Raw genomic sequence first — 141,290 nt, 5'->3', positions numbered from 1 at the left:
ACTTGAGTTGCAAGTAGAAGAACTGTTCTTTGTGAAAGGATGCTGCTGAGCCTGATGGGTGGTTAATGTGCCTGCAATTAAGGATGCTGAAAAGTTGATATCAGTTGTAGTAGCTTGTTAGCTAGCAGGATGTGAGGATTTCCTGTTTGTTCAGCTAAGTGACATCAAATCTATGGGGACCAGTGGGGTGTTATGGAGGGGTGGATCCACATTATGGGAAGAGAATCATTTGCGTTGGAGAAGGCCATTAAGATAATCCAGTCCAACCATCAATCCATCCCCACCATGCCCACTAATCCACATTCTGAAGTGTGAAGCTAAATTCTCTCTGGCAAGGAAGATCTTCTTTTGTCTTCTCCCACTACAGCTGTACTCATTGGAGAGCAAATACTCCCTTTTGTTCATCCCTTCTGAGCATCACCTTCCACAGCTTCTTTCTTTGTTCCCACAGACCTAAAAACGGTGGGAAATACTGTGTGGGACGTCGAATGAAATTTAAATCCTGCAACACTGAACCGTGCTCAAAGCTGAAGAAGGATTTCCGGGATGAGCAGTGTGCCGACTTCGATGGGAAGCACTTCAACATCAATGGGCTGCCCACAAACGTGCGCTGGGTGCCCAAGTACAGTGGAAGTAAGTGCCGGGGGCACAGTGCCTTCTTCTGGGCGCCTGCTGGGCGGTGGCATTTAGGTAACGTGCTCCTGATCTTTCTCCCTCCCCAGTCCTGATGAAGGATCGCTGCAAGCTGTTCTGCCGCGTGGCGGGGAACACCGCTTACTACCAGCTGCGGGACCGTGTCATTGATGGGACTCCCTGTGGCCCTGATACCAATGACATCTGCGTGCAGGGCCTGTGCAGGGTAATGATTTTCCCTTCTCTTTTACAAGAATGGTTTCCATTTTGTGTGTTTCTCCATGGAACAACCAACTCAAGAAGTCTGCTTCAGCTCAAGCACTGCCTGGTGAAGGTAGCGGTCATAGAGTGGAGAAGACCACTAAGATCATCCGGTCCAACCATCGGCCCATCCCCACCATGCCCACTGACCATGTCTTTCAGTGCTACATCTACCCTTTTCTTGAAAACCTCCAGGGACAGTGGCGTTCCCGAATCTTGCTTTTTGTTTGCAACTGGTGTGGGATGGCCATCCTGCAAGTCAGCACAAAAATGTGGGGAAGGGAAGTGATTTGTCTCACGGCAGCCTCTTCCACACAAAGCTTTTGTGGGGCTTAATTTGGAGATTTGTAAGTGCTGTTCTAGTCTGCATTTGCTCCATCTTGTTTTTCAATTTTTCTCTTAAAGCAAGCTGGATGCGATCATGTGCTGAATTCAAAAGCAAGAAGAGATAAATGTGGTGTTTGTGGTGGGGATAATTCTTCGTGCAAAACTGTTGCGGGCACATTTAACACGGTGCATTATGGTAAGAGTCCGTTGCTAAAAACTTTATTGTGAAAAATGCAGGTCTATAAAGGATCTATAAAAGCCTTTACCACACTTAATCTACAAAAACACTGATATAAAATGTGAAATCCTTCTAGCTATAGCATATATCAGGTTATAACTATTTATGCTATCCCTAAATGAAGAGTATTGGATTGTGTAATGTGAGGTAATTTTGCTCATCTCCGTTCCCCCCATAAAAAGCAAATGAAATATCTGTGTAATAGCCTTGACTTTGCATTAAATCTGTTCCAGGCTATAACGTTGTGGTCCGCATTCCAGCTGGTGCAACAAATATTGATGTGCGTCAGCACAGTTACTCAGGGAAACCAGAGGATGACAACTACCTGGGTGAGTTGCGGTGTATGTTTCAGTCCTAGATGCTGTTTTCTTGTTGTGTGAATAAGTCTGGTTGCCTGCTGTTAAGGGAGGTGAAAATTACACCAAAGGGGAGGTGTTTTCTTATTGAGAATATATCCTGTATATCTGCCAAGCGTGGTCACCTTTGTTTTGCTCCTTCTCTTTGTTCGTGCCATCCTTGAAGCAGAGTTTGGGAGGTTCACATGATGGGAAGCGTGCCCTCACAGGGTCATGTCTGGGTATTATTTCAATGTGAGACCATACTGAGGTCTGCACTCAGTGTAAATGCATGCGTTAGGAAGGAGCTGGGCTTGGAGGTTCATAGCCCAGTGGGAGGTGAGGGAACTTGCTTCTTTGTGTCACTTGGGATACAAATAAGAGGAGACCACCAAAGGGAAGTGATGCTGGTAGTTTTGGTTGTCACTTTGAAAAGCTGAAAGTCCACGTTTCCAGACCCTTCATGGAGGCAAAAACCCAAGCGGGTCCTCCTGGCCCTGCACAGCCCTTGTTTTCACAGCAGGGAAGTGAAGTGGTGCAGCGTGGATGCACATCACTACCAACAGAATCCTGCAGAGATGTGATATCTTTTGTCCTGGGAGAAAGAGAGAGGGTTCCTTATTTCTCTTTTGTAGAAAAACAGTCATAGAATCATTGAAAAGTTTGGGTTGGAAGGGACCTTTAAGATCACCCAGTTCCAGCCTGGCCTCGCATGCTCCCCATGTGCTGCCTATTCAAAGTGGTTCAGTCCAGAATGAGCCCTAAAGAACTTCTCAACTCTTCTTGGAGGGCTCTTTAATCTTCTTGGGAAGCAATGAAGTCAGGTCTTCTTTAATGTTGCTTTAATATTGCTGGGAAAGCATCTCTTCACATTAGGCCTGAAGAGAAGCAAATGAGAAGTGTGCGTTTGTCCACTTATTTTGCAGCTCACTGAGTATGAAATCTTGGGCCCTCAGTACCGTGAACCTTACAGTTCCTTAACAATTTAGGAGGAATTTAATGTTGTCATCAAGTCCAAGGCACGCACCTACTGTTGTAGGAAGACACACTAAACAGGGAGGAATCCTTTAATAAGTTTTACTACTGCAAAATGATATTAAAGCCCCCACAGTATGGAATTTGGTTGAGCACAGAGTCTGCTTTTTGAGCTTTTGCCCATCTATAACTGTCTGCCCGTGTTTTGCTTCTTTCTCTCTCCTCGTTTGGTGTAAAAACCTTCCCTTTGGTGCTTTGGTGTTAAGTTTGGATTTTTTCCGTGCAGAGGCTTTGTAGTAATGTAGCTGTGATGGGTGAAATGGTGGGGAAACTAACTTAGGAAATTAGCTACATAATCGCATTAGTGTGAAGTTGTGCAGCAGACTGCTGTTTTCAGGAAACTGTTCCTTTTATAAAGCATTTAGGCTTTAAGCCTTGAATGCTTTCACATACCTTAAAATTTGGAATAATAAAAAAGTAAATGGGGAGGAAGGTGAAGGAGGTGCTGACCAAACTCCCTGCAATTATCCACCAAAAAACAAAGTTTGGGCAATCAGGGCAGAGAAATTTATCTTAAGAACACACCTGGAAACAACGTGCAAGTCATCCTATCTGCACAGCTAACACAAATACCTGGGCAGAATGGCTTTGTATCACACTGCCTGCAGCAGCCTGCCCTTAGGTTATGGGGAAGCTGTTTAGGAACAACTTCAGGCATTCAGCCTTCACTTTAATGAGGTCTGTAAAATCTCTGCTGCTTTCTTTCCACCCTTTCTGCCTGAGAGTGCCAGTGGACTTTTCCTCCCAACCTAGTGAAGGGGAGAACTGAGAGCGCATGACCCACGTAATTATGTACACCTGAGTTAATTCTGCGTCTTTAGTTCTTGTTTTTTGCACCTATGCAGCCTTATCTAACAGTCAAGGAGACTTTATATTAAATGGAGACTTTGTCGTCAGTATGTTTAAAAGGGAAATCAAAGTTGGGAATGCTGTGATCGAATACAGCGGATCGGATAATACTATTGAAAGGATTAATTCTACAGATCGGATTGAGCAAGAAATAACACTTCAGGTGAAGTATATGTTGTGTGTGTGTAAAAGCCTGCCAAGCGTTACTGGGCTGAAAACAACCAGCAGTAAAGTCTGTTAGTTTACTCTGCTTTATCATTCTTTTCTCCCAGGTTTTATCAGTGGGCAATTTGTACAATCCTGACGTTCGTTACACTTTTAATATCCCCATTGAAGACAAACCTCAGCAGTTTTATTGGAATGCCTATGGCCCCTGGCAGCCCTGCAGTAAGCTCTGCCAAGGTAGGTGCTCAGGAAACCATTACAGGGTTCACCTGGGATCTCAGCAATGTTTGCAAATCCTTTTCCATGTGCTTTCTTGGAGACTTTCACATTATGAGCTCGTTTCCCTGCCTGCAGCAGTAGATAGATAACCTGTGATGCCCTGCTTTTAAGGAGTAGCACTGCAGTGGTGCTTTTCAGCTGCAAAGCAGGGAACCTTTGTAGCTCATCTTTTAAATACTACTACTAAGGGAAGAGGAGAAACAACAAATTTGATGGCTGTCCTGTACGTCTCAAACTCTGTCTTTTTACTTGCTGTGTAGGAGAACGAAAAAGGAAGCCTGTGTGTACAAGGGAGTCAGACCAACTCACAGTGTCAGACCAAAGGTGTGATCGGATTCCCCAGCCCGACCCAGTAACAGAGCCTTGTGGCACAGAGTGTGAGCTAAGGTGCGCTCTGATCACTCGTGTATCTACGTAGCATTTATTGTTTACTCCTCTTTCACCCCTGGCCCTCATCCTTTTCTCAGCAGCCTGTATTAGGTTTTAAAAGAAAACAAAACAAACAAAAAGAAGGATTAACCGTTGTCTGTCTGTCACCCAAGAGTTGTTGATGTCAACCAGCTGTGTTTTGGGAGGCAAATTTCTGCTTTTGCAGGTTTGCTATGTTGGATTCAATTAGTGCTAACTATAACAACAAGTGCTTGACATTTCAATCTGCCTGGATAGAAATGTGGGCTGTTTGTAGGGTAGTGTTGAGCAAAGAGGGGAAAAAAAACGTGCTCAAAACAAAGAGTCACTAAGGCTTGGATTTATCATTTGCTTAAAGTGAGGAATGGACTGAAGTGTAGAGTGAGTTTGGGGCTGTCCCCAGACTACTACTGGAGAGCTGGAATTGATGGAGCGTGCCCTAAGTGATCGCAACCCATTTTCCTTTAAGCAGCAATCTGTTGTTATTTCAGGAGCTTAAAATATGGTGGCAGTAATCAGCTGCTGGCGAAGCAGTTTGGATTGCTGGGTTTTTGGAAGGGTTTCTCTTGGTTTGTTAAATCTGGGGTGTAAACAGCCACTGCAGGGCTGCTGTGGGACGGGTTGTCGAGGTAACAGCTGTTGCCATTGCGACAAGTTAGAAACCTGAGAAGGGGAAATGCCCAAGTTTTGAAAAGCAGTCAGGGACACAGGGGCTTCTGTAATTCAGGAACTATTGACTCCAAATCCCCTTAATCTTATTCTTCTCCTAGCCTTGCTGCAGTTTGCTCTCTGAGCGTAGGAGCGGTGCTGTGTGCTTGCTGCTCAGGTGGCTCTCCTGCACTGGACCATGGGGCAGAAAGCCCCCAAAGCTCCACTCTGTGCTTGGCTGTGCAGACTGAGCAGTCCCCTAGGGCGACATCACCTTTCCTTCCCATCAGGAGAAGCTGGAGGCTGCTCCTTTCTTCCCAAAAGCAAAGGCAGAGCTGACTACCCAGTACTTACAAATTGCTTGGAAACCATCGGGAAGGATCAAAACTTCCCATTCAAGGTTAAAATTCCCATTTTAATGTCAGACACCCCCAAGCACGTTATCCACCATGTTCCAGAGCTCTGCAGCTCCTCTGACGTTCTCATTGGTTGTATCACCAACGTTTGCTCTCAGATGGCACGTGGCAAGGAGGAGCGAGTGCACAGCCCAGTGCGGGCTGGGATACCGCATGCTGGAGATCTACTGCTCCAAGTACAACAGGTTGGAGGGAAAGACAGAGAAGGTCGATGACCGCTTCTGCAGCAGCCAAGCCAAGCCGAGCACAAGGGAAAAGTGCACGGGAGACTGTAACGTGGGAGGCTGGAGGTACTCTGCCTGGACAGAGGTGAGGGGTGCTGCTGTCGTGTCCTCTCTGTGGGCTCTTTGGTTTGCAAACAGCTTGTGAAAGTTAAATGCAGCAACTCAGTTTTCCCTGCTCTTTCTGGAGGACACCGCGATGCGAATGAGCCCAGTCCTTCCTATTTTCCACTGTGGTGAATTTATGTTTTGAAGCATCCTGATGTCTGTCTGTTGTGGTCGGCACTGCAGGCTGTCCACTCCCATCAAAGCCAACGTGCTGCTGGGAGGCGAGAGGACACGGTGCCATCAGTGGAGGACTTCTGGAGTTTGTTTCCTTTATGCTTTTCAGCAGATTGGCCAAGAATATCCCTGGGTGCAGATGTGGCACAGAATGATGAGCCTAGGGCTTTCCGGGGAGGGCACAGCAGGAGGGTGGGCTGCTTGGGGGGATTAATCTCTTATAAAATGATAACAAGCGTCAGCCATTTGGGGGGACTGAAAGGCAACAGTTGTAAAAGTAATAATGGGGTTATAACCTGAGAGGGAATTGTGAAACCCATTGCTGCGAGATTTTTATTAAGGTTAGCGAGATTGGATTTTTAAAGGAATATATAAAGTAATAGCCTGTTACTTAGAGTACAAATTGTTCTGCTGGAGGTTTCCTGCAGTCTCTTCACCTGTAAGGAGGAAGGAGATATATGGGCTCACAGAACACGCGTGCTTAGTGTCTGCTCTTTGCAGTGCTCCAAGAGCTGCGGTGGGGGCACGCGGCGAAGGCGGGCCATGTGTGTGAGCACCTATAATGACGTGCTGGATGACAGCAAGTGCAGCCAGCAGGAGAAGCTGACAGTGCAGCGCTGCAGTGAGTTCCTGTGCCCCCAGTGGAAAACTGGAGACTGGTCTGAGGTAAGGGCTGGCAGGGATATCCCCTCTCCTGCTGCTGTTGCTATTGCGCTGTGTTCTTTCTGATCCCCCCTGTCAGTTCTCCCCGGTTTTTTCCATGCTCAGCCCTCACCTTGTTGTTTATTACCATTACCTCTTCCACTCAAACTGGTGCCCTTCTTAATGCAACAGAACCTCATCTTAGCAGGCTGATCCCAACGGCAACTGGGATGGAGGAAATAGTCTCCAAAATCTGCTTGTCACTTTTGTGTCCAAACAGCTTGTTTTTGTGAATCACATTGTTTTAGAAAATAATGGAAGAAAATAAATGGAAACAAGGGCTGTTAACTGACCGTTGTTCTCTGCAGAATGTGTCTGCCATCCATGGCAGCAGATAGGATGCTGGATGGGGTGATTGCAGCCCTTTATCATGTGTGCTTGGAGTGCGAGCCTCTGGCACCTCAGTGCATTCTCCCAGAGAGCAGTGCTGCAGTTTACCCTGCATCTCACAGCTGTCAGGGGCTGCTGGAAGATACAGCCTATTCTAGAACCAGGCCATATCTGCCTTGGGATGGTAGTAAGCTTGGCTCTGCCTTTTCTCTTTCTGGCCATGCTGCTTGGCACTCATGTTTGCTGCACTTTTCCCTATGGCTGTTGGCATACTGGAAGAACTATTGTTTGGAATAATAATAATAATAATAATAATAATAATAATAATAATGAAAATAGCCACGAGGCCACATTATACCAGGTGTGTTGGCCTAGTTGCCTCACTAGCAGCATTTAAGCCAAGATCTTGGGTCTGTTATCAAGATCTGGGGCAGGAGCTGCAAAGAGCTTGTGCTTTGCTCAGAGAGGTGTTGGAAGCCCCATCCCTGGATACATTCTAGGTTAGGCTGGACCAGGTGTGCTGATCAACCTGATCAGACTGTAGCTATCCTGGTTCATTGCAGCAGAGTTGAACTAGATAACCTTTAAGGATCCCTTCCAACTCAGTGATTCTGTGCTTTCCCCCTGGCAGTGCCTGGTCACCTGTGGGAAGGGGCACAAGCATCGCCAGACCTGGTGCCAATTTGGGGAAGATCGGCTGAACGACAGGTTTTGTGACCCTGAAACGAAGCCGGAGTCGGTGCAGACGTGCCAGCAGCAGGAGTGTGCAGCGTGGCAAGTGGGGCCCTGGGGCCAGGTATGGAAGCCAGTTTCATCCCAGCAATGTGTTTGTGAATTGGTTGGCTTGGGTGCAGCCTATGGGCAGCAGGAACAGCACCTGCCCTTTGTGCTAAATTTAATGTGGCATACTAAATCGGCTGTGATTGTCAAAAAACGATTGCCAAGGTTATGTTCCTAAATCCATATTTAGGCACACAAATATGTGGCCTAATTTTCACTGAGGAAAAAAAAAAAAAGCTGCTGCCACTCAGTAGCAATTGTTGCTTTCAATGTTTTCCATCTCAGGGTGGGAGGGGGGATGGTGGTGGTGTTTTTCACTGTTAAAATGAGAGTTGCTCATTTCTCCCGCAGAGTTCTGGCATCTTATTTTCCACAAAGCTGTTAGTTCTTAAAAATAAAAATCAGCAGTAGGGCCAGGCGAGTCGTCCTAGCCAGAGTAATTGCCCATGGGCAAAAAATATCCCTTAGTGCTTCTGCTACTGCAGTGCTGAGCAACTGGTTTTAAAGGAGAATGTGGTGTATCTTCTCCCAGGCTGTGATTTACTGTGTGTAAATCATTGAAATGCTCACACCTTCATTCCTGAGGACAGTAAGTGAAGCGTGCAAGGCTCTGATGGGCTCAGTGAATTAAAACTTTGACCTAATTTAAAGCTGGAAATGTGTGAAGTGGAGAGAAAGCAGAAGGGAAGCTGGGTTTTATAATGTTGCTCGTGCTTCGTGCCTGGACGTAGGCTGGGCTGATTAATTCTCTCTAACTGAAGCGAACACTCAGACCCAGCACTTCTTTCTTCCATCTGCCCTCTCTCAGTGCACGGTGACCTGTGGCCAAGGCTACCAGATGAGAGCAGTGAAGTGTGTCGTGGGCACCTACATGTCAGTGGTGGACGATAATGAATGCAATGCCGCAACCAAGCCAACAGACACCCAGGTGAATCCTGCTGTTCCCCTCTCCACCTTAGGTTCTCATTCTCCCCTGTCACCGGTAACAGTGTGGGACCTTTCCTCTTAGCTTACTGTCCTTGCTGCTAAGGGATCAATGCTTTCCTCAGCTCTTTTGGGGACCAACAGTCCAGGTACTCACTCAGGGGTGTAAATCATTGCCCTGTCCTAGCCTGAAAGAATGACAGTGGTTGACCCTGTGTCTAGTATTGCTGAGTTGTAGCTTAGCTGCTCAGTGGCCCATATGGGACATCACTCTCTGGTAATGAGGGAAGGGTGTGGGTGAGTATCCCTGCTGGGCTGGGGCAGCTCTTGTTGTATGGCTGTTATTTCTGTCACACTCTGTTTCAGTGCAGAAACATTGGCTATGAGAACCCCAGTTTTAATGTTCCCAATAAGTCTAAGTCCATTGGAGTTCTGCCCATAGGAGGGAACTGATACCAAATCTTGCTGATGCAGCAAGAGCATGCAAGAAGAAAGCCTGCCAGCACACAAGCATGCAGGTCACATTCTTGAGAGATTGCGTACTGTTAATGTTTGCATTGGAGAGGGGGTGGTTTAATTGAAACATCTGCAAATCTTTCATCACTTGCTTTATTTCCCTCTTTTCCCTCATGGATCTCACATGCAGGACTGCGAAATTGCAGCATGTCCTCCCCATCCAAATAGTCCTGAAGCCAAGAGATCTGTATCAGGCGTTCACAGGACGCAGTGGAGATTTGGATCCTGGACACCGGTAAGCACATGTCGTAATGCTTTCAGGATTGTTTTACAGTAGACAGTGTGATGTTTACAAGTGCATTTGCTCAGCTTTTTGTTCTAGTATATAATAGGAAAGTTTTCTAGCTCAGTGCTTGTTGCTCTTCCCTAGTGCTCTGCGACATGTGGGAAGGGGACACGGATGCGATACGTCAGCTGTCGGGATGAGCAGGGCTCAGTGGCCGATGAGTCTGCTTGTTTCCACCTTCCAAAGCCCTCGGCCACAGAAGTGTGCACCGTGACACCCTGCGGGCAGTGGAAGGCCTTGGAGTGGAGCTCTGTAAGCATCACAGTGCATGTTGCAGGAAAGCCTTGTAGGCGTCGCTGCTGGAGACTTATTGCATTAATCTGGTGCCTTTATAAGTGGGAAGACGATGGTTTTGAGCAGTGTTTTATTAGCAGTAGTTGTTGGTCTGGTGAATGAAGCTGGAAATGTGACCGTGTCTCCTTTTCCCACTGTAACGCAGTGCTCGGTGACTTGTGGTCAAGGTAAGGCAACGCGACAAGTGATCTGCATCGATTACAGTGACCAGCTGGTGGACAGGAGCGAGTGCGACCCAGATGACCTCCCTGCCACCGAGCAGGACTGCTCCATGTCTCCTTGTCATCCAAACAGCCACGATTATGGCAGGCCCATCCACCCCTTCCTCTATCCGGACCATCGCCTCAAGCTGCACCCTGGAGGCAGCCCCAACCGAAACCGTGCACATATACCAGGAGGCAATCAGTGGAGAATTGGTCCCTGGGGTGCTGTGAGTGCACTGATTTTTCTTATTTCTGTTTGGTTTTTCCTAGGTTAATTCAAACTTTTTTCTTTTTTAAATATTGCTACGCAGGAAAGAGAGAGACCCTTGCTCCTGCTTTCTGCTCCCTCCTCACTTCCCCAGGTGCTGTGGGCATTGCCTCTCATCCCTTTGCACCATGCATCTGCCTGCAGATAGCACTGTTTTCCACATGCCAAAGGCCAGCCTCTGCATCTTGGCTGCCTCCTGGGGCATTTACAGCTTTGCAGAACTGCTGCCAGAGCAGAACTTTGATGCCAGCTCCTCACCCCCCCAGCCGTTTTGAAACACTTTATCGTGCAAGTCCCTAAAGGGAATTAAGCACAAATGTGGTGTTAAACACTGTGCTAAAGGTAGCAGGGATTACTCACCTGCTCAAAACTAGACTCATGTTTATTTTCTTTGCCTAGTCAGCACCTAAGTCATTGCACTGCTATTAGCAAGAGCAGAGGTTTGAAGTTAATAAAGCCTGTTAGCTGTATTAAATTTCTCACCGTGCATTCCCACGGTGCAGCACTCTGGGAAAGAGCTGGGAATGCACAATTACTCCTAGGCTCAAAGAGGCTGTGGGCAATTGTGTCTTGCAGTGCTCCAGCACGTGTGCAGGGGGGTTCCAGCGACGCGTCGTGGTATGCCAGGATGAAAATGGATACACTGCAAATAACTGCGATGAGAAGAGCAAACCTATGGAGCAGAGATCATGCGAGTCCGGCCCCTGTCCTCAGTGGGCTTATGGCAACTGGGGAGAGGTGAGCACACCATCTGTCTGTTCCATCAGAATGGTTCTGAAGGATGTTTCTCAATGCGGTGATAGGTTCTTTATACATAAAATTGTAAGTATAAGGGGGGAAGGTTGGTGTTAGTGGGTGGCTGAAAAATGGGAGAAGAGGGGGGAAGTAACGGTTAGAAATGAGAAATATCAGTGTGTGAATGGCAGCCTCTGATAAATGGGCGAACCCCAGCAACTGCTTGGCGTTGTTTTTGATTCCATTTGTTGATTTGTTTCCAGACAAAAGCAAAATCTAAAGAAATAGAGGTTTCTTTTTTTTTTTTTTTTTTAAAGATAAGTCTAGTTTAACTGAAAGCTTTCTTTGTAATTAAACCACTACTGACTCCCTTCTGCTAATTCATCCGAGAGAAGCAATAAGCAATTAGAGACGTAACCTCTGGCACCCCACTGGGCCCGGCAGTGTCATCACAGAGCAGCACAAATGGCTTTGGGAGAGAGAAGCATCATCATACATCACTGCAGGGATGTGATGAGAGGGAGGGGTGGGAGCAGGAGCAGCCTCAGAGTTGGAGTGCTGTAGGAGCCTGGTGCTGATTCCTGTCCCCTGTGCTGACTTGCAGTGCACGAAGCCATGTGGGGCCGGGACAAGAACGCGGCTTGTGGTGTGCCAGCGTCCCAATGGAGAAAGGTTCACGGATCTGAGCTGTGAAATCCTCGATAAGCCACCGGACAGGGAGCAGTGCAATGTGCAGGACTGTCCTAGAGATGCTGCCTGGAGCGCTGGTCCCTGGAGCTCGGTACGGCCGTAAGCTTTCTCTTTGTGAACCGTTGCGTGGATGTCCCGTAACAACAGATTTAATGTGCTTCAAACCAAGGTGCTAATGCTCCGTGTCTTAAAACTGCACTTAAGAGGATTATTGATGATATATTTGGAAAAACACCGATTTGGTAAGGGCTTGCATTAGAGGAACTCGAGTCCTTCAATTGAAAGGCACTTTCTGCTCAGTAGCCAACTTTGTCCGTTCTGTTACACCATGCGAGTGTCATGCATTACAAGTCTTGGTTCTCACTGAGTTCTTTGCACGTGGATTTGAACCGGGCCTTTAAGCAGTACCTTTGCATTGAAGTTAAATTGGACTGATGTTTAATGGTAACACTGCACTGTGCACCTACTGGTTTACAAGTCGCATGTTCTGTGCCAAAAAGAAACTGATGGGGAAATCTGTACTAAATTTCATCAAATTCCAAGCTCAGCAAGTGTGTGTGGGTGCGTGTGCCACCCCGTGCACTTTGATATAGAAATCTGTGTGTGTTCACACCCATGCTGCAGCTCTACGCCCATACAAAACACGAGTGTGACGTGCTGTGCAAAGGCAGCTGTAAGCTGTCTGCGTGCATCTCTTTGCTTCTGGAGTTGGCCAGGATCTGCTACAGAGATGCTTTTGCAGTGGCTTGTGAGGGCTGAGTGCCCAGAGCTGGGAGCTGGGATGTGTTCAGAGTGTTCTTTGCTCTTCTCTGCCCCTGTGCCGGTCAGGGTGCTTCTGGCACACTGGAAACCATGGACCTGCCCATTTTTGGAGTGGCCTTCAAAGAGATGTTGACCTTTAGTGTTGTTGTAACAGCTTTTCAAGATTTTCTTTTTTTTTTAAAAAAAAAAAAAAAAGGAAAAGAAAAAAAAAAAAGGAAAAGAGAATTTGACTCAAAAGCACTTTATAAGGAAAAAAAGAGGCCTGTTTGTGATGTATTGGACTTCCTTAATTGTCATGGTTTGGAAAGCTGTCTTGCTAGCACGTAACCTTGCTAGTTTCTGTGGATGCTCTTAGTAACACAGATGCCTTCAGTAACATTTCTCAATATTTGTATCATACCTCAGTGCATTATGCAATAGCCATAAAACTGCTGGACTAGTGTTTCTACGGTGCTTCACCAGTACAAGGGACAGTGACATGACACGTCCCATTCGAGGTGCTAATGTATCCCTCGTACCCTGATAGCTGGTGCTACGATGAGGGCGGTGAGCTGAGCAGAACTAGCAGCCGTGCAGCAGCTTTCCTGCAGCACTCCCAGCTGAGGACTGCTGTTAGCCTTTATCTCAATCACCTGTGCTGGGACATTGGCGAGATCCACAGGTGTGGACAGAGTTGTGTTGTGTTTGGTGCCACTCAGCATTCAGCCTTTTCGCTGTTTGGCAGCAGTCTGGAGGGCTGCATCTGCTCGTTGGTGTTGAAAATGCAGAGTGCAGTTCTTTATGTTCCTTTTTTTTTTTTTTTTTTTTTTTTTTTAGTTTTGGTGTTGTTGGGTTTCTTACCCAGAAAGAAATTCCTTTAACTCTACTAATAGTTATCTCGTGCCTGCATGGGTCTTGAATGCCTCCATTCAAGGCCCTTGGCAGGCTGTTTAAAAGACTGCGCTGTCTCTATCTATGGGGTCAACAGGACGCCGTGTCCCTCCTGCAGAATGCTCCACATGTGTGTCTACCTCGTGCTACTACTGTAGGTAGTAACGTCCAAATCTTTTTGGTTAGCGTGGGATCACCCAATTTGCCTTAGCTCTGTCATCGGTTGCAAGCATCATTCTGTAGCTGTAATACTTCATCTCTTTGGATGGAGTGTCACTACCATATTTTTTTGGTCACTTTTGAAACAAGAGTATAGTATTAGCTGAAACTTTTCAGCAGTATGGATTTATGTATTTATGTAAAAGTGTATTTATTTTTCCAATATTGTTATTTAATTTTATATAAATATTGCATACATTTACAATGTTTAATGTTAATGTTGAACAGTGAAAATTAAAGACAAGTAGAATGTAATCATAAATGAATTTGTATAATGATTTCTTGAGTCTTTTGCTAAATTAAGATCGTATTACTTAGTTTTGGTAACCTTTACTAATTTTTCTGAAATGGTTTACTTGCTTGTTCTCCAACAGAAATTGTCATTCTTAATAATTAAACAAACACAGTTAAAAGTGTACGAACTGTGAAGTTTGGTTAAACTAATTTCTCGCAAGCATCTGATTGGCTGGGCTTCACACAGGTTGGAATGGAATTAGCACGGTTAAAGACATGCAAATTGAAGTCAGTTGAGTTTGAAGGGTCCAACCCTTGGTCCTTAAGGCAATATTCCGCTGCAATCTTATGCAGAAAAGAAGTGATTTTTATCTGGCTAGTTAAATCCAGGTTTTACAGAGATAGTTAAATGAACAAACAGGTTCTGTATGGAAATGATAATCTTAAAAGAGGAGACTGGTGAGATGCCGTGTCGTTCTAATGTATGTTCAAAGAGGGCTGAGAGGAGGTGATGCTTCTATTTCCTTGCTGGTTTAAGAACATGTACTCAAACACTGCAGAACTGTAAGCCATGTGGTAGACTTGACTTCTTTTTTTTATTAAAATAGTATTTCAGAAAACATGCAGAGACTGTCACCAGGAGAGAGAGTCTTTTTTCTCCTCTGAATGCCTTGTGAACACAGATGTCTGTCCATGCACTCAAATAACGAGAAGAAATCTTGCCATGTTCTCCAGAATGAGGGCGATGCTCATGATGTGTTATCCATCACTTCAGACCCAAACCTCATCCCACTTCTCTCAGGGCAGATCTGCTCCTTGAAATAGCCGCTGTGAAATGTCAGTGGTGTAGAGTTAACCCTAACATGCACCATGCCCTGTTACCACTTGAGAGTAATGACAGATTCCCTTGTTGTGGCCTTCTCGGTCTTCCCAAGCTAGGAAACAGACACAGATCAGGGAATACAGTTCTATCTGACAGCACCTTGCCCTGGTAGGGGCGGGTGGGTTGTTGGGACACCACTGCAGTGGGATGGTAACACGTGGACGATGGGTAGGTGGCTTTTTTCCTAAAAAGTATTATCATTTCAAATGTAATCTGCTCTGGCAAGTGCTTATCGCTCTTTGGTATCAAGAATTTGAGCTTTTGTGTAGCTCATGGTGCCTAGAAAGCTGTGCTGTGTGCTTCCCAGCTCCTTATCAAACAGGCATAAAAGCCGGTTGGGTTTTTGTATTAATTTGTGTTTTTTTTGAAGGCCTTTTGATCTAACAGTGAAGAATTGGAGTTGGACTCGATGATCTCTAGAGGTCCTTTCCAACTCCTACAATTCTATGATTCTGTAATTGGAAGCTTATCATAAAATAATTAGGATGTTAACTGGATGGCATCCAAACGCCATTGCTGTTGATGTGAATTCTGTTTGGGTTTGCAGCACGGTGCCATTAGCTGAGAGCTGGTGGCACTGGTGGCTCTGTGGCTGTGCATGGAAACATGGGGAGTGGCAGCATCTCTCTGGGACCATAGGAGCCCTGCCAGGAAAGCTGGTACCTAGGAATTTTAATCCTAAAAATGGTTGTTGTTGCAAAGTTCAAGCAGTTTGTTTACAAAATGTCTTCCCCATGAAGCTTGCTGGAAATGGGCTGTTCTGCAGCAGTACTCCCCATGTCATTGTTCTGATAGCATTCTTAGAAGACATTGTGTCAACTCTTGCTAAGGCATAAGTGATAACCAGGGGCAGATTTAGCTGCAAGTGTGTTTAACTCTGCTGTTCTCCTCTTCTCTTCGGCAGAAACTGAATTTGCTGTGACAGCAGCATTACTGAGCTGCCGTATGATTCCTTACACATGTTTTTTCAGTAACAAAGCCATCCTTGAAAATGAAGTGAGAGGCATGTGGACACTCCAGTCACTTAGAGATTCATACTGCTTTTCCTGTCTTTCACTCAGATGATGCTGGTTGAGGCTCTGGGCTGCAGCAGCCAGTCTGTATGTTAGAGGCTGTCAGAAAATAAATAGCAAGTCAGCCTGGGTGGGGGAAGGACCGATGTTGAAGCAGTAGATGAAGGCTGGACATAAGGTCCCAGCACCCATAAGCCAGGCAGAGGGATGCACTGTGTGACTTGCACGTCTTTGGAAAAACATGCAGAAAGAGATGCTTTGATAAAGCTGATACAGACCAAAATGAGAATGTTAGCCTATGGATATCCTCAGCCATCTGTCTGAAGCTGTCTCTGTCTTGGAGCTGTTTACTGTTCACTCAGACTGGCCCACCAAAGCTGCTGTCTCCCTTGGGTTCCTGTTTGTCTCCTCTTTAGGATCAGGCAGACCTACCGACTCCAGGGACTGCCATTCTGGTGTGCTGATAAAAGGCAAAAAGCTGTCTGCTTTGGTTCCCCAGTCAGGAAAAAAAAAAAAAGCCTTTGACAGTGCAGACCTCTTTGCTTTTGTCTTAAAAAAAAGCAAACCAGACCTTCCCCAGCCTTTCTCTGCTGTGTGTCATGCAGCCAGAGCACACCAGTGGTCAGCTTCATCCACCTTAAAACCACTGGGATGGGCAGAGCCTCATCAGCCACCCTGCAGCCCTTGTGCGTGGGTCCCTCTTCTCACCAGTTGTCTTTTTTTTACTGCTCTCCCTAAATAAGGAAAACCCCAAAGATACACTCCTGCTATCTGTTTTGCTGTGCTGATGCAGGAATACAAGCACTAAAGTAAAGCACGGACTTGGCTGGATCAGTTCTTTGCAAGGTTGTTTTCCTGCTGCTTAACTCTGCTGTTGCAGAGTCCATGCTTCTGTCCCTAACCTACTGTCAGACATCTGCTTTTCTCCTCTCTGCCAGTGGCTTCCTTTGGGATGCTCCATGGCAGCCACAAGCACAGGGGCCATGAGACCCCATAGAGGGGAAGGCTGAGTTTTGTGTGCCTCCCTGACGACTCCCTTTAATACTTCCCTTCTAATACATTTTCTCACCAAGAAGGTTATTTTCCAGGCCCCGCACAGCTGGCCTGAGCTTGCACAAAAGCCTGAAGGACTGCTGCTCTAATAGGAGTGGCTTTGATCTGCGTGTCACAGTTGGCCCCAAGTCTGCAGACCGTGCTCACAGACATGGGAGAAATAAGCAGTGCACACAGAAATGAGCTGTGAGGTTCAGCAGGTCCCTGTGCTGTGTCTTGAGGGGTCTGCATGGATTTTTTTCCCGTGTTCCAGGTTCCTGCTGTATAACCCCAAATGCAGTAATTGCTATTGCTGGAATCCATGGGATTGTAGCATCTAGAAACAAGAATGTGAAATGATGAGGGATACGAAGCACAGTGGTGTTTTATGTATGTCTGACTTTCATGGTGTCTCATTAGTACAGTCGTTAAGGAAAAACAGTGTAGTTAATCTTGCTCCAAAAGCTCTTGATGTTCTGTTCATGTTTTAATTTTTCCTAGCTCACAGAGGTGAGCATGCATGAAAGTCTGTCTGATGCCCAGGGACTGTGTGCAGTCTGACACAGTGTTTGATCACTGGTGCATCAAGCAGAGATTTTCCTTCATAAAGCTGGAGAGCAAGAAGCAGCCCCTTGCTCCTGCATGTGCCCAGTGTGAACTCTCTATTTTGTGCTTCCATCCATCCAACATGGAGAAATTCTTTTCTTGAATGAGACTTGTAAGTGACATTATCACACAACTAAAGAACCGAGGTGTCAGCCTCAGCTGCGTGCTGCTTCAATTGCTACCTTCTGAAAAGTGCCACAGCATGGAAAATAGACTCCAATCAGCCTTTTCCACATCCCACTATACCAGCTTCCTTGAGTAACTGGCACATTTCCTCCTCACTTGAGGGGAAAAAACATCCCTCATCGCATCCCTCGTTGGAGGGTCCTGCCATCACTATTTGGTGGTTTTTCATTTGCTGTTCAGGTTATGTAGCTTGGAGCAGGGATGTAGCTTTTCGGGTAGGATCTGTGTGTTCATGGCCCTGCTGATTGCTGCACCTGGTGAAGTCTTTGTAAGGGATGTAACAGCAATGTGGAAGAAGGGATAAGGTGCTGTTTAGGCTTGTTGTGGTGGTATGTGTTCCGGTGCCCTTTGTGCTGAAGGGAATTCAGATGTACAGATGTAGGGCTGCATCAGAGTTTGTGGTGTAAGTTGCAGTATGTGCTGGTGTGCACTAAGGCGATGCTGAAGTGTCCCTGTGGGAGTGCCTATGGGGACTCTCCTGGCAGAGGAAGGTTTGCTGATACCCAGAAGCACAGCTCCTAATGCAAAGGGGATGTGAGTGTGTAGGACTGTTGTAGGACTGTCGTTTTTCTGTTTTATTTCATCCAGCACACGATTCAACTCAGATTGTTTGAAAGGATGAAGGAGGGCTTACTTAGGAGCACTTACTTTCCGTATAATCCTTAACGTGTGGAAATCTAAACCTACAGGGATTGATTTTAATTTCCTCTGAAAAGTTGCTCCTGGCACAATCTGATAAAGACATTTTTAGGTTAATTCTTCCCAGCCCCCTCCGCTGCCCTTCCCAAGCTATCTGAGCATACCAATCTGGGGGAATTCGTTGGGCGATCACCACATCTTGCATTCATTACCTCAAATACCTCCCAAATCGCCGATGCGAGGGAAAGTGGTCTGACAGCATTTTCTGAAACTTCCTCCTTTTTGGTGGAGAACTTACCCAGAATCTTGCCACCAGTTGACTTTTCTGCCCCCTGTTTAGCAGTGCTCAAAGGTAATGAAAGCAGAGCTGCTCCATCATTTTTGGCATTTTGGCAGCTCTGTACTGCTTGTTTCCTTTCACTGATGTTGAGCATCACGTCCTGATCTTTCTAGAATCAGTTGATATGGAAATATTTTTCTTGTTTTCATTTAAAATCTTTTTGTTGCGTTTATTTAAGCTGGATGGTATATTTATTTGGAAAAATCACCAGCATGCCAATCCATGGCTCTTGGCATATTCACAAAACTAATCATGCAATAAACATAATTCCCTTAAATTTCTGTTCAAGCACTTTGATCCTAATGCTGTTAGGAAGGTCCTTTCATTCTGATTTTCTTTGTGAAGCACCAGGTGTGACTGCAGTGGTTTTAGGAGATGATGATGATAACAAGAGGAAGGTTTACAGTGCCTATAGCATAAGGGCTGTGGCTTATCTTTTGAAATATTGCTTCTCTATCAATTTACGTACCACAATATTTCTGGGTTTTTTGGTTGGCTGGTTGGGGTTTTTGTTTGCTGCTGTCTGTTTTAAGAAACAACACCATCTGCTATTTTCCCACCACCAGCATGGCTGGCCAACGCCATGCTGACGATAGTTGCCATGCCTCTGCCACAGGCTGGAAACAGCTTTTCAGCAGTCACGTTTCCAAACACTTTGGCAGGGACAGGTTGATCATGGGCATGCCCAAGTGCACGTGATCTTCAATTCTAGGGAGCTGGTCAGTGGAAAAGGCAATACAGTACCTTGGCTGCACCTTCAGGGCTGCATCCGGAGACAATTCTACCAGTGCAAGTCTTTCTGCTGACTTCAAAGAGCCTGGGATGAAGATGCTAGTTCACAGAGAGACCCCCATCCACCCTCTGGAACTTTGAAGTATTTTTTACTGAGTGGGAGGAAAGGAAAGGAAAGGGAGAAAGGGAGAAAGGAGTGTTTTTTGTCTGTGCTTTTCAAACCTTTAAAGAAAGCAAGGTCAAAGCTTACCTCACTGCGGCATTGTTATTGATGGACGTTGTGAGTGGGTTTCCAGCGATGAAAGAACCCTGCTAATGAAATGCAAAGTTTCTTGGGGTCAGGGCTAAGGGATGCCTGCAGCAAGGAGATGTACCTCTGCCTTCGGTCACGTGGCACTGAGATAAGTGTGCTATTGAGTTGTTCTGTGCATATGGCTCACATATGCTTAAAATCTACGTGCCAAGTAAAAGTTGGAATTACCTGAGAAGAATTAGAAGGCAGTTAAGAAGCAGGCTCTTTGCAAAGGAATTTTCAGTCTCTAATACTTGCTTACATCAGGTTATCCAACCTCTCTTTTCTGTCAGTGCAAATGAGATCATAACTCACATGTGCATGAAACCAAACGCGCAGCTGCCTCACTGTAATATATATTAAAGGCAGACATCAAAATGATTAATTCCAGCATCTCGGTAATTACGTTTCAGTATTAACAAAATTAGTCTAATTATGCCTCCATCTCTAGGTGCGCCAAAAAGTGCATGTAGACCTGCCACATCTTGGCGTGGGATGCCAAGATAAATGTCACAGTCTGGCTCCTTACCAAATTCAAGTGATTTGTAGAAGGGGGATAGCAATTTTGGAAATGGTACCATATTTGCAAGACCTAGTGTCTGTCAACCAGCTTCATGGTAGACATGACAGAAGTTGATTAAGTGGGTTTGGTAGGAGTTGATGTTTCCTTTTGCGCTGCCGATGTTCGCTGCCTGCGGAGAGATGTTGAAAGAATGAAAAAATGAACTTAGGATGAAATTTGAAGGCTTACGGAATTAAGATAACATTAACTCAATCTTTCTTCCCATTGATACTGAAGAGGAAAAAGTGAAGTTTATGAATCTCAGTAACTTGTAGAAGTCTCATTTGGGAACAAGGGACTCCATATCCTCTGTTTTCCAATGTAAGATTGGGTGTTGGTCTTGGCGAAGAGCAGTTCCCAGCTTCCTGCTGTTAGGGGCACGCTGATGTTTGGGGATGCTCCATGAACCTGTTGTTTGTGCAGGTGGAGAGCAGCAATCAGTGTTTCCAGCAGGAAAAGGGACCTCAACAGCTGTCCCCTCACCTTCAAAAGCGGAGCGGCTCTGGGTGTCCCTATGCCATCTATACCAGCACAGTGCACGAGTCAGTGGCCAGATCTGTGTTGACCTCTTGAATGGCCCTGAAATCCCATTGAACTTGAGGGATGTTGGCTACCTTGGCTACCTCTTAGTGGCCTTACAACAGGAAAACAGCCTTTTTCAGAGCATTGCTTATGCAAGCTTTTAAGTAACAGCAGCTGATCTTATGAGTTATACCCCTTTCTTGCCGTGTCTGCCTGAACTTTTTCATTTCAGAGCAGGCTTTCTGCTCTCTTGTTTTTCCATATACCTCTAAACAAAATAGGGGCTGAATGATTTGGAAGCAGTGCTGTAATTTAAAATGATCACAGTTGTCAATGCAAGTGCCAATTTCTGCTCTAATGGATCTTCCAGAACCGCTACACATGTGATCTCTGTAGTGTGTTAAGTTTCAAAAGTATTCATAGGCTGGGAAGAGTTTGGGCTGTAATTTATTTCTTAGCAAATACAGTGATGGAGCAGCTCCAAAAAGAAGGAAGAAAGCTGATCTCTGCATGGTTGCTCCTCTTTGACAAGAAAGCAGAATGTTTTATATTGAAAGATGGTTGGATCCGTGTGTTTGCGCTCAGGCTGCCTGTGATACAGCATGTAATGAGTTGCATAACGTGTAATGAAGAAATTGAAACTGAGTTTCTGGGTGCATCATGCTGAGTAAGAGGCTTGTTCTACAAGAAACTGTCATATTAAATTCTTGTCGTGATTCCAGACCCCTTTGATTCCTAAATCTTTTGGAGGAGACTAATCTGAAATCAAAGTGAAGTTGCTTGGGGTTTGCATGCCAGAAGCGGTCACATTTGAAAAAGTTCAGTGAACCTGCAGAGGGAGGTTGAAATGCGTTGCCTCACTACAAAGCTTGCAGCTAACATACCTGCTGCTTTGCTTTTTGCTTTCATTCCTCCAGCTCTGCCTTCTTCTGGGTTGCTTTCAAAATGCATAAATCTTAAGGATGAGCGTGTCCTGGTTTTCCGCCTTTGTTTTATTAAAAAATAAAAAAAAATCAGCCTATGCTGGTGTAAAGTAAAACAAACAGCAGCTTTACTACTGAGGACATGGAAAAACTGTGTTTTTTGCCCCTCTGCCTGGTCCTCTGTGCAGTTACTTCCCTCTGTCAAGGTGCATATCACACTTTACCCCCTTCATATAGCAATTTTTGACCTCCCATTGTACCAAGGTAAATGGAAACGGTCCCTTTCGCGTTCTTCTTGGTCCAGCTGAAATAAAACATAGCCATGGCCCTTGCTGAACCACATAGGTCGCCCTGCACCAGAGCTGATTTGTTGTTACTTTATATTTACAGTGTTCTGTCTCCTGCGGAAGGGGCCAAAGGCACCGCACTGTGTACTGTTTGACAAAGGAAGGGAGGCATGTAGAAGAAGATTATTGCAAGCACCTTGTTAAGCCCAATGTGCAAAAGAAATGCAGAGGGGGCAGATGTCCGAAGTGGAAATCAGGAGATTGGGGACAGGTGAGACTTGTTGTATACCCTTTTGCACCCTTTGATATTCCTCTTCTATCAAACCGGCTAGAAGCCAACATGGTTTTCCCATCACTTCTGTCCTCTTTGCAAGGGTTAAGGCTTGAGCCAGCTCCTCAGGTGGTGTATAACTATGTTAACTCCGTGGGCAGCAGTGGAGCAGCACTGATTTGTACACAGCAGCTTGCTTTTGGTGTCTCTGAGAGCAAATTCCTTGTATATGTTAAGCTTCTGCTAGGAAAGCTGTTAGTGTGTAATATTATGAAAAAAACATTATTTATTCGTGTTTTTAATGTTGTTGTTATTTAAATTTGCCAGATCACAAGCAAAATCTGCTTTTGTTTTGAGAAATCTGAAATTAATTTTACTATCAGCCTCCTGCGGAAGCCTGATGAAGAATCAGAGCTGCTCATTAAAAATGCTTTTCGCTACCTTCTGTTTCTTAATATCATCATCGTTTCACTTTGCTTCATTGAAATGTCACACACTGGTTAGGTAGAGCAGAGGCTGCTGGTGTGGGAAAGCACATGGAGCTCTTAAGCATCTTGTTTGCTGAGAGCATACCTTGAACCCTTGTTCTCCTGAAAAGAACGTTTTTGTTTTCACCTTGAGTCCAACCGCACGGCATTTTTAGCTCTGAACTTCAGTTCTCTATCTACCTCATTAGTGTGCAGAATTATTGAAAGGCCCCAACTAAATGAACTGTTACCTTGTAAAAGCATCGCGTTCTCTCGCGGTCTGTCTTGCAAAACACCAATTCTCACTGCATGCAAGTTGCCTACCAGATAAACCATTAACACACCTGGGCACACAAGGCAGCGTTAGGATGGAAAATAAAAGGCCATTAAATGCGCTTGTCATTTCCCATTTGCACCTCATTTAAAGTGAGTGCTGCTGAAAGCAGTTCTTCTTACAGCTAATAATTGTAAGCATAATAACGCAATGCTCTGTCGATTGCTTTAAAATGCACTCATAATAATTGATAAAAGTAAGTAAGTGCTCTAAAATTCCAACGGTCCTCCACGTGATTGGAGTTAATTTTATGCAAGGGGAGAAAGTAAGGAGGTGATTTATGGCCTGCAGTATCTCCTGTGGCTGGGCAATTAGGGAACACTGGGATGCCATGAGCAGCAAGCAGCAGCGCTCCGCTCTTCTGGGCGTTCTGCATTCAGAGGCCGGGCAGTTCCTCTCTATGTTACAAATCTGCTGTCCTACAGCAAAGCATTTCTAGTATCTCTAATAACCGGGAAAAAAAAAGAAAAAAAAAAAAAAGGCTTTTTCTCCAAGATCTAAGTGTGTTTGTGTTTGCAGTGAAATGTCAGATGTAATGTGTTTGGATCTTGTAATTGCTATCAATTATGGCCATTTACTTTTCACCAACGTTTCTCCCTCAGTCTGATATTTACACCTTCTAGCTACAGGCTGCAGTCGTATCTTGTGTTTTTACAAGGCACAGCTTCTCCACATCTGAGCTGCTGCTCAGCAGCTTGGTGATAAACCTCAGGAGAAGGAAAGTGTACAGACTGCATAGAAAGGAGGCAGAGGCTGCTGGCAGCCCCTAGGGCATCACACCTCCGTCTCCCCCAGCCTGAATAGCTTCAAGCCACCAGCTCCTAGGGTTGAGCAGCCCACAGCTGTATGTTCCCAGGACAGGCAGAAGCTGCTGACCAGTATTTGGGGTTGAAACTTGTTTAAGATGCTCTCTGGGCAGCAGTTATCCCCCTAGGAAAAGGTGTAAGGAAAAGCTTCACCCTGACTTTTCAATAATGGGCTAAAAACTCGTTTTCTAAGTTCCTAATGGATCAATAAGGATGCACATATTAATTGTTAATTCAGCAAAGAGTAATTTGGTAAAAGCCGTGATTTAAATGAATGCCTTTTGATTTTTAATGCTTTCTTTCAGAAATACACATCCTTTCTCTTCTGTCTATATAATATCCCTTAAGACCTAGCAAGAAAGCATTCAAATCGGGAGGAAATTAAGTACTGCCAAACAGGTTACAGTGTGCAGTCACAACAGTAGGAAATGCTGTCTGAAAGAAAAAACAAGCTGTTAGAAGCATTGTAGTGCAGATAATAACTTGAAGATGTCTGAGAGAGAGAAATTCGGGCTGTTCCTGCTGTGCCTGGAAGCAGGCAGAAATGTGCCCACAGTATAATAGAGATAAGAAAAGCAGTTCGTTTACAAAGATGCTAATTTTCACAGTTCTACAGTGTATCCTGACTTGAGTGATGTGCATGTTGGAATGTGTGCTGGAAGGAATTGCAACTGCATTATAACTTTACATCTAGGTTGCTGTACACCTTCTTCTATATAACAAGTTTGCTTTTTCTTAAAGCCTGCTGCAATGACAATCGTGATGTATTTTGAGCTGTGTATATTGAACTGCTGGAACTACATAATACTTAAGGTCCCTTCCCAGCCAAGCCATTCTCTACAGGAGAAGTAACACACAGAGCCTCGCAGCTCTGGGAAGCCGTCCCATTGAACTGCGCATTCAAGCTCCGAGCATTTCCCCCTGCTCGGGCTTAGATTTGAGAAAACCTGACGCTGCTGAAACCAGCAGCGAGAACTCCTTCTGCCTTCAGCTGAGCCAGAATTCAGCCTGGCTGGAGGCACAGCAAAGCACAGATCCCCGCAGCAACCCGTGCCGCTCACCCACCTCTGTCCCTTCCCGCAGTGCTCGGTGTCCTGCGGTCGCGGTGTCCAGCGGCGCACGGTGCAGTGCCACGGCGGTGCCCCGACGGCAGCGTGCGACCCTGCGAGCCAACCTGCAGCCCAGCGGGACTGCCAGCTCCCCGAGTGCCCCACGCATCGCTGGGCTGCAGGCGAATGGCAAGCGGTAAGCGGGACCCCTCCCGCCGGCCCCCGCTCGGGCTCTTAATGGGGGTGGGGGGGCCTGGGTCTATCTGCGTTGGGGTTTTAGGGGTTGCATGCTGGGCTTGCCAAAAAAGAAAAGAAGGCGGGGGAGATGCTAATGCGTGCTGGCTGTGATTCTTCCCTTGCTGTGCTTAAGGGAGAGCGGAGGAATAGCACGGTGGTGTTAGTTTATTGGTTCGTGCTGCCCTGCGTTTGGCTGGGGCCTATGCAAATATGGAGTGGGTTTGGGGTGCGGTGTGCTTGGGTCTGGTTTGTGAGGTTTGTGGCCCTCTACAAGTAGAGCCAGCCCTGCTGCTGTGGGCACGTAGATCTGGAGGAAGTGGTGAGCATGGTGGTCCTTGCTTCACTGCCCTGTTCCCTCTGACAGTTGCATGGGTGAGCTGCCTGGTGGTGCTGGGGTATGGGGTGATGGTGTTCAGGTGGTCCTCAGAAAGTGGCTGCCTAAAATGCTACAGAGGAGAGGCAGTGAAGGGTCAGAAGTGTTTGGGACAGGAGGACAAAGAGTTGCTGTTCTTGGGCTGTGAAAGGAGCTGCCAGCTTTGGAAATGGGAAAGATGATGAAGCTGAGTCCCATAGAGGGGATGGGATCCCCCATCACGAGCCCTCAGTGGGGGATGCAGGGACAGAGGAGGCAGAAGGCCCCCTGTCAGAAGCAAATGCCTCCCTGCAGAACCACTGCTAGATTCTGCACCCTTAGGACAACGAAGATCCCACTGGTAGTGCAGGTGTGGGATCAGAGCCTGGTCCTCTTCACCTCAGTGCCTGCAGTAGTGATTAGCTCTGGAGAGCAGGATAAACATGAATTATGGTCACTGTTATGAAACAGTTAATGCAAACAAGCTCAGCTTCGTTCCATATGATGTGTTTATAATCCCAAGTAGTGTCTCCATGCATAAGGGTGTGGGTCCTTGAGAGTCCTGCACAGTGCCCTGTTGCTACCTGCCATGAGCTGAAGTGTCCCAACACAGCACAGGCGTCCCAAAGTAGCAGCAGCCTAGAAGGCAGCAGCAAAGCTGTGGCAATGAACTTCTGCTTCAACAGAGCCCCTCAAATGTCCCTAACTAATAGATTTACAGACAGCAAACAGCACGCAGTCACAGTCCTTGTCCAACAGCATCGTTAGCACAGAAATGTTGTTTGTCCTACATCTTCCTTTTGCCTTCTTTCCCTTATTTCTGCACTTCTGAAGCTGGTGGTGATAGCCCCTGCCTCCCACCCTAACCCTAAGGTGGATGCTAATGTGTTCCAAAGTTTCCCAGGGCTCCCCACTGTACCAAGGAAATCTCAAACATTTTTAAGGTGCTTTTTATTCCTGGTGTTTCCTCACCCAGAGCTCATGGTTAATAGGAATGTGCAGGTGTCACCTGCTGTGAGCTCAGCCCTGTAGCTGATTCCAAGCAGTTCAGAGCACTTATTTTGTTCTGAGGTACCCGGTATAAATGTAGCATCTCCTTATCCCCAGCCATAAGTCCTGGCTGTGCTACCTGCAGTGAGGAGGCACAGATTGCATTAGTATTCTCCAAGCAATGAACCCTAATTGACATGAAAGCAGGATGTAAAATAACATCCCTGTGCTGCCCTGTTCTTGATTTCTTATCTTTAAAGGGAATCTGTCAAGAGGGTTTCTTGTTGCCCCATTTTGTTGTTGCTCAGAAAAAGTTTGTTTTGCCAATGAGAAGTAATAGGGAACTTATTGAAAACCATTTACCACTTAGTTGTTGGGTCAGTATTAATTAGCTGTTCTCAATTCCCACAGCAGCAAGGAGAACATCAATAGAAAAGGCCCATCTATGTCAGGGATCACCAAGAGGGGAAAGCAATAGAGAGGGTCTGAGTATGAACCTGTGGGAGGGACAGTGCACAGCTCTGGAAGCTGCAGAATCTTTGACATTTGCTTTTTGGGGGAAATGAAGGCATGCTTGCATGCTTTGGATTGCAGAGCCACCCAAGGGATGTCTGCAGTGCCTCTGGAGTGGGGCTGTTCCTCATCTGCGCTTCACTGTTTGATTTAGCAAAACAAGAAGCACAATGAATGCTTGCACAAAGCAATGCCTTTGGGATTTTTTTTTTAATTATTATTATTCTAGAAGAGTTGCAGAACTGCTTGAAACAGTCCTTAATTTGATCTGTGGGGAAAATAGTTCACAATTTGGGAAAGAGATGATTTTTGTCACATGCCTGGGCTGTTTTTCAGCTCTTGCTATCCATCTCCATTGTCCCCTGGCCTTGCTGTTTTATGTGAGATTTAGATGGGTCATGAGCATGAGATTTCTTACAAAATCTGTCTTCATACCAAAGGAAAAAGCCTTTTCATGCCAGCTGATCTGTCTGTTTCTTGTGTGAATTGTGTCTTATAACCTTGCTGTGGCCAATTGGAATCTCTGCAGTGTTTCTTTGATTTGTTTTATTATTTGTATTATATCTCACTGTCTTTGTGTTGTATTTAATGTCTCAGTGGGATTATTTTAATTGCCAGTTATCCCCAAAATGCCAAAAATCAAACTGCAATTAGCTGATGAGGGCAAGATGCACAGAGCTGGTGCAGCTTTAGTTGGCCGTATGACCATAATTTGCAGAGAAGACCAAAGCAAGGTGATATATAAGGTTGGATGTTAGGAACAATTTCTTCTCAGAAAGAGGGTGATGTAGTGGCACAGGCTGTACAGGGAGTGGTGGAGTCACCATCCCTGGAGGTGTTCAAGAACTGTGGAGATGTGGCACTGAGGGACGTGGTTATGGGCATGGCGGGATGGGTTGATGGTTGGACTGGATGATCTTAGTGGTCTTCCCCAACCTTACTGAACTATAGTTCTGTCTGTCTGAGTGTGTCACTCTCAGCAATCAATGATCTTAATTGAGTATGGGCTTTCAGTGTGGTTATTGCTCATGACCGATGTCGGAATACCCACTGATGGCAGAGACAGTTCATTCATCAAAAACTATCAAATTTAGGCTTAAATATATGTGAGGAAGGGGAAATATGAGAGCAGGGAAACTGAGCATCCTGCTGTGCACCAGCGATGCTGCACTCCGTGCAATAACCCAATTTCCCATTTTCCTTACATAATAGGGAGCTATCAGAGGCAAACACATACAGCATGGTTTCTTTGCTCTCTGGGCAAATCACACTCCGGCAAATTCCTCTAGCCACTTTAGCATGGCTGTGCTTCAACACAGACCTAGGAGCAACTTCCACTGCGAGGACTTAAAGCGAGAGAGTAAATAAGGTTGAAAAGCTCACGAAGCCCTTGGGGTTTCTTGGCAGACTGCGGGTTTTGCAACATTGGCTGTTGCCTAAGAGCTGCTGAGTTATTCCTTCAGAACAAGGCTGCTTTGTAGGGCTGGATCCCCCTCCCATCCTGCATGGTTATTGCCAATTTATGGCAAATATTACACTGCGTATTGATCTCATTTCCCAAAGTTATCAAATATTTTGATTTTGACAGCGTTTGGCAATTAGGGGGACCTGCTAAGATCTGCTAATTGCAGGTGAGCTGGGAGTGCGGGAGCTGCTGTAACGAGATTAAACTGGCACAGTCCTCCGAGCCTGGGAGACTTCAAACAGTGCTTCTGTACCACTGGGGATGGTCTGCTTGAGTGTTTTATCCATTCCTGAGGAAAAAACATCCCCTGCACGTTACATAAAATGATTACCTTCACGCACTTTTTCTCCTTCTTAATCCAGTTAGTTGGAAGTGTTAAGAGCTCATTACAGACAAGGACTGAACAAAAACATGGTTTTGCAGAGATGGTCATTTGTGTGTGCTGATTTATTTTGTTTCATTTGCATTTTTTGGCCATACAGATTGCTCCCAGGAGCATTGCAAGTGCTTTGTGGGCAGCAGGAGCAGTCTCACAGCCAGGGAAAGGATTTGAGCAAAGAATCAAAACCTTGAGGTCTTCATTAGACCTCAGGGAGGGTTTGTGCTCAACCAGCCTGGGTTGGGATCAGGCAAGGCAATGTTTAAAGAAGAACAGAATCAGAAGATGCATGGATGAAACTGGTCACAATGAAGGGAGTGGTGTTGTATTGTGCAAGGGGCAGCTGTCTCTGTTTAGTGGGGGCAAGATGATGGGGTTGGCCAATTTCTTTCTCACTGTTCTGGCATGTCCCTTTGCATCTCCTGGTACCACCACAGCTGGATCCCATCCTGCTGTCTCAGCTCCTCTCCATCCCTGCACTGTGCCTTGGCACCTCCATAGGTTGGGGACAGATGGGCACCTGGGATGCAGGTGTTGGCACTGTTCACAGATATGCCCCCATGAGATGCCCAGTTCACTCAGGCTGCTGGAGGAAGGCTTGCTGGGTGTGGGGATGTGGGTTGATCTATCGAAACCCCCGCTGGGTTGGGTGAGCCGCTGTTTCTTGTGAGCAGTGCATGAAGACGTGTGGGGAGGCGGCTCGGTACCGCAAGGTGTTCTGCGTGGATGAGAGCAAGCAGGTGCAGAGCAGCACCCACTGCGACGCCAGCAAACGGCCCCCAGAGATGGAGAGCTGCGGGCTGCCGCCCTGCGAATACATCTGGATCACCGGGGAGTGGTCAGAGGTGAGTCCTCATCCCTGTCTCCAACCCCAGGCTGGGACCTGGCCACGCTGCCCCGCTCCCTCCTCTTGCTGCCCACCTCACTGGGATATTGCAACAAGGGCAGGGCTGCATGGTTTAAGGAGTAGTTGTTGGTTTGTTTCTGTGTGCAATTTCCCTGCTGGACAGAGAGGAGAAGGGCTGCAGGAGATGGCCAAGGTACTAAAACGAGAACACCAATGTGCTCAAAGTCCTGGCTGCTATCAGGAGGCAGTTTTCTTCCAGAGCACATCACATCCAGCAGGCACTCTCCTCTATTCTGCTCTATTTCTTTTTACTATGCTCTACTCTATTCCTGGGTTCTGTTTTGCTCTGTTCCGTTCTATTCATGGGTTCTGTTCTGTGCTATTCATGAGTTCAGTTCTGTTCTACTCATGGTCTTGGTTCTATTCTATTTCATCCTTGGTTTCTTTTTGTAGCAGGCACTGTATGCAGAGGCATACAGCACCCAGGGTATAATCTCAGCCTGCTTCCCTCTTCAGTGAGCACAGGATTACTTTCCACTTGGAAGGACCGCAGAAGGAAGTGAGGAGACAGCTGCTGACATAGCCCTGATTAAAAAGAAAGAGCCAGGATAAAGAAAAAAAAACAAACATTCTGGGACTGAGGGGAAGGAAGGAAAGGCATGCCATCCAAGAAAGCACAGGAAGGAGAAGGACAGAGAAGGGAAAGTCTTGAGCACTGGTTTTCTTCTAATTACAAGGAAAACCACCTTTCTTCCATCACCTTCATTTCAGCATTTTGACCATTTTCTTTCACTATGGGCAAAAATAAATAAATAAATAAAAATAAAAGGAGAAAACCCAGATAGTAGATATCTCTGTTCCCAGGGGATTACCTGCTCCTTTCTTGACACGTGGAGGATTGTGCCCAGGAGCCATCCAGGCACAGGTCCTGGAGCAGCACTGGTGTCCAAGGCCTTGTAGCTATTCTGCGTACTGATGGGTGTAATAGTTACAGCATTCCTTCACAACAGTTTGCCATTCCTATAAGTGCTGACAGATGCTTCCCCTTGCCCTCAGTGCTCCGTCACCTGCGGCAAGGGCTACAGGCAGCGCCTGGTGTCGTGCAGCGAGATTTACACCGGCAAGGACCACTACGAATATGGCTACCAGAACACGGTCAGCTGCCCCGGCACGCAGCCACCCAACATCCAGCCCTGCTACCTCGGGGAGTGCCCTGTCTCTGCATCCTGGCGCGTCAGCAACTGGGGAAGCGTAAGTTTGGCAAACCAGATTTTTTTTTTTAACCAAAAGAATTTTAACCAACCTGTTTTTCTTTGTTACGTATTCCTAAGGTTCGGTAGGGGAGTGGTGTTGGAGAGTTGCGTGAATGAATGCATTGAGTGCCACTGATGCTGTGTAGGGTCCTCTGCTCTGTGCTGAGCCCTGTCGTATGGGGGGGTCATGACACCCATGAGTGCCACAGTCACCATAAAAATTCAGTTGTCGTCCAGATTTCTGGGCATGTTGAGGGTCTTGCTGATTGCTTAGTCAGAATGTGAGGTACTGCCAGAAAAGGACCCAAAACTACTGTGCTAGAGTAGAGGGAGTGATGGATAGCTGGCAGCTGGGGCAATACTGCTTGTCCATATGTGTGAGCAAGGCTTGGGAAACAGCAACAGGCTGAACTCTGGTAATCTGAGCCTTAAAAGCTCAGAGCCTCTGTCTTTCCCCGCCTTCTTCCCTCTCCTTACAAATGCTGGGACGTGGCAGGGGAAGAAACTTAACCTTTCTGTTAAAGTTATTTGTACTTCAGGCCCCAGAAATGGCTCCACACAAGATCAAATTTTGGTTAAGGTGATAACATTTCACTTCTTTGGGCTTCTAACATTCTTTGAAATGTGGCAGTTCTCCCATAAATTTGATTTATTAACCCAGCTCAGGCATTTGTAGGAATTTGTCAAACCTTTACGAGGCAACGAGGGTCAAGTCAAGCAAGATGTAGTTGTCACAGTAAATGGCAGGGCTGTTTGAAACCCAAGTTCCTCATGCCCCACAGGAAGCCTCAGATCCTCCCTGAGAGTCAGGGCAGAGGGATTGCAGCAAAGAGCTCAGTCTCAGTTTGTTGGTGTTTCCACCCAGAATTTCAGTGCAAAACATTCAGCTTGTTAATGCAGCTCTGTTGAGAAGAGTATCCATTTCAGAGAGCATGTTCTTTGGGCTGCTGAAGGTATCAGAGACTACAAAGTGCCATGACCCTGCTCACCTCTGATTATCAAGGGGTTTACTGTAAATTACCTTTTGCTCTGCTTCATGGTGAAGTGTCATGGATTTGGAACTGATGAAGAACAAATGCCAGGTTGCAAATGGTGTGGTAACCTTCAGCATTTCAGCCTTCATTTGGGCCATCTGAGCACACAATTTATGCAGATTTTGCCATTTTTCTGGGCAGTGAGGGGAAAGGGAGCTTGGAGATGGTACAGTTTGGTTAGAAAACAGCAGATTGTGCCATGCTTGTTCAGAGGCCTCTGCCAATGTCCAAGCAATGCTTCCAGCCACCAGGAGAGGACATCTAGCATTCAGTCCTTCTGGTGAACATTTCTTTTTGTGCAAGCTTCCCACTGCAAAAAAAGAACATTTTTGCTTGAGCACAGTGTTGACCTTAACCAACATAGTCTCATTCACTAAGTAGGTAAGTGCTAAGAGAAGTACCATCTTCTTGAAATTATTAAGGATGACGATATAATGAAGGGATTAATAATCAAAGAGGCTACTTCTGTGATTAAAATTCAATCCTTGCAAAATGGAGACCTTTGCCACTGCCTCTTTATAGAAGGAAATTGGTTCTTATGGTCCAAAGCCCAGAAGCCCTTGAGATAAAACACGACCCTCTGCCTCTGGTCTTGCAGTGCTCTGTGACCTGCGGGGTTGGCATCATGCACCGCTCAGTGCAGTGCCTGACCAACGATGACCAGCTCAGCAACTTGTGCCTTGTGGATCTGAAACCCGAGGAGAGGAGGACGTGCCACAACGTCCACGACTGTGAGTCTGCAGCTTTGCACCTTCCTTTGCTTTTCTTATGCCTTGAGCATCTGTTCCTGTCGAGCTCCTGGAGGTGTGCAGTATTTCCAAGTGTTGGGAGCCATCCAGCAAAGCACTGAGGCGCTCCAGGGATGCCTCTTAGAAATGAACACATTGCCTTGCTGCTTGAGGTGCCTTGCAAAAGAAATGTGCTATACCATCGCTCAGTGATGACATGCAGTTCTGGTTTCTTTCAGGTGAATTACCGAGGAGCTGCAATGATGTTAAAACTCTCAAAGGTGTCACTGAAGATGGTGAATATTTCCTTAAAGTCAAAGGGAAGACGTTAAAGGTGTGTTTCAGCTGCAGACTGATTGTGCATTTTCCCAAGGGGTAGAGGACACTGTGTGTTCTCCTCAATTTCCACTTGCACTTCCTACTTTCAGTTTTCTGGGCATTTCCTTCGCATACCTTGCCTGACAAAATCATGACTTCTCTCCCCCAGGTGTATTGCTCTGGGATGCAGACTGACAGCCCAAAGGAGTACGTGACCCTTGTAAATGGAGATGCAGAGAACTTTTCAGAAGTGTATGGATACAGGTAAGGAATCCCTTTAGTTCTGAGCTTCCCAATGTCTTTGATTGCTGTGGCAATATTTTCCGGTCATGAGTAGAAAGGGTTTTCTTTTGATTCAGATTGCATAACCCGACCGAATGTCCGTATAATGGGAGCAGACGAGAAGACTGCCAGTGTAGGAAAGATTACACAGCAGCTGGGTTTTCCACCTTCAGCAAAGTAAGGCTGGACCTGAACACTATGCAAATAATAAGTGAGTAAATACAGGGCCTTGCCATTAAAAACAAAATCATGTTTATTTTACACAAATGTAGCTGTAATTATAAGCAGGCAGTAGTATCTAGTGAGGCTTATTGCTGAGCTCTCTCTTTGAAAGCTTTTAGACCTGGTCACCTTTGCACTTAGAGGCTGTAAGCCAAGTGCATCAGAGACGCCTACTGGCAGTGCTGGTGTGTGGAGGAGTGGAAGAGACTCTTGGAGGGGTTGAATCTGGGGAGATAACTGGTGGGGAGAGGGGCTGGGGGTTTGCAGGACAGGTGGTGACTGCAGGTGTGCAAAACAAGTGGTATCCTGAGACCAGCACATTGAGGAGCTGGGAGCTTCCCTGCTGCATGGGGACAGTTTCAGTCCTTTTGACTTCAGGGATGCTGTCAGTTTCCAGCAAACGTTTTAGAAACATAATGCATTATTGGGAGCTCATTCAGTAAATAGTGGCGATTGTTAACAAATCAAAATCCTTTCTCCTGAAATGACTCTCTCTGATAGGGTTTTTGTCATTGCTTTATGTCCAAGCCAAAAGACCTTCCAGTCTACTAAACTGTAAAAAGCTGCTATAAGAGCTTCTAGGTTCAGATCCTTAGAAAATTTGATACCAGCTCCCTGATGAATCTCAAAAGATGCTGGGCACCCCTGTCAGGCAGGAGCTGTTATGCATCCCCATCAGAATGGGGCTTCAGATCTAGAGCAACACATCCCATATCCTTTTCAATCCCTGAGCCCTGGGCTGGGGGCGGTCTTTGGACAGTTTTTTGGCTTTGTTCAAAAGGAAGATTTAGAAATTGTCTGATAGAGAGATAAAAGCAGAGTTAGGGCTTCTGGTTTTGTTGTTATTTATATCTGGGCCTTACATCACCAATGTATTTGAACCCATCTGTAAATGTGAGTGTATGGGCATTCTGTGAAACTCAGTGCTGGGAGTCATGTCTGGGATGAATTGGGGATTTAGTATTAAAAGTCTAGAAGGTGAGGTCTTAATTAATGTTCAAAAACAGCTTCAATGAATTTAAACTCTAGCGAAGAGCATGTTTACGTGTGTTTTTTTTTCTCTCCCTGCATCTTCCTTTCTGTGTTATTCACCAACTCCTCTCTGCAGCAACTGACTTACAGTTTGCCCGGACGCATGATGGACGACCAGTTCCTTATGCCACTGCTGGGGACTGCTACAGCGCAGCCAAATGTCCTCAGGTATTTGACAATAGCATTTCAGAATAGGAATTGGTGCCTTTTGTTATGTACAGTTCCCACATCGTGGACTCTCCCGGACTTCATTTGCAAATGGCACTGAACAGTAAGTTGCACTCACAGGCAGCAGAGGGCATCCCTCCATCTCCTTCCCTCTTTGCTTTCAGGGCTGGGACCTTACAGCCGAGCTTTGCAGCTTAAGGATTGGCTTCTCACCTCCGGCAGGCTCCTGGCTGCTTATGTCCATCCACCGACCAGACAGCAGTTATGGGGAGCAAAGCTCACAGCCCTCTGGTGCTGTAGTGGGTTGGGGCTGTGACCAGAAATGGAGTGGGATGGGGTTTGCCAGGGGAAAACTGGGAGATCTGTGTTGGGTGCTGATACAGCCATGAATTTTGCATCCATTTTGTGTATATTGAAATCAGGAGGATAAAGGACAGAACGTATTTAAGAAAAAACGAAAAGAATTTTTATTTTACTGAAGGCTGAAAAAAAAAAAAAAAAAAAAAAAAACCTCAGCTCAGTGGAAAATGTGGAAAATAAGAACAAGTGTGCCCTCTCCAGTTGAGGAAGGGAAAGTGAGAGCAGCTGCCGTGTTCCTGGGCATTTTCTCCATCAGCTGCTGGAGCATTTCAGGTTCCACCATTTGCCATGGGAAAGCCAAGAATGCCCTCAACTGGCAAACCATGAAAAAGCAGCAGAAAACTGAGTGAAAACATTGAAAAACCAAGCAAAGCCCCTCCTTCCCTGCAGCTACAAATGAGAAAGAAATTCCTAACCGGAGACACGCTGCGATTTGTGCAGTGTGTGCAAATCACTGTCAGAGTGATGGAGAAATTGAAAACACCGCAATCAAGATCCCATTATACAGTTGATGCTGTGAGAAGTGTGGCTGTGGCACAGGGCTCTGGGGGTAACCAGGCTTCTCTCCTTGCTTTTTAGGGTCGCTTCAGCATAGACCTGTATGGGACAGGCCTGTCTTTAACGGGAACGGCGAAGTGGCTTTCCCAAGGGAATTATGCAGTGTCAGAAATTCAAAAATCCCCAGTAAGTCATAATGCAGTAAGTCATAATGTTAATTATGGTTCTGCCCGCTCACTGGAAGTTTCTAATTGCCGACATCTCTCAAGGAGACGCTAACAGAAATCTAACATCTGACATGAGAAACGAAGTGTTGCCCGTAATTGTAATGGGGGGACCCTAGTGGGTTTAACTTGATCAGAGTTATTGCAATTAATTAGTGAGCCTGCTTAGTGGTGAAACTGCAGGCCATGCGTGCTGTGGGACAGGGCTACCTGTAATTAGCTGGCTAAGGTGGGCAGCACTGGATTTGATGAGCAGGGATCGACCCCAGGAGGGTCCCAGGATGAAGATTCAGTGGGCATGGTGGGGATGAGTTGATCTTAACAGTCTTTTCCAACCTTTATGATTCTATACATTCTACCTTAAGGAGGTCACCAGAGGCATTTAACAGTAAGCAATTCGTAACATATCCTCTCTTGGGCTGCTTTCAGTTTCCTTTGAGAGAGTTGGCCTTGAGCCTTGTTGGTACTGGAGCTGTTAAAGGAGTCTTTTTGGCAGCTTTGGATGCTGCAGGTCCATGCTCCAGCACAGCAGGTGTAAGGGAAATGGCACAGACCTCACATGTTCACTCTGACCAGTGCTTGGCAATTCTTCTCTCTTCAGAAAGGAAAAGCCCAAGCAGCCCTAGGGGTTGCAGAGAGCTGATGCAATCAGAGTTAAAACAAGGGGCAGGGAGGCTAAGGGACAGCTCTTGCCTCTCTCACCCGGTGGCATCTGTCAAGCAGTGCTCCAGGGGTATAATTGTAGCAGGATCAGAAAGAAAGGCAAGCGAGAAAAGATGACAGCAGCCTGCTGCAATCATGGATCAATTGTGTCAAGGGTGGGATGGAGCTCATTTAAAAATAAATGCTTTGTGCAAGCTTGTCCTGCACTTAAGTCCAATTTTCTGGTAATTGAGGGTTGAATTCCCGCCAAGGACTGTCTGACCATTGAAATGACCAAGAGGAGAGCTCTACAGAGGTGGGACAAAGAAGGCCATGTGTAGGTGTTGCTGATGCTGGCATCAATCCTCTGACTTGAGGCTGGAGCTGCCTGCCCCACTTGCTGCCTCATTTGCTGAGCTCTCCAGCCCAAGGTCAGCATTCTTTTGGGTCTGTGCTGACTTTGGAGATGAAGAGCTGAGGAGGGACAGCACCAGAGCCCTTCTGCATCCAGGCTCTGCCCTCCCAAACAGGTGTTTCTCTACAAATGTCCTCCGTGCCTTTCCCATGCTCACTCACCACCAAAGTGCTGATGCTGCCTAGATGTGTTCTTTTTCCTGCATGATCCAAGATTGGCACTCATTACAGCAGAACAAGGGATTATTCACTGTGGAGCAAGTTGAAGAAAGTAGATGCCCTTGAGATATCCCTTCAAATGGCCTTCTCTTTGGGCATCTTGCAACGTGATAAATCAAAACTGCCCTTTCTTATTTGTGTTCAGCATCTGAGCTGGCAATACTAAAGGGACTTACATTTGCATACATTTAAATATAACTATAATTTTGTAGATTGATTCAGGCATTGTTTGTTTTTCTTCTGAGACATTCCCTATTGAAGCCCTGACTGGAATCATAGAATCGTTTGAGTTGGAAGGGACCTTTAATGGCCATCTGGTTCAGCTCCCCTGCCATCAACAGGGATACCTACAGCTCCATCAGGTGCTCAGAGCCTGGCCCAGCCAAGGCACGTCTCCAAGAACGGGGCACCCGTCACCTCTCTGGGCCTCACCACCTTTATTAAAAACTTCTTATATCCAACCTAAATCTCAGCTCTTTTAGTTTGAAACCAATAGAATAACCCAGAGCTGGCTTTTTCAAAGTGTAGAGTCCTCACGTGAGATGTGATTTCTGCTTTTGCCTGCAGGATGGTACCAAAGTCGTAGGAAGATGTGGTGGTTACTGTGGGAAGTGTACCCCGTCGTCTGGAACAGGCCTCGACGTGCAGGTGTTATAGCAATGGTAAGGCCATGGCCACCGAGCATCTGGCTCCCATTTCCCAAAGCCAACTCATTGCTCAGCCCTGGGCTTTGGGCTCTAGGATTTGGCCTCCAGAAGGCAGAGCCCATGACGTGTGCTCCCCATCTGTGCCTTGCAGGTTCTCTGAGAGCAGCCCGCGGAGATGAGACGGATGAAGGATAGCGATGCAATACCTCTGCCTCCCACTTTTTTAACCTGTTTATGTGTGTATATAGATCGCATATTCTTAATGTACAGTATAATATTTATGTTTGGAATTATTTATTTTGATTTAATATTTTTGTACGTAAAATCATTATATTAAGGCTGCTTTTACTATTTTTATTTTTTATTGTTAAATCCTGCAGTCAAACCACTGCATTTTGCGTACTCTACATTATATGTAGCATTATGACAAGTGATACTTTATTGTCACTGTATTCAGTTGTTTACTTCCAATCAGTAATTTTCCTTCAGTTACGGGCTGCTTTAGCCCTCCACGGTGCTACACAATCTGCATTGGGGTATTTTTGGCATTTCAATCTGTCTTGATGTAAGGAAAATAGACAAGATGTGCTTAAATTTTAATTTAGCAATTAGGCTGACAGCACTCAAGGAAAACATGACAATGAATACAGTGCTCGTTGCATTAGCAATCTTTATCTTTTAGGTATGTTTTGAATTTCACATGACCTCTGTGGCCGGTGCTGAAAGCGCTGGTTTGGTGCTAACATGGTATTTATTAACGCTCAGTAATTTTAGTTAATCCGCTGCCTTTATCAGTGGGAAAAGGAAGAAAGCAGAGAAATTGTCAGGAGATTCAAATAGAATCAATCGTAGAATCCATCATCAGTAGATTCAATCATAGAATATCCCAAGCTGAAAGGGGACCCATAAGGATCATTGAGTCCAACTCTTGTTTCTATGCAATAGATGGAGATCTGCTCCATGTTCAGGAAAATTCCTACAGACACATCTTCAGCAGAGCCCTGTTTTGTGTAGAGCTCCAAAAAACACCCATTTCCCTGCTAATTGCATGTGCCACCGTGCTTCCCTCCTCCATCTGGCAGCAGGGCGATGGGACCGTATGTTCCCTGGGCTGAGGAGCCACAGCTCATTAGGGACACGGTTACAAAATCCTAACGTATGTTGGCTGTGTGGGATCCTGCCACCCGTGGGGCTGGTGGGGACGCAGGGGCAGGGCTGGGTACCACATCCCAGTGATGCTTCCCACGCACTGTGCCCATCTGTGGTGCCGTGCAGCGTCAGCACTGCTGTGTTTCCAGCAGGATCAGCTTGTACTCTCACAGTGCTTCCCCCCACCCCACAAACAGGCTGCTTGACGCCTACTTCTGTACGGCTTCCTATCCTCCTGATAAGGCATCTGTGCTCTTTGCTGTCCGCGATCCAATGTACAACCAGAACTTAAGTGTTTTCTGTAGTGTTTTTGTAATGGAGAAACGCGGCTGTGCAATGCCCTGCCTGTACATAGCCTGCTGCTTGCAGCACTGCGCAGAGCTTCGTAGCACGTTGAACGGGGGTGATGTGACCAGATTATTTTTGTAGTCTATGACTATGTCCCTTAATTCTTTCTCCTTGATTCTACGTAGCAATAGGAAAACGTTGCCCCAGCGCCTTACGTCGGGGCAGCCGGGAGCACGAAGGACGAATTTGCAGCACAGAACTGCCAGCATTTCAGAAGACTCGCCCAGCTAAGTCTTTAAATTTGGGCTGCAGATATTCAGCAAACCCGACCTCAGGATTTTCTGCATAGCTCCCCAAAGCAGAGCTCCCTGCACTTGTAACCCATGCGTTTGGCAGCCCGCAGAGTGAGACTTGTCAGCCTGATGGTTGGATGTTAATTAGTGGGCATCCAATTTGGGAGCAGGGTTGGGTTAAAATGCAGCTAAAGAATTGGTGCTTGGCACTCACCAGTGTGCCCTGTCGCTCTCGTTAATGTACAGGCTTAAAGGGGAGAATGAGAATCGTACTTATAATTAGGGGTGTTTTTTTTTTATTTGTTGTTTAATAGCACGTACAATAAGTGGATGTGATTATATCTTAGGTTGCTATTTCACCTATGTCTTCTGCCTATATGACAATAAGAAATGATACCTCCCTGTGAAGAAAAAAATGCCAAAAATACCATTTCAAAGGTCAAAGAAAGGGGAAAGGGAAAAAGGGAAAGGGAAAAAGGGAATGGGGGAGGGAAAGATGGAGAGAAAAGGGAAAAGTAGCAAAATGGAGTAAGTGATGTTTTTTTTTTGTAATGATAACTGCTCATGTGTAACTTGTGTAGGGTAAAAGGGAAAATTGCACTTTGAACTTCAGAGAGAAACGGTGGTGCTTAGAAAGTACAGGCTTATTATATTTTCTGTAATGAGAGGAATGGCTACTTATAAAAGGAAAAATTATTTTGACCTGTTTGCATTCCTTTCTGCTGTATGGTTTCATAACAGCTATTAGCAGAGCCAGATGAACCTGAAAAGAAGTATCAAACTGTAAGAATTGATAGATCACTGATCTTATGATTCATCACTGGGCTTCGTTAAACAGGATCAGACTTTGAGGAGCAGAGACATGGGACACTCCTAGTTCAGGAAACAACTCCGGGTTTTGTATGTCAATGCCATTATTTTTCTACAAACTGTTGTGGGGTTTACTTTTGTTGGGTTTGGGGGGGATTATATTTTTCTTTTTGCAAGCACTTTCCTGTACAGTTGGTTTTTTTTGTTTTTTTTTTTTTTTTTTTTTTTTCTTTCTGATGATATTCAAAAAGGAAATGGAAAGATCTGTAAGACAAGTCAGTTTGGTCTTTCTGCATTTGCCATCGTATTTTAATGCCTGTATGCTATTGTAGAGGCAAAATACTTTGTACACAAGGGAATAATACAGTGAATGGTAAACATTCCGTTCTGTGCTGGTATTTATTTGCATGCTCTGGGTTCCCTGTTTGCTTGTCTCATGCAAAAGGAGTGTGGGGAGGAGGAGAGCTGCATGCACAGTGCTGTGCCCGTGGTCTGGGAACCTTCAGGGGAACACAGTGCTCTGTGACTGCTCTGGGTGCTCCCTGACTGCTGTCCAGGTGTGGGATGGTGTTCCCAGAGGGGACTGCTATGGGGTGATAGGGGCAACAGGGAGCCCAGCCACTCTGGACAATTGTTCCTGTAGGGTGAGCTGGGGTAACCTGACCTCTTAACAGTGCGATTTAATAAAATCAGCCAAAATAAATCAACTGAGAAAAAGCCACCACAGCCAACTCCAGCAGCATTCCTCAGAGCAGCCCCATGCCTGATTTAAGCACGCTTCTCTTTCAGTTGTACCAACCTTCTCCAAACAGTGAATCCCAAATGGCCTGGAGGTTCCATCCCTGTGAAGATGACAGCCTGGTTTTGCCCTCATTGATAAGCAATAGGGCATCCACGCAGATTCACCAATGGGCTCAAAGGCCAAATTTAGCATATTAGGAAACCAAAGAATTTCTCTGTTCCTGTATGCATTCTGATTTGGAAACTGAGCCATATGCAAGCGTGCATTCCAACTGCATTCTTTTTGCAATTATGTAGCAGTAGAGATATAAATATACTGGCCTATTTCCTGAAGTATGATCTTCTTTATTGTAAACTGGCAAGTACACGTTTTAAAGGAGACTTATTCTTCTTCACAACTTTTCATTAACCATTTCCAGATTTCTTATTTTTAGCAAATTTTGACTGTGTTGCAACTCGCTTTGCTTGGCAATTTCAGGGATGCCAGCAAAGAAACATGGTTACAGATCATTGCAGAAAAGCGCTTCTTTCTGAGCTGAAGATCTGCATTTCTGTGCTGTGGCAGGCAACGTGAGTCCCAATGAGCACTGCTAATTAGTCAACTTTCTATAAACAATTTTATGTCAACACAGCTCGAAATAAACTTCAATGCTTAAAAATGAGACTCAAACGCAGAGATGGATCAGGAATTAGATGACCCCATTAATGGTTTACTGCAAATCTTCACTGATTATCGAGGAAAAAAAGCAGCTTCTAAAATGTTGCTTTGGGGAGAATTGTGAAGTCAGGTTGAGGATCTGTGACCTGATCATGATCAGCTGCAGCATGGAATTGTCACCCCGCCAGCTCCCAGTACCTGGAGGTGGAAGAAGAGCCTTCTCCTGGCTGTTTGGTTTACAGCTGGAATGGCCTCAATGGCCCCTGCTGGCACCATGGCCATTAGCCTGTGACCAAAAGTGTCCTTCTCTACTGTCATTTTTCTTTAATAAATGATTAAAAAGTCTCCGAATGTGGGCTGCTGTGGAGCCACGTCACCATGTGTGGCTCCTGAATAATATTTCACTTTCCAGCCCAATATAATGATGGGGTTATTTTAACACTTTTGACTGTTGGCTCCAGTAATTCTGTGAAAATTACAGTGCACTTCTCCAGCCTTGTTGCATAGCCTACCACTGCTAATTGCTTCAGAGGCACAGTTGATCTCTTCAGCTTTCTCTCCTGGCCTATTAGTGAGCATTTTTTCTTCTCTAGACAAACACAATGCATTTTGTTGAAGGCTGATGGAAATGCCTGTCGCAGGGAGCTTGGCTTAAATTAAGAAGCTCACTAGAAAACAGTCTTCTGCATGGCCACGAAAATTGTATTGAGAAATGGGGAAAGGTGGAAAAGACTGAAGATGGTGAACATTTCCCACTGAGGCACTCACAGACTGGATCTCCTGACTGAGTCCTCTTCCCAACAGCTGACTGAGAACTGGCTTAGGGAAGGCATTAACAGCCCAGCCGAGTCAGAAGTCCTTCCTTGAACTCCTCACACTGAGAGAAACGCCTTTTTGAGAATGACATCTGAGTTCATCCAGAAGTCTCTAAGCTTTGAGCTGCTGCTCATTCACTGGGAGGGGATGGGTGCCTTCCCAGTACAAATTCCTGGCTGCAGCTCTGTAGCTTTGTGCAGGAAGAAGGAGCGGGATGCCCAAAGTGGTGCCTGTCGGTCTCTCAGCATTTTCCAAGTATTTTTGCCTGTCCTGGAGCAATCCACGCAGCAGGGATTGTAGCCTTCCAGAAGCAGATTTAGTTGACAAGTTTCTGACCTCTCTTTGCAATAGTGAGATGAAGAATGCTGGGAAGTTATTTTTGGCTTTCTCAGAAGAGTCTGACTTTCCACTTCAAAGCTGGCTTAATTTTTAAGCTATGTTCTATTACCAAACATGAGGCACCGTTTTTGAAAAATCAGAACGAGAGCAGAGTACTGCTTTAACCTAACCCACATGCTTTTTGTATTTTATTTCCTAGGGGAAGTTTGGTTTGTTTGTTCCAATAAAAGAAAAAAAAAAAAAAAAGCCATCAGAACTGAAATTTCTGTGAAATGATTTCTGCCCCTCTCTGGTTATAAATGGGATTTCTGAAGTGTTTGGAAACACGACCTGTTGGCTGTCAGTACACAGAGACCTGATGCAGGCTCCAGGAGAAGGCAGAAACACGTTTGCCCTTCGTGAAGCTGATTCAGGGGTTGGTTCTTCATGGCATGGGATGATGCATGGCTGTGCCCGTCAACACACTGTCACCAGCAAACACCTCAGCTCTGCTTTGGGGTGAAGCTGTGCTGTGAGCAGTGACATCTGGCTGCGGGGTGTTTGCTGGCACTTGGTATCTCCAGCTTTGAGAGCACGAGAAGAAGAGCCAGGAGTCTAGAGAATCCTCTCCTTTGTATGGGAGGCAGAGGGTGCCAGGGGAGGCAGGGCTTTGCATACATTCTTCCTTTAAATCATTATTTGGCTCCATTCATATGCTTACAATTTCTTCATCCTACTCTAATCTGTGACTACATTTCAAACAAGCAATTAAATTAATCAAGTCTTTGCTGCATTGTCCTTTTCTAATCCATCCTCTCCGGCTTGCTGACCTTTCCCTTTGAAGCTGTTCTCTGCTTGCTGCTGCCTTCCCCCACTCTACGCAGAAAAGAACATTTGGTGTGAAATGATTTAATTGCTCCCGTAGCAGGGAAGGAGGACAGCTTCCTGCAAACAGCCCAGCAAAAGCCAACACGGCCAAGAAAAAGCAAGGGCATGTTTGCTCCCATGCCTCTGGATTTAGAAACGGAATCATAGAATGGGTTGAGTTGGAAGGGACATCAAAGATCATCTAGTTTCAACTCCCAGCTTTGGCCAGCCTTTGGGAGCAGGGCCAAATGGGTGGTGCTGGGAGTGGGCATATCTCTGAATCCTGGCATTCTGGGGGCCAATGCACCCAGGTCTGTGACACGTCTGATCTAAGGGACCCTCAGCCAGTACATTCTATTTTAGAGGTGTTGCTAAATCCTGCTGACTGGATTGCATAAAGTGCCTTGGAGCGTCTTAAAATCCTTCCAATGCTTTTGTCAACATCTACAGCACCATACAGCTCTGTGCATGGCTCACCTGGAACGACCTGGGAGCTGCCTTCGTCAGATGCCTGAGATAATCTGATAATTTCCACCTCTACATCATCTTCACTCTGCGTTATGCAAGTGGTATGTGAAGCTTTCTAGATATGACTCGCATTTGGATTTTTCCTATTTCATCATGCCTGGGCCTTTCAAGAGCCTAAATGCACAGAAATATGTCACCTGGGAGCACTACAAGCTGCAGGCTGCAAGTATCATAGAATCATCACAGAATCATAGAATGGCTTGGGGTGGAATGGGTCTCAAAAATCACCTGGTTCCAACCTTCCTGCCTCACTCAGGGCTGCCAACCACTACACCACTAGCTCTGGCTGCCCAGGGCTGCATCCAACCTGGCCTTGAGCACCTCCAGGGACGGGGCAGCCACAGCTCTGGCCACTGCCTCACTGCCCTCTGAGCGAAATATTTCCCCCCCAACACCTTATCTGAATCTCCCCTTTTAGTTTAAAACCATTTCCCTTGCCATGTGTTACCCCGCGTATGTTTGGTATATTTCTAATTTTCAGGAACGCTCCTGAAATGTTGAAGTAGCCTGGAAAGAGTGCAGCTTTAAGGTGCAAAGCAGATCATCCTGCTGGGTAGCAAGTAAGGTCAAGGGAGTGAGACATAGCAAACAAATTGCTTGTTGCCACAGCATGAGGAGGTTGTGTACCAAGTGGCAGTGCCCCTCTGCATGGCTCTGTGCAGCCTCCAGTTGAGCACAGAGCAGCACAATGTAGCACATCTCCATTCTCAGGAAGAAGCAAGAAGCAGGGCTGATCTAGACAGCAAAGAAACTCGGTTCTGGGGTAAAAAAGATATAAAGCAGCAATTTGAGGGGGTGAGGATGGGCCATGCCCAGAGGATGCACGCAGTGCACACTTCGCCACGCTGGCACCAGAGGGCATTGGAGCCTGAGCTTAGCTCCATCCTGCAGAACTTCCCGATCCCACAGCCTACAGGGGAGAGGTGCGCTGCTTCTTTTTCTCCCCTTTATTCTCTCTTGTTTTATTATTATTTTTTGGGAACGTTGTGTTCCCTCTTGGCTCCGTGCTTCCCAGCAGGTGCTCGCCTCCGCACAGCGGGGCTGGGCTGCAGGTTTTATTGGTGCAGAGCCCAACTCCTCAGTGCTATTTACAGGGAAACTGAAGACTGCCTTCAAAATTAACAATATCTGACTATAAATCTTGCTGCGTTCCCTAGCAACTAACACAATAAAACCCTAAGGTTAAAAGGAGAAGGGTTATTTGGAGATACCTTGGGGAGCGCGTCATGGCCATTTGCATTCCTGGTTGGGAGGACAAAAAAAAAAAAAAAAAAAAAAAAAAGAAAATGATCCATGTGATATTTACAAATTGCTGTATTGATGGAGAAGAAAGGTGGAATTACTCCGTGCGATTTTAATCAAAATACCTCAGAATCAACAAATCCAACAAAAAACTCCCTGCAGTAGTCAAACGGCGGTGATTAAAGAGCGCTCTGTAAACGTGCGGCGATCTGCAGAAATGGTGGAAGGGCTTTGTTGAGTTGCTAAACCCACTTTGTTACTGGTTTTGACATCTCAAGTGTGTGTACCACAGATTAAAAATGTTCCAAGTAAATCTGACCGGAATGAGCCTGATGGAATATGCCCTAGAAAAGCCTACGCAGTGCAAAAAACATTTCAAACTGAAGTAACATAGCATGATTCATCCCAGCCTGGGTTCCTGTTATGCACAGCACACAGATTGAAATCCCATATCCCCACCTCAAACTGAGGTTTATGTGCAATCTTTTCTGCCTGCAGTCATTGCAAATCTCGAAGCTGGAAGGAGAGGAAGTGCTGACTTGTTCCCCTCCTGAAAGACCCTCACAGGGGCACAGTTATCCAAGGAGGAGTTTTGGGAGGAGAAATAAATGCCTGCTCCCTCGCATGCTCATTCAGCAGAGGTGGCATTGAGAGACATTTTTAAGCCCTCCTGTTGCTGTTGGAAGGCTTTAGACTGTAACTGCTCGACAACAGTTGGGCATCTATAATTTTTAGGGCACTAGATGGTGGCAGGATCCATGTTGGGCTGTATATCACAGACTGCTGCCAAGAGGTGCACAAGAAGATGATGGGACCAAACTCACCTGGATGTGGCACTGGGGAGAAATCTGCAGGCAAAATGAGGCTGCTTCAGAAGGGAAAACGGTCCTTCTTGCTGTGTACAAATGGAGAAAGATGGGATTCAGGCTGCCATAGTCACGAGAAGGGCTGTGAGTGTCATCCTGAGGCAGGTTTGGTTGAAACACAAATGGGAGGAGAAGATGATGTATAGAACAATGTAAGTGACAGCAGCAACAATAATTTGTCAGACAAACTGTCTGGCATAGATTATCCATGTGTCTCAGTTTCTGAGTCTATGTGACAGCAGCATCTGACAGCCCCCACCACCAAGCTGAGCCTGTCTTTTCCCAGAAGGAAGATCTACGTGTTTAGAAAAAAAATAAATATATATATATATGAAAAAAAGTAAAAATTTTAGGGTATACTTCATGTGCCAGCACAGGTAGGTCCAGAGCTGTGTGCCTGTCCTCTGCCCTCCCAGCCATGCCAGCATTTGTGCATCATCCCCCTGAATACAGCGAGCACAAGGGTGTGGGAGTGATTTCCTGAGCTGTCTTCACTCGAAGCAGCTTTTCCGGGGGAGTAGAAAGGAGCACTCAGGGCAGTGAGATAATATCTCCCTTCCCTTTCCCAAACACATCCTAGAGATGATGTTCTGGCCTGATTTTCTTCTTATGCAGCATTTGAGCATCCAAAAAATGTGGATTGAATTCTCCTGACAGCCCTGGACCTGAGGAGGACAATGACTCCTCCTTTGTCCTTGATGTCTCAGGTTGGAGAGAACAAGTGCTGGCCTCAGGAGGCAGTGAGATTTCCCAGAAGGACCCGACCCCATGGGGGCTGTGTAACCTTGATGTGCTTATGGCTCTGGGTGCTGAGCACTCCTCTTCCCTATCGACCTGAGGCCGGAGGACACGGGTGTAGGGCGATGGGCAGGTTTGGTGGCCCCATGGACACCTTGGGTTGGAGGACAGGAGACCAGCTTCACTTCAGTGAATTTTCAGACCTGCCTCTTCATCAGCAGACTGTGATTCAGCACAGCCACACCTCCAAGGATTGTACCCTCCAACTTTGACTTACTTTTGCTGTTTTAAACTTAGAGCTGATGTCCTCACCGGCCCTGTTATTGAGGGCACACAGCATCTCTTGCAACAACAAAGCAATTAAAAGGATTTGCAGGTCACCTTTAAAGCATTTCCCACAGCACGTCGAGTCTTGTTATAAGTCCTCTATCCATTAATGCTTTTATTTCAGCAGTTCTAATTGAAGTTTTAAATATTCTGAACCTTATGCAAGACACCCAAAGTGCTGCTGAATTTCAGGTCCTCTTTTGCATGAAGCTCGTTCCCTGAAACCCTATTGACCTTCAGTCGAGATGACAGTCACTCTGTACCATGTCCACCCCACTCTGTTACCATGTCCTGTATGGTATACCATATGGTGGAGTCACCATCCCTGGAGGTGTTCGAGAACCATGCAGATGTGGCACTGAGGGATGTGGTCAGTGGGCATGGTGGGGGTGGGTTGGGCTTGGTGACCCGAGAGCTCTTTCCCGACATGAATGATACGATGATTCTGTACAGGTAGGGAAGCTCCAATGTGACAGAATCCATATGTGTTTGAAGAGTTTGTCACTGAGTTCATAACATATCCTTGCAATACCACAGGAGCAAGAAACAGAGAGTGAAACCAAAAAGGAAAATGATGAGAACATTTGGCAGAAAGGAGCAATGAGAAGAAGTTTGGGGGGGGGGGGGCGGAGTTGGAGGGGCAAAAATAGCAACTGCAGAACAGAATGGGGAAGGAATGTCAGCGTTTTCCCACTGCCATGAAAAAACCCTGTGCAACAGGACTATATTTCAGGATCAATCACCCTCGAACTTTTTGCCCAAGATGTTCAAAAGCCGACCACACCGCTCCCAGCTGGTCACAGCTGTAACCTCAGCCTTTGCCCCTTCGGAGCAGCACGATCCCGTCCCTTCGGGGTCTCCGCTTTTCACCCTCGTGCTGCGAAGCGCTACGGCGGCGCGGCGCGGTGGAGGCTGGCTGTTCACTCTGAAGCGGAGCGACGGCAGCGGGCGGCGCGGGGCGGGGGGCGGCCGGGCCCTCCCGGGGCGGTGCCTGGCGGCCCGGGGGCGGGGAGGAAGGGGCGGGGGCCCGACGGAGGGGCGGGGGCGGCTCGGGGCGGCCGCTGCCGCGCACTCGGGCTCGGACTCGGCTCGGCGGGGCCATGTTCGGCCGTAAGCGGCTCTCGGGCCGCTCGGTGAGTGCTGGGGACGGGGGTGGGTCTGTCTCCCTTCGGCCTTCCCCGGCTCCCACCTGTGGCTCCGTCCCGCTGCACTCTTGTGTCCCCGCCGTCCCCGAATACCTCTTTTCTGGGTGTCCCTCACCTCCCCGTGTCCCTGCGCCCCCTATTTCCCCCCCCACCCCCCTATCCCCAGGTGACCTCCGCTTTTCTTGCAGCTGACAGCTTCGGGGGAGCCGGAGCGGGGCCAGCCCTGCAACACCTGCGGGGACCAATGCCCCGGCTTCGTCCTGCACAAGTGGAGGTAAGGCCCGGCGACACGCGTGTCCCCACCGCTCGGAGGCAGCGCGACCGCGTCCCACGGGTAGGGCTCCCTCCGGCGCTCCCCCCACGTGGAGTTTTGGAGCTCCACAGAGCATCTTCAGGAGTGTAAATGTGTCTTTTAGGGGAGTGTTTGTGTTGGTCTCGATTCCCCTGCTTCAACAGGTGGGTCTCTGTCTCCCGTGAGAGCTTTCTGCCCCCTGGAGCAGCACCCGGCTGCACTGGCACCTGCTGTGGGATGCAGCCCTGGGGAAACTGGTTTGCTCCATATCACACACTACACTCAGGGGCTCCTGCTGCTGCCCCTTGGAGGCAACCCTGGCAGGGAACAGCAACAGTGGGACGGCAAGAGGTCGTTGTGGAGGATCCGTGGTTGGTGCTCCCAGGTGGCTGCTTGGAGCTCCTGCCTGGCCCCGTAGCAGGGTGTTGCCCCCTCGCTGATGCCGAGCAGTGATACAGCTATTGAGATGGATGAGCCCTCTCCTCCGGCTGGGTGGGGATGCGTGTGTGGGAAAGACCAAGTCTCTACTTATTTATTTCTCCTGTGTTTCCATAAAGACAATAATGTGGTGCCTATGGAGCACAGAGAGCCCTGGCTTTGTGCTGGCTCAACTCCATCTTTCCTCCCCACATTGTGAGTTCACAGGTAACTTGGGATTTAGCAATATTAAACCTTCTGGGCTGGGGGCTTCAGAAGCTGATACTGACTTAGAGCCCTCAGTGACCTTTTAGCCTTATTTTATAGGCTATCCCCATTTCCCCAGTATCTGCTATGCTTCTGTCCTGCTTCTCAAAGCTGCATCTCAGCAGATTAAAGCATGGATCCAACTCAAAGAGAGGGACACTGAATTGATTTATTAGTGCTGAGTTGTATGTAAAGCTCCAGCCTTGCAGATGAGCAGTGCAGTGGGGCCCATGGGTTGTGCTCTGCCCTGGGGAGATGGTGCTGGTGCAGCTGCAGGTGGTGGACGAGTGGAGGTGATGGATGAGCCCTGTTCCTCCACCCTACACAGATGCCAATCTGAGTGTCCTGTGCCCCACCTCAGACCTTCAGAAGGTGAAGGTGTCTCCTGGCTGCAGGAGCTGTGCCCTGCTGCTAATTGGGATCTGCCACATGTGTTAGATCTATGAGGTCACCCCTGAGTGTCTTTTTTCCAGGACTTATAAAATGCTTTCAAGAGCTGCCCTAGGTTTTCTCATGGCTGAGGTTTGGGGCAGCAGGTGTTGTCACAGCAGTGCCTTGTGATGCTTTAAAGTGTCACGGAGAACTTTCAAGTGTAAGATAAAAAACAAACGAACAAAAAAAAAGAGGTGGTCAGCAGAGGGATTTTTACTCTGGTCTGAATAAGGTGCTGTTTCGTGTGAGTTATGTTACCCTTAGGTTTGAGAAATGGAGAGGGGAGTTGATACAATCTTACCAAAGGCCACTGAGCTTCTTGGGTGGTGTCAAACGTGTGGCACGGTTGTGATCTCTGCAGCAGCATGCTGCCTGCTGTGCTGCATCCTGCGGAACCCTTGAGCAGCAGGCTTCACCCTGCTGGGAGCACCTACCCACCTGCAGCTGCCCCCTGGGGGTCCCACCGTGGATTTGGGTTGAAATAGATGGATCCTTCTCAGGAAGGAAGGGGTTACCTGCCTGGGACAGCAGTGTATAGGGCTGGGTGTGGATCCTTAGTGCCCCTGGCTCTGCATCCTGCAGTGGGGCAGGTGTGCTCCAGCTGCACGCCTTGCACCAGGGATGGTAAGGCTGAGCCCTCCTGCATATGCATTCACATTTAATTGCCTCGATGTAAGAGTAATTATGCAATTAAAACAGAAAGGCAGCTTGTTTGCCAAAGCACAATAGAGAGGAAGGATGCTCATGTTTTACTAGTGAATGGTTTATTAGTGCACAGGATGTGTAATTGCCATTCTGTCCGTCCCCAGCATGCTCAGGAGCAATGCCCTGCATGCATGGGGCCATGCAGCTCCTGCTGGGGATGTTCACAGGCGCTTTAACTCCCCAAATGGATTTGGAAAATAACAATGGTCTGTAAGGAGATCTGCAGATTAAGGATACAAACCCAGATCAATTAACCACTGGGGATTTGTAAAGCTTTTTAAGATCCTTTAACAGCGGAATTTCACTGATAAATGGGGATTGGGCTTTTTTCTTCAAAGATGGGAATTGGTGATGTGCTCTGGGGAGAAATAAAAGGGTTTATGAGCTTGTAGGCACTGAAACCAGAGCACATCCCTGTTGCTGGTGTGCACGTTGTCCTATATGCGATCGTGCAGGACTGAATTGCCTCGTTACCTGTGATTCTAGGTGTGATCTGTCCATCAGGCAGGCAAATGGCTTTGTCAGGCACCAAAGGTTTCTGTGCCCACATGCTCTCTTAAAAGCCACTTTGCTCAGATGGAGAGGTGGCTTTGAGCGTTGGCTGCATTGATCATTCCTAGGAGCACAGGCATCCTTCTGAGCCAGAGAAACCACTTGAAAATAAATTACATTCTGCAGAACTGCTGTATTTTCAGAATAAAACCAATCTCTGTGATGTGGAGGGGGGGAAAAAAAAAAAAAAAAAAAAAAAAGATGAAAGGGGATTCCCAAGTAATGCAAAACTATCCCTGGACTTAGAGTACATTTCTGAATATCCTTAATCTTGCCCTTAAACTCTGATCTCGTGTTCAGGCTGGTGGATGAATTCCCTTGATAATGTGTTGCAGCAGGGAGCTGCAGATCCTGTACTGTTAGACCAGGACACGCTGCCTGCTTTCACTCGGAGCTCCCAGATCCCATCTCTGGTTGTAAGACACAAATTCCATCCTTAGTGCTAAATCATTTAACCCCAAGGAGGAGAAAGCAAGCCACGTCTGAACAGACTGAAGGTTGCGTTCCATCATCTCTGGGTGTGAAGTCTGCAAGGATGCAGTTATAGGGGTACAGCCAGAATAACCTGCAATTGCTCATGTCCTGAACAGCAGAGCAACTCCTTCCTCTAACCCTGTCACTTTATTTTATGGCAGACTGTCAGTAAGGTATGTAAGGACCTGTGTGGGCCGTGGTCTTGAGAATGGAAATTGGGCACACACAACAAAATCCCCGTTAACGCAGGCTGATACTTGAAAGGTGGCTTTGTGTGTGGGAGAAGTGAAATCAAATTCAATAAAAATCTTCAACTCCTTGGGAGTCCGGTTGCCGTTTTCTAATCAGATCTGCATTACATTAAGCTGTGTGCCATTCAGCTTGTTAACAAGCTTTGGTTTAAATAAAGCTGTCATTGGGGTTGGGTGAAGGGATGGCCATTAGAAGGGTCTTTTGCATAATGTCCCGCAGAGAAGAGCCTGCAGAGAGGTGGGCTGGGAGGCGGAGGGAGGCGGATGGAGCTGCCAGTCGCTGCCTGGTGTAATTAGTGCGGGTGTGCCAACCCTAAAAGTGACAAACAGCTCCAACACCACCCAGATTGCTGAAGGCTGAACGCAGCAGAGCTGTACTGGGAGGTGTGGGGGACACGAGCCACCTGTGCTGCAGAGCTCAGGGACAGCAGAGTGCTGCAGCTCCGGAGAGAAGGCAGTCAGGCGCCGTGGCAGATAATTTTAACGATTGTCTTAGAACACTGGGAGAAGTCTTTGTTGCCATAGTTATTCTTCTTGCTTGCAGAAGTGGTAAATAACAGCAGTAAACATGACATAAGGCTGCCTTGCTGGTTTGCATCTTTTCTTGGCGTCTCTTTTTCTTGTGTGTGTGTAATTGTTGTCTCTTGCTAACACATGGGATGAGGAGATCTGCTCGGCGTGTCCCTGTCACACTGCAATGTGGGCTGACGTGTCCCAGGTCGTGCCTGGCCCTGGGCTGCTGTTTCTGGGCCAACTGACTCAGAACTCAGCAATATTCTGGGTTATTATTCAGGTGTTTCTTTGCTATGGTAACTCATTGCTTCATTGTCATCTACTACAGAAGTCTTGTGACATCTGACCTTGCCAGGTCTGGGAGCAGGAGAACGTTGGGAAAAGAGTAGATGTGGCACTGAGAGCTGTGTATTGGTGGGCACAGTGGGGTTGGGCTGATATTGGACTGGATGATCTTAGTGGTCTCTTCTAACCTTAGTGACTCTGAAGCCTGGGTAATGCTGGCTCAGGGTGCTGAGTGATGGTGCATCACAAAAGCCCGTGGACAAGGAAAGAGGAGATGTGTAATATGGCAAACCCACCAAATAAGTGGTAGACCAGAACTTTGGAGATGTGGTAGGTTGCTGGATGGTGGTGGCTGGGTGGCGTTGCATTGCATGCCTCTGTTTTGTTGACAGTAGCTTGGGAGTTGCTAGTGGCAGTGTTTTTTCTGCTCTTTGCTTGGCATGTTTGTACAGTTCCTGTCCCCAGACATGATCCACCCTTGTGTGAAGGCCAGCAAATACAGCTATGGGGTGGCAGGAGGCTGTGTGCATCTTCCTTCCCACTGGTGACTCGTACCTCATCCAGTGAAGTGATAACATTTGTAATGCAGCACGTGAACGAATAGCACCAAATCCTGAAGCATTTGTTTCTACTTCCAAAAAGAAAAAAAAAAAAGTACAGATTATTGCTTCCATATGTTTTCAGCATTTTTAGTAGGTTATGTATCTCTCACATGCACGCTCCCAGCTTTTCCCTTTCATGAATAACATGCTTTGTGCCTCTTTCTCCTTTAGGATTCAGATATTCTTCACTTCCTTGTATGTTTATTTGAAAGGCTTTGGGGATATGAGAATAGCAATGCCTTATCTTGAACAGGCTTATGCTCTCATTGCTTCCCCAGTGAGCAGTGTTGGGTCCTGTGGTGTTTTGTACAGATTTCCATTTTGCAGCGGGGAGCCTGCAGGAATGGGAAAGCTGTGCCAGCGGGGAGTGCTGCTGGAGAGGTGAGTCCCCATGGGGCTGTGGGTGGCTGTCCCACCAATGTCCCACCCATTGAGGGGTGCAGAGTAATCAGAAGTGGTTTCTGCTGGCTGATTTCCGAGCTCGTTCTTGGGGTTGGTAGAGTGAGCTCGTTGTTGGGGTTTTTTGTTGTAAGCAGTTTGGGCAGGGAGAAGCCGTGCCTTGCCTGGTGACTCATTGCCAAAGCTGCTGTCCTTCAGCTGCTGTTGGGGCAGCTTTTGGGATGGGTGGCTGCCCATCACCTGTTGTACCTCCCTTGGTATAAATGGCTTCAGCTGTCCTACTCACCTGCATCAGTGAGATTAAGCACTTGTGCAAGCATTGTGCAAGCATTTGAAAAATCAAGGCTGAATTTTACTCTGAGAGACCCAGAGCAGAGGCAGAGTTCCCTGAAGATGTTTGAGCCACGTTGAGGTCCCCAAATGCAGGCTAGGACTTTGCCTTGGGTGGGCAGAGGACACATCCTGCCTGTGGTCTCCCTGTCTTTTGTCAAGGGGCAGCATGACATCAGGATATGGCTTTGGGCACATCGGGGAGTAAAGATCCCCATGGGTTTTCCAGCTTCACCCTGGTATAATCCTTCTTTCCACAAATGCCCAAAGAAATTTGGGGGCTCTCAACCAAATTTTTTTGGCTGTCCCTTACACACTGTCATACCCTGCTGCTAACACAGCCCCTAAACCAACAGGCACAGATAAGGTGTCCTGTTTGTATTGGCTGTGAGATCCCATATCCATTTTAACACAGCACCACAACATTACAGGCAGTGTTGTCACTGGCAAAAAGCCTAAAATACATTCTTTATTTTTTTTCTATGTGATGTACAGAGGAGAGGTGAGGTACGTGCCTGTATCTGGGCAAGCCCAGGGAGCCTGTCTGAAGTCCTTTACAAACCATTGGGGATTGGATTGCAGGAGCTCAAAGGAGCTGGGACACTTCTTGATTAAATTTCATCTGAACACAGGAGCCCCAGTCTGCAGCTGGTGTAACTAGAGTTGCTGCAGGCAGAGCTGCCCAGGAAAGCCCTAAAAGCAAAATTTCTCACAGGAAAGAAAATTTCTCTTGTGTGGATATGTTTCCTGCGTGTTTTGAAGCAGCCTCATGTAATTCTAGTTTTAGGAATGGGGTGAAAAAAGGCTAACAGTGTGATGTGGGGTTTAGTCTGGTTTGGAGGGGTCATTCTGTTCTTGTGATTGTAAGTGGACCTGATGAGTGAGGGGGTAGAGCAGAAAAACACTGAACTCCCACTTTAATTGATATTTTGCTCTTAGTCTAAACAATTGTTTTGTAAGTGTGAAGTTTTATTTTGTGGGATTTCTTTGTTGTTGTTGTTTGCTTGCACTATTTTTTTGGAAAAATGCCTACAGCAGCATTTCAGCATGCAACAAGTGGGATGCTCCTGTGCTCCCTGTCTGCTGTGTGAATGTGTGTGTCCTGCCCTCACGATGTCAGCAGGGCAGCAGCCACCCTTTCTCAGTGCCTGGGTCCAACCCTCAGCCGCATCACTGAGCTGATTGTCATCACCAAGCACATCTCCATCCCGGATGAAATCACTCAAGGCAAAGCTTGCAAAGTGCATGACCAGGATAGATGGGCTTGCATGTGGGATTTCCTTCCTGACAGCTGGCAGTGCTGGAGGCTACAGCTACAAATTCGGGTGCCACCTTGCATGTGATTTAGTGGGAAGTGGCTGCACTTGAACAGCTCTCCGCGGCTGGGTGGGCAAGGTGCTGTGCTTGTGCTCCCTGCAGCCCCCAGCCCAAGTAATGGGACGCCTCAAAAACCTGGGAGGAGCTGAGGGATGAATGCTCTGCTGTCAAGAGCTGCTCAGCCCTTTGGAGAGTTTCTCTTGGTTTTTGTTCCCTGTTTGCCTTTAAAAAGTCAATCGGCAGCCCTTTATTCTGTTCAGGCTCCCCGCCCTCCAGCCCCAGTAATCCATCCTTATTACACCACGGAGTCACTCTTCAAATCATCAATTGTGTTTCCATTGTCTGCTTTGTAAGTATATCACCCAGCTTAAGGACTGCAGATAGCATCAACCTGGCTCTTGGGCAGATGGTTTTGCAGTTCATGATGATGCCTGTTTAGATGCTTACTTTTTCTCTGATGAACAAACTCCCAGGAAAGCTGCGCTGGGGATTCTTCCCCATCTTTGTGCTCTGTGGTCGCTATGTAATGTTGGAGGAATTTGTAATGTTAGAAGGATTGTCCAGTGTGAGGGAAGCTGATTATGGGGTGAGCATGGCCAGTGTTGTCATGAGCCTTTATCTCGGGGAAACCCCAGTGGCCAGAGTTGTTCTCAGATTTAACAAAACAGATCCATAAGGAATTCAGGGTGCTCTCTGCCATCGGAGAGGCCATTTCTTCCCCTTTGCGTGGCTCTCTGCAGGGCCCTGATGCTGGAGCTTAGCGCTCCGAGCGCTAAGGACCGCAATTACTGTTCTCACCACCGAGGGAGGCACTTTGTGCTCTGCCGTCGCAGCAAATATTTCATCCCCTATCCATTGCCCTTGTGCGGATGCTGCTGCTGTGGCGATAAAAGACATAATGGCTGCTCTCACTGATAAGGAGAGTATATAAATGTAATTACTGAAATCCTTACGTGGGTGGAGGAGTCCCTGCGAGGGGTTCTCATGCTCATGAGCCCTTGGCTGTTCTAGGGAAGCTGCCTGCAGCTCCTGGCAGCCGGGTTGGAGCTGCTTGGCCGCAGCTGGGAGCAATTAGGAAGCACTGTCTTTTTTCCCTCCCTCCCTCCCGACTTTTTTTCCTCGTCCTCTTGTTGAAACCAACCCATGGGCCCTGGGAACGAGGAAGGAAAGCCCCACAACTGATAGTGCGTGCGGCTCTTCAGTCTGACCCTCACAAGGAGCGCGTTATAGCCAAAGAGAGAGGTATTATTTAGAGCAGGCCAACAAAAAAAACATTTCCATGGCAGCAGTAACCATAGGAAACCTCCCCAGTGTGTGCAGGGTGCGTCCTGTTTCCCTGCCTTCAGCTGTTTGCTTTGCGGTGTGCCCAGTGTGGCTCCAGCAGTGACCATCCACACTACTGTCCCCTGCTGTGGCCATGGGGATGTGTTGCTGAGCCCATGTTCTGCGCTCTGTCTGGCTGCTAAAAAAGTGTTTTCAGAGGGTTCCTCAGATACCAAGAAGTCTCAAAGCCACCTTTCACCTTCTGTCATCTCTCAAATGTGTGTTTGATCCTTAAATACCTAAGGCATGACAGTGAATAGGCTTCCAGGATCCAATTCTTCCTTTTTATAGCGTCTTAGAAAGATGCTTTTATGCTCCCTTTGGCTCAGCCAGTGATGCTTGGCCTACAACCAAGATGGGGAAACTAGGACGAGAATCACTCAGATGAGCAAGCTGAAAAAGTTGTTAAAGATACCAACTTTTTGTTGGGGGAAAATATTGATGGATGGTTTAATTTAAATGAAAAAATGAATATTTTTCATGGAATCACAGAACTGTTTGAGTTGGAAGGGACCTTTAAAGGCCATCTGGTCCAACTCCTCTGCAATGGACAGGAACACCTAGAGCTCGATCAGGTTGCCCTTTTTGATCAGCTTAATCTGAGCTCATATACAAGAAGGCGTAAGAGAAGGACAGTTTTGGGGATGCTGCCACCTCTAGGAAATGTTGGCTGGAAAGTGACTGCCTATGTTGGGAATGGAGTCCTTCCAGCACGAGCATGGGCAAGCAGCTGGGATTTCTGGATGCTGTGCAGCTTTAAGCACTGTTCTTGCAAAGGCCGCAGCCCTGCTGGAAGCAGGTTGTTGCTCAAGGCTGCCCAACTTGTAAGGAACCTGCCGGAAGAGGAGGACAGAGGTGATCAGCTTTCCCTGCTGACGTGCCAAACAAATGGTAACATTCATCACCAAGACCTGTCTGTGCCTTATTAAATCTGTTTTTGGATTTAATAAGGCCATGGGCTGGTAGTTCGGCCCCTTTAAATGTCAGGTTGGAAAGGAGCTGGGAAGTGAGAAGACAATAAAAGTTAATATTCTGAAGTCAAGTATGTGCAGTGTAGCTCAGATTTTTAATATCAAGTGCGTAATTTATTACAGGATGTAGAGGTTTCCAATACATACATTTGAATATGTTTTAATATTATCTTTCCTTCCAGTAGCAGGAACAGTGGTGTTTAACAAAAGAAGAATGATTTCATGTTTCCATTTGATGGTTCCAGTGTGTACCTCTAATAGGTGTGGGATTCACCAAAGCGTGAAGGCTATCTGATAAACGCCTGGATGATAAAGCTGTATTGTTTGCTCTGATTTCCTTCAGCTATTTTCAAACATATAAATAAAACATTTTTGAAGTGTACACCATGCAGTTGAGCACAGGCTATTTACTTTGTGCTGATGTGCCCTACGGGGGACACCATGAGCCCTTCAGTGCCCGAGAACAGCAACTTCATGGCATTAGTTCTGCATGTTGCGCTCGAGGTGGTTGCACATCATTTTAACAGACGTTTTATCCTAAGTGAAGGTACACATATTTGAAATAATAACAATCTCCTCTTTAAATAAAGAAGCATTTGTCGTCTTGTACAGCAGAGGGCACTCGGTGTTGCTGAGCTGGGAGGTTCATGGAGAAAACCACTGGGCTGGCGTTCTGTTTTGCAGAAATTAAATACTGTGTGTGTGTGTTTGGTTATATATGTGTGTGTGCATATAAAAAGATGTAGGGTGGCATGTATATAAAAATAATCCTAGCGTGTAATATAAAACTGAAATGCTTGTGGTGTTGCTGGAGATGGATGCAGTGCATGCTGTGTTGTTCCATGCTCGGTGTGGGAAGGCAAGAAGAAGAGGCCCTGGGCAGCAAAGGGTAGCAAGCTTGCAATCACAGTCTAGAGATTAACTTTTCAGTTTTCAGTTGTTAATTCTTGAGGAATTCAGATGTCCTGCGTCACCCCCAGTGAGCTACTTATCACAGAGTCATTTGAATTGGAAGGGACCCTTAAAGGCCATCTGTTCCAACTCCCATGCAGGGTGCAGGGACATCTACAGCTTGATCAGGTGCTCAGAGCCTGGTATATTTGGGTTGGGTTAATCTGAATCTCTGCCAGCAGTACTTCAAGAGGTGGACATGTTGGTATCTCTGTGTGAAATGCAGGTCAGCAAGCAGTGTGAGAGAGCATGAAGTTGGAAATAATAAATGCCAAGCACACAGCCAGGTGGATTTTGCCATTGGGTGTTGTGGAGTGTGGAGATCAGAGAAATGGGAATGTTGGAGGGGCTTTATTGTAACAGGTACTAATTAAGGTTTGGATGTTAGGGAGTAACCCAAGATTAGTGGTAGGGGTTTTGTAAGCAAGCTCTGTTGATGGAAGGGCAGCAGGCCATGCTGCAAGGCTGTAAGCAGTCTGTATGGGGTTGTCGCAAGCAGCATTCATCCTGTCTGAATGTTTAGTAAGACCTTGGTGCAGCTCAGGCATGACGCACATGAGGGTGCAGCTGCTGGTGTGCTGCAGAGCCCCTTCCCACTTGGGTAAAATTGCAGTTACATTGATGAATACTGATAATAATCCATGGGCAGTGTTCCTGGAGACCTTGCTGGGCTGTGGGATGGGATCAGACTTGTTAGACCAATTCCTGTTCTACACATTTCGGAGCTGTGCAATCAGCCAGGCACCATCTCACCAGACTGATGTCCCTAAGCTAACTGGGAGGCACTGGGATTTAACCCTGCAGCTTCAAGACACGAACAAAGAACAGAAGAACAATATCACAGCATAGCTAGTACCCCACCATGTACCTGTGCTGCTTGGTTTTGTCTATCCTATAGGCTTTGCTGGTCATTATCCTGTTTTGGGCAGGCAGCTGACTGGGAAATAAGGGTTACAACATGTTTTGCAGGAGCTTTGCATCATTAGCACAGATTTGGCAGTGTGCAGTTGGAGAGAGTGTAGAAGCAGTTGTAGGAGCAGCCTTAGAGCTTCACAACTCACCTTAGCCAATGTCAATAAGCTATGAACGAAATGAAATGAAACTACTTAAATACACCGTTAAAATACATTGTTATGTTAGTGTGTGGACCTTCCTGCAAGATTGTTCTTTAACTGTAGCCATTAAAGGACCCCCATGGAAGAGCTATAGAAGGCTGCTAAAAACCATCCCTGGCCTTAACCACTTGCTGGCTACCGAGCGGATTTTGCACCGAGGTGAAAGCGCTGTGGTTTGGAGCATTTGTATCAACTTTGCAGCTTGAGGTGCTTGCAGACAGTAAGAAGAAATGAATTTAGAAGGTGCTGTGTGTTGCTTTCAGGTGTCGAAGCCCAGCTGCCCTGTCTGTTGGCTCTTTCTGTCTTTACGTGTAGTGCCTGAATCCTGGTGGCAGAGATGTGTTTAAGGGGGTCCTGCATGTCGTTTTGCCTTTTGGGCTTTTCCAGATGATGCTGGAACTTGAGTAGTTCATAAAAGGAGCAAGTAGCCAAATGGACCAATAAAGGGAGTTGGTGGAAAGGCCCAATATATTTTATGAAGAAAGAAATGTATCCTCTAACGCGAGAGTTGTGTATTGTAAAATTTTGCAGGGCTGCTAGCGCTGTTAAGTGCTGGCTTTTCCTCCAACCGTTCTCTGAGTGCACGCAGGAACTGTCTAAGCTTTCTTTTTGGCCCGAACTCCTCCAGGTCTGGGTGGGATCTTGACCCTGGGGAAGTTAGTGGGAGACGTGCTTTGAGTTTCTCAGGGACCTGACATGTGGTCTTCAGCACAAGGCAGGTGATGACAGACTTCGAACAAAAAGTATTTGGCCTTTTATAGGCATTTTAGGCTAGGTAAAATACAGCTTTACATCTTCTTAATGCTTTTTGATGGCAAGAAGTGCAGCTAAAGGGCCAAAATCTGTCTCGATGGTGGTTCTCACTGGGAAATACCTTTGTGCAAGCCAGGAAAAGTTAAGCTGTTTTGATTCAAGCAAATGATAGGTTTGCAGCATGGTGACGGTGCACGCTCTCGCTGCATTTCTAACCATGGCAACCCAACAAGTGAAATTTCAGACCGGCCCTGAGGGTGAGCACAAGGCTTATCAATGATTCAAGTCCTCCCAAAGTTGTTGGGGTCTTCAAGCAGGCTGTGATTGCTCAGGGGGAGCTGTCTGCTTGGGTGGATTTCATGCATCACCCAGAGCTGCAGAGATCTTTCTCATTTTGCTGCCCTCAAGCACATAGGGTGGGGAAATTGTGACCTAGGCGCAGCATCGCTAGCCCCTGTGTATCATTTAAGACACACAGATTTGGGGAATAGCAGAACAAATGAGGATCTTGATCCAGATTCAACGCTTTTTTGCTTTTCTACAGAGTTGTCTGCAGCTTCAACCTCGGTGCTGGCTGACCGGTGCGATTTTAACTGAGGCTTTTTAATATTCTCCTTGTGCAGCGTGGATTTGTTCCAATGCGCTGCAGAGATGTGTTGCTGCTCAAGCTAAGCTTGAATTTCTTCACTGATAAAAATTTCATGTCATTCTTCTATCTTGGCCCCAAAGGGCAGGGTTGCTGAGCTCAGCTGATCATATGAGATCCATAGCGTTCTGATCTGACTGTTCCTGTGAGTGCTTTCTTCTCTACCCAGATTTTAAAACAGGGTAAAATCCCAATTTCTGGGAAGCTGCTGTTACAATTTAGCTCAAATCAACCTTCCATCCCCTTTCCTTGCTGGGGCCACTCGCCTCCTGCCTGGTCTCACAGGGAAGTGATGATCATAGAATCACAGAATTGTTTGAGTTGGAGGAGACCTTTAAAAGTCATCTAGACCAACTTCCCTGCAGTGAACAGGGACATTCACAGCTAGATAATGCTCATATGGAGAGTGGGGCTGAGACATAGGACATGGAGCTGCACCAAGTGCTGTGCAGACCACTATGCTCTTCAATCCCCAACCCCTTTCTATGAGCTTCCTCCAAGGTGATGGTGCTTGCTGCTGGGTTTGGCTGCTCTCGCTCTCCCAATGTTCACCTTTTGAAGAGATCCGTGCTTGGCTTTACCAGCAGCTGTCCTAGGATTTTTCTTGCTTGCGAATGTGATCTTAGATGTCTTCAGGTCTGTGTGAGTCCTGGTATTAGAGCTGCTTTGATGTCTTCACCAATACTTCTTAAGGCAGTTCAGAATGATTTTATGCAGTAGCCCCAAGGTGCTTGCACAGAAAAAGGTGCTTTAGAAATACGAATTCTGTTTGAGGACAGATTTTCCTCTCCTGTTCTCTCTCCATTCAGAACAAGGCAGTGAAAATGTAGCATTTAATTAAAGTTAGTAAAGGTTTGGAAGTGAATTGCTATAAACATAAAAGGCATAATCAAATGCCTGCCTAATCCCCACCTTTAGGGCACATTCAATGCAGAAAGAGCATAATGTGCATGAGACTTGGATTGAAAAACGCTGAGGATTTGGGAGCAGATCTTTTATAGCTGGAGCTTCTAAATTCTTTCACTTCAGGCTTAGGGATTTAAATATCTACATATTATAGGACAGCATAAAGCTTGGTTGGTGCAGTCTGACACCATCCCATCAATCACTGTGACTGTACACCTACGTAGGTCCCACAGTGGGCAGTACAGTGTCCTGACCATAGGTGTGATGGTAACTGGCCCCCAGTAAATCACAGCCTCTGTCATGGGCTTCTCCTTCTCTGGAGCTCTTTAGACAAAAGCACCTGAAGTATTTCCCTTATTAGCCTAAAGCAGGATTGGGAAGGGATTGTGTATTTAATGCAGTTTCAACCGGAGGAGCTGGGCTTCTTCAGCTGCCTTCTGCAATCTTGAGCTCCAGTTTAAAATAAATAAATAAAATTGAAACAATCTTTTATCCTGAAAGAGATAGAGGGAAAGAACCAAATGCTGTTATCTCCCCGGGTCTCCAGAGAAATAAAAGCTCGGTGCATCAGAGCTGCCCAGCTCCATTACCATCTCCCTCACCTGCCCACGTGTCCCCCGGAGCCAGGTGTCCTGCAGAGCATTATATCCCCACTGCCAAGCCCTCTCATTTCCCTAAAACAAATTTTCCTTTGAGCACTGTGTTATCAGTGCTCTGGTATGGGGCACAAGGGGATGTGATGGCACACGGTGTATTGCAAACCAGACAAGACAAGAGAAATGAGGAATCCTATATGCAAAAGTTTCTGCCCTATAATATGAGTTGGTGCCCGTGGCTACCACCCATATCTGTGATGTGGTACAGGAGTGCTGGCAGCAGGCTGCTGTTGCTCTGTGCAGGTGGGATGGCAGTGAGTGAGGTGGTGTGTGTAGCTATTGGAGATTTAATGATAAGGATCATCTATACATTGGTTTGAATCAAAAGGACTGCATAGTGGTAGTTTTGGAGACAGGGCTATTGGGAGTGAGGCTGGGGACTGGAAAGAACCATGGTTAAGGCCAGGATTTGTGTTGTGATGGAGCGCTCCATGGTTTTGCTTTGCAATTAAATGGTATTTGGCTTTGTTTAGTTTCGAGTAGGAACCAGGCTTTGTTATGTGGTCTAATTGTGATTTCTTTTGCTGGCTTTAAGGTGTGAAAATCAGGAATATTTCTTTTGGTTGAGAAGGAGCAGTAAGGCTTCATTTAGATCCCAAGCCATCCATGTCTGCGGGAAGTGTTTCCTATACCATAGGGCTGCAGGGAGCAGACTGGCAACCTGGGATTGCCCAGCTGAGACATCAGCAATGGGAGATGTGATCCAAGAGAGGATGAAATGATCCCGTGAATGGTGAGGGGCAGAAGGCAGGGCCCAATGTATCAGGTGGCCAAGATGAGAGGTGCCCAGCTCAGGGTAACATTAGTCCCATGCCTTCTGGTGCGGGGCCCCATGGAAACGGGAAGGGCTTTCTTTTTCTGTTGAACCGGGCGCTAAGCCAGGTGAAAGAAAACATTTTCCCAACACCAAATGGAAAAATGCAAGGCAGACGTCTTAAATGAACTGTTAAAGGAATAGAGCTGTGAAAAGAGTCCGTTTTCTGTGTGCTGGGGTTATGCATTTAGCAGATTTTTGACTATTGGAGACCTCTGCAGTTTGTAGACAGATAAATCTGTTGCAGCAACTCAAGTTGTGGCAAAAACTGAAGACAAGCACTGGGAACTCATCGCTGTTCCAGAGCTCACTCGGACAGTAGGACAGTACCATTCTGTCCTTCCAAAAATCTTGGGGCATTTTTCCTCACCCCTCCAGCCCCCTCCACTCCGTTCCTACAGATGACTGGCAGAACTACTCATGCTTTAAAATAACCCAGGCTAAAAAGTGTGATTTGTGTTTCAGCGATTTTGATTACACCCACATACTATTTTTATTGCCGTTTAAATCGTCTGTGTTAGCTCGAGATGTGTTTCTTTTAAGCAAGTAAAAAAAAAAAGAAGAAAAAAAGACTTGACTGTTGCTAACTGTTGCTAAGGAAAAGAAGATATTTATTCATCAGGGCACTTCTTTCACATTGTGAGGTTGGTAGCTATGGAGGAGGAACATAAGGAAAAGACACGGTTATATATTTCAGCCTTTCTGTTATTGCTGTTGGATTGCAGCCATATCTACTGATGGGCAGCAGATGTCATTCCCCTCCAGGATCGTACATCTCGGTGTGGTGAGAGTTATGGGTGCCTGATGTGAAAACCCAGTGAGCGTCCCTGGGCTCTGCTGGGTCCCAGGCGTATGAGGCTCCGGTGGTCTGTAGACATTTCCCCAGCTCCACAGAGACTCCTTTCTCCTTAGCTTCAGCCTATCCTTTCCAAAAATCCCCATCAAACCAAAGAGCCAAAAATGATGCACATGGCCATGTTCCTTCCCCAAGCTCCTGCTTCTGGGAACGTGCGGCAATACCATTAGCTGCTTGTTGCAGAGTTAAGAGGTTTTCCTTTTAGCTGTCATAGCAACGAGAAAATATTGTTTTGACAGAAATTGAATTAAAAATTAAATTTGTCTTTTTCCTAGTAAGCGAATTGCTCACTTGTGAAAAATATAAATCACTTTGATCGGGATGGATATCGTTGTAAGTACCTCTGCGTGCTTCCAAAGTGAATTTTGCAAATGCCTCGTGCCACATTCTGTCCCTGCTGAGTTTGTTTGGAGCATCCCGTGAATCTGAGCTTTATTTAATGTCAGGCTTGGGCTGAAAAGCTTCCTTGGCAAAACTTCCCTGGTGCTTGCAACCTGCGAGAGCTTCAGGGGAAGAAACAGGTCTGTCGAGTTCCTGGGAGCAAAGGGAATGACTCCTCCAATGTAGCGTTTCTGTTCTTTCTACTGAAGCTCTGGTGTCAAAGCCCAGACAAACAGCAATCCCATGGCTGTGGTTCTTGGAGCACGATGCTGTCTGGGAGCAGGGAGAGGCGGTGAGTCAGGGAGCAGTGCGGTTGGTGAGGAGTGGGGAGCAGTGCTGATGGCTTTGAGTTGCTTTCCCCACCCAGAACATGGGCTGCTCAGGGACTTTCCAAGCCAGGTACGACTCAGAGCAGTTCTTAACCCCAGGTGCTTTTCTGTCCCATGAGCTGCCCATTCTCCTTGAGAATCCACTGTTGCTCACTGTTGGCACTCAGAGCTCCTTTTGGTGTCGCTCCTCATTCTGTTGTTCTTCAGAGCTGGATGGCTTCCTGCAGCAGATCTTGGGGTTGCACGGGGTTGGGGAAACAGAGGAGCAAGGGAAGAGACCTACCCAGCTGGGATACATACAATGCTGCTCCGAAAGTAATGCCTCCTATTTTATTATATTGGCCCACTGCATCAGAGGTGGATGCTGGTGGTATGGCAGCCGAGGTTGAACCTTACTGCCAATGTCCTGGTATACTTTGTTGCCATGCAACAGATGGCTGCAGAGAGGCAGTCTGACTACACTGTGTCTGACATGGAAATGCACTTGAAGAAGCAAAGGTCTGGAACTGAATTCCTCCAGGTGGACAAAAATGGCAGCCACTGACATTCATCAGCACTTGCTGAATGCTATGAAGATCAATCAGAGCATGGTAACACAGTGAAAGTTGGACTGCAAGGGCAGTATTATCCTAGCAACAGCACCATTATAGCAGCTGTGAAACAGTGTATCTGCCTCAGCTGGTGCAGATTTTTATGAGCATGCCATGCAGGCTGTTGTTCATCGCTGGTGAAAGTGCACAGATAATGGTAGAGAAAAGTAGTATGTTGAAAAGTACTGTGTTACAGCTGAGAATTTGCTCTATCAGATAGTGTTATTGTATTATTTGTATTACTTTTAGAGCAACTGATGTGCACGATGTATAGAGGGGACATCCCAATGACCATCTAAGCTGCTATCTGTACAAGCTTCGGTGTGGTGTTTCCAAAAGTAGGAAGAGGGGGAGAAAAACCACCTGGAACATCCCCAGGTCCAGCTTCTCGGAGGTGATCTGTGGGCTTTTGGCCATCTCAGCTGTTCAGGTGCCCAGCTTTTGGTTGAAAGTCAGCTTGCTTGTTTGAAATGTCAGCATTGAACTTATAACAGAAAATTTGCTTTCTCCTGATGGAAATCCACAAACAAAGCCTTTTCCAGCTTTCTTAAGCATTCAGTATTGATCTGTGAAATAAAATCAGGCTCAGTCGGCGGCAGTGTTATCTGCCACATGCTGATGCAGAAAACGATGCTGGCATTGATTCCCCTCTGCACACGAGGGTGTTGAGGCAGGCTGTGTCCGTGATCACCCACTTTTGCTCAAACACTCCTTTTCCCCAAACTGAGCTCTGCAGCGGTGCTTCTCAGCATTTAATGCGGGTTTTATTTTCTTTTACACGTGTTTGTCGTCAGCAATGTGCAGAGCAGTGCAGGCGTGCTGTTGAGAATTATTACATTGCTGCTTTTTTTCTTCGCATGTTTGAAAAAGCAACACAAAATTACACATAAAAACAGCAGCATCTGTGACAGCAGCCTGGCCCAGGCAAATTACTACTTCAGAAAGTCGGCATGGATCTCTTGTGATTCACTTCCCTGCTTGCCAGAGCCACATCGTGCCCAGCGCTTTATTCCAGCCGCGATAGGTGTGTCTTTTTCTTTTCCACCCACATCAAATTCTTAAAATAAGAGTGCTATAAAAGGAAAAAAAATAACTGGAGTTTATTTTCCTCTGGAGCACACTGGGCTCTGGAAGTTGTTATTATAGGTGAAGTCATCACAGAGGAGCTTGTGGAGCCCTTGGGGAAGGGTGGGAGCAATGCTGCTCTTCCAGAAAGAGCAGCACTGGTGATGTCCTTGGGTGAGGGGACGAAGGATGGAGAAATCAACTTCTCACTGTGATTTTGGCCAAAGATTGGGTATTTCAGTGTGCGTCCCCCTTCAGCACAGTGCTGCTGGGAGCAGAGCGGATCCACCCTGCAGTGCTGTCCCTCTGCTGGCTGCACTGCCCAGGCCATGCGGACAGCTGGATTGTAGCTATTCTTTCTTTATTTCACATAAAAAGGAGTAAGATCCTTGTTGCCACGGAAACCAGCAGCCCTAATTATAAGGAGTTTGATTCAGTGGATGTAAAAAGCTACAGTTCTTCCTTTTTTTTTCTTGTTGAAAAAAAAGAAAAAAGAAAAGAAACCAGACATGAGATGATAACCCAATGACTGGTATGAGGCTCATCTCAAGTATTTTCCAGGAATACACAGAATAATACCACTTGACCTCTCTGGCAGCGAGCTGGGCTGGGATCAGCAATCCCATCCTTGGCTGCCCATTACTTGTGCTCAGCCACAGCTGCCTTCAGGCAACCAGCTCAAAACGAATCACAGTCATCATATTCTGCTTGATTTGCTGGGTTTTGCCATTGTCACTTGCAGTCAAAGGGCATAGGTGGAAATAATCTGCCTGGCTTAGGTACTGCTCAGGGATTTGGGAAAGCATCTCAGCACCTCTGGGTGCAAGAAGAGCTGTCTGTGAATAGCCCCATTGAGCAGCTGCTGGGCTTGGAGCTAAGCAGTGTTAAGTGCTTTGCCAGATCTGCAGGAATTTGCTAGTTTTGCAGACAGCAGTGAAGTAGGATTTACATCAAAACAGGATGCGAGCAGAGATGTAAATAATGCATAAAGAATGCAGTGTGTATGTAAAGTGGCCTTTTCAAGTGGCCTCTGAGTTCATCCCCCCATTGGTCTGCCCTTCTCTTCTTCTGAGGAAAATCAGCAGAAAATACAGAATTAGGGAGTGTTTTCTGTCTTGGCTTCCTGGCTTGTTTTCCTTCCAGCAAGCAGTGACAGAGGTGAACGTCCCGCACAGGTCAGAGTTTGGGTTGTATTTGGGTCACGAGGGTTACCGGGGGGGCAGAGATTTGCACATGGATTTCATTATTTTATTCCATTTTTAGAATGTGCTTACTGCAAGTTAAAACTCAAATTCGTCTTGTAACACAGATACTTAAATCCTGGCCTGGAACTTTAGCTGAGAGGGGAGCGTTTAATACTCACTAAATCCCTATTTCAAATAAACATGTGAGAGAGTGGCTTTCCGCTTTATTGGTGAAGAAATAAAGCTGATATTTTAGAATATACCCAATTAAATTCTGCAGAGTGGGCTTTCATGAGGGGATAAAGGACCAAGGCTGAAAAGCGGGGACCGATCAGGGTGTTCTGATGTGTTCTGACCTGAGTGGAGACCCAGGCCGCTTTCCTCTGGGCTGAACAGCCCAAGGGACCTCAGCCTTTCCTCTTTCCCTCTGGACCTTTCCCTGTTTTCACAGCCCTCTTTGGGGCCCTCTGATGGTTTTATGTGAGGCTGGTTCTGCTAATGGCTTCCCATTAGGGGTGTGCTGATACCCATGGTTAAGTGGCACATCCTAAAGTTGCACACGTGGGTGGTTTATCACAGGCAGCAGAGCCTCCTCCTGTGCTTAGTAGTAGGCATGTGGTTTGAATGCCGTGCTGAACCATAGCAAAAGCTCCTCACCCCAAGCAAGACTCGAACTGGGCTTTTTCAGGACTGAAAGAATTTTTCTGGCTTTTAAATGCCCAGGGCTTTTTACAAGACATCCATCTCTGCTTTTAAAACCCCGCCACCGTGGTGTATCAGCACCTGACAGCTGTGACCAGGTAAGAACTATGATGTCTTGAACGGAATTTATGAAACTACAAATTACCTTTTGCCCACTGAAAAATATAACAGTGCTAGTGGTTTGGGGTTAATACAAAGGAACCACAGTGTTTTTTTTCATTTAGCAATCACCATGTGACTGATATAATTTTTTAACGTACCTGCCCTCCCAGAGTTTGGAATGTATAAATATATATAAGGTATTAAAAAAATTACAAAAAACCATTAGGCAGGAATAGCACGTTAAAATGTATTTTACATGTTTTTCTTAGCCCTGGTTAGCCATATGTTAAAATAAACTTCAGCAATGGCAACAATTCTCATTTGAGCTTATGTCTTAATAAAATAGTATGTGGGTGGTAAATACAAGCAAATACATTGCTGCACAGGAATGGGGGTCGAGCTATTTTATATGATATTTATCTAAACCATCTCTTCTGAGCAGCTTCCACCTGCATCCCCTGTGCTGAGGGTTTGGTCCCCTTCCCATTGGAGTTGGTGGGACATCCCAGGAGGCAGTGCTGCTGATCCATTTCTGCCCATTTTAATTGTCTTTTTACTTTCCAAGTCTTCACAGAACTGAAGAGGAAACGATTCTGTCTGTATTTCGTTTTTTTAAGCAGGAGAAAATAGCTGGGGTCAGCTGCAGGTTGGGTTTTAGTGAGGGTTTCTGGAAAGCTCATCAGCTGGAAACGTGAGCATGGTGCTGTGCTGTGAGGAGTCATCTCCCTGCACACAGATGGTCACTCCCTATTTAGGTTTTGAGGGCACCATTTCGTGTTGTATAGCTCTGGTCACTTCTGCTTAGCTGGTGAAGGCCAAGCAGTGTTTCCATGATTGCCTACATGTAGTTGCAGTAGTTTTAAATGGCCATGCGTTGCTGTTTGCTCTGTTCTGAGAGTGGTGAATGGAGAACAGTGTCCAGGTGATGCTCCTTCTGCCCAGAGCATAAGCCTTTCAACTCCTTCTGCCCTTGAACAAACAAGATTTGCATTTTGGTACTGCTTTTCCCCTAGCTCACAGTAAATTGCGTTTCCATGTGACATTCTGCAGCTGTCTGCCTTGACCAATGCCCTGGAACTTGCTACAGCAATAGCACTGAACAACTAAATCTGCATTAAGGGCGAGCAATTTCCTTGTGTGGCTGACACCACTCTAATGGCCAGGACGGCAAATGGCTCAGCCTCACAGTGCTGTGACCTGGATTTCAGTGGCACAGCCAGACCATTACTCCTCACCGCCTTTTCATAGCACCTGATTTTCTCTCCAAGTGATAAAGGCAGCAAAGTGCCATGGAGGCAAATGGGCTGAGCGTGTGGATAGATCAGGGGCTATCTATTAATAGATATCTGGATATCTATTGCCCTCCTGCGTTCTGGGGCTCAGGATAGCTTTAGGTTGCAGGACCCAGGCCTTGCAGGCATGGCAGGTGTGGGGTTTGGGGATGGGTCCCATTCCCCTGCAGTTGTACAGTGTCCCTCTCCCACCCTCGTCGGATGCATTGCTGGCACTTGGGCTTCCCCATCCTATCTATCTCCACTGCTGATCATTTACTTAACTTCACATTTATGTAAGAATTGAACTCCAGCAGGCTGTTTTAATTGGTGGGACTGTGGCAGTGTTGTGCTAAACTGGAGACAGATGGTGCTTACACACGGACCACACATGGAGGTGCTGGGAGGGGGGGGGCAGCTGGACTGGTGCTGGAAGCTCACCTCTGCTGTTTTCCTTCTTGCACAAGCGTGTGCTAGAAAAGCAGCAGTTTGTTGGCTCTGTCTCTTTGTCAGGACACCTAAATAGCTCTTTTTGCTGGGGGCAGATGGATGGAGTAGTCCCTGGTCCCAGCATCATCACAGAGCTTTGGCAGACACTGCCTCACCTTGCAGTCTGCACAGGGTGTGGGGAAGAAGCCAGGCAAAGGCTCTCTAATGAGGCAATATAATGCTTCATTATTAAGCGTTGTGTACAGATATAATTAGCTCAGCACACCAGTTGCCATGGTGTCTGACACATGTTGGCATAAGTGCTGGGTTAACAATGTGTCCAAATGCTCAGCCAGTTCCTTTCATTGCTTGGAGCCAGAAGAAAGGAAAAATCCCCAAACCTGATGTGCAGAAAGGAGGTGCTGGGCAGGCAGGGATCTAGGGCTGGGTGGGCATGGGCTGTCATTATGGCCCCAGGTCAGCGGGGCTCATTGTGATCTTCACGGATCTGTTAGAAAATGCTGTTCCAAGTGAGAGGTGAGCACTCTTGACCCCTTCTGCTTTTTAGGGGTTTGTTGTGCAACCAAGTAGGATAAACCATTTCTCTCATGGAGGGGATTACGAAGTCTTAGGGTAGAGTTATCCCTGTTTGGGTAATGTGTTGGTTTGGTGCCTGGCTTGTCTCCAAGCTCCCTCCCAGTGTAGAGATGCCCTTCCTTCAGCCTCTACACCCCAGCTGGAGATGTAGGGCAGTGCCCCGAAGTGGTGATCAAGCAACCAGAAATGCTGCTTGGTCTCAGACTTTGCCTGGGAGGCTGTGATTCAAAGGTGCCCTCTGAGATGAGATTTGTCCACCTCAGCCATCTTGAAACACTCTGAGGAAGGAAAAAGGAATAAGCCTGTCCTCCTGTGTTGGGTCCTGCAAGTGGGCAGTGTGCCGGTCAGTGGTTTGGGGAGCTGCCAAGGGAGCCAAGAAAATGTGCTGACTGTGTGAAAGTGCAGGCTTGGTGCAAGGGTGTACTTGTCTCCCAAAAGGAAATTGTTTTGTAACTAGGAACAAAGAACCTGGGAATGGTGCTGCAATTAGAAACTCATCTGTCTGACTCTGGTGGGATAAGGCAGCTTCACGCCTTACTCAGAGTAAATGGCAAAGTAACAACTGCTGGGAGCCTGGCAGCTGGATTAAGTTGATTATAACAGACAACTAACATGGCAATAAAATCAGACAGAAATGCTGGGAAACACCGAGAAGCGCAACTGGAGAAGCTCCATTCTGTATGTCTTCCTACCTGACTGTATGCTCCCAAATGTTTGGTCTGGACTTGGTGAATGGCTGGAGAAGTGGGGGCTGGTCTGGGGCTGCAAATCTCTGATACATGTGGTGATGGGAAAGGCTGAGAGCACTGTCTTGGGGTATGATTTGCCCGGGACAGACTGAAACATATTCCCTGGTTGTTTGCTTTGCTGCAGCCAGGATGGTGTTACGTGCATTTTTATGAGGCATTTTATCCAGAAGTGCTTTTTCTCTCGAGGACTCTTTAAGTTGATTTTCCACATCAATTTATTTTTATAATTGCATCATGTTTACTGATTCTGGCTCATGAATTTCTAACATCTGAATGTTGTATCTGCAAGGCAGCCAGCCTTTCTGTGGAGATTGCATTTCATAAATACAGAGCAGAGAAACAGATACAGTCAATTAATTAGCTCACACTTAGCCTCAGTAACAAAGTGAGTCAGAGGGTGTTTCCACTGGGCTGCACCCTCCTCAGGGCTTTGCCACAGGCAGCTCCTTGCTTTATTTCCATCAGCAGCAAGTCTTGGTTGCACAGGGGATGTTCTCTGAAGGTGGGAAGCAGGTGTGACGTTGTTTTAATACACCTCAACATGTGGTGCTGCTTCCTCACACTGCTCCGTGCTGCTCCCCCTTCGCTTGGCATCTTGGCTGCATGAGAGCTTGCTCTGGCTGCAGACAGCTACAGTGATTTCGTTGTGCTAGCAGCAGCCACCAGGTACATTGCTCTTTCAAAAGGCATTGCCTTCCTCTTAATGGGAAGTATAAATAAACACAGGGAAAAAAAAACAACTGTTGAAATGTTTATTAAACAAGCGAGTAGTAACACAGGTGAATGGGGAAAGGTTGGGAGTCATTAGTGATATAAACAAGGATGAGCCAGGATTTGAATTAGTTTCTCTTATGGATTTGTTGCTGGCATCAAACTTGTATCAGCTGCTTTCTCAGCCATTTGGGAGTGCCATTTAACTTAGGAATGCTCATTTCCATCACCAGAGCAGTGATGGGCTGTACAAACTGACATTCCTCAACGGTGTGTCCCAGTACTTCAGCCATCGTCTGACCTGACTCCTGCTAGGCTCCATCTGACTCTGCGATGAAACAGTGCCGCAAAGCAGAAAGCCATCCCAGCTTTGCCATGATCTGTCATTTCTCCTCAGAAATATGTGCCTTTTTTGAACCAGTTGGGACTTCCAGAAAATTGCTTTGTGCCTCTAGAAGACTTGTGATCATTAGATTGCGATGTGCCATGGAGTGTTATGGTGTGTGGTGCGTAGGGGTATCTCCTCAACTTATCCCCCTTGATGGCCTTGCGTTGAGCTTTCCCACATCTCTCAGATTTTCTAGCAAAATATGAGTGCAGAGCTTCCTGGGCCTCAGCTCAGGCACTGCACTCTGTGCCTCCTGCTAATAAATGGTATTTACATAAGTAAGAGGGTGGAATATTGCTCGCAGCCCTTGTTTGGTGTAGAGTAGCTCTCGAGCGATAAACTGTTTATGTCTAAGAGGTAAATGATGTTTAAATGAAAGGGATGAGCACATAGCTGGGGTTGGTGAACAGATGCAAGCAATAGAGCAGAAGTCAAATGTTCAATTTGCAAGGAGTAAAATCATTTTCTGTCCCTGTTCCTTCCCCAGCTCAGCACCCAGTGGGACGTGCGCTAACGTTCACCCCGTGCTGAACATTTCCTTACATTGCTGGCAAGCAGGACGTTTTTCAACAGCTTTGTGAACAATATGTCAATGGCAACTAAACAACTTTTTAATAACGTTTACAGAGGGGTGGAGAACAGCATTTTTCTCCCAATATCAGCTTCTCCGAAACACAAGTGCCGGTTTGTTCTGTGATACTCTGCTAATGTGATTTATTACCAGCCTCATCGTTTTATGGCCTTTGTAAATGATTTTTGATTAATTCCGAGAGTTTGTTTGGTGGCTTTCAAATAGCAAAGGAAAGAGCCAAGCTTGGCAGTTTGATAGTTTGACGTATTTATTGAGATCTGTGTACACTGATTATCACCCTCTCCAGCTCTGAAATGGTTTTGTTTACTCTAAATAGAGGTTTATGCACTGCACATGGAAGTACTATAAAAATTAAAACAACTTACATTTGTTTTCCTTGCTGTCTCAGCTCCAGCCTTGCAATCCGTCCCAGCCGCCCAGCAGGCTGGGAGAAGAATTTAACAGTGCAGAAGCAAGATATGGCCATTGTCGCTTAAAGTAACCTCTTCTGAGGTAAAAAGACCTATTCTTCACCAATAAAATACCCTAAACTCAAGTTTCATGCATGAGATACGCAAAGCAGTGCTGTTACAGAGTTTTCTTGGAAAAATGTGACCACTTTGTATGTGTGGTATATATTCTTTCTATTTTATTTAAAAAGAGCTTTTTGCAATCTCTGCTTATGAGTGGTCCCATCTGGAAACCATTCCATCAGACGTGCATCCTACACAATAGATCAGTATTTTGCTGTTTAATATCAGTCTGGCTCCCCTGAGCATACAGTATATCCAGGCACTGGATGTATTTCTTATCATCTATATTGCTTCATTAATACTGCACATACTGACCTTGTATCTGTGCAGTCGCTTTCGTGTGGTTGCTGTCGTCTCTTGTAGCCAAACAAAAGTAACCGAGGTCACAAATCTGGGCACACAGATGCTTATGGGGCTGTTAACCACCATCGGCCAATTAAACGTGGCCTCCATTCTCTAACCCTTCGACCTGACAGATTGCTGGAGGAGTTTTTTGTTTTTTTTTTTTTTATTTAATGTGTTTGTTTTGTTTTGTTTTTTTAAAATCAGTGTAAGTCTCATGTTGGAATGAGTGAAAAAAAATGTTCTCAGATCGTGTCTCCATGGCTGGAGTTAGCTTTGCCAGTCTGTGCCAACGCTGCACTTTGAAGGCATCTGGATGTGGTCTGTGTGCTTAATCTGATGCTCTTATCTCAGCCAGCAGCTTTTTTGCATCCGTGATGCTGAGCTGATTTAAATGACCCTCAAACAATTCTCCTAAATGTGGCAATGCCTTTTTTTTTTCCCAGTCATAATATAAATTATAATGTGGTCCTCTGCAAGTGGATAGGAGAACATGGGACACTTCCAATATGGATGAATGCATAAGAAAAACCTCCCCCTCCTGCTAAAAGGAGAAGAAAAATTAAAAATGAGGAAAAAAACAAACTAACAATGCAGAAAGGAAGAGAAAAGGAGAATTGCTCAGTCTGATCTGGACCCACCAAGCCCTGCCATGGGTCGTGCACAGGTGAGGAGGATAGCGAGGAAGCCTGACCTTGCTGAAACCCAGCAGGATTTGTTACTTCAGTGAAGAAGCATGCAAGCCTTTCCTTGTGTCTGTCTGGGAAGAGTTATGCACACCCAAGGAACCATAGAAACAACAAGTAATAACGGCGGCACTAAATGGCTTGCTCTAATCAAAAGCAGGCTGTTGTGGTTTGTATTTGAGCACTGTCATTACAAGAAACTCTGTAATGAGAATTATTTTTCTTTTCACATGCATCAAACAGATTCCCTGTATTAACATTAACAGCCTTCCATGGAGCCCAAGGTATTTACAAATTGGACGGTGCTGCTTCCATCTTTCAGGAGGATTTTCAGTTCCTATTTAAATCACCCGAGGCAGTTGTGCTAGGCAGATTGAAAACATGAGCTACGTGGAAAATAATGTGCATAAGCTTTGCTGTCGATGAGTATTTGTAGTTCTGAAGAGACCCAGAGCATTGCCCTGTTTTGACTTACTGAGCTCCATTTATGATGTCGAATGTTTGGAGCATCTGAAAAGATAAAGATGGAGCATCCTTCTGTAGGTGGCAATTGAGGCTGAGTTTTTCTCATTTGGTGGAACCCTCAAGGCCTTATTGTAAGCAACTCTGGATTTTGATATGTGATAACTGGGTTTATGCATAGAGTGGGACTCTTCCTAGTGCAAATGCAAGTTGCCAGAAGTACAGTGGTTAATCTTTCTTTTTTTTTTTTCTTTGGAGAAAATGCATCTCAAAGGCCTATGTTGTTCTGTCTAGCCCAGAATAGGCAAGTCTGCTTTGGGATAAGCTGAAATGCTTCTTCAACCTCATTTTTAAGAAGCACTGGTGAAAACATTGTGCTAATCACTGCTGTGGCATTGATTTAGTTTGCAAACAAAAGGCGTGTTTACAGCAGATAGAGTCTGTCCTTAATTGCTTGACAAGAAAAGCATGGCTGTGAACTTGCAGGGGAGTTGCACGCATTTCTGCCATTACAGGGCTGCCATCACTTGACTGGGTTTTTGCTTCCATCTCCAGTGGTTACTCAGAAGCAAACTGCCTGCCAGTTTCAACCTCACATCTCCTAGACGTGTTAGCAGGGATTGCATGCTTGCATCTGGTTATTCCAACAGGTAGTCACACCTATCTGGTGTGGCACGTGTGTTGGGGAGATGATGCTTAAGGCTGGGGCATGAGGTCAATAGCTAGCAACTCTGGAAAAAGTTACAATTTTATTTCATATCTTTTAAAAAATAAAATTAGTTATGATGGTGTGATATGTTGCGGTGAACAAGCAGTGTAGTGAAAAGAGAGCCCTGTTTGGAGGTGATCACAATGGCTGGAGCTTTGGTGCTGAGGGCTTGGAGGGAGCCTTCAGAAAGGACAGGCAGTGAGGTTTTGGTTGTGCCTGGGGACAGCCAGCCCTGCTAAACACAGCAAGGAATTGGGCTGGGGAAAAGGTAGTGCCCTGGAGAAATGCTTCCTTGTTTCTCGGGACAGGTATAATGGGATAATGCAGATTGATTTGCTGTGGGTTAAAGCACCCGGATTATTTCCTTTGCCAAAGTGCTTAGCATGCAGAGATCATGTGGTGTCCTCCAATAAAACACAACCATGAGTGTTTAAGGGAGCATTACAAGTATTTTAATGATGTTTTCCCCAGGTGTGTTTGTCCATTTCCTCCTTTTGTTGTGTCTGATGGGCTTGTAAAAGCACAGTGAATCAATGAAGCTATACATGAGCAGCGTGAGGCTGTCTAACAGGGAAGTTTCCAGAAATTAAATAGTGAGGCCAATTCGTGGTTCTCTGGTTCCAGTTACAATTTTGCATCCCAGCCAGTTAAGTACTGTGATCATCCTGAGGAGGCAGCAGGGTCCCAGGTTGGGTTAATGAGCACAGGGACTTGATGTGTATCCCTCAGGGTCTCTTTCTCTGGTGAGCATCCCACGTGAGAGAAGGGGAGGCAGAGCTGCAGTGGCATCCTGCATCTCCATAATGTTTTGTTGGTGCATCCAAAGTTTGGGGGCTTTTTTTGCTTTTTGCTATTTCTCAGCTCCCCTTAGCTCAAAGGAATCATTCCACTTCATTGTTTTCCAGAAAACAATCCAGTCAGCTGGGTCATCTCTCATCAGTTCGGTCAACACTCTGGGTGAACACATCTGTAAAATATAGTATGTGTTTAAACTGGAAATGAAAAATTCTCCTTTTCAGGTCTTAATTCAATATTTAGTATTTGAGGGTTCAGAGAGCTTTTGGAAAACACTCCTAGTGGCAGCTTTCATTCTCTTTTGGCACCTCAATGTTAATTAGGGCTGAACCAAGCAGCATTGCTGAGGAGCCCATTGTCCCCGGCCACGAATGCATATGGGGATAAAGGAGTGCTTTGGCTGCAGCAAGCGCACGCTCTCACTGTTTGTGTGAGTTCACATCCGTCTCTTTGAAACTGATGCACAAATCCACGTGTCACCATGCTGCGTTCTCAATGTATTTAGCATGTGTGCCACGGGAGTAGTTGAATCACTGAGTAGTTCAGAGCAGCACAATCCTCATCGTTGTCCTTATAATGTGTGATCTTGATTGGGGACACCAGTCTTGCTGTTGGATACACGATGGCTGTTTTGTTGAGGTTGCTGTTTGCACATTTGTTTGTGGTGCTGCCGTTTTGGGCAATAACAAAAACATTGAATTTCCTTTTTTATAATACTGGTGTTTCTGCTGTGCATGTTTATGGTGTCTTGGAAGTAAAGTGTACTTTTGCACATTATATTTTACATGGTGGAGAAGTGGTCCAAGAATATTTGGTATTACCAAGTTGTTTTTTAATGGGAAACATCTCTGCAGATACAGACTCAAATTTTCATTGCATGCTTAGTAACTACCAGTTGTGTGCTCAGTTAAGCAGATGCATCCACACCCATTTCCTCCAGTTGATGTTCAATAGGATTATTTATTTGTTTGCAAGACCTGTAGGATTTCAGTAAGCCAAATTTGCAATGATAAGCAAGGGAATTACAGTTTTTGCAGAGGTTTCTGTGTGCTGCTGTTGAGGTAGAGGAATTACTGTTTTTTCAGGTGCAACCTGGGCTATTACACACTTGTTCATGACAATGTGGTGTTGCAGCAGAGTTCTTCCACCTCATCCTGTAGCGTGCATAATTGCCTCTGCAGTCAGTGCATCAAACCCTCAGGGCATGGGGCTGGACCAAAGGATCTTGCAAGATCCTTTCATTTTTTTACGAGTAGTTGTTTGAAATGGTGACTTTATATCTTGTGTGCACCTAGTTTTGCAACAGGCTACTAGTTTTATACCAATTCTTGATCTTGAAGAGTTTTGCAAGGTGGTAAGCATTCATCAGAGAATTACTATTCAATTCTGTGGTTGTTCAAAGTTCACAGCAGCTGCTAGTGTTGAATCTCCCTGATAGCTATTGCAGAAACCTTTCTCCACAGCAACCATTATAGCAGGGAATATCTCAGCGGAGACCAGATCCGTCCTGCCTGGTTCTGAAAGACATAGATGAGAGACCCTACTGCATGTGTGGTGGGACTGCCAATGGGTGGCGAGAAGTCAATCTTGCATGGTGTCACTGCTTTTGTGCCCATTCCAGAGCCCTGTGAGCCACTTTGAGCCCAGGTGTGTGCAATCCTTTTGAAATGCGTAGAGCTGCGATACATTAATCATAAGCCATGAAAACCCAGTGTTTTCTTACACTGACCTTATGCACCATAGCCTTTTGTTGAGTATTGAAAGTCAACAGTGTGACTTATAGTTCAGCTGTTGATAAAGATGCCCGGCACTTTCAGCAGAGGCTGTGGTGATTTGTTTTGAATGTCAATCTCACTTTGCGTGGTTTGATAAACATCCTTAGTCTATCATGTCTTTCTCAGTCTTGCTCTCTCTCTCTGTTTCCTGGAGTGGTAATGGATTGTAGAAACCTTAATAAGCAAATTCAGACTGATCCATCAAATAACGGAGCTGAAAGGCGTCGTGTCGTTCTCTTGCTCAGCAAACAGACATGGGATATTAGGACTGTGAGTCGCAGACCTGTGTGAATTTAATGGGCAGGTTCTCGTGATTCCCAGGGCCTTTGCCTAGAGCTGTAAAATAAATTATCCTCCGTAATTTTAATATTTCATGAAATCTTGCAAAGTGATGGCATTCCGGGTAGATTAATACAAAAGCTATAAAATTCACGTGTGCCATATGTTATATGAGCACCAAATGGGATGCCTGGGATTCTTAACATCAGTATCATTTTAACGTTGGCATTAACAGTGATTAATGATGTACTCATCCCTAGTAAGAACCTCAATAACGTGAGTGTTGTTACTTTGCTGTGCATTTGCTTCATGCCAATATACTGATTATTTGGCTAGATTTATGAAGGACAGGGAAAGAAAACACCTGTGCCTTGGAAAGGCTGTTCTGTGCAGCACAGTCCTTCTGGCTGCAGCGGAGTTCAGTCACCCGTGGCAATTAGTCCTATCTGACTTGAAAAGTCCCCTGAAACCTGGCTCCTGAGTGTTTAATAGGATGTGGATGGTGCTGCTTTACCTCCGTAAGTCTGCAGGGACGTACAGTCATGACTGAATGGAGCAGAAAGACAAGAAAGTGAAATGTCAAGGAGGCTCAGGGTTCCTGCAGCAGGAGGAGCAGTTGGCAGTGCTATGATAGTGTGTTAATAAGAAGTGTAACTGTTTGGCTATTCTGCATGTGTGGTGTTTGCTAGCGTGGTCAAGCTGTAGAAGGTCTCCAGGCCACCAGAACCAGGTCAGTGTTGTGCTCCCTGTCTCACCTCCGTGCACTAATGTCTAATTCAATCTGTTAAATAGCTGGGCTCAATTACGCCAGGTTCATGCTTGGTGCAGACGTGAGCTCTTTGACAATGCTCACTTCCACACTAATGAGCCGTCTTGGGTTTCTGCATTAATTCCATCTGTCCTGCTTTCTCTTCTCACACCGGCCTCCCCAGGCGCCTCTCATTTAAGCAGCCCTGTTTAAAAGTAGCAGCTGAAATGTGAGTGCAGTGATCCTCTCTTAGTCTTGTTCAGGTGTGAGTCCTTGCACCCAGCCTGCTCTACCCAGTGCTCTTTGTAAGCCAACAACACTGAAAACAACTTCCCTTTTGATCTTCCTCTAGAATCTGGGAAAACACCTTTAGAAAAGCATTTAAGCCAGTTGATTTGTATCATTTTTATTTTTCCCCACTGGCATCAGTGCTGCACTGTGCCTTAGTGTTTTGCTTATCCTCAGCAGCCGCTATGTCTTTTCCTTCCCTTGGGTCCCTCCTTCATTTCAGCCTATTGCACCCGGACTGCTTTCTCGCTTTCATCCAGGCTGCTTTTTGGGACACGAGGTAACGGGGACGTTTTGATTAGAGTTCACTTCTAACTGGGAAATCGTTCTGCAGCTCACTGGAAGGTTTTAAAAATTCATGTGCTGGGTCTTACTCTGATGACAAAGCACAAAACTGTATTTTTCTTCCTGTGTTTTCCTGGTGTTAACATTCTAGCCGGTGCTCTGTGTAAGGGGTAAACAGAGTTCACTTGTTAAATATTCAGTTCGCAGTGTTTTTAGGCTGCCGCTTTTGCTTCAAAACACAGAACCACAAAGAAATGCAAATGTATGTATTACTCAGAAAAGAGAAGATTAGTTGGCAACCTACTTGTGTTCTTGTAGGAAGAATCACAGAGGACATGAGTCCTTAGCCCCGTGCAAGCATTTGTTCTCTTTGTGCTATTTGTTCAAAACAAAAAACAACTGAAGTGTATGGGAGCTGCTAGCAGCCGTCGTCCTTCCTCAGCACCCTTAGCTCTGGGTCTTCTGCTGGTGTCCTTGGAACGTGCCCATGGCCACCTTGGAGGGCACCCTTGGTTAATTCTGAGCATCCTTTCTCCCTTAGCAGAACGAGCACTAGCAGGGTTTTGTTTCTAATGTCATTTGGCAGTACAGGGAAAGTGATGGCAGAAAAACCATTTCTCAGTGACAGTGTGATTAATTTCTTCTTAAGGGAAAGAAAAGAGTTGGGTATTTTTTTTCCCCAGCACTGCCTAAAGATGGACTGACAGTAAAGAACCTGTGATTAATTGCACCAAAAGACATATAATAGACACCTTTTCTTGGCATGATAAGCGTTTTGTCTGACTTTGCTGTTATCTAGTTGGCTCGATGCAGAAAAATAATCTCTGAGACTGCTGTAAGGAATGTTAACTGCATTTTCCTTATTATAGATTGATCTTTGATATCTGCTTTTCTTTGAGCTATTTTATTCCCACAAGTGATACAAACCCTCTGCCATTTTCCATATATTGTGTTTAAGGAGCTCAATACATTTTGGAGCCTGTATGAGGACATTTAATAAAGACTTGATGATTGCCTTATTCCAAAGGTTATATAATATGAAAAATTATATATTGTTTTAATAACTGAATATATCTATGCTCTCAATTTCAGATAAAACAATATTTTTCTAATAAGACTGAGAAACGATACCTTTTTTTTTTGTTCATTTGTGCCGTCTAGAGTATGAATATTTTTCCATCTGTGGTTTCCAGTAAAATGGATTTTCAGTCTCTCTGAAATTTCTGCCGAAGTCCTGGCAATATTTGCTTAAAAGTAATCAGGAATTACCCAAATCTCTGTTCAAAGCAACAGTGACCTTACCAGTGGTGAGCAATAATTGGATTATTTTCAGAGATGTAGGAAGATTCACTGTAATAACAAAGAAGAAATACGAAGTGATAACACCACTTGTCTGCAGCACTGTAAGCCACAGCACTTTCCATAGGATAGTTTAATAGCTTAGCATATTATGAATACTGAATAAGAAAGGCTTGGGGAATACACTGCCTTGCAGTTGGGGGTGATGCAGTTTCACTGGGCTTGTCGGTAGATTCTTATGATTCAAATGCATTTACTGGGACACCTCCATAGGGGCAGGATGCAGAGCATCCCTGCACCATCAGGGTGAGCAAACACACAGCCTAAAAGCCGTAGCCTGGTGGCATGGTCCTATTCCATGCCCACCTGTCTGGATGGGTGCTACCACCACATCTTTTGCAGCCCACAGGGCAGCCACTTACTACCCTGGGGTGCAGGATGGAGCTGATGGGGTTTCTCCTCAAGAGGCTGAGCTGCTGTGAAGACAAATTGGAAGCCATTTGGAAGAGCAAATCCATAACAGCACGCTGTCGGGTGAGCCTGATTGCCTGGCGCTCTGGTTTTAATTGCAGTGAGTTATGTGGCTCTGCACGACGGGGTGCCAAGCCTCTTGGCTGAATCTTGTGTAATTCACGTGTTTACACAAAAGCCAAGTAAATGTTAAGCTTCCTACAGACTTCAATATACACGAGCTCTAGTTTGTGTTCAGTTTTAGAGACAGGTGGAGGAAAAGCAGAGCGTGTGTCTGCCTATATGTGAGCTGCATGAGTTAAAAGATACAAAAAAAGAAAAGAAAAGCATGACCCCTAGCTTTCCTTTCAGCAGGCTCTGCAGTGACCTGTCAGGTTCCCCTTCCCAAAACAGAATTCTGTGTAATTCAGGTTTATTAAGAGATGCTCGAGGGCTCTTGTGAATTTTTGCTCGTTGACCACTAAAAAGAGGCTTCTGCCATTGAGGGTTCCCAGTGTGCTTTGAAGTTCTCCAATGATGCCTCTAATTACTGCAAGCAAGCTTTCTACAGCACAGCCTGCCATGTCATTTAGCCCATTGCTGCTGTCCAGATGGGACCCTCCCAGCTATGGCCATGGCCACCATGTCAGGCACGTGGATCAGGCTTCGGTCTTGACCCTCAGTAGTGTCAAACTGCTGGGACGTGACCTTGGCTCCAGCATCAGTTCCAACTATGTCACATGCCATCTCTCTTGGCTTCTCATTGACCTGAGAAGAACTGAAATTTGGGACCCTGCCCAGCAGCCGAGCCCTTGTTCTGCATCAGTAGGACACTGGTGGGGCCAGGATGGCTTTGAGATAGCGCAACCAACTGGGCTAGTTGGGAATTTGTGTTCAGATAATTCCCTGGGCATGCTGAAGCCTTGAGAGCTGTGTACCTGAATGTAATTTTATTTTTAGAAAGCACATTAGGGAGCATAAAGGCCTCACTGCAATCTTTTTGTTGGAGAGTCTTTAATTGTATCCATTCTCTATGCAGAGCTACTTGTAGTGGAGGGTTTTAACTGGGAAATGTGAGGAAAAAAGTGTTTGTGTGACTGGAAACCATGTGGACCTTGAAGTAGAAAGCCAAGTGCTTGTTTTGAAGCATCCCTGCAAGATTATCCCATGAAGCATCCAAATATTCAAGTAATTCCCAGTGTTAGGCCTTTCCTTCAAAGAGGAGAACCAGCTCCTCTGGGTGCCTTCAGAAGAGGCAAATTTTTGCTTTTTTTAAGATTATCTCTGGGTAAAAAATAAGTAAACGCATTTAAAAGGCAGCCCCATTTAATCTCCCATTTAGGCAGGTGGATCTGGAAGCAGGGAAATAAGAGAATTGCCCCCAAGAAAAACAGCCAGTGCTTACAGCATGGGGAACACTGACCCAAGGATTTGTGCCTTAGCTACCAGGAAGAAATCTAACCTTCTCATTGCTGCTGTGTCAAAAAGAATGTATAAAAATAAAAGAAGTAGGTAAAAGAGAGAGGAAGGGAGGGGAAAAAGAATTTATGTTTGTCTGGGACTGGTTTTCTAAGAAGCCCTGATTATTCAGCAGCAGTGGAAAAAAAAAAAGCTGCACAAGATGTAAATAATCTTCAGGATTATGCTAAAGCCAAGCTTCAGTCATTTTACTGGAAAAATGCATGAGGCCTGTCCATTTAATAACCATCAACAAGAATTTCTCTAGGGCTTATTGTATTTTCATGAAAAGGATCAGTTGTCTTTAAGAGAAATGGTAATTCTGGTATCTACAAATACCCTTTGGAAAGCGTGTTCCAGGTTGGTACACTTCTTTGATTGGGCTTTTTCTTCTCGTTTTCTTTTTATGATAATATCTTACATTCACATCCACAGTTACACAGTAAAATGATCAAAAGCAAAGGAGTGGTTTATCATGGAAAGGCAAACCCCAGCTGTACTCCATGGCGCGGCTGTATCGAGATAAAAACACGACGTGATTTTTAGCTGTTGCTGTGTTTCTATTTGGTGCCAGAGATTCTCAAGTGATTTTGCAGAGTGTGGATACAGTGCAGTCAGGGTTTCCAAAAAATCTGCAATATCTTGAAATCTATACAGGATCTTATCCTGCTGGGCTTAATTTTAGACTATAGAGTGTATCATTCAAGGAGGAGAAATGGGTTTGCAGTGTGCTGTATTTAATCAAGTGCAGCAAAAATCTGTTGCAGGCATCATTCATCTTCGTGAGCCAATATTTGTTTCCATTTTAGCCATAGAAAAACCCTGCTCCAGCTCAGTGGGCTTCTCCATAGTGCAGATCTGGTGTCACTGGGATTATTGCTCTGGGCAGGTGCAGGCTGGCTGGTGGGGCAGTTTTGTTTTGTTTTGTTTTTAATGGGGTTGCAATACTGAGAACTGTATTCAATTGTTGTGAGAATGGCAAGGGCTCAGGGTTTGGGGATGGGAAAGCACACGCTGTTCTTGTGTTGGCTTCCAAAGGATGAGATGCATCCTGAGACCCTGAGCCATTATGTTTCCAGGAGTGAGAGGGTTTCAGGTGCATGCTTTTCTTGGAGAGCAATGAGAGGTGATGGGAGCTGGGTGAGGTGTTTCCACCCTATATTGTGGTAATGGACCAGGTTGTCCAGCTGTAAGCATCTCTTCTGCGTAGGTCATGCCAAAGCCTAAGCTGTGGGTAGCAGAGTGGTTGCAGCTAGAAAACACTTTATGGTTTAATGAAGATTTCTATAAACTAGTATGATTTCACCAAGCTGGACCTTGTCTAGCAGGGCCCATGGCAATGTGTATGAAGAGCACCAGCCCAGTGCAGCTTCAGCCCCTCCAGTAGCTGCTAGAGCAGCCAGGATCCTTGCTGACAGAAATGTGGGGCTGGCAGGTAGAAAATCCAACCCTCGTGTATGGTGTTAATGAAACACTCAGCTTCATACCCAGAGCCCTTTGTGTGGAGGAGCTGTTTGGATTTATCACTGCACGAGGCTCAGCAACACAGGACTTACGTGGCTTGGGAAAGAATTCTAGTAATGGCCACAAATGGACCTCTCCTGTATCTCGTTTCCAGCAGCCTTTAATTGAAGAAACAGTTTCTGTCACTCTGGGTTCTGCCACAGGCAGAGAAATGGCTGATGGAGAAACAAGCGACGAGCCCTGAGCTGTGGGGAGGGGTGGTTGGATTCTTCTTAATTTGATGCATTAAAAAACATAATCTCCTGATTCTGTTCTGAGCGCCGTCGCTGCCTCATATATCTGCGTGTCCTACAGCAGTGAGTTCTCCAGCTTCGCACGAGCCTGGAGCGATGTCTTGTGAGCCAAAAAAATAAAAAGCAAGGCAAGGAGGGGGCAGGGAGGGATGTGATGCCAAGTGGAACAGCTCTGTCTTACCCACCCCGGAGAGAAATCATTCGGATGCTGAAAGAGACAGGCTCCGTTGCGCAGATTAATGTGCAGTGTTTGGAAGCAGCCAGGAACATTTTATCCGCTCGTGGCGAGGTGGGAAGGAGCTGGGCAGTTCATCTCTGCAGAAGCCATTCCTTTCCCTAAGAGGGCATTTAGAGAAAAAAAAAAGAGTACAGAGGTCTCTGGGAGCGCTCAGGCACTTTAATTGGCTGAATAGAGCACTTTTTGGTTGGGATTAATATGGATATTCCTTAATAACCTGTCACCTTGTCAGGAGTGTCAGGGTCAGGATTGCAAGGCTGCTTGCAGCTGAAGTTCTCGCCTTTCCTTCTGGTTTTTATTATTACAATAGCTCCTGTTATTGCATATTCAGAGGCATAGGAAGATGGCGTTGGTTTCTGCTTTTCTTTCCTTGCAAGTAGTGAGGGAGCCAGAAAGATGCACCAGATCGGTTTTTAGAGAAAGGCTGCTTTGAAAAGATGAATGCTTTGGTTTTCTGGGACTGGGGAGACCCCAGTGCTGCCCGCATCTGGGGCATCCCAGACCAGACCAGCACCTGCTGGTTGGAGCCTCTGGATGCACACAGCATAAACATGGGAGCACAAAGCCAAATCCTAGACAGAACACAAAGAAAACAAGTGATTTAGCAGCACTCAAGATGGCTTCAAAGACCTTGAGCCCATAAGCATCCTCACAAGTATTTTGCCACTGCTCTTGCTGCCTTTCATCTCCCAGTGGCCACCAGGCAGGGATGCCTGCAGGGAGCAGGCCGCTCCTTTGTGCAGCTGTTGGGGGTTAATTTGTTTTTCACCCTTTCCACCCTTTTCTCACCATCCTTCCCCTCCCTGCAGTTTCAGCGCAGCCCCAGCAGCCCACCTCCTCAATCAGTGCACATCATTTCCACAGGCCTTCCTGGGAGCAGTACGGATGCACTCGGAAGGCTTCTCCAGCTTTGCTCTCCTGAAGCAATTACCTCCCCTCTTGTATAACCACCATCTCGCCTGCCCCAGGAGAGCTGTCTGCAGAACCAGGGGAGCTGAAGCCTTCCCTGCTCCCTAACAGCGCAGCTGATAAAGTCTCAGTGAGGAATTTGCTGCTATAATTACTCTCATTTATCCATAGATAATTTTGATAGAGTTGCCCTTGCAGACCCCACTGTCATCAGTGCTCTGCGAGCTGCCCTGTTAATTGTAGTGGGAATTAATGGGAGTTAAAGGTGCTGTGAGCCTGGCTCTGAAGAGAGCAGCACCAAGGGGAATGCAGAACTGGAGCTGTGCTGTGCTGCCCTTCAGGCTGCTGGTAAAGCAGTTCCTGGGTAAAAGTGGGTGTGGAGGAGGTAGGTTTGAGCATAAGCACAAGATTAAGAGCCTAATTGCAGGGAGTGTGAGCGCATGTGCATTTTCATTGCATGCATGCTGTAATTAGCAAAGACTTTCAGATTAACAAGGGGGAACAGGGCCACTACTCACAGCCTTTGTGGTGGCTGTCATCAAAAGTGCTGGGATGAGGCCGTCTCTTGATGGTGCTCCTGTGGTGTAAATTGATTTATCACCCTTGATGGGAAGTGAGTTGGAATCAAAGCATCCCTGCTGCTGCCTGACACCACCTGAGGTCCGGGCTGTCTCCAGGTATTATCAAACAGCCATAGACACAGCACAGAGCACTTCCTCCAAGTTATCTTTGCAGAGAAGTTTACTTAAAGATGCTGTCTAGCCTGCAGAGATGAAAAGAGTAATATGTCTTACCTGTACAGAAGATCCATAAAGTCTTTAAATATGAGAGTCACATAGAGACCATCCTTAGAAGTTCATTAAGGATAATGCAGCACATTGCTTTTAAATGCTCTTTCTTATCTGTGCATTCAAAATGCACACCCAGACTGTGGTTTGGAGCAAAGGGCAGTGATTAGACAGTGCTGTTAATAAAGAGCATGTTCCTGGGAAGGAGAGAAAGATAATGCAGAATGAGGCACTTTTTAAACAATGAATGGAAGATGAACAGCACTTAATCAGTTCCATGTGTGTATGTCAGGGTGTTTTAAAGTCTGTTTGATGGGTTTTGGACTCATCTGGTATGGAGGAGGGGCCGTTTCTCTGCAGTGTTTGCAAGCAAACAGTTTGCGCGTTGGTAAACACAATGAAGTCCTGCTGCTGAGTGCTTTGCAGGCTCTGTTGCTGCCTGAATACAAACCGTACCCCCAGATCACCGATGTGATTGCAAAGCAGGGAGTGAAAGCCTCCCTAAGTGCAGGGAGGATATATGCTTAGGACAAGGGAAACACCTTTCATAAATTGTGAATGCCTTGTTGGGCCCTTTGGTATGGGATTTAAGAACAGGAGAGAGAACATTTGCAATGCTGCTGCCCATGTCTCTGGGTAGGCAGCTCTACCGTGGTTTGTTATGGGGATGCTCCCTGCTGTCTCTCATGGCAAGGTGCTACCGCTCACCTGCCAGAAGCAAAGCAATAAGGAAAGCTCAGACTTGCAGTACAAGGGTGGGGAAAGCCTATTTTGGGTCGGCTGTCAGTCAGCTTGACACTAATTGGTTGCAGTAAGTAATCGTTCTCCGTGTAAATTAGACTCCAATTTCCTCTGTAGTCTGTCTGCTGTGTGGGCTTTGGGCTCTAATGAGGTTCTCACGTGGGGAACCTGGTTTGTAGCTGCTTTTGTTCCTGGAGATCCAGCCCAGCCCTCCCCACTGGGGGTGCTCTTTGGTCCCTCTCCTGGGCGGCATGGCTCGGGGCTCCCTGTGTTGCCCAGTCCAAAATAATAACGTTGGTTTAATGCATGTTTGGATTATTTCTAACTTTAAAACTTGCAAAGGGACTTATTAGACGTACAATGGGAATATCCCTCAGAAATGTTCCCTCTGAATGGCTTGGAGCCCTGTTTGCTTCCCCATGAATGGAGCCCATTCAGCCCTAACCCCTGCCATGGCTGTGGAGCTGCCTGCACCTGGCCCTGCAGCCACACACCTGGAGCACACAACTCTGGACCCCTCTGTTAGACGTAACCACGCACGCATGCAAAGCTCACCCAGATGCTGGTTTGCGTCTTGGAGACACTCCAGCGCTGCGTATCTGTAATGAAGCACAGAAATCTGCATTTACACAAGGGGCTGTTACCCAAGGCCACCCATTGTTTGCAAATGGGCAAATGCCCTGTTCATAGGGCAGTTCTGGGGCTGCTGCTACGAGGGATGGCCAGATCTGTGGTGCTGAGTCCCGACAGTTAACGTCTGCTGGAAAGGAGAACCATATGTGTGTACTAGGCAGGCTGCTCTTTGCCAGGAGTGCTAAGTGATTCAGCAGTTTGCTTTGTGAAATTTGGTGCAACTTCAGGAACAGTGCTCTCACCACTTCTATACTCTCCTTACACACTGCAGTCATGCCCAAAATGTGTCGGTGTATGGTTGGACACTGTGATACGTACTGCTTTTATTGGCCTTAGCAAGGCTACGTGCAGAGAGGGGCTGGTGGTTGGTTTTCTGCAGGAAGATAGAGGTTTCTTAGAACTGTGCAGGGGAGAAAGAGGTGAAGCAAACCGAGCGTGGGTTTTTGATTGCTTCTCTTTCTGTGCTTTGCACACAGACAAGGTAAATGCGCTCAGACCTCTAGTCAAAACTGTGAGGGATGCTGGCTCCACCGAGAGCTAAATTTGGGTAAAGGGACAGGATTGGATTAAGGCTTACAATTTTCACCAATAAGCTAAAAACGGCGGTGGGCGTCACTCTGCGAGCTGGGGAAGCAGCCGCGAGCTCCAACTCCCCAGATGACCTCCGGCAGCCGAAGGCACAGCGGCTGCAGCAGGATGCAGCCCGGCCCTGGCACCAGCCTCAGCGCCGAGCTCAGCCCCAGCCTCTTGCCTACCCCTGCACCATACCTGGGGGGCTTTCGGCATGTGACCTGCGTGCCCGTTTAGCCCAGTAAGTAATCACCCTCCATTTACAGCATATGAAAGTGTAAGCTCTTTTAGTGCTGTACAAATGTTTGCATTGGGAAATGATTTTCTTTCCAGCTCGGGTTTCCACCCGCACTGTGCTACCCGCCGCGTGCAGTGCTCATTGCCCCTGTGCTGTTGGGGCAGCGTGGGGCTGGCGCTTGGACCTATGGGCACCATACAGCTTTTAGGGGCACTGCTGTCCCAGCTTCTGAACCTCTGCTGCTTTCATACTCTGCCTAAAAAATCTGAAGTGAGGAACCCTGCAGGAGCCTGGAGCTTATCTTCAGTGCTCGCTCTCCAGACATGGTGTGTGTCTTCTCAGCTGCTGCAGGGATTTGCGTGGCATGACAGAATGTGAATTCCGAACCTTTGGCAGCTGTGTTTAATAGAGAGGAAAGGGTTATTTTTAACTTTTGGATGTTGCTTTTTTTTTTCTTTTTTTTTTTTTTCCCCTGAGTTATTGTAAATTCCGGAGAAAATGTCCAATTTATTTGAGGCAAAACAAAGGTTTCTTTTAAGTGAAACAAAGGCTTCAAAGTCCTTAATCAAGCTTTCTGGATTCAATTGCTTTCAAATGCTTTTGGAATTAAGCAGAGAGGAAGCTGCATTTTACAACTCGGCCACTCAGTGACAAATTATGTGTTTGGTTGGAAAAAAGGATTCCGACATGAGAGGAGCAGGAATCTGCACTGAGCTGCTTGTTTACCTCTGTTTGTGTTTGTTTAAGCAGTGCAAATGATCTGCGTGCCTCCCTCTGGAAGCAGATGTTTCTATCCATGCATCTGGTGGGGCAACTGGTGAGACAGGCAGGGTGCTGGCGTGCACGCATACAGACCCAACACCCATTGCGTTGGGTGGGAGCCTTAAAATATTCGGATGGCAAAACGTGGGAGTGTGGGGCTGTTGGGGGAAAGGTGCTGAGTGAGCCTGGGTGGTGACAGATGTAGATTTCTGGTTACGTGTGTTGTAGGAGAAAGTAGCTCTCAATGAGAATAAATGTAGAATGGACGAGTGCAGGGAGCTGATGCGTTGCCACATCCCCTGGAGGAGCACAGCACGTCCCATGAACAGCCATAAAGATGCCAAAAGAGAGAAATGCCCGTGGCTCGACCTGTTGGGCTGTATTTCTTTTAGAAGCTGCTTGCCCCTTGTTGGGCAGACACAGGGCTGCATCCCACAGCAGGACTGCGCTTGTTCGTGGGGCAAATTCCTTTGGAAGTGTGAATCATTGAGTTGGGATTTTTGCGGTGGAGGCTGGGAGATGATTAAATGTTCTGTCTGCAGGAAATTACCAGGAGATTTCAGTATTTTCCTGAATCAGCCTCAGATGGTGTGCAGCTTTTGGTTAATACAAGCGAGCAGTGTTACGTGGAAGTCCCTGGGCTCAGCTGCTGGCAGGGCTGGACCCAATGAGTTCCTTACAGCTCTGTTGTGAGAGTGTATTTGTGCTCTGGTACCATTTAAATAATGGCAGCAGCATGCTGATTCCTCTAATGATCTTGATTAAATTATCGGCTATTTCCTTAATTAGTTACTTGATCTACTTGCACCTCAAATTAGTCTGTTCACGTAAAGAAAGAAAGAATGAAAAGAAATCTCCCTCTTTTTCACTTTTTAAGTATTTTCCTTGCCAGCTTTCCTTGCAGCTACTGTCTCATTTGGGTGCTGCTGGCTCAGGGCTGGTTTGCTTGGGCCCCCCAAAAAGCTTCTTATTTTGGGGTCCTTTGATGGCCTTTCCAATAGTGCTAAGACTGGTGACCTGGAAGCCCTCCAACCATCTCAGGCCAATGGTGGACATTGTGCCAGTCTTCTCTGGTGTGTCACTGAGAGATGGGCATCTGTGCTCCCCAGGGGCTTGCTGCTCTGGCAACTGGGAATTTAAAAAGTGATGGTGTGTGTGTCTGTTCCTGTGTTATGCAGATAGAGGGATATGTAGAAGCAGACTTCTTGAATGCGCTGTTTCCATGTATTAACAATGAAAAATATTTGTAACAGTGGAGTTGGCACAGGCTCCTTGCTGCACAGGAGGTTTTGGGTGTGCTCACTGTGCAGCCAGGATGTGCAGTCGTCTTTGGGAAAGCTCACATACTGGGGCACAAAGGAGAGTGTCTTGGGGAGCCCTCCTAGCACCACTTGTTCCCCTCACCTCCGTATGTTAGAATAGAGAGACTCAATGTGTCCATTTTGGGGACTCCTTGTGGTACACATAGAGTGGCTCATAGCTTTTGTACTCTTAATCACTCTTGATGACGTGCACTCTTAATGACATTCCCCTTGTTAGCTTTATCTTCACACCTCCCTGATGCAGAACTTGCTGAAACAAGGATTGCGTAAGGAGCCTGTACACACTGGAGAGACAGAAGTTGGGACTCTCCCAGCTAAAACAGAGCTAAATGCTTGCCCTCCGGTTGAATTTTACTATCGATGCCAAGAAACTATGTATTTGGGATGAATTACCTAAAGCTTAAACATACACAAGTGTTATTCCTTGGAGTCTTCTATATTTTTAGCAGTGCGGCATGAATTTGGGCTGCATTGCTCTGCTAGCAAACCTTCCCATGCCTATGTGATTGCTGGCACCCCGAGCATGGCACCCAGCTGGGACAGCTTTCTGCGTGGATGGGATGTGCAGAACCCCATGCAAAAGTGTGCAGAATGGTTGGTGGGAAGTATTCCAAAATACCAATTGCAGTGGCTTGGAAGGCAGAAAACACCCTAGTAGTTTTACGTCTTGATTCCTGAATGGTTGTCCTGACTCTGGAGGTGGTGAGCTCTCACGGTCCAACGTCCTGAGATGTTGGAGTGTGGCCAAGAGTTGCAATGCCAAAGGGCGATGGTGATGCTTCTGGGAGAGGATGGGGCAATCCCAGCCCTCCCTGTGTCCATCTGGGATTGTTTGCTTAGCCACAGCCGAATAATGGATGTGCTCTCAGGCTTCAGATGTGGGAATAGCAGCCCAGCCCCTGTTTTGTGTGTAGGTGGCAGAGCAGAGCTGGCCATGGCAGTGGTTCCCAGGTGTGGCTGTATCTAGGCAGTATGGGCAGTGTGCCTCATTGGGGCTGGAACCTCCACATGCAATTAAGAAAGCCAAGGGACGGCAATATCAGACAAGTAACTACAGTCAAAAAGAAACTGTGGTGCTGGCTTATTCCTCTGCCTTTATCTATATGTCCTGAGAGGGAGCAGAGATTGAATACTTGCTCCAAAAGGGCTGGATTTTTCTTGATGTTCCCCTGAGGTTTGTGTTTGGGTTCTATCCCTTTTATTGTTGGTTTCTGTGCTGACATTTCCAACTCAGTGCAAAGATAAAAACAAAAGAAAGATGGGCTTTAGTAATGAGGGGTCTGTTTAGCCAGGGGAGGACTCACAAGAAAATGTGCATTGAATATTCATGGAGCTGTATCCATTAACATTTTCACTGTGCTGGCCCTGGGCAGAGCAGGAAAGCTGTCAAGAAGTGGAGCTGCTGTGTTTTGCAGCAAAGGGAAGGTGAGGGCTCTCACCTTATTGCAGGCTCCTTTCCTGGATCTGGACTTGCAGCAGCAACGAGTGAGTATTTCCACAGTTTCACTTAGAGTCCTGAAAATGCTCACGGTAAATATTTCAGGCCTGATTTCTCTGCCTGGCATTAATTCATCTCCACGCCTGTGTGAGTGCGGGTGGCTGACACCGGTCCCCTGATTCACAGGCAGGCAATTAAAGAGATAAGCCGAAGTGACTTCATGTGCCTCCTTTTTAGATTGCACAACTTGGAGTTGCTTTAAAGGGATGGGATTAGCGGAGATTGAGCCCTCAGCTGCTGCCTGGGGCTTGTGTCCAACATCAGCTGTAGGTATCAAGTCAGGGAGTGCATTGTTCGTCATGTGAAATTATGCCAGGAGGATTAGAACCGATGATAAAATGGCATTAACACTTGCTTCATTAATGGGGTAGAAGGCATCAAATTATTCTGGTAGCATAAATCTAAAATATTTCCTGTATTTTGTAAGCTACTTAATTGATTGAGATATATTTGCTCGCTGGCTGTTGCATCCTCGGCTACAAGGATCATGGCAGTAAGTGAAAAGTCTGAAGCCATGGCTGTTTGGTAGATTTAGATGAGGTGGGTTGTTGTTCTAGATAGGTCCTAGGATACCTTTTTCTAGACTGTACTACTTGCCAATGTCTGTCATATTTGGGGGTTGGAGCGGAAGCCTTGTGTGCATGATGCTGGCCATGTCCCTTTCATGCTGGCCGTCTGCTACAAGCTCTCTGCATGGAAGGGAAAAGTGCCTCAGAGCATCATGAGACCAACTTGGTATTCTGTCTGCAAATGTAAAAGTGATATATGCAAATATAAGAGAAATACCTGCTTTACCTTTTGTATAAAATAAATGCTATCTTAACTAATGAGCTAATAGATTCAGTGTGGATGTCTCTGAGGTCCATTTACATCCTTCAGAGGCTCATTAATTTCCACAGGCGTCAGTGTTCCCAGGCCCTTTGCTTTACCAGAAATGAGCTTCCCCACTCCCAGTCACAGTAAAACTAGCACAAATTGTGTGGCTTGTTCCATCACATGGCGCTGAGCATTGCTCACTGCACGCCACTGTTGTGTCACACTTTGTCACTTTGCTTGAGCCAAGGCATTGCTGCGTGCTGCATGCATAGGTTTGATTCATGTAAGCTGGTTGTTAACCTTTGTTAACAGGGAAGGCAGCAGCTCAGAGACGCTCAGGCTCTGGTGAACCCCATCACTTGTGTCACAGCAAAAGGCTCTTTTGCTCTTCTTGTTACCTTGGTGTGATGCTTGTCAGGGGAGTACAGATGTGTTTCTTTGCACTGGTAAATTAAAGCAAGCCTTGTTCTGGCTTCTCATGGCATGGTTTTAACCCTTCAGCATGGTGTTTGTTGACATCCTGGTCCCAGCAGTTCACCGCCTGTTAGCAATTACTGCTGAGCCCTTCAGCCCAGCCTCACCCAGAGCTTATTTCACAGAGGGGTTAAATTTCCTCAGTGGTAAACATTTTCTGCTTTTGGAGCTTGTCATTATTTGTTTTCTCAGTGCTCTTATTTTCTGAAGCACTGTAGAACCTACACTGTGGGAAACAGCCCTTTGCATGATGAGCGTAGAGCTCACGCTTCCAAACATCTTCACATCAGGCATGTTATCAGTGTCTAACAGCCACTAAAAATCAGCAGGAGCTCAGTGCTTAACTCCTGCCAAAATATCCATTAGGGCCCATGCAGCCTACTGTTCCCATTGCCCATCTCTGTAGACAAAAGCCTGGCAGAGGAGGAGAGAGATGGAGCAGTCCTCCCCGAGACTGCATTCACAATGTGCCCAGGGTCTTGGAAGCTGCCTGGGTCTAATCCACAACGTACTTTGTTCATTAGGACCCATGGCTGTCACATAAGCATCCTTGCCACCCGACTGTTTGCTGAATTTGTGATGCAGTAATGCCCTCAAACTGATAAGGGGTTGGGTGGTGGAGCAACATGAGTAAGGTGAATCATTCTCTCCTATCGCAGTGCAGTCCACAAAAGGAGATGAGAAGCAGCAAGTGGTTATTTGGGATATCAGGGCTATGCTGTAGGGCTCAGTCCTCAGCTCTCCAAAACTTGGGAAAGGGTCACTTGAACTCCATATTGTGTGGCATAAGTCTGACGCCAAGCAGAAAGCTCATCCAACACCCGTGGCAAAACCTGTTGGAAATACTTTACTGCTTTTTATGGAATGGTTTCTCTCTGAGGTTCTGTGGGCCTTAGATTTGTCTCAACTGAGAGGTGATGAGGTTTTGTTCTAAGCCTTGTGTGAAATCAGGCAGGAGCAAAGTGGAGTCCCTATTCAGGACCATCGTTTTGTTTGCTCGTGCGAAGGGGCTGCAGAGCAGGGTGGCTGATTTCCCCACATCCTACCTGGAAGGAAAATTTTAATAAAGTCAAAACTTCAAAGCAGAGTTGCTCAAAGCACAGCAAGTGTCAGAATGTTCCTCATCCTCGGGTTTGTGCTACGTGGAGCAGATGCTCGCTGGGGGGAAGGCAGCTGTTGAGCAGTGATTGCTGCTTATTACACTAATTATAACAGTCTCGCCAGTATCGTGAGCTCCCCTTCTCCTTCCCCCATCTGTCTGCTTGGCCATCCATAGCTGCTCATCTTCGAGATAAGGACTGTCTTTCAGGAGGATGCATTTGGATTGCTCGGTGCTGCAGGGAGCCCAGCTGCCCTCCTCTCTGCTTTCCCCTGCTGATACAGGGGGATCATCATGGTTCACACATAGAAGGAATTTGAGGCATTGAGCTGGTTTCTGTAGGCTTATTTCAGAGCCAGGTGAGATGTTGTTTGGGTCACAATGCTCCCCATCTCCTCTGTGCCATGACAGCTTGGGGGAGCAAAGCATTTTGATCCGCACCTTCAGCCTCAAAATTGGCTTCAAAATATCAGCTGTTCTTTTGTTGTAAGGAAGCAATGCAAGTTACATGCTCAACAAAAAGCAATCCCAACTCCTCTGGATTCCCAACCTGGTTTTCATTTTGTGGGGGGGTTATTCACTGTCACCTAGCTCTCACTTTGAAGAGCAGCCCGTTCTGAACCATGGAACAATGAGACTTGCTAAGTCTCTAGCAGCATTAATTGCTTCTAAAAGACTGATGTATTTAGTCTGCTAATGTTTAGCAAATGTTTATTTGTTTTGCACCTTTGAAGATAATGCTTTATGCAGCACAGTTTGGTAAGGGAAAAAAAAAAAAAAGAAAGAATGGCCTGTGGCTTTTAGCCTGTTGAGCAAGTAAGTAGAGGCTGGTAGGAGCAATTGCAGTTGATATTGCTGTTGACCCCCCCCCTTAAAAAGTGACTGGGTGCTCTCAGCCCTCCTGGTGCCTGTTGCAGGCAGGCGGCTCTGATGGGCCAGTGCTGGAAGTGCCATGAGCTGGTGTTGTCACGCTGCTGTGGTGACACTGGTGTCATGCTCATGCTCCTCCATGGGTGGGATGCAACCATGCAATTCCCCAGCTGGGGACAACTGTAAGCTGTGCCTCGTTGTTGTGATGGCATCACCTCCTTGCAAGGTGGTCAACCCAGACCCGATACGGTCTTAATCCTTCCTTTGGAGTCCTGCTCGTTTGGCAGCTGGCTTAGTTGCATTTCCCTGTAGATTGCGATAAGATAAAAGCTGGGCCATGCCTTACAATAAGGGAAACCAGTTTAAGAGATGACAGTTACAGGAGGGAGGGGTTGGGGCTTCTCAACCGCAGCTGCCTTTGATGGGCGCTGTGATTGATTCCGCACCGCGCTGACCTTTTCATGATGGGCTGAGCAGCTCTAATGATCTTGATGGGGCTGGTGATTTGGATATTGTACTTGATGTATAAGGCTTGACATGGCAGTGAGAAATGGGACTGGGAGATGACTGACAGGCCTGTTCTGTTTAGGATGCTGAGGGCACAGGCTGCTTTCCAGTGATTTCTTTCAATGAGAATGTTTTTGCTGGATTATGTTGTAGCAGAGAAGTTTTGCTGTTAAGTATCTGCCTGTATACAGCATCTATGCTGTTAAAAATGATAAGGATGTAGTAAGTTATGATAAGGATGTAGTAACTTGGAGGACAAAAGGCTTACCATTAAAAAAGCTGTTCAAATTATATACTTAAGTTAATGAATGTTTAGTGAATTGACTGTACCCTGATTTTAACGCTTGAGTTCCTCAGGCAAATAAAACAACAGAATAGTTTGCACCCATTGTTTTTTTGGAACTCACAGTATAAAACATCAAATCTTGGAGATCTTGCAGGCAGCATTAAAAACCTTTTAACTTCCATGAGTTGAGCTCTGTATAAATCACACCCTGGCTGTGGCGTATCTCATGGGTGCTTGTGGCAAGAGTAATGAATTTCATGGTTTGTTATGAGCTACTAAAACCAATACAAACACAGAAAACCCATTGTAATCTCAGCATATCATTCAAGGAAGCAATTTCTAAGTATGAACAAATGTCAAGCTATGATAACAAATTGTTGTTCCTAATTAAAAGGAAGAATAGCAAACAACTACTGTCATATGTATCCGATGCCAAGTGGTCTCAGGGACGCGTGGTGTCCAACAAACCTTCATACCAGGACAGTCAGGGTGTAAATCTTGTGATATCCTAAAATGCATTGATCTGATCTGTGCACTCCAGGTCCGTGATCCTGAAGAGTCTGGGTTGATGAAACTAAATTGAACTGCTATTTTGTATAATTTTATTATTTTGAATTTAATCATCGAATCACAGAATCACCAAGGTTGGTGATCTAAGATCACCCAGTCCACCTATGACAATGTCAAGGTTAGATGAAGTGTAGAAGCCTTGTAATGAGCAGAGTTTGGGGTGGGCCAAACCAATGCCCCACAGCCCATCTGCCCTTCCAAGATGATATTGTATCACCCTGGTCTGCTTCACGCTCTTCAGTAGGAAACAAAAACCCATTCTGCTACCTTTCTTCCCTCTGAGTGATCCTCTGTGACCCATCTCCCTGCATTTGGAATGGTGCTTGGAATTGTGCTGCTTTTGCAGGACTCTGGAATGGCTCACATCTGGCCACCGAGCACAGGGACAGCTACACGTGGGAGAAACAGAACGCTGGGGGTTTGCACAGCTTTTGGAGGCAGCAGGTGGAGGCTCCTTGCTGTGCATGGCATAGAGAGAAGCTCTGTGAGCAGACACATTAAACCCTCAGGGCATAAGCAGTGACCTGGAACACCCGATCAGACAGGTTTGAAGCAAAAAAATACAATAAAATTCATGTAAAGTGACAACAACCCTGGCTGCATCAGGTGGCGAGGTGCATGGTGGCACAGGGCTGTCCTGTAAGTGCATCTTCAGCTTGGTGCAAATGGACAATTAATTTGTCTTACTGATCTGAGGTTTAGATCTTTGGAAAATTTACCATGAGATAAGCTGAAGATTTATGGATTTCCTTTGTAGTGTATTTTCACGGAGCACTTTATTGTTCGTGGAAAGGGCCCAAGAAAAATATTTAATTAAAAAATAGTGCTTTGGGTTTGTTTAGCTTAAGTTTTGATACAGAGCTCTAATGAGGCTTTTGTAAACATTATTAAAGGACACTATTAAAAAGCCTTTAGATGAGGATATTGCCAGGCTAGCAAAGGGGGGAAAATAAAGCCTAAGCATGCAGATTGTTGTTCACATTCTGTTACAAATTTGATGGTAACATACAAAAATAAAAAGCATCGTAGCGCAGAGTTAAAGCCGGAGGTTATGAAAAGCCTTATTGTTGGTAAGCTCTGCAAAGCTTCTTGCATTAAGGTGATTTAAAGAAAAAAAGGGGGGCGGAGGGGTGATGTGATGCAATGATGGACTGGAATCCAGTCTGCAGCTCCAGCATTGGGGACAGTCTGCCAGCACCATGTGTCCTGAGCACTGTGCCTTGCTCTGAACGATGCTGCATGCAGCAGTTCTGCTTGCTAGCTGAGTTAGCAGGGAGCACGGATAGCTGTTCTTATGGACCGTGTGTCTGCTGTTGGGCCTACATCCCACAGGCAGCTTTTTGGGACAGCAGATATCCTGAGGCAGCACGTCCATGTCAAGCTGCAGCGGAGGATGTTGGTAAATAATTCAGAAAGGCAACTTGACCCGATACCCATCAGGTTCAGCAACATCTGTGTGGCTGCAGGTGGCCGTGCCCTGTCTCGTGCTGTGACCACAATGTCACGTGGAGCTCAGTGGGTTGTTGGCTGAGCAGTATGCCAAGGGAAGGGAGAAGGCAGCACTTAGGGGGCTCTTGGAGTGATTTGTTAGATTAGCTGCAGGGATGAGCTTGTGCAAATGCAGAAAGTGTGACGTTCAGGTCTTTGCCTTTACAACCAGTAGCAAAGGACAAAAAGATATGGCTAAAATCACAAGAAGAGTTATCCATCACTTGCTTCTGAACCTGAGCATGGGCTCCCTGCTCTTGGTGAAGTTGCTTTTCATTCTTTATTACAGCAGCTGAGGTCTTACCTTGGGTTGTTGGCTTCCCTGCAGACAGCTGTTAGCATCCTGTCTTGTAGAGGTGCAAGTCCTCCGTGTGACCTTCAGAAACGTGCTCCAGTGGCTTAGTCCTTACCATGCTGCTTAATGAAACACCCATTTCACCTGTATCCATCAAGGAATAGTGTGTGTCTTCTGGAGTTATCCCAACACACGGTCTTTTCTCAACTGTTGCATTAGGGAACAGTAATATGTAAAGATTGCCAGCAGTCCAGCAGTGCTCAGAGCAGGAAGGCTGATTTCCATGTGCCTTAGACAGTTACATGTCCAAAAGTGGCATCTTCTAATCTGATTTCTGGTCTCAGAATAGCCTGCTCATTGGATTTTGTGGATGTTCAGGCCTGTGTGTGTCAGAGTAGGAAGAATGCCAGGATCAACAGTAATACTTGCTGTTTGGAGACGCAAAGCTCTCTTGCTTAGAGCTAGCCATGAAGCTGAGAGGCTATAAGCAGTGGTTTTGCTGATCCTTTACATCAGCTCATGATTCTCACCCACATTTTATCTTTGTGCATCAGTCTTGAAATATATTTGCAGTTTCTGGTATGATTCCTTTCTTTGGGATGATCCAGTTGGCCAGGACAGCCAAGCAGAACATACTGCAGAGCCCAACTTTACTGTAGGATGTCCAGCTGGGGGCATGGGACTCACACCTCCATCTGCCCCACACTGGGGTCATTCTGGGAGGTCAGAGCTGCTGCTGACTGCATCATGGGGACAGGCGGTGGGGTTGGGCAATGGTTCTGCTACATGAGGGGCAGTTGGAGTGCTGATAGATGCTCTGTTCCCAAGGCTTTATAGCCAAGGGTCTTTGCTCCTTGGGAGTGAATGCAGATAAAGTCAGGCACTGTATTGGTGTTCAGTGAAAAAAAGCACCTACAGGATCTGTCACACGGCATGGTACATGTTCTTGTGCCAGCCGCAGCCCCTCCTTACTCTGCTTTTAACAACATATTTCCAGGAAGATCATTACAGTAAATGTGAGTAATTCCTGCTCTGCATACAGACTTTCTGCTCTATGCTATCATTTTAGAAGCAGGCTTCTTTATTTGCTTTTACCCTGCTTAGTTTTGTCTCGCTTCCTTTGTATTTTAATTAACATGTTCTGAAGTTAAGAGGAAAATACATCATCGTGGGGCCTTGGCACATGAAGCAGACAGAGGCGAGCTGACAGCCTGCCTAAAGGCAGGCACAAGCTGGGAGGGACAGGATGTGCCAGTGCAGGAGGCTGGGGGGCTGCAGGAGCTTATTTACTATGAGCATTGCTCCAGGGCATCCTCCTCATCACCGAAAAGCAGAGGTGCAGGTGATGCCAGGGACCCAGCTGGGCACAGCAACAGGCTGAGGGTTTAACTCCTGCGCTTGCAGCTGTGCTTATAAATAAATAAAAAGAACTCAACTATGCCAGTAATGGCTGTGAATATTGGGAATTAAGGGAGGGGAGCTTCAGCCTCCCTGCTGAAGCTGCTCCCAGGGGACACAGAAGGTGCGAATCAGGCATCTTTCAAGACCATATGAAAGAAAATGTATTAAAATATGCAGTGCCCATAAGGCCGAGCTAATGACTTGCATTTCCTAGAATATTTAGCCCTGCTGGTGCACAAACAGGCTGCGTCGAAAAACCAGTGGGGAATCGTAGCAAATGACTGCAGAAAATAATTAAGAGGGCATTAAAAGCCAGGAGAAAAACGATCCACTGCTCAGAGCCAGCAGATCGCTGCTTTAATAGCCTGCTTACCTACGAAGCAGTACTTTAAGTTTGACAGCGAGTTTGCGATTCGGTCAGTATCAAATGAGACGATAGCTGGAGAAGGATAATTAGCGGCTTCACGCCATTCAATTGGGGCAGCTGGTGCGGAGCCAACAGTTTGCCAGACGCACATGCAAGCCAGAGGGAAGGATTTGCTCTCCCTTCCCTGAAGCAGCCTGCGGGGCTTATTGATTTATAAGAGCAGGCTGATTTCCATGTAAATAAATGCGAGGGTGGCCGGGCAGCGGCGCGCGGTCCGGATGCGGTGACTTTGGCTTGCTGACATCATTGCTCATTAGCATGCAGGAGAGGAGAGCAATGCAACAGCAGAGCCCCGCGCCGCTCCCGCACCCGCAGTTATTCTCTGTGGGCTGCATCTCTGCTCGTTAGTGCCCGGTGCTCGGAGAGCAAATCGGACGTCCTATTGCCACCACTGAGGCTTTTGGCGGAAGGTGGGATCCGTCCAGATTGGGAGCTGGAATTCAAGCGCTTCAGCGCACGAGGGGAAAGCAGCGCGTTTCTCCAGGGGTGATTTTTCTCTGCTGCTGCCACGTAACATCCAGCAGGAGCCTGCTCTGAGCAGCTCCGGCCGCAGCCCTGCGTCTCGCCCCGCCGCCCGGCAGCGGGTGCATGCAGGCTGTCGCACCGTTCTGCCCGCATCCAGGATGCTTCACCGTGCTGCGGTGCTGGGAGCAGCTGGGCAGCCCCGAGTGAGCTGGAACGAGTAGCAGCAGTGTCATCCACGCCGCCAGGTAAGAGGCTGCCTTTGGAACAACTTCGGAGCTGTCATAACGTTTTTAGGGGGCAATAGGAGAAGGGAGGAGCAGCGTTCCGTGCGTGCACATCGCTGCGCGCTAAGTTTGCTGTGCGCACTGTTAGCGGTGACCTTTGGAGGGGTTGTGGGTTTCTTCCCAACCTTCACTGTTCTCGTTGTTTATGGATGGAAAAGGTTAATGGTTAAATTGCAGCTCTGCAGCTGCAGGAAGTCGGACGCTGGGATGCCACTTGAACAGATTTTTCGTTTTAAAAATAATCAGGGAGGCTCAGCTGGCTTTAAATAAGAATAAGTATTAAAAATTCCTTTTCTCTCGATGCTAATTTCATTGCTTTGGTCAGTGCATCTCCAGGAAGCCTGGCTTCTCCGGGCATTGCTGAGCAGACTGTGCAGGCTGTACTTGGATGATGACATTACAGCTCAGATGTTTATTGTGCTGCTTTTGGATTCCCAAGGATAGCAAGCTTTAAAGTACTAATCTTTCTGCATCCTTCTTTTTAATGCTACAGTGCCTAAGCATAAATCAACCTAGAACTGAAACCTGGAGGCTGTGTTTTGCAGTGCAATCTTGTAAAGTCAGATTTCCTTTTTTTTCTGTTCCTTGGAAGAACATTTTAAGCAGATGTGACACAGACGTGACCTGTGACCACGGAAAGATTTTAATCCAGTTTTGCAGTCGTGATGCCTTGGTTAAACAGTGATTGAATCTTTCTGAGCTGTTGAGGATTAGCACTGGGCAGAATAATGCCAAAATAATTATTTGCACCAGATGCAGTGTCGTCCTTTCAGTTTTAGCTCTGTTATCATGTAACCCATCTGACTTATTTTTATTCCGTTATTATTTCACCTGCTGCAGGAGCACTCGCACGTCTGGCATCAATGCCTTGTATTTATCAGGGTACTGGCATGAGCCTGGGTTACAGATTTGTAAAGTAAAACGATCTGCAGCTAACCAGATTATGTTTTACTTCGCATGTTAATCTCCTCCTGCTGCTTGTTTCAGACCAGCCGGCTCCAGCCAAAGCGAGCACCCAGCGCCGTCCCCTTGCTGCTGGCTGGGGTTAGCTATGAACTGAGCGGTCTGGCAGTGATTGCTTGCACAAATGGGTCACTATGCTGTCTCAGGGGATGCTGCCTAAGCCTCAACTTTTGAAATAATGACCATTTCCAGAGCAGCTCATCCTGTGTCCGAGTATTTGGCCTATCAACTGTTTTTTCTTTTCCTTTTGGGCATAGGGTCCAGGATGTGCTCAGATAGAAATGTGTTTACTGCTTCCCAGGGTTTCTGTTTGTCATGCCACAAATGCAAGCCGGTGCTGGCCCTTTAAATAGCACATCCAGCCCCAGGGCAAAGCCCAGCTCTTGCTCTGGCAGGGCCATTGCAAAAGGGAGAAACTGCTGGAGCTGCAGAGTTGTGGGTGAAGTGAGAGGGACAGGTGGATAGATGCTGCTCACAGAGGGACCTGAGTCATGCAGGCTTGGAAGGCTGAGGACTTGTGTTGAACCTGTGGCTTGGAGGCAATTTTCTTCCTTCCCATTGAAATACAGCTCTGTATCTTGTTAGTCTGGAAAGCTGCTGAACGGTCTAATTAAAAATCTGACAAGATCACCTGTGGCGTAGGGCAGCACCATGAAGCACACAAATGGGAGTAATGCTGAGCCCAGAGCCAGGGCTCGGTCCTCAGCAGCCACGGCTGAGCCCTGTGTCTGGCATCCCTGGGGACAGCTCTGTGCTGCTGGTTCCTGTCTGCCACATGATGCCAAACCCACAGCCAGCAGAACCGGAGGCAGCCTGGGGGCTGCTCTGGGCTGTGCCCCAGGGAAGCAGGGACTGGGGATTGTGTGGTATGGACCCATCCTGGAGCAAATGGCCTGACTCACTCAAGAAGGCAACCCAAGAAATCCTCTGAGACTATTTCTGCAATGCTAGGAGTAGCTCTTGATTTTTTAATTTTTCTTCTTTTTTTGTAATTAAGCAAGGAAGAAATCTTGAAATGGTAAAGGATTTTTACCAAATCTTAAAAATGAAATGGGTCTCCATTCGAGACTCAGCATGGATGGCATCAGCCAGGAGAGGAGAAATTTTCCAGGAGTGGAAATGGGGTTCATAATAAAACTTTAAACGCCAACCTCAGTACATCAGCAATTTCTGCTGTTGGCACCAGGAAGATCAGGAGGAATTGCAATAGTGAGACTTACTGCAAACCTTTCTGGAGATGTGCAGCTATGCCCAGTCCACTGTTAAGCACTGGAGCTGCATCTGTGGGAATAGTTTGGCTGCTGGATTATTCCTTCCTTTGTTTCATGGCATTGCTGTTCTCTGTTGCTGCTGCCTTATGTTGATCTTTCAAGCCAGCTGTTCCTACAGCATCTTAGGTCAAGTGAGCTGTCCTTGGAGGACACCAAGGGCACCTTGTCCTTTGGATTGCTGCTACTGGAAATGTCTGTGGCCCTTTCTTTGACTTACTGCATCCCAGTTTTGCAGATAAAAGCTTCCCTTTTTAACCCAAACACGATACGAATTCTTTGCAATTCATTGCTGCTGATAAGTTGGTTTTTTTTTTTTTTTTTTTTGCAGTCTAGAAGAGTGTGAAACAGCAAAAGGTTTTGCCCAGGAGACATTGCTTTGCAGCTGAGCTTTGAGGGCACCCAGCTTCTCTCTTGGGGCTCTGATGTTTCAGGCATCAATGGGGAAAGCTGGGCTGGATGCTCCCTATGAGCCCCACGACACCTCCTGCTGCCATGTCTCAGCTTTCCCATCTTTAAAATGAGAGAGAGGTTCCTGTACTGGAGGAGATTTGCAGGGCATTCTGTGGGAGCGTAGGGCTGTGTTCCTTCTCCAGTTTGGGCAGATGTCTGCCTTGCCTGTGGGATCTGGGGAAATGGAACTGCGTAGCTGGAGCTCAGGGTGGCAGGATGCCTGATTAGCTCCCAAATGAAGGGAGGGGATAACAGGCAGGGACATTGAGAAACCCTTGTTAAGAGGCTCAGGGGTCACATGAGCCACTCCAAATCCTCAGCCTTTCCCTTTTTCCTTGAAGTCTTGTAGTTTGGTGACTGAAAAGTCTGATTGCAATCAGAATGATGGCTCAATCCTAGGAAGAAATCAGAGCGCCATGTACATCTTACACCTTGATGCAAGGGAATTGCCCCATTATATTTTACACACTGCATCCAAGCTGAGTAAAGAATTGTTTTTTTGAGGGATTCCCAATCTTGCATGCTAATGTGAGCACAAATTCATGCAAATCCTTTATAATAGAGCGTAACACAGACGTCTGGTGGCCCTGTGCTGCAGATGAGGCTCTGTTCTCACATTGTCTCAGTGACAGGGTTGCTCCCTCATGCAACCCATTTATTTCCATCCCGGAAAAAAAACAAGCAAGGAACAGAGATAAGCAATGCCAGTGGGTGATAAGAACTGTTTGTCCAGTTCCCTCTATATCCAAGAGGAATTTTAACATGGCAGCATTTGCTGCGTGATGCCCGTGTATCCATCCAGTTGAGCTGGAAATAAGATCCTCAGCAAGGCAGACAGGGTTTATGGGGGCAGGAGCATTGCACATTAACAAGCCCAGGAGAGCAAATCTGTGCTCATGTAGCCTGAGAGCTGTTGGCTGGAGGGACGCAGCATGAGGCCAGCTTGGCAGGCTCTGCTCCTGCTGTCCCAAACCATTTGCAAAGAGCTGTTTTCTTCCTCCCGCTGCCTTGGCTTCAGGCTCTCTCTGCTCTCAGTCCTGCCTTTCCCAGGGTTTTTTTCAGCAGTTTCACTTACTGTTGGTGCTGAGGTTATGGGCTCTGGCAATGACAGAGGTTGTGCCCTATTAACTGCTGTATGTAACAAGAGACATCCTTGTCCTATAGATCAATTGGGCTCATGTTGAACCTCATGGAGATGGACCTTGGCCGGAAACATGCTTCTACATCCCAAGCAAGAGGGGACTGGGAGCCAGATTTTCCTCTTGATCTGTTTGGCCCTGCTTCCTTCACATTCCCTTGTTGGGTTTTGTTTTGTTTTTATGCTGTAGAAGGAAGAGTGCTCAGCTGAGGGCTGCATGGGATGGTGGGTCCCATGTGTGCCAGCAGCACCGCGTCAAGCAGCCATTGCAAAATCACATCCCTCCATCTTGTAACTTCATCAGATGAATTGCTGACCTTAAGTCGAACAAATTTTTCAATCTGTTTTTGAGCCGCTGCTGCTCTGTACCATGTGCAGTCAATTCAAGGCGGGCTTCTTTCCAGCTAAATCTGAAACCAGGAAATGTTATTTTCTCCCAGTGTTCTTCCCTCCCTCTCAGCCTGGCTGTGAGGCTGCCCCATGCACAGCTCCTGGGGATGCTCTGTAGCCATGCTTCCCACAGCAGCACGTTCCCTCTCTCCTTTGTTCTTTGCCCACAGGCTCCTGCTGCTTGGCAGCTCTTCTGTTTGCTCTCTGGGCCCAAGACTGGGGATGCCATCGACTTTCTGTGCTTTATTAAGAAGCATAGCTTTACTAGGCTTCTGTTCAGCAGTCCTCACTCAGCTCCGACTTGAGCAAGTATCTGAGATATTCCCACCTTTCAGGAACAGCATCAGTGGCTTTGTTGCTGGGCATCTCTACTCACCAGGGCAGCACTTCTGCATGATAAGCTTGCAGATCTTTTCTGCTTTCTCTGGGACACCCCAGTGTGCTTATCCCACAGCCTCAGTAATGCCTAATGAGCTGGAGGGAGCTGTGAGGCATGTTGGTGACTCCAAATACTTCCCAAAGCTTTTGGCTCTGCACCAAAGTATCAGCACCACCAGGATCTTGTCACTTCTGCCACCATCCATACGGTCGAGCATCAGCACTTTGTTGCAGTGGTGTTATCTTGCTTAACGCCACTCTGCTCTGAGTGTGGTTGGGGATATTGCTTTTCCAATTTCATCTCACGTTTTGAAATGTACGATTTTATATTAAGCTTTTACTACCGGGAATTATTTTTAATTATAGAGAGCTGAAAGATGATAAAGTTGAGTAAGTGAGACCTATGTGAAGAAGTCATGGAAACCATATCATAGAAGTAGAAGGATACTCCTAAGACACTTAGTATTGTTCCCGTGAAACAACATAACCTAACGTAAAGAAAATAATTGTAATTAAAACTGTTAATCTTCTGTTTTTAACGAGGGGAAAGGAGAAGTGAACCTTTCAAGGGCAAGATCATGAAGTTGGTGGGATTCACAGGGAGGTGGCACAAACTCCATCCCTGGAGATGCTCGCTTTTTGACAGTGCAGTGGTTACAAAGCCCATTGTCCTGGCCTGGGGACATCACAGCTGAGCAGATGGGCTCCATGCGTCCTTCTCAGCCTTTGCTTTTCTGATCCTCCCAAGCAATTTTTAAGCAATCTGACTTCTGCCCTCAGGAGGGTATGGCTGGTGAATAATCCTCATGAAAACCTCCTCTAGCCACCGCTGGAAGATGTGAAGCTGATTCTAAAACCCAGATGGCAGAGGGAACTCCTTTCCATCGTGCTGCTGTGGTAGCCATGGCCCCTGGCACGTAGCGCATCCCAGAGCTCTGGGACGGAGGCTGCCCTCGCTCAGCCTCCCTCCCGGGGCCGTTGTCTCCATCCTGCCACCTGATACCACCATTTCTCTCATTAGTTTTCCAAGAGCAGACTGCTGGGCTGTCACCCTTTGAAGCATGTGATTGATATCCTGAAAATTAAATTTGGCAAAAGAGTCCTAAACTCCACTAGGAGAACTGCCCAAGTCGCAAACGCTGAATTCGAGGCTCTGGAGCTATTAATTATTCTTAGCGTCTTGTTGCATGTTGAGCTGCTTCTAATCATATCATGAAATGAGATGGAAAGAGCTAAGAAACCAGGGGCTTCGCTGTGGCCGAGCCTTTGCACGGTAGCTGATAAATTAAAGTATTCACATGAAATTGCGCCTTGATTATTTTTTAAGGTAACAGCCAGAGGCGGTGCCGAGACTTTCTGGCTGGATGCGAACCAGACGCTCGGTGTGCGTTTGGGTCTGTGTGTATGTTAGATCTGATGAAAGGCAGGAAATGGGAAAATCTGGCAAATCTCCCTGGCTTGACTGAACGGAGCCTCTTGACTTTTGCTAGAGTGCATTTTTTGTGCTGTAATGGCCAAGTGGAAATTTAGACTCAAAGCTGGATCTGAGCACTGTTATGCTTCGCTGGCCTTTATGTAGTGATGAAAAAGAAAGAAAGGTGTTTGAGAATTCAAGACCTGATGTTTAACTATTGCCACCCTCCTATTTTCTTTGGTTTCCGTTGCAGCAGAGAAAGCTGCAACGATCACAGAAACTTTCCCATTACTTTACTGTCTGTTACCTTATTATTTCTGAGATGTAGGCCTGATTCCCCTTTCCATTGCATGAAGAAAAGCTAAAGGATACCTAATTCCGTAGAAGTCACCGATCTTTGATTAGCACAAACTAATTCAAAATCCTGTGTGGTTACTTCAAAATAGATACCACTGACCCATATCGTGGAAGAGCGTTGTATTTTCAGAAATAGAAACTAATTTATCAGTGCTCACTGTAACCCCTTTTTTGGGGTTTTCAGCCCGCTTCGTCCTTCGCTCTCACCCCTATCTGTCCTTCGCTCAGCTCCAAGCCCATGAATCTCCCATCGACCACCAGCAGTAGGAATCAACTTCAAAAGGAATGTTAAGAAGTTGTAGTTGCATTGAATTAAGCTAATGTGTGCTAAATGGCAACCTTTGGTTGTGCTTTTGGGTTTTATTATGTGTCCAGGGCAGTGTGTAAGCTGTTGAGCCAGGCTGTTAGCATCCCGCTGGCATGCAACCCTGGCTTATGTTGCCTCCCTTAATTTAATTTAGCTTTATATGTTCAGACTATAATCAATTTTTATGCTACTTTAATAAGCAAATTTATGCTATCAGCATGCTAAAAAGACTTGTCATTCACAGCTTCCCAGTCAATCCACCATTTTGTGCATTAGCCAAGTGCTCGACTGTCCTAAATTTGATTGCTGTCCCAAATTTGGTCGCTGCCCTACAATTACCGGCTGGCATGCTGCTCCTGCCAAGCAGGCACGTGGCCCTCACACCAAGTGGCCCCTTTAAATGCTCTTTGCATTGCAGTATAGGGAAGAGCAATTACATAGCCCCAAACATTTGACAGCCTGACCCAGCTGGGTTGCCAAATGTTGTCATAGAAAGCATGGACTTTTATTTCCTTGTGTGAGAGAGACAAATACTGTGTTGGAAAGTGCCTGAGCATTAAAAAAAAAAAAGGCTGCATTGAGTAGTGATGGGCCAGTGCTGGCAGGATGCTCTCCTCTTTCCCATTTACAGCTCACCAGGGAGTCTCATCTTTAAACTGAAAGAGAACAGACTTAGGTTAGATTTTAGAGGAAATTCTGTACTCAGAGGGTGGTGAGGCAGCAGCACAGCTGCCCAGAGCTGTGGGTGCCCATCTCTGGAGGTGCTCAAGGCCATGGATGGGGCCCTGGGCAGCCTGAACTGGTGGGGGCAGCCAGCCCACAGCATGGGGTTGGAGCTGGGTGGGCTTTAAGGACCTCTCAACCCAACCATTCTGTGATTCTATGATCTCTTCTTTTCCCCCTCTTGCAGGAAGATTTGTCTCCACTGTAAGTGCTCCCAAGAAGAGCACATTGTAACAGTTATGCCCCTGGAGATGGAGAAGACCGTCACCAAGCTGATGTTCGACTTCCAGAGGAATTCCACCTCCGATGACGACTCAGGCTGTGCGCTGGAGGAGTATGCATGGGTACCTCCTGGCCTGAAACCTGAGCAGGTAACCCTAACGCTGGGCTTCCCAAATACGTAGTATGAATTCACTCTTCAGAAATAAACGCCCTTGTTTTCTCGTAGGGATATGAGACGCTTGCTACGTGCAGTTCATGTCTGTTCTGAACACACCAGTGAAACAAAATAGAAATGTCACCCTTATGGGACTTTTGTTTTGTGGTGTGTAGGTATAACTGGCAACTGAGAGATGGAGAAACAAAGTACCTTCAGGATGAGGTTTGTTACAATGATGAAACAGGAAAAACATGCCTACTGTGGTTTTGTGGGGGAAAAGCTGATAGGATGCTTGTGCATCCAGGGCAGCTGGTGTACCTGTCTTGCTCCCCTAGGCCACCAAGCTGCTGCATGGAGGGCCAACACCAGCAGCTCGCTGTAAAAATGGGCCATAGGTTTTGAGGTTGGGCCCTTTAGTCATGATGTTTGTGACTTACTTGAACCTTCACTGGAGCCAATTCTTTCCAGCATCTCCATTATAGGAGTTGAATGGGATGGATTAGACCTTAGCGTGCTGTGTGGAAAGCACGCTGATTTCTGCTCTGTGCACTTTACAGGATTCATTTAGTTTTTATGCTTATCTTTTACATGTTCAACTACGAACTTAATTTGCAGAGGAGATTGCAAAATACGCTTAGCCTTGATAATTGCTATGGCAATCATTTTAAATCGTGTAAGGAGGTTGGGAGAGTGTGGAAGGCTTTCATTCTTATTGTTACAGTTACTGTCCTTAAATACTGTGTTTTCCTGAGCTTTTATTCAGAAGGGCTTAGGCATTTCCTGAAATATTTTGGCACAATCCATAGGCTGTAAATATTATCTGTCTGTTTAGAGAAAATCCAGTTGTTTGGGTTTCTTTTTTTTTCCCTTTCTGGTCTTTGCAAGCGTGGCTCAGTGCTGCTCTCAGCTCCACAGCACTGTACGTTTCACTTGGTGCCATCCAAGCATGCAAATCAAGGAGCAGCCTTGCCTTCTGTCCCCTTCCCTGCAGTAGTTGCTCCCTTTGAGCCTCCTAGGAGGCACCACATTGGGTGCATGGTCAGGTACACTTGGTGCCAATGTCCTCTGCACCAAGGGACACAAACCAGGTGAGTTTCACAAGTCACCCCAGAGAACCATGCCCAACCTGGTACTGCTAGCAGCAGGTACTGAGGTCTCATGTATTACCCAGGTTAGTGTATTTCTAGGTTCTTCCAGCATCTGTTTCTTTTCAGAGTTCACTGTGCTTCTCAATACAAATGCTGGCTTATTGACTACATTTCTCTAGGTGCACTGCTGGGGTTTTCAGCAGATCTGACCTCTCTAATCACAATAGAAATGAAGAGCAGTCGTAGGCACTGAAATCCTTCCAGCATGGCTCATCTGCTGGCCCCTTGGGTACATTTTGCACCTCAGATGATCATCTGAAGAGACAAAAATAAGGTGTGGCTGCAGAATTGCTGCATGGGGCCAGGAGTTGTCCTTGCATGGAGAGCAGCTCCCTGAGCTTCTGATTTCTGTTTGTGTTCAGGGTAGAGATAGTGTTTGGAAGGAGAGAAAGTGCAGGATCACCATGTGAGTGGGGCTGCGAAAGACCTGCCAAAGGAAGTGTATGACACTGAATATTCTTGAGTTTTTGTACTTCTCTGTATGAGCTCTGTGTGGGTTCTAGTGTTGGGACCTGGATGCTGAGGAGATTTTGGTTTGTGCCTGTAGGCGGTGGTGATGGTTGTGGTGTGGAGAGAATGTGCTGCACAGCCTCCTGGAGGCTGGTGTCTGAGCCTGCAGCTGCTGGGAGCCTTTGGTGGTGGGCCCAGCTGTGGGCTGGGACACTGCTGTCAGGCTGGGGTGAAAATACTGATTTGCAGACAGTGAAATTTTCTCTGCCTTCCATTGCCTCGCTGTTGTATTTCTCTGACGTGAAACAGATGAAACGAAACAACTTTTTCTGCAATATTCTACTTTATTAAAATAACCACACAGCATATGAGCTGGGGAGGTAAGTAGTCCCCTGAAAGACTAATGCAGCTCTCTTATTGTACTTGGACAGCAGCCTTCCTACCTTGCTGTTCTTGGGAGACAGTGTTCGTGTCTCACTCAGCGCAGCAATTTGCAGGATTTCTGGGGGGAAGTTGGCCAACAACCATAACATCGGTTTTTGGCAGTTTCAGCAGGTCATTCCGAATTTGGAGAGTACCTTCCATCCCTAGCTTAAAATATTTATTAAATATAATCTAAATGGAAAGCAGCCCAAACATATGAGGGCTCATTGGATTCCTGGACGCTAATCTGGGAGCGGTCAGCTGGTCCATGTTACATGCCAACCGTGTGAAAATAGTGTTGGTTATTTGAGCATTGGTCCAGTGTTTACACATCGTTATCCAAACACTGCATTGAAGAACAGAGCTCAAGTTTTCCCTTGTATTATGTCTGATCAGCATACAGGACTACAAAGTCCTTGCACAACGGTGATATCTATTATGTATTTCTAAACAAGCTTATACCACAGGGTTGAGGGTAATAATATAAAAAAAATGTTAAAATTCAATTGCATCAGTCATGGTAAAATTTCATTAGGAAAATGGGCTAAAATTAATGATGCCTGTGCTCAAGAAAGAGAATTTGAACAGGAAGGAAACTGGAAATATTAATGTGCAGAGGAGCCCAGAAGAGTTTGTTTGTTCGGTGTCCCCAGTCGAAGGGCTGGATCACTCCCTATGCATTATAGGAGGAAGAGCAGTTACTCAAGCTAAAACTTTGGCATACAAACACAGATAGAAACTGGCTCTGAATGCATTCAGGCAGGAAATTGGAAGGGGATTCAAACTATCAGAGGTGTAAGGCTCAGCGGCAGCCTGCCAACAGGGAAGGCGGAGGGTGAAAACTCAAGAGTGAGCTCCATAAATTACAATGTGATCAGAAAATGTGGTTTCTTGCAATAGCAGTTGGCTGACCAGGGTGGCCGTGAGGTTGCAGTGAACTCTCATCTCACTTGCGTCAGGACCCTGATGAAAAATGGTCTCATGGTAGGAGGTGGAGTTCCCTTATGGAAGATGCAGCTGCGGATGGGAGCAGTGGGGCTGTATGGAAGGAGAAACGGAAGCTCAGGGCTCAGAGAACCCCTTTCTGCCGGTTTGCAGTTCCCTGGACAGATAAAGAGATAAATGTGAAAGTCTGGAAATGAGTAGACGGTAATAGAAACCCATCCTGAGCAAACCCAAATCCCATGCCACGGCATGGGGAGCCAGCTTGTCTGCTGGGGCTGGCAGCCTGAGTGCTGGGCTGCCTCACGCTGACACCACGTCTGGAGGCAGATGCATGAGAATAAGTGCTTCTGTAATGTGTTTTTCACATATTTAGACAAGGGCTGTGTAAATACATGTGAATGCGCAGCCTTGAATTCCTTGGGCCTGTGGTTTGGAGAAACCCAAAGATGTTACAACATGCCAGCTTGAATTTCTGGATACAAGGGGCTTTTGAGGATTCCTGTCTTTATTGTGTCTCAATAATAGGAGCAGCTGGCTGTGGGCACAGCTCTCAAATGAAACAAAGGATGGGCCTCGACTTCAGCTGCGGTGTGGCTTTCTGTATGGCTCCAACATGCCAGCATTCAAGACCTTTCTATGTGCTGTAAGAACTTAATTCCCTCTTGCTGACAGCACGGTTGCTCAAATTGAATCCCTTAAAAGTTAGGAAAATCTCATCTGAGCTAAAATTAGCCATGCTAAAGTTCAGAAGATCATTTTATTCTAAAGCAGGCGCAAAGGCTGGGACCTCAGGAGCTTTGCAGTGTGGTGCGAGACTGTCAGTGTCACAGGGAATTTGTTCAGGATCTGATGTACAGTGTTGATTCCTGTGCTTGAATCTTTTGCAAGGCTTATAGCACAGCCCTGAGTTACAGAACCTGCAGGCTCCATCAGCTGCTGTTCATAAGTGAGCAAAGGACAGTGGAGACAAACCTACAGCAAGCATTTACACCTTACCTACAAATAGCCGCTTCCACCTCCTCAGTGTGGCAGAAAATCATTTATCTGGGCCAGCTGTCTCTGGAGGACATGTGCCTCACTTGGGCCTATGGATCACGACTGAGTACATTTTACTTTTTCACCCTTTCTTGAGCCCTGTGAATCCAGCAAACTGTTTCACTCCTTGTGTGCAGCAAGGAATAGTCAAGACAGACCAAAGCAACCCTATGCCTTAAGCCCCCAAGCAAGGGAAAATTGATAATTTATGGCCAGGAATAACAAGATCTCCATGAATAACTCCTGATCTTACCCTGATGCTGAGAGCAGTTGTACCTCGTGAGCTCGTGGTCTGGAGCTGAGCTGCTTCCCCACCCTGCAATGGACCCATTGGAGGAGGAGGCATGAGTATATCCCCACTCTGCTATAGGAAAACAGTGTACAACCATGCATCTGGACCTCTGTTCTCTTTCTGTGTCCGAGGGCATTGGTTTGATGGTTGTGAGCCAGTGGGAGCTGTTAAAACAATTTAATTCTTGAGCTGTCTTATCAGGGAAGGAGTTGGCTGCTTTCGTTGGCCCCAGAAACAGAAAAGCACTGTTCTGACATGGGTTGCACGGTTCTCAGATTGGAAGCACCTGTGTGATGGATAACAGAGGTAAGAGGCAGGAGAAGAGCAGGGAATGGAAAATAGAACAGAGCCATCCCAGTGTATTGTCCTGGAGCTTTATTCCAGTGTACGGTTACAGCCTGTACTCACTGCAGCACTATTCCAGCACGCTATCCCGCAGCTTATAAATACAAGAGCATTTTAAGTGGCATACTCAGAGGAATTATCAGCTGCAATCAATGCAGCAGATGATTGCTATAACTGCTGGTGCTCCAGGGGACTCTGAGGGTGGGGGTCTGCTGGACAGCACACCACAGCCAGACCACCTTCATATGCTTCTGAAAGCGCTGTTTCTGTCTCTGTTTAATCCAATTTCAATTTTGTGCTCCAAAAAAGAAACCTCATGGCATGTGCTTTCACAAGTCTAAAACTTGTGGATGTGTGTCCTTGATTCAAATGTTCTTCTTTAATGCCAGCAGGAAGCAATGTCTCTGCAGGATCTTTTATAGAGCAAGAGCTGCTCCAAAAGCTTGACAGAAATTGATGTCATTCTCAACAAGAGACCAGGGAACAGCAACACTCAGCGGATGCGCTGCCATTAGCTGTGAGAGAGGAGCGCACGGAGAGCTGCACAGTGTGCCAGAACAAATAGATGTTAGGGGAATTGTTTCTCTTTGTTCCCTGCCTTTGTCCTTGTGATTCTGGGGTAGGTTTGTGGGAGCAGGGGTGCAGGATATTCCAGCCTTGGGAGTGCTGTCTGCTGTCAGCGCACAGGTTTGGGGAGTGATCTCCCACCTGATGCTTTTGTGTGTCTCTCTCCTCGTTCGTGTCACTTTTCTAGCACAGTTTCCAGCCCTGGATATTCTGGTTTTGTCCACACACCCTGGGGGTACCTCAATTATAAGAGGAGATAGATAGTTCTGAATAACAACAAGCAAGCACACCAAGATGCCTTTAATGCCTCCCATCTGGCAGCAGCTCCCAGGTTGCAGGGCAGCCTGCTCGTGGGCACAGCAGGGAGGTGGGTTTGTGGTTGCCCTGTAGGGTGTTCTGCTGCTCTGGGACGTGCCCGGCTGCAGCCTCGCAGTGCTCACTGCTGCTTTGTTCCAGGACGCCTGGTCTTGCTGCCAGGGCTGTTTTGCTCTGAGGAATAAAGAAGCGCTTTGTATCGTGATGTCCGTGGAGGAAGAGGACGTGCCAGGTGTGGGTCCAACTGAACCCATTTTATAACTTCATGCTGGCTGTGATCTGCAGAGCTCTCTTGTGAGCGTATGTGTGCGAGCACTTGGAAAATGTTGCAGATGCTTCAAGAAAGTTATTTATATGTGGTTTGTTTGTTTTCCACCGGAAGCCAGCAGGAATGGTAGAGCTAACAAATGCATCAGCGTCATTCCTCTGTAGATTCCAAGTGCTCAGTGTAGAAGATCTTGAAGGCACCCAAGATCAGGCTGGATGGGTTCGAGCACCCGTTTGAGCTGTAGGTGTCCTTATTCATTGCAGGGGAGTTGGACTAGATGACCTTTAAGGGTCCCTTCTAACTCAACGATTCTATGATCACCCCACGTCTCACATGCTGCTAAAAGGCCAGCATGGGCTTGTTGCAGCCTCTTGGGCCAAAACTCATCACGCTCCCAAATCTCCCACACCCCTGCTTACCCAACTATGGTCCCTTTTTGGGGTCATGTCCGGATACTGTGTTGCGTGAGATGCATCCTGCCCTCGCAGGGCTGGTTTGGGGAAGGCAAAGCAGGACTACTGCCCAGCTGTTGTGGCTCTGCAAGTCATCACTTGCAGCTGCAGCATGCCAGGACACCTCATGCTCCTTTATGGCCCTTCCAGCAGTCTGATCACACCAAGCAGCCCTGCCTGATGGGTGCTTGGGGTGTTGTGATTGGGGTGCACCTGGTGGAAGGGTGTTGCGTTTGCAACCTGAGCACACGCTGCCTGAAAGCACTTGCTTTTCCACCCCCACTTTTATTTCTTTGATCAAAGAAACCTTTCATCAATGCCATAAGCTCACAAGTTGTTTGCAAACCTTTCCTTCCTGGAGGAGGTGTAGGACTTTGCCTGCAAAGGGCTGGGGGTGTTCTGCCTTTGGCAAGGAGCCTGAGGGGCCACCAGCAGAAGCCACGCTTCTGCCTGTGTTCAGCAGGGATGGGATGGCAGCTGACAAAATTAAACTGGAAACAGAGCCCGAGCCTAGGAAGGCTGCAGAAACACAAAGGCATTTGTAAACTAATGTAATTACTTTCCTCAGTGCCTTTGAATAAAGTTGGCTCCACTTTAAAGGCTTTTCCCTACCCTCATTTTACATTGTGTTCTTTCCTTTCTCCTGGTTTCTATCTTCCCCTTTTCTCTTTTAGGTTGGAGGAGCTGTTAAGTTCCAAAATACCTATCAGCAGTTGTTATCCGTGCCCTCACTAAAACATAGAGCCCTTGAAACAGTTTCTTTTTGAAGACGAGGATAATGCACGCAATGGGGAGGATGGCTGGGCATGTTCAGCCATAGCATGGAAAACATTTTTGCCACTGCACCCTGGTGGCATCTGGGGCCCCCAGCCCACAATGAAGTCTTATTGTGACTTGGCATGATGTTTTTTAGATTCTTCAGGGGGTTCTCCCAGCGAGATGGGAGCAGAGGCTGCAGCAGAGGGCCGAGTGGGGAAGCTTTGCAGGAAATCCAGCCGTGTGCCTCAAGTGGCTCCTGAGCGTCTTGGTTAGAATAATTGTAGATGAAGTAGGTCTGTTGCAAGGGGAAATAGCAGGACACTGAGTTGCTGCATCATACAGCACAAGTATTTAATAAGAAAGCAATTATTTGGTGGAGCTCGTGCTGCAGAAAAGTCAGGGGATAACCATCCACCAATGCCCAGGGGTCAGGATCAGCCCTTTGGCCACAGTGGCTCTGCAGAGGGTTCATGGCTGTAAGGCTTGTGCATGCTTTGAACCAGAACTGAATGGAGGAGGAGCTTTTTTTTTCATGGAAAATGCTGACCTTTTGTACAAAAGCAAAGTGCAGACAGAGCAGTTTTACTTTTCCAGTGAGTTAACGTTTTCTGCAGGCCTTTCTCCTTGGAAAGCCAAATGTATCTGAAAATCCCTTTTTCCTTTATTTTTCTTCATTCTCAAGCATCACTGCTTCATGGCTGGGCTTTGCCACCCCAATTCTGGCAGCCCGAAGTTGGAAATTGACAACAAATGAGAGGTTGTATTACCTGAATTATGATCACCTGGGCAAGGGACAGCCTTCTACTCATCACCTGCATGTGGTGGGACTTGTTTGTTACTTAAAGCCATGGGAAAGGACCAGCAGCTGCCTCTGCAGCCCTTCTGCAAGCACCAATGCAGAAGATCCTGCTGGCTGCCTTGACCCCAAAGCAAACCCTGTTGGGTTATTGCAGGCAGCAGAACACAGGTTGGAGCCTGTTGTATTTGTTTTGCTTTGCTTTTCAAACCAAACTGCCCATCCCTGCCAAGCAATGTTGCTGGTGTGATGAGAGCCGGTTCCCGCAGACCTGTTGGGGTTAAATGGAAAACTTCCCAGCGGAAGCAGGAGAAGGAGCCATGCGCACATGTGGTGCCACGCTGGGCTCCGGAAAGGCAGCTCCTGGCTGCCTATGCTGAGGGAAAGGCACATATCCCTGCTTCTCACCTAGGATGCGTGTCTCACAGCTCATCGCTATGGGGAGCAGAGCAGCCTGATGTCATCTGGTGGCTCTTCAGAAGAAAAAAGAAAAAAAAAAGATTTTTGGTTGCTGCCAACTTCAAGGACTCAACGGGCGGAAGATCTTCATCACAAGGGAACCAAACGGAGCACCCTGAGTGGGGGTGGAACCGGGCAGCCCAGCTAATGCACCTGGAGGTGGCCAAGAGGAGCCAGCGGTGCTCGGAGCCCCAGGACAGCGCCGCAGGGAGAAGCCAGAGCCCAGCAGCTGAACAGAGACCATGGCAGCAGGGACACAGCACTGGGTTTGCTGCTGCAAGCTCTGCTGTGGACCTGGTGCATGAATTCAAGAATCTCGCAGAACATTGTTACACCATAAATAGTGCTTTTCAGTGGATATATTTGCTCCCTCATGTAGCGTGTTATAGGAATGCTTTTTCAGTGTGATTTGATGTCCTTGGATGAAGGATGCTCTATAAATGCCAAGTAAGTGTTATAACCTATGTAAGTTTGTTCCCTTTTTAATATAACAAAATGCTTCTCAGCCTTTGGTGGCTTCTATAGTTGCTGGGTCTGTTCCTGCTGTGCTTTAGCAAAGCAAATTCAGGGGTTCACATGGCTCCACAGTGTGTTCCTCAGCTCGGTGACACGAGCAGTCCCCTTGTCAGCACCACAGGTGGAGACCTGCTGACAAGCTCCTTTGTCATAAAATGCCATGATGGGAAAGTTGGATCCAAGCATTTGTACAGAGAAGAACAGAGCAGTTGAGAAGAAAACACCACAGCGGTGGTGTCCAAAAAGCTCCCAAAAGCAGAGGAAACACCTCGGGAGAGTTTATCCCATGGTGGCAAAAGCAGAAAGCAGTTTGCAACTCTCCAACCGAGCACAGATTGAAAGGAGCCATCCAACCCCCTTCTCCTGCCCCAGCATCCAGAGTCTCCTGATCCCAACCGAGCAGCAAGAGCTTTCCTTACCGTCACCCTCTCCTGCTTCTCCCCTTGCTGTTGAACCCCTGCGTGGCCGTTTTAGTGCTGCTGCAGGGCCAGGGCGCTGCATCCCAGCCCTTCTGTGCATGTCCCAGGTGTGGCAGCCAGAGCGCAGAGTTCAGGGCGTGCTTCCTCACAAGGCTCTTCCTGCACCAGGGCACGCCGGGCCCCACCATGCTGCGCTTGTCATAATTGGTTTTAATTATATACTCTGAGACGAAAGAGAAGGAGGAAAGAACAGCAAACAAGCCTTCCAACAGATGTTATCTGCTGTTTATTTTCACAAATTGCTGCAGAAAAGACCCGGAGGGTTTTGATGGAGGTGGAGGCTGAGATATAGCCAGCAACACGGAGGCTGTCGGGGCACAGGCTTTGTAACCTGCCCTGCTGAGGCAGGTGCCGACACATCCCCGCAGCTAGCCAAGCATGCTAACGCTATGGAGGCTGACAGAGCAAACGGTAACAAGCCGGCAGGCGCTGCCGCTCTCCTGGAGCCCTCTTGGGAGAAAAAGGCAGCAAAACTGAGGCAGCACGTGGCTGTGTTGCTCTGCTCGGTCAGAAATAACTGGTGCCTGTTTTTGCTCCCTAGGTGCACCAGTACTACAGTTGCCTTCCAGAAGACAAGGTGCCCTACGTCAACAGCCCGGGGGAAAAGTCTCGCATCAAGCAGCTTCTGCACCAGCTGCCTCCTCATGACAATGAGGTGAGTGACCTCGTGGTGTTGGTGACAGAAGGGCATGGGATGCTTGTCCTGCTGTCTCTCTCTTTGGAGGTGTGGGTGGCTTTTTTGCAGCCCTTTCTGCCTTTTCATGGAGTTTGGCAGCATTGCTGTTTCAACAGAGCTGTTTGCTACCTGATAGGATTCTATTGGAGGTTGGGAGCTGTTTGTTTTTAAGTCTCAGCTTCTGTTTTTGAAATCATCTGCACTTCTCTGCCATAAAAGCACTTTTCCAGCCTTTGGAAGCCACGCTCAAAGCAGCTCTAAGTTGTGTTTATCTCAGCCAGATGCAAAGTAACACAAGCCTTTCCCAGGCACTCCTTCCAGCTCACCTTGATGTGTACCAGGTTGGTGAGGTGTTTTGCTCACGAGCTGTGAGCCTGGGAGGCCAGGGTTTGAGTCAACACCTGCAGAGCAAGCACACCTCGCTGCATCTTGCAGGAAAGACGTGTGAGGCAGCAGAAAGGGTCTGCTGTCTGACGTGTTTTTTTATCAGGGAGAACATTGGCTGCTGCTAGCCCGCAACATTTCCCTTTGTCAACAACAGCAACAAAAAAAGATTTTTGTGCTCCTTTTGAAGAAGCCGCACTGGAAAAGACAAGTGGGTACTTTGTCTCATCTAGGTCAGGAATTCACGACTTTGCCCATGCGTGGCTGGGTGCCACCGGAGCAGTGCGGCGCTGCCGGCATCGCGCAGGGGCTTCGCACGCACCCTCGGGCCCAAACCTGCCCTCCTGCCTCCTTTGGCAGTGTCAGAAACCCACAGCTGGAAAACGCCGGGATAAATGCGCAGCAAAGCAAAGCTGCTGCAGGCTGGAATGACGAGCAAGTGTTGTTTCAATGAGCATTGCTTCCCTGAGCATTTTGCATCCAGTTCCCACTCGTGCTTGGTTTTGCTCCTCTTGAAGTGTTGAGAAATAACCGTTGGAGTTCCCAAATAGCTGGAACTCCATTGTTTACACGGGGAAAGTGGGCCGTGCTTGAGAAACACCATCAAAACACTTGGATACTGCTGTAATGTCTCTGCTATAATGTGGCTGGTGGAAGAAGTAGGCCTGGTCGTATATTTTCAGTTGTATTTCATTTATGCATCGTAGAAATGGTGGCTGGGAAGAGTTTGAATTTCTGCTGAAGTTACACCTATGGAGGTGGCTGTATGTTTTCTTGGATTCCTTTAGTGAGCTTTGCAGAGCCTATGGTATTATGGCTCGGATCACCGAACATCGCTTCTGTTTTCTAGGTCCGTTACTGCAATTCATTGGATGAGGAGGAGAAGAGGGAGCTCAAGCTCTTCAGCAATCAAAGGAAGAGGGAAAACTTAGGGAGAGGAAATGTCCGACCATTCCCTGTGACCATGACAGGAGCCATCTGTGAGCAGGTGGGTAGCAGGCAACAGAGTGATGGGAGCATGCCATGAGCACCCCATGGATTTTGGACACCAGAGCAGTCACTAATCCCAAAGCTAGTGCAGGGAAAGCTGCTGGGATCCTGGGGATAGAATCATAGAATCTTTGAGCTTGTAAAAGACCTCTAAGATAATCCGCTCCAACCATTGGCCTACCTCTACTGTGCCCACTAACTACATCCCTCAGTGATACATCTTCACAATTCTTGATCACCTCCTGAAACAGTGACTCCACCACCTCCCTGGGCAGCCTGTGCCAATGCGTTCAACACTCTTTTCTGGAAGAACTTTTTCCTAATGTCCAACCTGAACCTCCCTTTCTCCAGACTAAACAATACGAGTTCCCTCAGCAGCTTCCCATAAGTCTTGTGTTCCAAACCTTTCAGAGCTTCATTGCTCTCCTTTGGACTTGCTCCCGTGCCTCTATGTCTTTCCTGTAGTGAGGGGTCTAAAACTGAATGCAGTATTTGAGATGCATTATTGCAGCAAGCAGTCGTTGGGTCACCATCACAGTGAGTGCCCATTGGGTTGTCAGCACCGCAATGAGACACGGGCAAGGCAGAAGTGGAACCAAGATGGGATCCAAAAAGCTGCTGAGATTCTTGGAGAGGCAGCAGGAGGGGGATTCCCGAACAGTGAATTACCACGTTCTGCCACCTTTGCAAAAGCATCTCGTTAGGGATGGACTCACTGGTCTCATGTTGGCTTTTCTAACAGTGTGGTGGGCAGATCAACGGAGGGGACATCGCCGTCTTTGCCTCGCGAGCTGGGCACGGCGTTTGCTGGCACCCTCCTTGCTTCATCTGCAGCGTCTGCAATGAACTGCTGGTCGATCTGATCTACTTCTACCAAGATGGCAAGATTTACTGTGGCAGGCACCATGCCGAGTGCCTCAAACCTCGGTGTGCAGCGTGCGATGAGGTAAGAGCCCACAAACCCCATGAAACCCCACTGCCCACCTCTGTCCTCTGTTTTTCTATAGCATGAGGTGGCTTTTTTTTTTTCTCCCTGAGTGACTCATAAGTATAAAGCAAAATAGGCAGTGATTTGAATTTGGGATCCAAGGGCTGGACTGAAGGGGTGCCACCGAAAAGATGCACCCCAGCACAGATGCATGAGAAGGTATTTCCTCTCTGTGTACAGAAGGAATGGATGCAAAGTATGATGCTTTGGCTTTGCCTTGCAAGCTTTTCGTAGGGTTTCCATTTGGCATCCTGTGGGATTTTGTGTTGAAATCTACCCAAAGCATTTCCAGTAACAACACACCCACCCATGCTTTGTAATTTCAGCCTGGCTGTGTGTGCCCTTCCTTCCTTCTCCTCTCTTCCCCCGGAGGAAGCCTCTGGTGGGATGAGTGTTGTGTTTCTTACAAGCAGTAGTGTTTGAGCGCACGCCGAGCCAAAACAGGCTTGCAGAGAGGAGATTAAAGGGATGCAGGAAGCTGAACAAATGGAATACAAAACGAACGTAGAAAACCGTGCAGAGTTGACTCTGAGCATTTCTCAAGTGTCAATCTCTGTTTAAAAGGCTGGTGAAGGAAATTGTTCTGGCTTCTAAAGTTCAGAAAACCATAGTGTGGAAAACCATATGTACTATAAAATACCAAGTCCCATCTATGCAAGCGTGTAATAGTAAAAATCCAGGGCTATATGTGCTTGAAATATGAAGAACATTGACGTATGTATCCAATTAAATTTGTAATGTTACCGGTGAAAAAACAACTCCTAACCATGCAACTGGCCCAGTTTCCTCGTGGTTTAGGCTGGGTAATTTCTTTTCTTGTATTTTTTATCCTTGCAAATTCTCATGCTAGGCTTTCTTTCATTCGGCTTCTTTCGCACACGCTTCTTTCACTGGAGCATCCAGCACTGACTGTGACAAGGGAACTCAGAAAGGGGAAAGCTGTCAGTGCAAGCAGGTGGCAGCAGGGCGGGGGTGATGGTGAGGAGCCAGGTAGCTCTGTTTCCCCTCCAGAGACCTGCCACTTTTCATTGTGCTTTCAGTCATCCTTTGTAGTCAGGTCCCTGTTTCAGAGACGGATAGATGTGTTTTAATAAGTGGCTGTTCATTTCTTCAGAAGTCCCCTGGATCGATGGGTTGTATGTGAGTGTGTTTATTACCCTCATCGACCCCTTCTGCTGATGGATGTGCTTACAAGCACCCTCAGGACCCATTACTGCAAGCTGGACATTAACGCTTTGTGGTCCGTGCACCCATTTGCATTTTAACAGGGTGTGAGGCTGAGGGTTTAGCTGTGAAATTCAGAGGTTGTGTGAGCAAAAGAGACACAAAGGCCACATCCTGGGTCCCCTCTCTGACTGACTCTGCTCCATCGTTTCTTTTCTTCCCCCAGATCATTTTTGCTGATGAATGCACCGAGGCCGAAGGGCGGCACTGGCACATGAAGCACTTCTGCTGCTTCGAGTGTGAGACTGTGCTGGGGGGGCAGAGGTACATCATGAAGGACGGGCGGCCCTATTGCTGCAGCTGCTTCGAGTCCCTCTATGCTGAGTACTGCGACACCTGCGCCCAGCACATCGGTACGTGTGCTCCTCCCTGTCCATGGCAGAGCAGTCCTAGGAGCTGTGTAACTAGGGAGAGCTTTCTCCGGCAGAATTTAATGCACACATTTTTCTTTTAAACCTCATTTTCCTGTAAGCAGCCTATCTCTTTGAATCTCAGCTTCCTCCCAGCTCAGCTAGCTGAAGACTCGCACAGGAGTTAATGAGCTACTGATGCAAAAGATGGTTGCTTATTAGGCATCATGATTGTTTCTGTTTGCCTTTTTATAATTAACCTGCAGACAGATGCTCTCAGGCAGAAAGAAATAATGCATCAGGGTCCACTTGCCTTTTTGGAGCAGGAAGATGGGCTGGTGTGGGGTGTGCGTTTCACCGAGCCTGGCTCTTTCCTCACTGCATGGCTGCACAGCTTGCTTTGCCCTTTGGCTGAGCATTTTCATGCGGTTGCACGCATGGCACACAGGCAGCCTTTGTCTGTCCGTGGAGGTGAACTCACGTGCCAGTGCAGCGTTCCAATCATTCACAGGCTGGAGGGAGGCAAAAAAAACATTTTGCTCTTGTGCACCAGGCAGATGGCACAGGGGAAGACACGAGGCTTCAACAAAGCACTTGGAAGATGTGTTTGCTGCATCCTATGGCACATCTTTTCTGAAAGCTCAGCTGCAGAACAGTGCAGAAGCAGCTGTTGTGCCTCTCACGGTCCTTTCCCTTGTGCTTCACCCATCTGCTGCCAATTCTTTGCTACAGAGCCCTGCATAGACTGAGCTCGGCTAACCAGCCATTGCTTCCCCTTTCCCATGGCAGCTGGGATTTCATTTTGCCAGGCCTCATTAGAAGAGGGGTACCTGTAACAGGTAAGCACATTGGCTGACCACCTGGTACGGGCACCTCGACAAAAGCTGGTGCAGGGATTTGGCAGAGAGCCTGCTCACTGCCAGGTTTTCCCTCCAGTTCCCATTTTGCTGTGCATTTGCACATTTCTAGCAAAGAATGGCTGCAGCCATTTTGCTGCAACTTGCTCTTGGTAGTTGCTAAATGTGCTTAGCAGCTGCAGAACTCAGGCGTGTGCTTGAGACTTAGAGGGACTGGGATGTATGGCAGAGCTGCTGAGCAGGGAAGCTGTGCCCCTGTCTCTGCAAGATAGTTATGGATCATTGAAAAAGAAGCTGATGAAATCCCACCCGCTGTCTTTTCTCTCTTTTGTCTATGAGGGCACTCTATATAAAAGCATTTTGCTCATTATGAGGGGCAGAAAAACCAACTAGGCTAAAGCAAGTTTAACTTGGAATAAAAGGGACTGTGAACATATAGTTCATTTGTAAATCAACCAGTGGCATCGGACACTTCCAGTGGCAGGGCTGTTGCATGTGTGCGAGCAGGGGCTACAGTGCATGTGCAAGCAGGGCTGTGCACACATGCAGCAAGGCTCCCCACAGCTCAGCCTGCCTGCACCCTGTGCGGCAGTTTCTCAGGTAACAGAGGCTTTTGCCCAGAATGGCAGCTCAAACAGCAAATAAGTGCTGTAATTGAAGCCTTGAGAGCTCTGCTCACAGGTCTGATGTCTGTAGCAGGCACGTGCTACAGCGGCTCTGGCCGACGCTTGCAACTAGCCTGGGGTGTCACTGGCTGGGGACAAGCTCTTTGTGTTCATTCCATTACTTATCCCAAGAGGCTTGGCAGGAAAAAATTTGGCTGAGGGGGGAAGCACGGGGATACACTTAAACCCCTGGAGCAGGCTCTGCCTGCCTTTTGGAAAAGGGGCCCCAGCAGCCAGAATAAAGTGAATCTGGGAAGGCAGTCAGGACCGGAGCAGCGAGGGGCAGGGATGAGATCTGTTCTGTTACGTACTTACAGATCCCTCTTTATGGTTTGGTTGGACGCTTTTTGGCTTTTAAATAGGCAGCATATTATTGCTTTGGCTTCAAGGACTTTATGGAGAACTTCTTGCATTCCTCTGCTTTATGATCGGAAATATCCCCATTTAATATGAAATAGCTTGAGGCTCGCCTCCGCTGCCTTTCCCAGCATTGAGCAACTCCCTAACAAAGGCCTGCAACCTGCAAAGAATTAGGAATGGGCGTAACTTCACTCGCCAGAGAAACCCCACCGAAGGGCTTTTGAGAGCGAGTGCGGGTAGGTGTCACAGGGCGGCCGAGCAGTGGGCACATAGGGTTTAGGGCAGGAAGCAATGAGCATCCATCAGGTGGCCTAACTGTGTGCGTGGTTCCCACCAGGTATCGACCAGGGCCAGATGACGTACGACGGGCAGCACTGGCATGCCACCGAGACCTGCTTCTGCTGTGCGCAGTGCAAGAAGTCCCTTCTGGGCCGGCCCTTCCTGCCCAAGCAGGGGCAGATCTTCTGCTCGCGGGCCTGCAGCGTGGGCGATGACCCCAACGGCTCCGACTCCTCCGACTCAGCCTTCCAGAGTGCGCGGGCCAAGGAGTCCCGCCGCAGTGCCAAGATCGGCAAGAATAAGGGCAAGGCAGAGGAGGCAGCGCTGAGCCAGCTGCAGGTCACCTCCAACCGCCTCTCCACCGACGTGGACCCGCTCTCGCTGCAGATGGACCTGCTGAGCCTGGCCAGCCAGACGCCGAGCCTCAACCGGGAGCACGTATGGAGGAGCAGGGATGAGCTCTACCACTACGGGAGCAAGATGGAGCAGGGGCAGGCCCAGAGTCCTCTCCAGCTTCTCAGCCAATGCAATATCAGGACTTCCTATAACCCCAGCCAGGTCCCAGGCTCGCAGCCAGATCTATGGGCTAAGCATTTCAGCAACCCGAAAAGGAGCTCCTCGCTGGCCATGAAGGGGCACGGAGGCAGCTTCATCCAGGACTGCAGAGAGGACTACTACTCGGGGAGGCTTCGCTCCCAGGAGAGCTACAGCGACATGTCCAACCAGAGCTTCCCCGAGACCCGGGGAAGCCTCAAAGTTCCCAAGTACGAAGAGGAAGAGGAAGGCGGGATGCCCACGCCGCAGTGCCGTACCCGGCACCCCATCAACACCCTGAAGTTCACAGAGGACCTGACGCCCACCGAGCAAACTCCCCGAGGCTCCATGGAGTCCCTGGCTCTTTCTAATGCCACAGGTATGTCATTGCTTCCCTCTGCCGTGTGACATGGCCCTGGTGCTCAGCAAGGCTCCATGTACAGGGTCACTGTGGCAGTAGTCTTGCAGCATTTCCTCCTTTTGAAACAGATTCCGGATCCACAAAGCACACGGTCACCCTGGGCTGGGACACAAGAGCTGGGCTCGTTATAACGTGTTATAACTAATGCAGAGGGCAGTAGGGTGCTTCTAGCTCTCTCCTCAAGGGATATGGCTGGGGGCCACCGGCTGCCTGCCTGCTCCCTCGTGTGCCTGGCAGCCCTGTCTCACTCGATCTGCCCATTTAGCAAATGCAGTGCTTTGTAAATGGTTGGCCTTTCTACGTAGTTTGAAACAAATGTTTTCGAGCTCTTTAATCCTCTCCGTTGTGCATAAGGGAGAAAAAATCAAGGCCAACTGCTAAAGCAGAGACAGATTCCAGCATTCAGCATTTTGAGGACTGTTGTCAGCTGCCGTTGTGGGCTAGAAATATTTTTAAATGCTCTAAAGCAATCACATTTAACCCCTTTTACACAATGCACAGCTATGGAACTTGTGGCTAGTTAGGGCAAATTCCTTCCCTTTCTTGCATTTGTGTCCCAAAGTGTGTCATCTCACTGCAGATGCATTTGGGTTTTGCTGCAGCCTCACACAGGCACACATAGAAGCAAGATGTGAAATGCAGAGGGAGCTGGGAGCCGCTCCACAAAGCGAAGCCCCGCATTTCAAAAACCACTCCTGTTCCTCCTCTTGTGCAAACCCCAATACAAATACTCTTGAGCAACACCGAGTTCCTATGAGCAATATCTTAATATTGAAGTGACTGTTTCCATCCTTGGAACTGAAGTGTAACGAGGTTTCTGGGATACAGGTCAAGAGACAAAAAACGTGGCAAATCTTTCATATTAGAGTGAAAACTCATTATGGATTTCATTTTAGAAACCCCTTTAGAAATGCTGGGAGGGAGATCTCCCAGCGGCATCTTCCCTTGTGTGTCTCCTTGCAGACAGTGCCTGCACAATGATTTGCTTCTTTGCTGCTTTTCGGGGAAGTAGCTCAGCATGATGGGGCTTGTAACGCGTGTAAGCAGTACCTCTGAAGAGGGAGGTGATAACATTTTTATTAATGTGTAAGATCTAATAATCTCCTTTGCTCTGGGACCTGGCTGAGCTTTGCAGGGGCACTGGGCTGATGACAGGCAGCTCCCAGCGCTGTGCTGCTGGCAGAGAGCGCCGGGAACAAAGGCAGAATTATCCCATTTCATTGGTAGTGTTTGGAGGACAAACTCGGTGACCTGGCCAAGGTCTGTGATTTTGAACCCAGTTGCAAAGCTGAAATTTGGTGACAGGGCACAGTCACTGCCTTTCTTTATCCCCTCAAAGCAAGTTCTATGGCACGTATCATGCAAATGAAAACCAGGCTGCTGCACTGCTTGCTTTTCCCCATGCACATCCTGTAAATCATGCTAAAAAAGAACGCGGGGTCTGCCAGTATCTCAAGTTTGCAGACCCTTGCAGAGCACACCCCAGCTGCTCCAGTGCTCCCCTGCTGCCCCAGGTTCCTTTGAGTTACCAACTTTGCATGGTTGCTTCACCTTGCAGCTGAAATAATGAGTACTGAGTCCATCTGATACTTTACAGCATCGCTGAAAACATTCTTTTTTTTATGGAGAGCTGAAGGGCAAACAGTTCCTGACCTGCAGAGCATGTATTAAAAGTGGAGTGGTTCCTCCCTGGCAGCAGATTTTGCTGTAATGTTTCTGTTACATCTTAACTAATAATTAGCTGAGATGTCAGTAAGAGCAGGCAGCAACACGGGCGTGCTTCCTATCCTGTGGACAGAAGAGTTAACTCGAGTCCTAGGAGCCTCTTGTAGCCAGGCTCTGATTGTTGCATTGCCCTCTAAAAAGGTTTTGCAAGCGCTGTGTGTGCCTAGCAGCTGAATCAGACACCAAGAGCTGCTCTCTGATGATTCCAAGCCACTTCCACAAAATCCCAGCTGGTCAAATAGCCCACTTAAGGAGGTACCTGCAGGCTAAATGTTTCTCTGTGGTGACAGCCTCTTTGTGTGCAGCCTGCAGAGAGCGTGAGTGCTTGAAGGGGAAGCTGCCCTGAGCAGTGACAGTGTCATCTGCAAAAGGAGACAGAGATTGGAAGTATTGAGAAAATGCGTTTGTGTGAGGGTAACAGATGAGCTTCGTTTCCTCCTCTCATCTGTCACAGGCCTAAATCCAGGACAAAATATGTTAACTGGTGCTGATGCAGAGCGCGATGTGACTGCGCATGTATGGCACACGTCTCTGTTATCTCCTCTGTTACAAGATGCCCAGAGGCTCCAAACAGTTTGTTTTTCTAGGACTAAACAGCAACTGTGATCTGGCCAGAAAGCAGAGAGAGAAAATGTATGACTGTGAGAAAATGAATGAGTGCTTGTCCCTGCGACACTGCGCTGTGTCACCACATGGCACAGCCCCTGCTCCCCTGTGTAGAAGAGGCTGAAAGCTAGGACTAAAAGAGGAAAAAAGCTGTTTCTCAGGGCTGAGATGTGATTTCCAAGAAAGCATACAGTGGCTCAGCAGCTCCTGACCTCATCCCAAACACTGGTGGGGATGGACTTCAGGAGGAGCAGGGTTCAGGGGCTGATCCTATCCCTGTGCCCCACTGCAAGGGGATGTCCAGAGCTCCCTGTGCTTCATTCCGTGCTTTGTTTTTCTCCCTGCTCAGCTCGAGAGGATGTGCCCAGCATGTGAAGATGGGTCAGTGCTGAAGTATTGTATAAGTGCCAGGGACATTTCTTCTCTGGCATTCTGTCATTGAATGTCATGAGTTTTGGCATGCTTCTGTACAGCTTCACCTCTTCTGCTCTGCACTTGGACCTGCAGGGACACGTGGAATAAAGAGCAGAGAAAGAAGAGAGAAGGCAGCAGTAGCACATCAGGCCCTCTGCATCCCTGTCACAGAATCATTTGACTTGAAGGGGACCTTTAAAGGCCATCTGGTCCAACCCCTCTGCAATGCACAGGGACACCTGCAGCTCCATCAGGTGCTCAGAACCCATCCAGCCTGACCTTGGCTGTCTCTAGGTGTTGGGCATCCACCACCTCTCTGTGCTACCTGTGCCAACATCTCACTACCCTTATCCTGATCAGCTTTTTCATTATATCTGATGTAAATCTCCTCTCTTTGAGTTTGGAGCCATTTCCCTCTTGTCCTATCACAACAGTCTGTCCCTTTTGTGTCTTGTATGTGGGACCTGGTGGTGCCCTTTGGCTTCACTGTTGCTTTCCCAGCAGTTACCCTTCAGAAGAGGATGATGGTTGTCTGTGGGGTCTTGTCTGTGCAAAAGAAGCAGCTGCAAGCGTGCTCACTGTGACTCTTCCGACAAAAACGTCACCCTGGGAATGTTGTGGGAGATCCTTGCTGGGAACAGAGGAATGATGTGCTGGTTTCACAAGTGACGTGGAGAAGGCTGGCTGGAGATGGCCACCTAAGGTCTTCTGTTAGTGAGTCAGACAGAGGGGGCTGGACAGGATTCCCTAACTTGCAGGGCACCTGGCCTTCCCCTCGCAGCCTGTTTACTTTCTGTGCCTTTCAGTTTTATAATGGCTCTGCTTTATTTCTGCACACCCCGAGGTCAGTCAGGAGTGAAGTGAGGGTGAGTTATAAACAAATCCACGGGAAGGCTGTTTGTCCTTAAGTTCCTTTTTAGTTCTTGGGGTTGAACTGAAAATAAATCATGTTTCAGGGGCGGGGAGGACGTGCCTGCCCTGTGCTGTGGGAGAGACTGAGCTCTGACATGGGGGAATGGGAAACGGCACATGGTTCCATCCTGCATGGCTGCATCCCTGCTGGGCACCTCTGTGGGATGCCAAGGAGTGATTGCCTGCACTCTGGTGAATGTGAAGGGGAGGAGAGTGAGGCAGTACAGCCCTGTTTGTTTACACTATGATAAGTTCTGCATTCCCCTGTTGGGGTGAGGCAGACAACGCTGTCCCTGCAGTGGGACGTGGGCTGCAGCGATGCCTTGCCAGTGTTAGCCAAGCTTCACAGGGAGTTTAACAGAATGGGGACTGCTTCCCCTCCCGGGTGCCTCATTTGCAGCCTCACACCAAGCCTACGTGCTCACTGCAGCCCCTCTGCTGTCATTTGCTCAGTGTTTTAATAATCCATAATTAATGCAACTTGCAGCCCTGGTTTAGCAAAGCACACATAGTGCAGTCAGGGAAATTGAAGTGCGCTGAAGAGCTTTGTTGTGGCAGGGTTTTAGAGATGATGCATGCAGGGAATATCAGCTCTTTGGACTTTGTGCTGTTGGTTTGCTTCTTCTGTGTTATTTTCCTTGGAACCCTTATATAGGATTGACACAGCTTTTGCTGTCGGGTGGGGAAGGGCTTTCAGAGGGGCTCATCCTGCTTATTCCTAACCAGAAGCCTGCTTCGTGCTCTCAGTGCTGCAGCCAGCTCCAGCTTCATGTCGAATGCCCACAGATGAGGTGTAGCTTTCACTTGTGTTCATCCGAAGCACGCTTGTTTCCATGGCTTCAGTGCCCACAGCAGCAAGTGGAAGCCAAATAACCACCGTGCCTCATGCAGAGCTGCAGCTTTGGGGTGTAGTGCGTGGCAAGGAGAAGCTCAATAACATTTAGGATTTTTGCATCCAAAGCCCCATGAGGTGCATTTATTGCATGTACCAGTGGGACTCCAAGCATGACTCTGCAGAAGGAGAGCACGGTGGGTGGCTTGTGTCACCCCAAGGTTTGTGCCCTCGCAAAGGGGCAGTGATTTGCAGCCCTGGGCTGTAGCAAGGCTCCTGCATAGCCCTGTGCAACAGATTCTCAGGTTTCCTATTAGAAGATACCAGTGCATGGCAGAGTCTCCCCTTCGCTCTCCCTTTTTGCCAGGTTAGGGCTCAGTCGGGTTATTAGCTGTGTTCCCAGATGAAACACATCATTAGGAGAGAGCAGCAGTGGCTGTAAATAAGTGCAGGTAACTCGAGGAGCTTGGGCCTTGCTACAGGCTCAGTGGCCATAGGAGGGGGGGGGGGGGGGGGGGCAATGCAGGACCACAGCAGTTTCTCCAGGGCTCTGAGAAGCAGTGGCAGCCGTCCTTGCTGAGCAGCTCTGTTTCCCTGCAGTATCTCATTTTGCAGCCTTCTAACCACTTTTATTGCTGAAATTCTCCTTGCAGTTCAGCAAACCTGGAGAATAATGCATTCCCCTCCTCTCTGCAGGCATTTTTCTGCATGTTGAAGCTGTTACATCCCCTTCAGCCTTCTCTAGTCTAAACAACCCCTGCTCTTTCAAACTTTATTCCTAGGTCACGCTTTCTAGATGACATTTTTATACAAACTGTTACTGTTGTCCCTGAGCTCCCTGCACCCAGGCTGGAAGGCTCCTGCTGTGTATTGCTGAGGCTTTGGCTCGCAGGTGAGGGGCAGGATTCTGTAATCTCCAACTTGCAGCTCTGTGGTGTTCCCGTTCTGCATGGCAGGGCTGTGCTCCCTCCAAAGCCAGCTCAGCATTCAGCCTTGCTGCAGTCAATGCTTTCCTAGCAATGTAGATTTTATACAGCATGTGCTTAATTATATCCATACCATCCAGATCAACAGTGAAAAAATCCCCTGGACCTAATAATCACTGATTAAACCTTGTGCTGGACGTGAGTTGTGCGTGTATCCTAAGGCCCTTATTCGAAATTGTTTTCCTGTGTGCAGACCATCAAAGAGGGAAAGGAAAAGCCTCTGTGCCTGCAAGGGACTGGAGCACCGTGTGCTCTGTATCTCAGCCTGAGCATCATCGAGTCCTTTCCTGCGTGCAGGGTTCCCACTGATGCTCTGCTCTCCCTGTGCCTCGGTACCCTGTCCCCACATGCTCCCAGCTATTCTCACTGTGTGCAGCCCTGCAGGAGCTGAGAACACAGGTGCTGTGTCAGACGTGGGGAGGCCCTTGCAAGCTGCCAAAACGTATCCTGGAAAGCACTGTATCGTTATTTCTCATTACAGAGCTTTGCTGTGTCTTTAACAAAGAGTTGCATAGATGTCACCATGGGTTCGTTTTCTTTGGCCTCAGCTATTGTCTGACACAGCCGATTGAGGCAGGGTTCAGCTGGCGGCAGCCATGATTCATGCTTGGATCAGCACTGCCCATGCAAGAGGCTTCTGCTCACACTGTGAGGGTGCTCACACAGAGGGGACTTGGGTGAAGTGCACAATGTGATCCCAGTGTAACCGGAACCAAAGCAGCAGCAGCTCCAGTGCTGTAAGCCAGATGTTCCGCGAGGCAGCAGCGGGGATGGGAAGCATTGTGTGGGGCTGCTTCCAAACAGAGGAGGGGGGGAGGGCTGCTGCAGAAGCCAGCAGGGTTGGGCTAACCTACCTGAGAGGCACTGACCTGGTGTGAAGTGCATCTTTCTTGAACAAAGCACAGCTTTGCTTTTCTAAGCTCTGCTTCTCCCTGTTCCCGTGGTATTCAGGGATTGCCTTCATTTAGTTGGGTTGGGAACTTTTGGAAAACCTTGCTCATTTTTGCAGTATCTTAGAATCATAGAATGGCTTGGGTTAGAAGGGATCTTAAAAACCATCCAGTTTCAACCCCACGCTGTAGGCTGGTTGCCCCCCACCAGTTCAGGCTGTCCAGGGCCCATCCAGCCTGGCCTTGAGCACTTCCAGGGATGGGGCACTCACAGCTACTTTGGGCAGCCTGATCTTGCTGCCAAGTCCCAAAGATGCACTGAAGTGAATTGTGAGCAGGGTTAGTGACAGCAGCCGTTGTTCTCACTCATTTTTGGCTTGCAATGGCTAATGCCGAAGGAGCTGAGCTCTTGATGAAATGCAAGCAGCTTTTGTTAAGGAAAAAAAAAAAGAAAGTTTATTCTTGAATTGAGGGTTGGGTTGTTGGGTTTTCTAATTAATTTACAAAGTCATAAATTCTTGGTGATTGCATAAGGGGTGTGCGTCATGCTGAAAATCCTGCTGATGGTGCACAGCACTCCCAGTTCAGTCTGCACGGGGAGATTGTGACGGGGAGCAAAGTGCCAAAGCAAACACTCTGCATTTGATTTGGGATGAATTGAATTTCCTTTGAAACAGCTTGCAAAATATGTTGTCCTGAGCTTGTAAATGTAAGCAGTCAGTTGTCAAGCCAACATGGAGATAGTCAGAAAATGGTCAGAAAATACAGAATCATAGAGTGGCTTAGGTTGGAAGGGACCTTAAAGGTCATCCAGTTCCAACCCCCTGCTGTGGGCTGTTCGCCTCCTGCCGGATCAGGCTGCTCAGAGCCCCATGCAGCCTGGCCTTGCACCCTTCCAAGTGTGGGATATAAAACTCCCAGAAGAAAGGCCAGGGCTATGGAACCATGGGGCGTGCTGAATTTCTTGACCATATGATACTGCCAGGCAGAAGCCCCACTTCTCTGTAGTGGGATTAAGGCTTCTTGGGCTGCGGGAAGCCCCTTGTACATGGCCAGGCTGCACTTGCCATCCTACCATGAGTGTCACCTGGGAACCAGACAGTGCAGCTCAGTGACATGCCTGAATTGGTTGATGGTCCTGTTTTTGGCTGCTCCTGACACTGCTCAGTCCTTCAAAACATGTCTTTGTTGAGCAAGAAGTGGGTGCTGGATCATGGCACCCTACTTACCTCAGCGTGCAGGAGGCCTCGGGTTACCTCTGACGCATGGGTTTGTTGCTGGCATCAGTAGTTATTCCTATCAAGCCACAGACAGCATAGACATATGGAGAAGGAAGTCGTGAAAAACAACTCACAGTCCTTGGAGTCCAACTCAAAACACCTTAAGTTGGTGTGATTTCCCCAGAGGAGGATCTGTCTCCTCTTAAAAAATAGTCTTGAAGGGCTCTTCAGGACAGCATCTCAAGAACTGAGCTTCTTTTAAAATAGAAGGCTGCAGGTACAGACCAAAGACAGCCTTTTCCCTGCACCCCCAGCAATAAGAAATTCTCCTGAATTCTCTTTTTTCCCTCCTTTTCCCCTTCCCTATAAAGGCCTCTCTGCAGATGGCGGAGCCAAGCGCCAGGAACACCTCTCCCGCTTCTCCATGCCCGACCTGAGCAAAGACTCAGGCATGAACGTCTCAGAGAAGCTGAGCACCATGGGGACTCTCAACTCCTCCGTGCAGTTCCGCAGCGCCGAATCCGTCCGCAGCCTGCTCTCGGTGCAGCAGTACCAAGACCTGGAGCCCAACCTGCACAACCTGGCCAGCCCCATGGGCTACCGTGAGCGGCCGGCGCATGGCCGCCTGCACCAGAGCTTCGACTACGGCAGCGGGACGCCCGGGGCCAAGCTGGCGGCGCAGGATGGCACCAGGCATGCCCCCATGAGCGAGCGCACGCGCCGGCGAACTCCACTGCGGGACGATGAGCGGCACTACCGCCCGCACCGGCCGCGGCGCTCCCGGCGCTCCCGCTCGGATAACGCGCTGCACTTGGCTAGTGAGCAGTGCTGCCGACTGAAGGAGAGGCCCTCGCTGCGAGCTAGGGAGGATTACGATCAGTTCATGCACCAGAGGAGCTGCAGAGAGAGCCTGGAGCAGGGTCCCCGCAGGGATGCCTACGGCCACTGTCCCAGGACGGTGTCAGACCTCGCCCTGCAGAACCACTTGGGCGAGCGGTGGGGGCCCTACTTTGCCGAGTACGACTGGTGCTCGACGTGCTCCTCCTCTTCCGAGTCTGACAACGAGGGCTATTTCCTCGGGGAGCCGATCCCCCAACCCGCCCGCCTGCGGTACGTGACCAGCGAGGAGCTGCTGCACAAGTACGGCTCCTACAGCATGCCCAAGTCTTCCACCTTGGGTGGCAGGGGACAGTTGCACAGCCGGAAAAGACAGAAGAGCAAAAACTGTATCATATCCTAATGGCATCCTTGCCAGGCACCTTTGGAGAATGTAGATTAACTCACAAACTTGCACTGTTCTAGATCATTAAGCGCTTTTAATTGTAAGAAAAGGACCCGAAGAGGAAGGGTTTGTAAGAAGGTTGTAGACTGGCTTCTATAAATAGTTATAATCCTGGGCACGGTGAATATATTTTGCACATCTTACCTTGGAAACACAAAAAAAAGAAGTTCACTTTAGCCTGTAATATTTACCAAGTAGTTTCTCTTCTTTCTCCCAGATGCTGCCACCCTGTTGAGTTCTCTTTGCCCATACGTTCTGTCACCACTCTTTGCTATCACCACCTGGTCACTGGTAGCTTTTGCTTCTCACCACATCGTCGTATTCCGTGAGCCATTTTGGTACGTCTTTGTCTCTCTCAGTGTAGGAGCCTAAGTTATTTCCATGATTGTTGTAAATGCGATGTAAATGAGAGTTTGGAGAAAATATTTTTGTATTTTGTAATATCAGAGGAATTTCTATATCTTAGGAGTCGCTGGGAAAAAGCATCCACATCCATAGCTGTTTTCCGCCAGAGCTGAACAGAATACTTTGGGCCCTCCCTTTTCATTTCATCATCAAATTTCTTAAGTGTATCAGTGAAAGTTTAAGTTGCTTTATTTTTTTAAACTCTTTTTTTTTTTTTTTTTTTCTGTTTGTTTTATTCCTGGTAAGTAAAGAAAACATTTTCTGACTCATTAAATCTTGAAGAGCCCAAGGCAGCACTTTGAAGCCTGCTCACACCTGTGGTTTTCAGGTTCACTATCAGTCAAATACAGGAATCCTGACAGCTGCAAAAGTGACTTTTTTTGTCAAATAGGAAAGAACAGAACTACCAAATGTCCGCAAAGTTGTCAATGACCAAAGCTGGAGAAGGAATTTTACACCTCTGTAGAGAATGCTGAAGTTACTAAACGTCGAACTATTCTTTGGAGTAAATAAAAGTGTAAATGGTGCAATTGTGTGATGTCAGCATGACGTTGTTTTGAATATAGACTTGTCTTATGGTGCTCTAGTTTCCTGGGTTATGTTAACTGCTGTTCATTACCAAGTGGAAGTCTCAGCATTGCCTACTGCCTAACACTTCAGAGACCGACTGCAAACTGCTCCCTGCTGCCCGAAGCCGTTCCGTGTCCCGGTGGCAGGGCTCAGCCGTGTTGTGTTCTGGTGGACGTGAGTTGTTCTCTGTACGCTTTCAACCATCGAGGCAGTGAAGCGCGGTGCAGGCGATGGATGCTGTGTGGGCACTGCGCTTCGCAGCAGCAGCCCTGGTATCCCCACTGCCTCCAATGGGGCCTCACCTCCCCCCCACCGCGGGAGCAGCACTGGTGGGGGAGGTGGGGTTGCCCACCCGCAGCAGCAGATGCAGAAAAATTGTGAAGATGAGTGTCTCCGTGCCACAAAATATTGCTAGGAATTTTTTTTCTGTTGTTTGTAAAGGACAATGTGATAATTATTATTCCTTGAAAAAGAAAAAGAAAAAAAAAGATAACACTTAAGTATATTTAAAAAAAAAATGTTTTTTTTTTTTTTTTTCCAGTTGGAATAAATGGAAATATTCATCCAAAGGGAAGAGTCTTGGGTGTATGTTTTTACTCTGAAGCCATGTTGGTTAGTCATGGAGCAATTAACAAAGGCCTTATTTTCACTTGGCCCTTACTGCAGTTACAGCATAAGGCACCTGGGTCCCATCCCCAGCTCCATCTCTCAAAGCAGGGGGCTTCTGCCCCCATTGGTTTCCCTGTGCTAAACAAGCCAGGTCTTAACCTGGTGCGAATGAATCAGCACACCCTGCTGCCACCCACTGCACTGTTCTGCATTGTGCCAGGCAAGGCTTCAACCTGTAATTTATAAATAACAGCCTTCTCCTTAGAAAGATCACAGATCCTCACTTGTTTTCCCAAACAGGCCTGGTGAGGAGGGTAGGGGCATTGCTTTCAGTGACAAGTGTGACGCTAACAACAGGTTATTATATAATTGGCTTTTAATATGTACAATTTAATTCTCTGTCACTGATTAACTGCACGATGAGTGTTGCCTATCAGCCCTAAGTGCCTTGTACAGCTGAGCTGCCTGAGGACTGATGTCTGTTTGTACAGCAAGCTCTGCATTGCTCAGCAAATGGCAAAGAGCTAATCCTTGGGTATAACCAACCAGCCATGGCCTCTCTGAGAATTAACTCAAGCAGGGTAATTCTGCCTCTTGCCCAATGAGTATTCAAGGCTTATTGACCATCAGGATTGCTGTGCTTCTTCCTGTGCAATTCCTTAACAAATGGATGGGCTCATTGAGCAGTGGCTCCTCAGCACCACAAGCAGGGCTGTGTCTTTCAAACCACCGTGTTTGCAGCACTGAAATCAGAGCAGACAGGCAGCAAATTAACAAGTATCTCATTGTGTTCCCCTCTTTGCCAGCACAGCACAAAGGTCTCACATCATGTTGTCAAAGAAAGAAAACACCAAGTTGGTACAAAATTCCAGTAGTAAAAATGTAAACCAGGTTTCCAAACCTTTTTCATTTTTCATATGGGCTCCAGCAGTCCCACGGGGGAAAAATTGGTAGTTTTTCTGGGGGGGTTATTCAGAATATGATTAACCATTTCTGACAAACCCACTGAGCCTGAGGGCTGGAGCTACGAGCCCGTAAAATCCTGCTCCCACACCATCTGGCCCCGCTGGGTTGCTTCTCATGGTGCACCCACTACCTGCATGCAGGTTGCCAGCACCTGGGAGCAGCCTTCACACACGCTCTGCTGCCTTCTCCTGCTCCCAGAATTTGGAACCCGTGGCTCCAGCTGCAGGTGGGGATGAGCACCAGGTGGTGGGGAGCCAGGATGATGCTGGTGGAGGGGCTTTGCCAAGAGAGCCCTTGACAGCTGTGGAATGTGAGTGATCCTGGCACCACGTCAACTTTGCTATTAAAAACAGCATTAAAAGTTTGTTTAGGTCCATTGCTAAGTTTTTTTTTTCTTCTTTTTTTTCTGTAAAAGATATTTTTTGTTCTTTCTTTCCTCCACTCGACCACAATTTAATGACCACTCCCCTCAGAGGGCCTGGGGGCTCAGTACGGCCCATCGCCACAGTCAAATATGCCCTATGCAGGCAGCACATTGGCCCAAAAGCCACCAAACTTTGCAGAGAAGCATCCAGCACAACGAGCCTTGCTTTTCAGGAAGTCAAAAGCCACGCAGGCTTGAAGCCATGCAGATAAATTACAACCAGATGAGCAGAGGCTCTGCAGAGACACATAGCAATGGGAAGGACAGGGTCAGGAGCTTTGTAGCACACAGCTCAGCCTGTATTTGCAAACAGCACACACAGCTCTGGCCAGGCGAGGTGCCACCCTGCAGCCACCTTCTGCTTTCCTTAGCCAAACCCAGCCAGACAGGAGCCATCATGCTGCACTTTGGCACTGGGAATTGCCACCTGAGCTGACAAACTTTGCTCCTTCAGGATGAAAAAAAGAAGCAAGGTCCCCATTCTTTGCATTTACATAAAATCATGCTATTTATGAAATCTAGGCTGCCCTCATTCCCCTGCTCCGCGGCCAGGGGAGCTTGTTAGCTAAGAGCAACTTCAGACGACTTCATTTGAAAGCTCAAGTGCCCTGCCTTTGTGTGTGTGTGTGTCCCATTTTCTCACACCTCCTGACATGACAGTGAAGAGCAACACATTTCCAACCCAGATCCTAGACACAACCTAAAACACAATTTAACCCAGATTTAGGAATTCAGGCCCCATTCAAGTACAAGGGGAACTGGCGGTCAGGGATGCTGCGGGCCATGAACATGTCACAAGAGAGCTGGGGCTATTTCCAAAAGCATCTGCAAGCCATCACACTGCAATATCAGCGCACTCACAGGCAGTACCTGATAATCCTGATAATAACATTTTTTTCCCTCAAGAACCGGATGGAATATTTCAGTTCTGCACAGTGGGAGCCCCATTAGCCAGGCTGGGCTTTGCAGCCAAAGGGCTCTCCGTATCTCCATCCATGCTTTTGCTTTAGAGAGCCCCACGAGCACCTGCCCACGTGCACCCTACAAAAGGCCTTCCCATTTTCCACCGTTCTATTTTACAATATTAAGAAAATATTTTCCCTTAGCCGCCACATCCAGGCTTGGTCTCCATCTGGGAGCACGGGAGCTCAGAGCCACACAGTGCACCTCCACCCCAGTGCTCTGGGACCTCTTATCTGCAGCCCCACCTTTGTGCTGCTGTGCTTCTGATTAACAACGCAGAGAATTACTGGTGCCCCTGTGCTAAGCAAGGCCGCAGCCGTTTGCTAAAGCATTCTCAGGAGAGTTTTCCCGTTGTAAAAGCAAATATTTATATCTGCTGCTCTCTTCGAGGCTCTGGATACGATCAACTCTTAAAGTGAGATTTAGCTGAAAGAACTGATTTATTAAAATGGATAAACAAAGTGCTGTGAAGCAAGTTAATTCGGTCTAAATAAAGCATTAAACTCTGAAGAGCGCACATCACATCACAGTATATACATACACACACACATACACACGCACACAGCTATAAACACGTCTTTATACACACACATAATTCATACAATCAAACCCACAGCCCCCAGGCTGTGATCCCACAGCAGCTTCAGCCCCAGGGGACACCAGGCCATGTACACATCAGTGTGTGCAGGGATCTATGGCAGCTCCAGCCCTGCCCAGCTGCTGCCTCTGCCCAGGCTTGGTGCCTCAGTTTCCCCATCTCCAAAACACCACTGTAATAATGTTTTATCTGCAAGAATCCCGGGGTCTTTGCTGTGTGCTGGTGTCTAATTGGCCCTAAATATTTGCTTGTGAGTACTCTTTTATGACTGATCTGGAGCAGGCTCAAGAAGCTTTTATTTCCGTGCTTGGCTTAATTAGCTTTTTTGGAACAGCAAAGCAGAGCAATATCCATTCTTGCAGCTCATCACATATTCATTATTTACATTTCCAGTATCCCCAGTAACTCGGCACAGAAAACAAATAAATGAAGACTGAAGCATACACAAAACATCTGGAGGTGCTGTAATTATTACTGATTGTTTGCAACGCACAGGGGCTCCATGGAGCACTGCGGTGTGACAGAGCCCATCTGCCTGCTAGAAAGGACACTGATATTTTGGCTAAATGGAGATTTTTGCTGCAGTGTGTCCAGCAGGGAGCTCCCCAACCATGGTACCCTGTGATGCTCATTCATGGTTCTCATAAACTGAGAAACTAATGTATAATTACATCATCTTCCATTTCCTATGGAAAAAAAAAATGAATGGAATTTTCTTCTTTTTTTTTCCTCTTCCATAATTTGTTTTTGGCATCAGAGGAGCATGTGCCCATCAGCACATGGGCAGGTGGGCAGAACCAAAGGCTTTGCCATCGGGATGAAAGGACCCAGAAGAAGCCCCCAGCATCCTCCCATCCCACATGGGTTTGGCTGTTCTTGGACTCTGAGCCAAAAGGTGAAGCAGTGATGTTTCTGGTTGGAGTCCGGAGGCAGCAGCCTTTGGAGCTCTTGGCTACCAATAGTAAATACAGCTGGTCAAACCAGAGCTGTTGAATAATTTATAGGATGGCTCTTCAAAATAGTAAATCCCACCCCCAGTCTGCTCCATCCTTCATCAGATTATGTGCCTGGTGAACAGTTTATGAATATTTAAGAAGTTTTACTAAATTAATAGAACCTTGTAAAAACAGTTTAAAAATATCGAGTGAAACATTTGCATATCATTTCTCAGCTTACAGGGGCAGGAAATGGGAGCCAGTGAGTGCCATTACAAATCATTAGCTGGGCCCAAATA

The 141,290-nt window shown here is 47.1% G+C and overlaps 2 protein-coding genes across 12 annotated transcripts in view; both read left to right on the top strand.

The window, feature by feature from the left end:
* The window catches only part of ADAMTS9 (ADAM metallopeptidase with thrombospondin type 1 motif 9), a 66,612-nt gene extending 26,161 nt beyond the window's left edge, over positions 1-40,451 (top strand). For 4 of the 8 annotated variants that reach the window (XM_048957114.1, XM_048957113.1, XM_048957116.1 and 1 more), the window contains 28 exons: positions 452-633; positions 723-859; positions 1,300-1,417; positions 1,693-1,788; positions 3,675-3,841; positions 3,951-4,080; positions 4,383-4,509; positions 5,693-5,903; positions 6,599-6,763; positions 7,761-7,925; positions 8,718-8,837; positions 9,480-9,584; positions 9,720-9,887; positions 10,075-10,359; positions 10,977-11,138; positions 11,740-11,916; positions 22,031-22,198; positions 24,889-25,050; positions 29,465-29,635; positions 30,694-30,888; positions 32,523-32,655; positions 32,892-32,986; positions 33,140-33,234; positions 33,330-33,463; positions 34,583-34,674; positions 35,614-35,718; positions 37,599-37,693; positions 37,830-40,451. In XM_048957114.1, the coding sequence (XP_048813071.1) occupies positions 452-633; positions 723-859; positions 1,300-1,417; positions 1,693-1,788; positions 3,675-3,841; positions 3,951-4,080; positions 4,383-4,509; positions 5,693-5,903; positions 6,599-6,763; positions 7,761-7,925; positions 8,718-8,837; positions 9,480-9,584; positions 9,720-9,887; positions 10,075-10,359; positions 10,977-11,138; positions 11,740-11,916; positions 22,031-22,198; positions 24,889-25,050; positions 29,465-29,635; positions 30,694-30,888; positions 32,523-32,655; positions 32,892-32,986; positions 33,140-33,234; positions 33,330-33,463; positions 34,583-34,674; positions 35,614-35,718; positions 37,599-37,688 (3,955 nt within the window). In that variant the 3' untranslated portion in view covers positions 37,689-37,693; positions 37,830-40,451. Of the gene's footprint in view, positions 1-451; positions 634-722; positions 860-1,299; positions 1,418-1,692; positions 1,789-3,674; positions 3,842-3,950; positions 4,081-4,382; positions 4,510-5,692; positions 5,904-6,598; positions 6,764-7,760; positions 7,926-8,717; positions 8,838-9,479; positions 9,585-9,719; positions 9,888-10,074; positions 10,360-10,976; positions 11,139-11,739; positions 11,917-22,030; positions 22,199-24,888; positions 25,051-29,464; positions 29,636-30,693; positions 30,889-32,522; positions 32,656-32,891; positions 32,987-33,139; positions 33,235-33,307; positions 33,464-34,582; positions 35,719-37,598; positions 37,694-37,829 lie in introns of those variants that run through there. The other 4 variants (XR_007379236.1, XM_048957117.1, XR_007379235.1 and 1 more) reach the window with 4 other exon arrangements.
* A 7,902-nt stretch (positions 40,452-48,353) lies between these two features.
* Positions 48,354-136,980, top strand: PRICKLE2 (prickle planar cell polarity protein 2). 4 transcript variants are annotated; one of them, XM_048957480.1, is made up of 9 exons: positions 48,354-48,452; positions 48,653-48,738; positions 109,486-109,669; positions 119,468-119,581; positions 120,837-120,974; positions 121,719-121,922; positions 123,355-123,541; positions 125,758-126,612; positions 134,611-136,980. In XM_048957480.1, exons 1-9 carry the CDS (start codon positions 48,420-48,422, stop codon positions 135,477-135,479), a joined length of 2,670 nt encoding a protein of 889 aa, XP_048813437.1. In that variant the 5' UTR covers positions 48,354-48,419; the 3' UTR covers positions 135,480-136,980. The 4 variants fall into 4 exon arrangements, with proteins under 4 accessions (XP_048813437.1, XP_048813440.1, XP_048813438.1 ...); XM_048957483.1 differs by lacking the exons at positions 48,354-48,452; positions 48,653-48,738 and adding an exon at positions 89,192-89,346; XM_048957481.1 differs by lacking the exons at positions 48,354-48,452; positions 48,653-48,738 and adding an exon at positions 100,800-101,868.
* The last annotated feature ends 4,310 nt before the right edge of the window (positions 136,981-141,290 follow it).

This window comes from Lagopus muta, chromosome 11 (assembly GCF_023343835.1).
Source record: "Lagopus muta isolate bLagMut1 chromosome 11, bLagMut1 primary, whole genome shotgun sequence".
In the NCBI taxonomy this organism is placed as follows: Eukaryota; Metazoa; Chordata; class Aves; order Galliformes; family Phasianidae; genus Lagopus; species Lagopus muta.
This window is presented reverse-complemented; position numbering and strand designations above follow the sequence as displayed.

Excerpts from the sequence above, each read along its gene's own strand:
- PRICKLE2 (XM_048957480.1), top strand. The coding sequence starts at position 48,420 with ATGTTCGGCCGTAAGCGGCTCTCGGGCCGCTCG. Across the intron at positions 48,453-48,652 it reads AGCGGCTCTCGGGCCGCTCG|CTGACAGCTTCGGGGGAGCC; the intron begins GTGAGTGCTGGG and ends CTTTTCTTGCAG. Across the intron at positions 109,670-119,467 it reads CTGGCCTGAAACCTGAGCAG|GTGCACCAGTACTACAGTTG; the intron begins GTAACCCTAACG and ends TTTGCTCCCTAG.